The 144,179-nt window shown below is 47.0% G+C and overlaps 2 protein-coding genes across 2 annotated transcripts; one reads left to right on the top strand and one right to left on the bottom strand.

Moving 5' to 3' along the window:
- The first annotated feature begins 19,543 nt into the window (after positions 1–19,543).
- GZMM (granzyme M) lies at positions 19,544–33,361 on the top strand. The gene is made up of 5 exons (XM_060232732.1): positions 19,544–19,637; positions 22,433–22,580; positions 27,112–27,247; positions 31,166–31,417; positions 33,090–33,361. The coding sequence occupies exons 1-5, from the start codon at positions 19,577–19,579 to the stop codon at positions 33,228–33,230; spliced, it is 738 nt and encodes a 245-aa protein (XP_060088715.1). The 5' UTR covers positions 19,544–19,576; the 3' UTR covers positions 33,231–33,361.
- A 2,704-nt stretch (positions 33,362–36,065) lies between these two features.
- On the bottom strand, positions 36,066–113,333 carry LOC132567730 (guanine nucleotide-binding protein subunit alpha-15-like). The gene is made up of 7 exons (XM_060233417.1): positions 113,189–113,333; positions 99,438–99,622; positions 77,705–77,859; positions 76,281–76,409; positions 75,358–75,487; positions 38,626–38,779; positions 36,066–36,338 (listed from the first exon to the last, which is right to left on the bottom strand). The coding sequence occupies exons 1-7, from the start codon at positions 113,313–113,315 to the stop codon at positions 36,097–36,099; spliced, it is 1,122 nt and encodes a 373-aa protein (XP_060089400.1). The 5' UTR covers positions 113,316–113,333; the 3' UTR covers positions 36,066–36,096.
- Between the last annotated feature and the right edge of the window lie 30,846 nt (positions 113,334–144,179).

Here is a 144,179-nt window from a genome sequence, read left to right as displayed (position 1 = left end):
CTGATAGAGGCAAGGTGGGTATCTCTTGGGCCGGGGACAGTCAGCCTATCTTGGAAGGCCAAACAAAGTGACCTCCAGGGCATATATGGGAAGAGACGGTGCCGCAGGTATGTTGGTTCCAGGCCGCGTAAGGCTTTAAAAGTCAGAACTAACACTTGAAGCAAATCCGGTACTCTACAGGCACTCGTACAGGTGATGCAGTCAGTAGGCGAGCTGCCGCATTCTGCACTCGCCGCAGTTTCCAGATCAGCTTCAAGAGCAAGCCAGCATAGAGCGAGTTACAGTAACCTAGTCTGGAAGTGACCATTGCACGGATCACTGTAGCCAGGTCTACATATATATATATGTAGTGCTAGCTGCCTGATCTGCTGTAGATGGAAGAAGGCCGACCTGGCAGCCGCCATGACCTGGGCCTCCATAGAAAGTGAGGCATCCAGGATCACTCCCAGACTCTTCATCTGTTGGGCTGGCACTAACACAGTGCTGCCCAAGGTTGGGAGCCAGGCACACTCCCTCAACTCAGACACAGGACCTCCGTGTTAGTCACTGCTATGGCCTCTATTGCCTTAGACAGATGTTAAGGAGCAGAAGACTGTCTGCCATCCATCAACAGATAGAGCTGAGTGTTATCAACGTACTGGTGACAACCCAGTCCAAAACCTCGGGCAATCTGGGCAAGGGGGCGCATAGAGATGTTAAATAAGATGGACGAGAGAAAAGGTCCCTGCAGCACTCCACATATAAGTCACCCAACATCACCCTTTGTCTCCATCCCCGGAGGAAGGAGGAAAGCCTTCAAGGCTCCCCCCGGTATTCAAGGCTCCCCCTGTTATTAATAATAATAATAATAAGTTATTATTTATACCCCGCCCTCCCCACCAAGGCAGGCTCAGGGCGGTGTATAAATTATTGCAAGGCTCCCCCCAGTATTCTGGTGACGGCGAGGCGGTGGGTCAATAGATCATAGTCAACCATGTCAAACGCAGCTGGCAGGTCGAGAAGAATCAGCAGCACCAACCCGCCTTGATCCAGATGTCTTCTTAGGGTGTCTGTGAGGGTAACTAGTACCGTTTCCATCCCGTGGCCCGGGTGGAAACTGGATTGGAATGGGTCCAGGACGGATGTTTTATCCAGGAAGTCCTGTAGCTGCTCTGCCACCGCTTTCTCGACCACCTTTCCCAGGAATGATAAGCTCAAAACTGGGCCCCCCAACCAACTAATTAATTAGCTAGAACCATAGGGTCCAGCAATGGTTTCTTTAAAAGCAGCTGGATTACTGCCTCCTTTAATTTCTCTGGGAATGTCCTGCTTGTCAGAGACAGGTTTATATCACCCAGAGAAACCCTGATATCATCGTGGCAGGCCTTCACAAGCCAGGATGGGCAGGGATCCAGGGGGCAGGTAGTAGGCTTCACTGCAGCCAGGATCCTGTCTACATTCTCCAATGTGAGTTGACTGAAGCAGTCCAGTATTGGACCATGTGACAGCCAAGGGGCTTCCAGTTTATCAACCATGGCTGGGAGGTCCTGGTGGAGAGTAAAGATTCTATCTGTGAAATATGTCGCAAAGGCCTCAGAACCAATGTCCAATTCCCTATCTTTTTGATTGTTTGATGGCAATAGACTTTCATAAGTGTTATACAAGAGGTTCTGGACTCTTCATCATGAGCACGCTGCCACACTCGCTCTAACCGTCTAAGCTATTGTTTCCTCCTTAGCAGGTCCAAGGTGTACCAGGGCGCTGCCTTGGTACTGCAGCGAAGAGGGTGCCGGGGGGGGGTGATGTTGTCAATGGCAGTGAAGAGCCAGGAAGAGCAGTCCTCCACAAGCGCATCTAGTGACCCACCGGAAGGCACTGGATCCCGCAAGGCTTCCTGGAACCACTCTGGGTCCATTTGGCTCTGCGGGCAAGCATAAATCCGTTCTCTGCCTAAATGGGGGTAGAGTTGCAGGTCCAGCTGGACTTTCAGGGCATAGTGGTCTGACCATGGAACAGCCTCTGCTGGTACCAGATCCACCAATATCCCTGCCCCGAAGATCAGATCCAGCGTCAATACAATTTGGCTGAGTCCCTGTGCCTCCATAGATGACACCAGGTCCTGAGCCTGCAAGGATGCCGTGCCATCAACATGGACATGGAAATCCCCAGAACTAAAAGTCTGGGGAAGTCCAATGCCCAGGAGAAGCCACGTCCAGCAGGGGAGGCAGGCTCTCTGGTGGTGCGTTAGGCAGTCAGTACATCACCCAGATAGCCACACTCTCCTTGGCTTCCCACACCAGACCAGTGCACACTATGCCAGTGATGTTCGGGTCAGGGAGCACCCTAAAGAAAAAAGTCTTGGATAAGCACAGCAACTCTGCCCCCCGCCCACTTGTCCGAGACTGGTGGAGGACGGCAAACCCGGGTGGGGCAAGTTGGTTCAAGGCAGCAGTTTCACCCTCCCGTACCCAGGTCTCCATCATACATGCCAGGTCCACTTGCTGCTTGATGAAATCTCACAGCGTAGTGGTCTTATTATTAATGGACCTGACATTAATCAACACTAGCGACCGAGACGGGTAATTCGTCTTACCCCCCATAATCAACATGCCTCAGAATGGGACATAGGTTGGAGGGAGCATTTTCATATCTCTGGTTCCCTTATCTTCGTAACCTATGCCCACTATCATACCTTCCCCGCCCAATTATGACCGGGATCCTCAACCCAAGCATGGCCTTCCCCACGCAGCACTATTTGGCCCAAGGAGGCCCTACTGGCATCTGTCGGCAAAGTTCACAGTAGGTCTCCCATATACGAGTCTACACTAGAGCTAAGGTTCCAACTCCTGCACCTATACTTCTAATAATTTCCTGTATTTATACTTATTCCTAATGCCTGCCTCTAACCTGTCTTACTTCTAGCCTAATCTAAAAGGAGAAAAAAAGGAAAAGAAATTCCAATTTGATCTCTACCACCAATTAATTAATAGTTAATCAGTTTGGAAATTCAGATCTTCCCCCAACCTATTCTACCCCTCCAATTAAGTTCCTTCAATGTAATTAGCAGCTATTACAAGGTCCCAATTGATATTAATAATACGGTTTAAGCTCCAGAACATGTCCTCCCAGCTAAAAAAGATAACCCCCCCAACCAACTAATTAATTAATTTAACTAATTAATTAACAACTATCAATTTAGCAAAGTTAATCAACCTGAATAGAAGCAGTTCATACAAGTGGAAATCTAAGGAGGAGAGTGCCATCAGCGAAGTGGTAAAGTTACCAAACAAAAAACAAATACAGATGAAAATTACAAATGTAAAGTGCAGCATGCAGTTTTGAAAGTTATAGCAGCAGCAATGACTGCCTCAGCTCTAGTAGAAGTGAGAGAAAAGGCCACAGCTTTCTCCCTGCACCATTTTATCAATCTCAAATAGCCTGGGGCTTTATTTACCCCATTTCAGGGATTGGCAAAGAAGCATTGCCCATCTATGTGAAGGTGGATTTACTCTCACCAGTGCAGCTGAGGGCCCATCCACATGAGACTCTTGGTCCATCAGAGTTAGTATTGTCTGCACCACAGGGTCTCAACTTTTTGGAGTCTTGTGAACACATTTGGAATTCTGACACAGCTACAAAATGGCTGCCACAAAATGTCTGGCGCAGGAGGTAGAGCTACCCACAAAATGATTGCTACCATTTGATTTCAGTAACACAATGTAGATCCTTGTGTTGTGATGGCAGCTGCTGCCCCAGCAATTTTTTTAAAAACTATGCAGCCACTCATATCTCCAAAAGTCAACTAGAAGTCTTGCTGGGCAAAAGCCCTACCTGCTTCCTAAAAGCACTGGCAGGAGCCAGGAAAGGTGGCATCCATGGGTACCATGTTGAGGACCCCAGTATATAGACTGGCAGCTGCTCTCCAGTGTCCCAGGCAGCAGTCTTTTACCTATCGCCTCAACCTTTTAACTTAGATGACCTTCATGCCAAGCAGAAGTTGCTGAGCCACAGCCCCTCCCTCCTGCACTGCTTTTGAGGGTCCAAGGTCTCCCAAGCTTGGAGGGGTCATGGCTCAATGGTAGAGCAACTTCTTGGCATCTGCTGGTAGGTGAAGTGAAAGACCTCAGCCTGAAACCCTGGAGAGCCACTGCCAGTCTGAGTAGACAATACTGACTTTGATGGATGAAGGGTCTGATTCAGTATAAGGCAGTTTTATGTCTTTTCTTAACAGCCAGCAGGGTTGTCAAGGTTCATTTAAGTTCTAGTTTGACCCATTCTTTTAATCAGGAAATTTTCCTTGTGAGTTTCAGCAAATGGAAATTTGCCTTGTGACTTTAGGTAAATGGGGTTATATCAACCGTTAATTAGCCTGATATCTAGTTTGCTGGGGTGGGTGAGGGGGCAATCTGATATTAGCAGGGCAGCAATGATAAAGTGGCAAAATGTTATCTGTAAGTAGTCAGTATCTTCTGAGCTCAGCTTTAACAAGCCTCGACTTTTCCTCTGTAAGCACCTTATCAACACTGCACAGAATTGCATGTGGCTTGAGTAAGCACAGCAGCCGTTAGATACAAAATTTAATGGGAACAAGGTTTTCAAATTTTGTTGGTGGAGAATACATTGACACATTGGTGTGAACCAGTACAACAAAGTTTGAGTCTAGTGGCACCTTCAAAACCAACAAAGTTTAATTCTGGGTATAAGCATTTGTGTGCATGCACACTTCTTCAGATACACATTTGCATGCACACAAAAGCTTATGTTCAGATTTAAACTTTGTTGGTCTTAAAGGTGTAGGGTTACTAGATCTGACAGAAAATATCTGGGGACTTTGGGGGTGGAGCCAGGAAACTTTCTCATTCCCAAATAAATATTCAGCAGTGCAGTTCCCCTGCATACAGTCGTCATTTCCTCATTCCCAGCATGCACGTCCACTAAATGAACACACAAACAGTCACACTCACAAAGCAGCCCAAATAAACAGCTTTTGTGTGGAAACACTTATTTTTTAGAGGGAGAGAGGGTGGATTCTTCTGACAAGCACAATGTGCATTGAGAAAATTATTTAGGCTTATTCTGAAAAGTTTTTTAAAAGATTGGATTTCTCTGTTCCTATCTGGATTTCCTTTCTGTCAAAAAAACACTGATTGGGATTTAGAACACTTGATTGGCCTTATATCTTGGAGAATGGAATAATTTCAGATGCCAAATTATAATAATCAGATCTGGCCCTTGTAACAAATGAATTTGCCATCTGTTTTAAATCCAAACACAGTTGTGTAAACCTTCAGTCAAATCTGCTGCTTTCAATTTCATCAGTCTTTCATTCGGGTCTCTTATCCAGTTGGAAATCCAAATCAAGCCAGCTGCAGTACAACTTAATCTTGGGCTCCCTCTTATTGTCCTGCAACACTTTAAACCTAACTCTTGGTTTCTTCCACTCCACATAAATGGGGTAGGGTGGGGTTGCCAGTCTTTCAATGTGTCAAACTCATTTATCATGAGGGCTGGATCTAACATAAATTGAATTTTGTGGGCCCAGGCCATGCATATCATAAAATGTAATGCCAGGTAGTGGAGATACACATTTTTATGAATGATATAGAGAAACACAGTGTCACGTTCCCCCTTTTGTCCCTTAATGCCCCCCGCCTCTGCTGTGGCCCTGGCTGATCCTCCCTCAGGTCAGAGGTCTCATAAATGGAGGGGGCAGGGCTGTGCCACCTCCATTTATGAAGGCATAAGCAAAGGGTGAAAAGTATAAGAATACATGCAAATACAATGCAGAACCTGAAGATTAGAGAAGCCTTTCTGGATTTTTATAAAACTTTATATGCAAAAAAAGATATAGTTGAATTTGTGGAGCAAGTTGGAACAAATTTAAAAGATCAGGATAAAGAAAGCTTAGAGAAGGAAATAACTATCCAAGAAATAGATGAGGTAATAAAAGGGTTAAAAACTGGAAAATCTCCGGGATTAGATGGCTTTACAGCAGAATTCTATAAGGAGATGAAAGGAATATTGCCCCCGGAACTGCAAACAGTGTTTAATACTATTCTAAAGGGAGGAAGGGCTCCTAATACTTGGAGGAGAGCGGAAATAACTTTAATAGTGAAGCCTCAGAAGGGCCCTCAAGAAGTGGGCTCATACAGACCAATAAGTTTATTAAATCAAGATTATAAAATTTTTGCTAAAATAATGGCAAACAGATTGCGAAATGTAATACCTCATATAATAAAAGAAGATCAGTATGGGTTTGTGAAACGTAGAAGTATAGCTCACCCCATAAGAAATATATTAAATGTAATATGCCATAACCGGGGAAGAAACTAGGATTACTTAAATTAGATGCATACAAAGCATTTGATACACTGTCCCATGAATTTTTGTGGTCCATAATGTCGAAATATGGAATAGGCCAGCCATTTATAAATACAATTCAGGAAATTCACAGAGAAGGTACAGCAGTTGTAAGAGTGAACAATGAAAATACGTAACAATTTCCAATCTTAAGAGGAGTAAGGCAAGGCTATCCACTTTCACCAGGCTTATTTATAATGGCGATGGAACAATTGGCTGAAAGAATTAGGAATTCCGGTAGGATAGAAGGATGCAGGATGGGCAAAGAGGAGATGAAAATTAATTTATTTGCAGATGATATAATTATGATTATAACAAATCCCCAAGAGGGAATTAAGGAAACGAAAATCATACTAGATGATTTTGAAGCAATATCAGGATTAAGAATTAATATGGGGAAATCAGAAATAATATATTATAATGTGAACTCAAAGGAAAGGAAGGAAATTAATAGGTTAACCAAAATAGGAATGGGAGTCAAGAAATTTAAATATTTAGGAATAGAAATTTATAAAAATACTAATAAGATAGTGGAAAAAAATTATAAAAAGGTATGGGAAAAGATAACAAGAGATATGAAGGGATGGAGGAGGAAGACCATGAGTATAACTGCTAAAGTAAATAGTGTTAAAACGTTTTTGATATCAAAATTATTATATTTATTTCAAACAATACCATTAGAAATGGACAAACAAAAAATGAGTATCTAGAACACAAAAATACGAGAATGGATTTTTGGTACTAAGAAATTTAGAATTGCAAAAAAGGTAGTATATAATCATAACTCCGAACTAGGATGGGGAGTGCCGGATATAATATTATGAAACTTTTCAACTTAAAGCATTATTAGAAATAAAAAGAGAAGGGAATCAGAAATGTGTTAGGTTTGAAAATGAAGCTAACAAAGGGGTAGAGAAATTTGGTATTTTTACAAATAAATGGGCTAGAGATCTTAAATTGGATACAGGACCAAGGAAAAGTACATTAATGATCTGGAAAAAGTGGCAGCCAAAATGGTTAAAACGAATATCCAGATGGTCACCTTTGGGAATCTTGGAAGAGGAAGGTATAGACTATAAATGGGGGGAACTACTTAAACAAAAAGGATATAGTAGAGGAGGCACACCATCCACCAGGCTGTCTCTTCCTTTGAGAACGCATGCATAGCTGGTCTTGAAGACAAAAGGAGATAGAGGAAGAATCGCACTGCTACAGCACCAACCCCAAATCAGCGAGCCTGCAGCAGACGTGGACTACTGCACCTTTCTTAAATCTTCATTCGCGAAGTCAAGCCGAGAGAGAGATAGTAGAGTACATGACTTGCTATCTGCAAATATTTTAAAACCATTTCAAGCTCTTGGGGAGGCAGTAGGTGCAAAATACTGGTTAAAAGCTGCAGGCTTATACACAAAAATTAAAAAAAAAAATTGAAAATAGCGACATAAATATAGAAGAACCAATAGAAGAGATTTATAAATTAATGGAAAAAACTAAAAAAGGATTGGTAGGTGTAATTTATAAGAAAATGACCTCAGATGAAGAAGGAATAATAGCCCACTTTCAAAGAAAATGGAGTACAGAATTTCAAATAACAGAGCAAGAAGCTAAAAAATTAATGGAAGGAATTAAGGGAATAAAAATACATAAGTTTAGGGAAATGGAGTTAAAATTTTATACCAAATGGTACAGAACCCCTGCCACCTTAGCTAATGTTTCCAGGACTAAGCCCAAACTGTTGGCATTGTAGAAAAGTGAAGGGATGGTACTCCCACATGTGGTGGGAGTGTCATGAAGTTAAAAAAATATGGGAAAATATAGTAAGAACAATAAATAAGCTTTTTCATGTTAAGCTAAATATAGATTTTGAGTTGATGTTGATGAGCACTTTAGGCAATGCAGTTGTAGAAAAAAAAATCAAGATCTATTAAAAGCAATGATATTAGCTGGTAAAGCAGTAATTGCAGTAGGGTAGAAAGATAAAAATAAATGGACAGAAAGAACTTGGCATAATTATCTGTTTGAATTTGTTCAATCAGAGATAATGGACATAATAAACTGAGATTTGCCATGGGAAGGCAAAGGATCAAAGAAAAATGGTCGCTTTACCTGAACTGGATAAAAGAGGAACGGAAGGAAGACGTTCAGTGGAAGCTTCAAGCCCTATGCCCCTGGATGAAAGAAGAAGTTTAGACTGAGGGGGGAGGGATGGGGGAAAAGAAATGTATAATGGAACAATTGTATATTTTTATTTTAATTAATAAACAATAAAAATATGGGGGGGAGGTAGTCCCCTGTGCAAGTACCAGCCATTTCCAACTCTGAGGTGACGTTGCTTTCACAACGTTTTCATGACAGACTTTTTATGGGGTGGTTTGCCATTGCCTTTCCCAGTCACCTACACTTTCCCCCCAGCAAGCTGGGTACTCATTTTACCCACCTCGGATGGAAGGCTGAGTCAACCTTGAACTCAGCTTCCGCCGGGATCAAACTCAGGTCGTGAGCAGTACTGCAGCTTTACCACTCTGTGCCACAGGGCTCTTACCTTGCTGTGGAGCCATCCCCAAATCCTGATCAATGTGGGGATGTGTCATTTAGGGTGGTCCAAAGATTGTTTTGGGATACAGCTTGGCAACAGTGTCTGCCTGTGTTCTGGGGGCAATCAGCTTTGGAGCAGCCACGGCCGGCATTAGGCAGCCTTAGTTGGCTGCCTGGAGCACGGCTTGGGGAGGAGGGCACCAGTTTCAGCCCTGCCTCCCTCCCTTGTCCCTGGTAAGGGAAATATATGAGCTTGGCAGCAGCAGCACAGTTTGCACAGTGTGTGCTTCCACCTGCCTGCTGTAGCTCCACCTCCCGCACTGCATCTGTGATTCTGGAAGCACAGGCATAATGTGGGAGGCAGAGCTAGGACAGCTGGTAGCTGAGTATGCTGTGCAAACCGCGCACCCACCGGCTGAACTTCCCCTCACTTGGGGCAAGGGTTGGTGGAGGAGGAAGATGAGAAGGGGCACCGTGCCTGGGGTACCAGCTGTGTGCTGGCACCCTAGTACCAGTACTGGGAGAAGCTGGCATGAGAACCACACTTTGGACCATGTCCTCTTGAATTGTCCATATGGCATTTTGGGGTGCAGAAAGCAAGCAGAAAATAGTTTTTCAAATCTCTTGGAATACACTTCTAGGTGGCACTCCAAATGGAAGCCTGTGGCACTGGAACCATTGTTTGGATTGGTCACCACTGTATGAATTCTTGCAGGGGACAGTGTTTTGAACATGGGGATGTGTCATTTGGGGTGGTCCAAAGATAACAATGGCAACAGTGTCTGTCTGTGTGAGTGTCCTGGGGGCATCTCGCTTTGGAGCAGCTGGCATAACCGCACTTTAGGCCAGGAACAAGCTCACAGCAAAGAAGGACTCCTTTAAGCGGTGGAAAACCAGTCCAAGTGAGATTAGTAAAAGGAAACACAGGCTGTGGCAAATCAAATGCAAGACTGTGATCAGGCAGGCAAAAAGGGACTATGAGGAGCATATTGCAAAAAACATAAAGACCAACAATAAAAATTTCTTCAAATATATTAGAAGTAGGAAACCAGCCAGGGAGGCAGTGGGGCCCTTGGATGACCATGGGGTAAAAGGATTACTGAAGGAGGATAGGGAAATGGCTGAGAAGCTGAATGCATTTTTTGCCTCCGTCTTCACTGTGGAAGATGAGAACTTTTTGCCCACCCCAGAACCACTAATTTTGGAAGGGGTGTTGAAAGACCTGAGTCAGATTGAGGTGACAAAAGAGGAGGTCCTACAACTGATAGACAAATTAAAATCTAATAAATCACTGGGTCCGGATGGCATACATCCGAGAGTTCTGAAAGAACTCAAAGTTGAACTATTTCCAATTTGGAAAAGGCGGAAAAGCAAAAGCATGTGGGAAAGATAAAATAAGCTGCTGCCAACAACTGAGCAACACTAGTACCAAGACTCCACCATATACTCAACTCGCCTTGCCTCAGGAGCCTCTGAATGCCAAACTTGCTGCCACCTCCCACATAGGCGTGAGGCGTGACTTCTGGCTGCAGCTGCTGCATTCTGTTTTTCCTCGCAGTGACAATTTCTGGGCAGCAGAAGCAAAAGAGAGGGAGAGTGGATGGGCAGGTTAGAGTAGGCTGGGTTATGTGGGGTTGTGCTGAGCTGAGTACCACTATGAAACCGGAGTCGACACTAGTCAGCGGGGGTGGGGCTTGCCTAGGAGGGGGGCCTCACCTAGGGCATCAAAAACCTGGTACTGGACCTGCTCCAGGGGAACTGGTTGGCCACTGTTTGAGACAAGATTCCTGGCTAGACTGACTACTGGTCCAATCCAGTAGGACTCTTCTTATGTTCCTAATGTTATAAAGTTCACTTCACCCTCCAAAGCAAGCATTTTCTCCAGGGTAATCGATCTTTGTTCCCTGGGCATGTTGTCATTCTGGGAGATCTTCAGGCTACACCTGGAGGCTGGTAAAGGAAGAGAGGTCACTTGTAGGATAAAGACAGCACAACCAAAGTTATAGTGACCAAATAACTAAGAATGTGTGGAAACAAAATCATACAAATATGTTCAATAGAAGACTAAATAGCAGTAATAATTCACCAAAAGTTTCACAATTCCATCAAAGGAGTCCCAATGTGTCAGAACTTGAAGAACTTCAAACAAGAACCACTACTTTGTTGCAAAAGTATGAGGCGTTTATTGAGAACTATGTTCATCGAGGCACAGATTGACTCTGATAATAGGCTCAGCGATTGTTACAACTTTATGCGGTTGTTACAGAAACAATAAAACCATTTCTCACACTCTATGAGACAATTGTCTGTTCCCAGGGTCTCTTATCAGCAAAGGGAGGAAGGAGTCCTGCTGTGATGGTCTAGCAGGCTGGCTTCAAAGGACACCTGCAGATGTTTCCCAGAGGCTGTCACCCTTCAGTGGTTACAGTTTGTTTGAAATGCAAAGCATTGAGTTAGTGCATCTAGCTAGAAGGGCAAAGGGTTAGTACAGGGTTACAATATGGAGTCGGTTATGCTAACATTACCAGCTCAGCATACATGAAAAGCACAAGTTCTGACACAATGAACAGGAGTTCGACTTGATTATTCCAGCTTCAAATCTAGCATAGGGTGCTTCAACCACCTATCTCAACCAAAGGCTCAGAAAAAATATCAAAGTATTTCTGATGCATCAATAAATTGCAAAAAGCTGCAAAACCCACAAGATGGGTTTTCAGTGCGTCCAAAGGCTGCACATAGAATTCCCAATGGACAAATGTGACAGAAAGTCTCCAGTAAGATTTCAAAACGGCACTCAACTTTTGGGGGAATTGTCATTGCTATTTAGTCTTCTATTGAACATTTGTATGACTTTGTTTCAATACATTCTTAGTTACTTGGTCACTATAACTTCGTTTGTGTTGCCTTTACACCTGGAGGCTGGCAAGTCTATGCGGTGGGAAGCTCCAACGCAACTTGCCACATGTCAGATCAGGGGGCTCACCTAATTAGAAGCTGCAGTGATACTTTAAACACTACACCAAGCTAACAATTCCTGGAGATTTAGGGTATATACTGGGAAGGTCAGGATTTGAAGAGAAAGGGAATTGAAGAGAAGCAGCTGAAGATCTGATCTCTGTCATCTGGAGAGCTATTGTAATTCTGGGAGATCTCCAGACCCCACCTAAAGGATAGGTGTAGCCTGAGCCACTCCATCAGACTCTCTCTTCTGAGCGCAAGCATTTCTTTAGACACCCATCTTCCCCACCCCAAATCTTTTAATCTGGTGACCTTGTGACTTTGAACAAACAGGACTAAATTGCCATTTTGGTGCTGATATCTATGAGGAGATAGGGAGGAAACTGATATTAGTGAGGCAGCAACAGCTGCCTAGAGGATGTTTGCAGAAAGTTATCTGTAACTACCCATTATCTTCTGAGCTCAGGTTTGACTAAGGTCTCTCTCTGTAACAGTTATCATCCCAACACATCAGCATGGCACAGAAGTCTCCAGATAGCGCACTGAGTCAGCACAGCAGCCATTAGACAAAAAATTTGACCAGAACAAGCTTTTCGTTTTTTAAAAAATTAATTCTTTCCAACTGGACAAGATACTGGACTGCATATGACTGGATACAGTGCTGGATTAAACCCTGTGAAAGCCACTAGGCAGTCAATTTTTTTTTTTGGGGGGGGGGGGGTGTCCTTGCAAATTATCTCTGAGTTGGAGTGTTCAACCCACTGCCCATGACCTCCAAAGCAACCTGCAGGCACCTTCTCAAAAGCCCCTTTGACAAAACTGTGGGGGAGAGGGAGAGGGAGGCAAACTTGGCAATGACGCCAGCAGCAGCCACAAGTCAGGCAAAGAGCAGCTCAGTTGCTGGCAATGTTCCTTCTAAACTGCAGTGTCTTGTGAGCAAAAATTCTCCTTTGTGAGCTACTGGCATTAAAGCTGTGAGTATTGGCATTAAAGCTGTGAGCTACTGCATAAATTATTGTGCTTTGGAGTAATCCTTCCTGAGACAAAAATGTATGAGCTGGAGGCTAAAAATCTGTGCACTAGCTCAGATTAGAAGAAGACTGCAGATATATACCTCGCCCTTCTCTCTGAATCAGAGACTCAGAGCGGCTTACAATCTCCTATACCTTCCTCCCCCACAACAGACACCCTGTGAGCTCTCACAGAAGCTGCCCATTCAAGTACAACTCTTGTGAAAGCCGTGGCCATTCCAGCAGTTGCGATTGGAGGAGTGGGGAATCAAACCTGGTTCTCCCAGATAAGAGTCCACACACTTAACCATTACACCAAACTGGAACACTGTAGGGAACACTGGTTGCTGGCTGTGTGTGCTGGTTGGGAGGGCTGCAAGCAGGGGAGGAACTGGGGGGGAAGCCGGCCCAGGGCCCCTAAGGTGTGGGGGCCCACAGACCAGTAGTTTACGCCTGGAGCCCCCGTGTAGTTTACACCTATGATCTGACTGGATATCTTGTACATTTTTTTAGCTGGACTTTAATTTGGAGAGAACGGAAACAGGGTTGCCAGCTCCATCTTGAAAAATACCTAGAGATTTAGGGGATGGAGCCTAAGGGGGAAGGGGTTTGGGGAGGGGAAGGACCAATGGGGTATAATGCTACTGTCAAGTCCTGTGAGTTCCCCAGCTATCAACACACTTCTTAATTGGCAAAAGATAGTTCATTGAAATAGTGAGACCAGGCAAGATGCTTCTTGCGAGAACTGATTTTGGCGGGCAAATCCCCCCTACATAGCCATTACATTAGTCAAGCAAAAGGCGCCAAGAATCCCATCCCTCCCCCCAAATTCCCTCCAAGGGCCCCATTAGCAGGTGCAGTCATATCTCTGGGAATGTAGGCATTTGACCTTGAGTAGTCTCAGGCCTAGGCAGAAGATACTTATGGTTGTTACATGTGAGATAGCAGGCCAAGCAGCAGTAGCAGGTAATGGGATTGCCAAGTCCAGTTCAAGAAATACCTGGGGACTTTGGGGGTGAAGCCAGGAGCAAGGCGGTGACAAGCATAATTGAACTCCAAAGGGAGTTCTGGCCATCACATTTAAAGGGACTGCATACCTTGTCCCCTGGCCGCTGATGGTGCTGTGTGTGCTGTGTGTGTGCTCTGGCCTTCCCGGACACACCAGCTCCGCCACACCATTTATTACTAAAAAAAAAACACCTTTAAAAATAAAAAAAAATCTTAAAACCCCAAAAACAATTATTAAAAAAAATCCTTCTCCCCACCTGAAATAGGCCGGTTTGGTATAAAATAACCCGATGAAGTGAAGCGAAGTGAAGTCCTGTACCCGGTGCAGCTTTACAGCATTAGGGTTCTCCAATTCAAGAACTATCTGGGGACTTTGAGGGTGGAGCCAGGAGACATTGGGGGTGGAACCAGGTTGTGATCAGCATAATTGAACTCCAGAGAGTTCTGGTCAACACATTTAAAGCGACTGCACAACTTTTAAATGCCTTCCCTCCTTTGGAAATAATGGATAGGAGCACCTTCTTTTGGGGCTCATAGGATTGGACACCCTGGTCCAATCTTTTTGAAAATCGGACGGTATTCTGGGGAGAGGCACTGGATGCTATGCTGAAAATGTGATGCCTCCTACCTCAAAAAACAAGCCAGCCAGAGCCCCAAATATCTGCAGATCAACTCTCCATTATACCCTATGGGAAACGGTCTCCATAGGGAATAATGGAGTGTCCAGCAAACATATCTGTCAAGCATTGGTATTTCAATCAAATGATTCAAAGTTGGTACAATTGCTCATTTTATTGATAATCCAGTACTGTCTCAGAGTATGACGCCTTGAGAGTGATACAAAGAGTCTGAAAGCATGGTGTTTTAAAGGATACTTCAAAGGTTGCGATAGCTATAGGTCATAACATGTGCCTGTGAATTGCTACAAATATACAAAGTTTTCATAATTGGTCTCCGATGGAAGACTGATTTCCCACTAGCATTTCTCTGCCTCCAGTCTTCTGTTTTCCTTAGAGCAAGCGATAGATTTTCCACTAGTTACTCTATGGGTGCATTCTGAGCCACAGCAACCTCCAATTCTGTGTATGGCAACACAAACCTGAAAATACAGCATCTAAAAGTGGTGCAGTTGTGCCTACGGAGCAACTGATGGGAAATTGATCACTTGAGCCGGGGGAAAACATAAGACTTGGGACAAAGCAACACTAATGGGTAATCGGTCACAGTATCTGAAGACCTTTTGCTAGGTCACCTTCTTCTATTTCAGGAACTCATACTCAAGTGCAACTAATCCCAGCATTAATGTCAGCAGTATAGAACTAGAGAAAGATACATTATTGAAACATGCAAAGGAATACTTAAGATGCATGCCACCATGCCTTATTTCTGCACATTTATCAGAGTTCTTCTTGAGATGTCCTTACTAAGACTTGCATTAATGGTGAAGACGGAACCTAATTTGTAACCGATTAATTAGTAAAAGGGATACTGTGTTATCCATCAGAGAGACCAAACATGAAAACTCTTGTAGTATATTAAATTGTGTTATAAATCTAAACACAGTGTTGTTTTTGTGGTTTACCAGCCATACACTGTGTCTTTCCTGGAGATTGGAAACACTAGTAATCAGCAGGGGGATCGGAAAAGGGGTTGCCAGATCCTGGTTGGGAGACTCCTGGAGATTTGGGCACAGCCTGAGGAGGACAGGGACCTAAGTGGCATTCCACCTTCCAAAGCATCCTTTTTTTCCAGGGTAACTGATCTGTGTGGTCTGGAGATGAAGTGTAATTCCAGTCATATACTTTCAACCTTGTATGGTTAAAATGGAAGTTAAAATGGAGGAGAGGAGAAGAATGTCTTTGGGCCCCACTGGAAAGAAAGGTGGGACAAATAGGGTTGTCAAGTCCAATTCAAGAAATATCTGGGGACTTTGGGGTCGGAGCCAGGAGACTTTGGGGGTGGAGCCAGGAGACAAGGAACAAGGGTGTGACAAGCATAATTGAACTCCAAGGGACTTCTGGCCATCACATTTAAAGGGACAGCACACCTTTTTAAATGCCTTTCTTCCATAGGAAATAATAAAGGATAGGGGCACCATCTTTTGGGGCTCATAGAATTGGACCCCCTGGTACAATTGTTATGAAACGTGGAGGGTATTTTGGGGAGAGGCACTAGATGCTATACTAAAAATTTGGTGCCTCTACCTCAAAACATAACCCCCCCCCCGAGCCCCCAATACCAGCAGATCAATTCCCCATTATTCCCTATGGGAATAGTTCTCCATAGGGAATAACAGAGAGCCCAGTAGACATTTCCCCCCCCCCCTTACGCTTTCTAAAGCGGGGGGAGGGCCTCCAAACCAGGGAATCCCCTGCCCCCTTCCTCTCTCTCACACACAAATACTTACTGGGACTTGTTCCTACAGAATTTGATCTGAAAACAAAAGCAAAACCAAGGGAGGGGCTGTTCTCCAAAGCCCTTCCTGTTTCCTGCTTCCTGCTCAGCCTTAAAGGCATATATTTTAAAAACGGACCTGCAGGAGCTCTAAAACTACATGGTGATTGAGGGGGCGGGGCTTTCCCCACCGGGCAGCTGGCCAGGGGCCAGGAGAAGTCTGTAAAAACGGGGGATCCCCCACTGGGACCTGGGGATTAGTAAGCCTAGGGACAAAGTAGATAGGTCAGTTGAGGCTGCAGCAGAGGAATGTCAGAATTAACTCTCCCCCCCCCCCAATTTCCCCAGCTTGCTATTTGCCTCATGAGGGGTAAACACAAAATAGTATAAAGTAGGCTTCCCAACCCTCCCACCCTGGTGGGGGACCGCAGGATTTCCACCCTCTTTCCCCGCTCCCCTAAAAAACAGAAGCGGAGGGAGGGAGGGAAACGGCGTCGGGGAGCATGGCGAGCCACCCCATCCCGGAGCGGGCGAGACCGCCGCGCCGCTGCCGCCCACCGCAGCTGCTCCTCCGAGATGGGCCCAGGCTGAGCTCATCTCGGAGGAGCAGCCAAGAGGCGGCAGCAGCGCAGGCAAAACCAGAGAAGGGAAGGGCGGAGGCAGGCCAGGAGCATGGCGAGCCGCGAATCTGGGCCCTTCTAGGACCCGGACTCGCGGTTCGCCACGCCCCCGGCCCGCCTCCACCCCCCCTCCGATTCCACCCCAGAGGCAGAGCGGGCGAGGCCGCCGCGCCGCTGCAGCCCCCCCCCCCCCCCCCCCCGCAGCTGCTCCTCCAAGATGGGCTCAGCCTGAGCCCATCTCGGAGGAGCAGCCACGGCGAGCGGAGAAGAGGCGGCAGCTGCACAGCGGCGTCGCACGCTCCGAGACAGGGCGGCTCGCCACGCTCCCTGGTGCCATTTCCCCCCCTCCCCCTAGCTCCACCCCCAAAGTCTCCTGGCTCCACCCCCAAAGTCCCCAGATATTTCTGGGATTGGACTTGGCAACCCTAGTATAAAGGCAGGCTGTATATCTCTCCTGAAGGAGGAACAAGCTGCACTGGGGAACCATGTTGGGAAGGGCTTTTTTGCATATTAGGCCACACAGTTAATCATTGGGGCCCAGCAGGAGGCCTGAACTGAAGGCCTGATGGAAGAGCTCCATTTTGCAGGACCCGCAGAGCTGTAATAGGTTCCACAGGGTCCTGATCTCTAACAGAAGCTCATACCACCATGCAAGTTGGTGGGCACCAGAAAAAGAGAAGTGGGCACCAAACTGGGGACTCCCACCTTAAAGACTAACAGTTGGATTTTTTGTGAGTCACAGCCCACTTCTTTGAATAAATGGAGATCAAACTGGGAATCTTATTTGAGGGAGAAGACTGGGGAGGGGATAGCGGAATGAAGAAAATGAAGATGAAAATATTGGCTTTATATCCCGCCTTCCACTCTGAATCTCAGAGTGGCTCACAATCTCCTTTCCCTTCCTCCCCCACAACAGACACCTTGTGAGGTGGGTGAGGCTGAGAGGGCTCTCACAGCAGCTGCCCAAGGCCATTCCAGCAAGTGCAAGTGAAGGAGTGGGTAATCAAACCAAGTTCTCTCAGAAGATCCAGCACACTTAACCACTACACCAAACTGGCTCTCAAGGCACAGAAGGAATTTCTACAGATGTCCCTGGGGTCAGGGACCATCAGTGGGCGCTGACAGTAACGTCCTACAGGGCTCATATGGGGATAGGGGGTCCCAGGGAGATGCTGGCCCCTGGGCATATTGGACTTTAAAAGTAAGCATCAACACCTTGAACATGATCCAGTAAGCAATAGGCAGTCAATAGGATTCCTTTTTGCCCAAAAGACAAAAGGAATAATAAATTTTTGCAACATCTAAGGTTATATTAGTATTTTGATCTGAGAGAAGGATTAAAACCCTGCTTGGATTAAAATCATTGAAATTCACCAGCCATGGTAGAAGAAAATGGCACATTAGAATAAGGGTGTCAAACATACAGGCTGTACAGGGCTCTTATCCAGCCTGCAAGCAACTTGCCATGACTCACTGTGGACCCCATTTTTGGTCCCGCATAGGGAGGGACTAGCAGCCATTAAGACCACTTCCAGTAAAGCGAGATGAGCTGCAGGGGCAGTTAAGGGGCCAAGTGGAAGCAGTGGCAGGAAAGTCTGGCTCTTCCTTTCCCAAGAAGACCTGCGGCTGGGCTTGAAGTAGACTTGGGGGAGTGGGAAGGGGAGCGACCACCACAGTTTTTCTTTGTGCCACATGGGATTGCTTGATCTCAGATGCTCCACTCAGTTTTGCCGATTCATTCAAGAAAAAATTATCTTTGGGTTCCAACAGACTCAGAGTTAAACTTTGAAGTAGCAGATTTTTTTTTCCGAACAGAAATCTGAACAGAGAATGATCGAGAGATGGCCACTACCAATTTCTTTTGTCACTTGCACTACCATCTATGGTAGCCAGTTTGTGGTCATTTGTGGGGCTTTTTTAATAGCAGGAACTCTTTTGCATATTAGGCCATACCCCTCTGGTGTATTAGCAAGAACTACAGGGTTTACTGTAAACTCTTGGAGGATTGGCTACATCGGGGGGGGGGGGGGTGGTGTAATACACAAAGGAGTTCCTGCTATATATATATATATATATTAAAAGACCTGGTTATTCCCATTAACCTGGGCCAGAATTCCAAAGGTGCTTGCAAGCAAAAAGAAATGTTGGGGACCACTGAACATTCGTTTCACTTTACACCAAGCTCTGGCGATTCACAATACAGAGTTTCATACAGAAACTGGCTGCAGCTCTTTCGGATCTGCAGCAGAGAAAGAGGTTTCTCCCCTTGTGCTCCAAAAGAGCTTTCAACTAGACATGGCTGGAATTGAACCTGGGGATTGAACCAGGGATCTTCTGCACTCAGAACAGGTGCTCTGCTTCTGAGCTACAAACATGTTTAACTGCCTTTGAAAGGCTTATTATTAGTAAATTGCATGCCAAATTCTATTGCTTCAAAGAATGGCATTCATTACAAGCCTGGAGAGATGCTCTGCAAATATCACAACTCCTCTCCAGACAGATCTCACACAGGCTGTTGCTATCAGATGGCTATTTCACTATTGCTGAAAAGATAGCAGTTAGAGATGAGAGCCAGAAAGCTGTCTGAGATCTCCCACTTTGATTGCAAACCCAGCTGATGTGTCTTCCTGACTCTAAGAACCAACCAGGTCACTATAAAACCAGCTCAATTGGACAACTGCCATCTGAAGGCCAGGAGAGCTGGATGCCAAGATGAAGAACATCCACCAGCATTTTCTCCTGCTTCTGCTTTGTTGTGGTTTAGCCAGACCTGGTAAGGAATGGGAAAGTGGGCATTCAGATCAGTCCATACATCAAGTATGCTATCTTTAGGGATCCTGAGCAAGACTGGAAACCCTGCAGGATGAAGTCCATCTAGCCCAGTTTCCTGTTTCTAGTGTTGGTCAGCTGGATGATTTCTGGAAGCCTAGGGGCAGTAGCTTTCCCCCACTGTTTGTGATGGCTATTCAGATAGAGAGCCTGCTTGATTAGTACTTGAAGGGCTGTCATATAGGGGATGGTGCAGAATTGTTTTCTGTTGCCCCAGAAGGTCAGATCAGAACCAATGGGTTGAAATTAAATCAAAAGTTTTCAGCTAAACATTAGCAAGAACTTCTTGACAGAGAGTTTCCTAGTGGAACGGGCTTCTTCCTCGGGAGGTGGTGTCCTCTCCTTCTTTGGAGGTTTTTGAACAGTCTAGATGTCAATCTGAGAGCAATGCTGATTCTATGAGTTTAGGCAGATCATGGAAAGGAGGGCAGGAAGGGTTGCATCAGTGCTTAGCTTTCACGGCCCTTACCTGTGCAGGGAAATGCTAATTGCCACTTTGAGGACAATCAGCATTTTTTTCTTCAGGCCACTTTGGCAAGGGATCCTGAATGGGTTGCCATCTTCTGGGCATGGAGCAGGGGTCACTGCGGATGTATGTGTATGTGGGAGATATTTATGAATTTCCTGCATTGTGCAGTGGGTTGGACTAGATGACCCTGGAAGCCCCTTTCAACTCTTCTATGCATTCTTTCTCATGGGCTCAGCTAATGGCAATTGCTCTATGAAATATTTAACCCTCTTTTCAAGTCATCTAACCCTCTTTTCAAGTCATTTAAGCCAGCTGCCATGTTCATTGAAGTTCAGTTCAGCTAATTATAGAAGTTAGTCAAGCATTCTGTAAAGAGAAACATTTGTTATCTGACTGGTTGTAGTGTAACAAGAGAGAGACACCATTCATCTTATATTCTAATAGTCAAGTGAGGTCCAATCTATGGATATCTTGATCTGCAGCTCAGGACCACACCTGCCACCCAGGTTTGCGGAAACATCTGAAAACTTTTTAAAAAATACATTGGGAGATTTAAATCCTGAACACTGCCCCCCACACACACACACACACACAAAAATAACATCTTCTGCACAGGCCAGGAGCTGTACTGGGCCCAGGTGCAGTGGAACAGAAGAATCCAGGCTTTGGGTTTGGCAAGGAGTGGGGAGGACGGAACTTTGATCATTCTCTGCAGTGGTTTGCCTCTCCCCAAAACATTCAAAATGTTTATGCAGCATTTAATTTTTAACTGTCTTTTCAAATTTCTGAACAAATTTTGAGTCTGGTGGCATCTGCTGCTTCAGACCAACACAGTGACTCACCTGAATCTATCTTCAGATTTCTGAACTTCTTTAAGTATTTTTGCATGGTTAGGTTATCAGTATCCCTTTGTGCTTGCATTCCTTTCTAACATTATGGACAACTATTAAAAAACCCATTTTATTTATTACCAAGAAATTTTATTAATTATTGAATAGCAGCTGAGAAAAAAAAATATCTAGTCTTAATGCCATTTTTAAAATTGCACATTGCTTGGTTTTAAAATTGCACATTGCTTAATGCCATTTTTAAAATTGCACATTGCTTGGCTTGCACTACACCAGTTTGGTGTAGTGGTTAAGTGTGCAGACTCTTATCTGGGAAAACCGGGTTTGATTCCCCACTCCTCCGCTTGCACCTGCTAGCATGGCCTTGGGTCAGCCACAGCTCTGGCAGAGGTTGTCCTTGAAAAGGCAGCTGCTGTGAGAGCCCTCTCCAGCCCCACCCACCTCACAGGGTGTCTGTTGTGGGGGAGGGAGATAAAGGAGATTGTGAGCCGCTCTGAGACTCTTCAGAGTGGAGGGCAGGATATAAATCCAATATCTTCTTCTTCTTCTTATATTGAGTTCCTTGCAAGCTGTTTTGAGAAGTGTTGGCTCTTGATATAAAGATTTTAAAAACCTTATTGAAGGTCCCTGGTCCATGAACTATTTTCTCTTCAACAACCACCCTGTGAGGTAAGGTTAGATGGCAGAGTGGGGATCGGATTATAGATCAGAGCCCCAGTGCACCAACCTCTACACAGCGAAACACAGGTCAACTCTCCATTCTCCTTGGGAGATGTGAGGCCAGTTATTTTTCTTTCAGTCTGACCTACTCTACTGGGTTGTAAGGATAAGGGGGATCATGTACGCTATCTTGAACTCCTTGGAGGAAGGCGAAATATCCACTGATGGTTTTCTTGAGGTAGAAATGAACCAATAGAACTACTTGTCAACAGAGCTGAGACAAAATTTGACAACATTTTGAAAATCCTGGAATGCACAACTAAGAAGTGGGAATTTTATCCCACCTTTCCAAGGGGCTCAAGGCAGCTGTCATTGCTCTCCTCCACTTTATTCTCACAACTCTGTGAGGTAGGTTGGGTGAGAGAGTGATTAGCCCAAGGTTACTTAATGATAGCGTTTGCCAACCTTATATGGAGGTGGTCTTTAAAGAATATATTGTGCCCTGACCTGGACAGCCCAGGCTAGCTGGATATCAGATCAGAAGCCAGTTCAGCCTTGGCTAGTTTTTGGGAGAGAAACCAGCAAGGAATAACTGGGTTGTGACATGGACGCAGGCAATGGCAAACCATCCCATCTCTTGCTTTAAAAACTCTACAGCTATGAATGTCAGCATTTTCCACCACCACCACATGTTACTCTGCATGCAAGGGCAGCATTCTGGAGCTAAAACAGAGTGACTAACACTTCTTGTGTTTCCCACAGGTCATTTGCAAAGTCAGATCATTGGAGGCCAAGAAGCCAAGCCGCACTCCAGACCTTACATGGCTGCCTTGAAACTGGGATCTGATTTTGGCTGTGGTGGATTTCTGGTGGCTCCCCAATGGGTTATGACAGCAGCACATTGTATGAGGTAAGTCCTATTCATTCCACCCAGGAAGTCATTTATTTATCAAATTTATATCTTGCTCCCTCTTCCCTAAACATGACTCAGACGGCTAACAGCATATAAAATACACCCAATTAAAAATATAAAATGTTAAAAAAATCCTTTTAAATATAAAACAATTTAAAATCTATCCCATTAAAATCTATCAAGCAGAGCAGGATGTATGGATGGTGAAGACATAGCTGAAGCATACCAACTGCCTGGTGGGTAACCACCACCCAAAGGCTGTCTGAAAAAAGGCAGTCTTGCATGCCCTGCAGAACCCCCAAGGCATGCATCTCTTCAGGCAGCTGGTTACTCCAAATAGTGGAGAGCCAGTTTGGTGTAGTGGTTAAGTGTGCGGACTCTTATCTGGGAGAACCAGGTTTGATTCCCCACTCCTCCACTTGCACCTGCTAGCATGGCCTTGAGTCAGCCATAGCTCTGGCAGAGGTTGTCCTTGAAAGGGCAGCTGCTGTGAGAGCCCTCTCCAGCCCCACCCACCTCACAGGGTGTTTGTTGTGGGGGAGGAAGGGAAAGGAGATTGTGAGCCGCTCTGAGACTCTTCGGAGTGGAGGGCGGGATATAAATCCAATATCTTCTTCTTCTTCAAATAGTGGCCACTATTGAGAAGGCCCTTACCCTTGTTGACACAAGGTGGACAGTTCATGGGACAGTTCAGGGACCTTCAATAAATGCTATGATGAAGATAGGAGAAGATGAGGAGGATCAGGCTGGGAGTGGTGATCCTAGAGGTATGGGGGTACCAGGAAACTTTGAATTGGGAGCTAATGCAGCTACTGCACTGATGAGGACATTTCTGTCAGCAATCTAGCAGCTGTGTTCTGAACCATTTGCAGTTTCCAAAGCATCTTCACAGGTTGCCTAGTGTAGATTTATTTATTTATTTATCTTATTGGATTTATATCCCCCCCTCCCTGCTGAAGCAGGCTCACGGCGGCTCACAACAGTAAAAACATGTACAAATATTAAACGTTAATTAAAACCTTAAACAATATAACAATTAAAACATTTTAAAAACAATTTGGTGCTAATAATACATTTTAGTAGTTTCCGTCTTCTTGTAGAAGAAGAAGAAGAAGATATTGGATTTATATCCCGCCCTCCACTCCGAAGAGTCTCAGAGCGGCTCACAATCTCCTTTCCCTTCCTCCCCCACAACAGACACCCTGTGAGGTAGATGAAGATATTGGATTCATATCCCGCCCTCCACTCCGAAGAGTCTCAGAGCGGCTCACAATCTCCTTTACCTTCCTCCCCCACAACAGACACCCTGTGAGGTAGATGAAGATATTGGATTTATACCCCGCCCTTCACTCCGAAGAGTCTCAGAGCGGCTCACAATCTCCTTTCCCTTCCTCCCCCACAACAGACACCCTGTGAGGTGGGTGGGGCTGGAGAGGGCTCTCACAGCAGCTGCCCTTTCAAGGACAACCTCTGCCAGAGCTACGGCTGACCCAAGGCCATGCTAGCAGGTGCAAGTGGAGGAGTGGGGAATCAAACCCGGTTCTCCCAGATAAGAGTCCGCACACTTAACCACTACACCAAACTGGTATCCTCACATGTGGCTATCGATTAAAAGCAAGTTGAAATAAAGCTGTCTTGCAAGCCTTGCGGAACTGGACAAGGTCTCGCAAGGCTCTTGCTTCTTCTGGAAGTTGGTTCCACTAATAGGGGGCCGCTATAGAGAAGGCTCTCTCTCGAGTGATCTACAATCTTGCCTCCCTCAGCCCAGGGGTCGATGTTCCATGTCCCTGATCTGAGTACCCTCTGGGGAACATATGGCCAGCACCTTGTAGCGAATCCGGTACACTATCGCCAGCCAGTGCAGTTTCCACAGGCCAGGCTGTATGTGCTCACGCATGGGGAGCCCCAATAACAGCCTAGCCGCTGCATTCTGCACCAGCTGTAGACTCCGGCTTTGAGACAAGGGCAGCCCCATGTAGAGGGTGTTACAGTAATCCAATCTCGAGGTGATCACAGTTGCCAGGTCACCACGGTCGAGGAAAGGGACCAACGGCCTTGCCCGCCTAAGATTGCATTACAGTACATCTTGAAGTGACTGTTGAGTAAATTACATGCACCACTCAAGGAAAGCTGCAGAGCCCTTACAGGTGTACCACCATCACTTGAGGCAGAATTTTCTGTTTTAAACCGGGAAACAAGGACTCCGCAGTTTTCTTAGATACAACATTTGCTTAAAATGGCTCAATGGCTCAAACATTTCCAGTGTTTAAAACACTGAAAACTGGAAGTTGTGTTTCCATGTAAACCTTGTGAGCATTGAATAGTGGATAATCCCTTTCTTTTTTAAAAATCAAATTTATATCCGCCCTCTCAGGGTGGCTAACAACAGATGAAAACAAACATAAAATATTTCCTGAAGAAATAGGTCTAATTAAATGGGCATATCAAGTTGACTGCTTGTCATATTGGGATTACTTTTTCCTTGGCATGGGTTGAAGAGGACATCCCTTTAAACTTTAAACAGTTTCCTCTGAGCTTTGGATTTTGGGACTTTTGGACCTTGCACGCAGGATTATTTATATTCAGCATGGAATAGCGATTGAAGAAGGCTCTGTCTCTTTAAATTTGAAAATATTGTTTGCCGTTCCCTGATTTTAGGACTTCAGTATATTGTTATTGCTTAAAAAGTCAAAAGTAAAATGTAAGAGAATTTCTGCTCCAGGATTGTATACGTGATATTGACTTTGGTTGTTTTTATAATTCTGGAGATCTCCCAGAATTACAACTCATCTCAAGACTCAGGTCCCCTGGAGAAATGGCCACTTTGTGCTATGAGGTCACTAACCTCCCCAAACCCACCACTTTCATTTTACAGATAACATTTGGAATTTTGATGTTTTTTTAATGAAGAAGATATTGGATTTATATCCCGCCCTCTACTCTGAAGAGTCTCAGTGCGGCTCACAATCTCCTTTACCTTCCTCCCCCACAACAGACACCCTGTGAGGTGGGTGGGACTGGAGAAAGCTCTCCCAGCAGCTGCCCTTTCAAGGACAACCTCTGCCACAGCTATGGCTGACCCAAGGCCATGCAAGCAGGTGCAAGTGGAGGAGTGGGGAATCAAACCCGGTTCTCCGAGATAAGTGCCCGCACACTTAACCACTACACCAAACTGACAATGGCCTGGGGGGGGGTCCCTATATGAGGATGGAAAGAAGGGGGAGACAAGTAGCTTTCAATAAAGTAATAAATTTGGGGAATGCTGTTGTTGAGGAGGAGTTTTGAGGCATGCAAAGTGCAGTTTTGCCTCCAGATGAGCATCTCTAGCTCTTTTGTTTTTAAATGTTCTTAAAATTTAGTGAAAGTCTGAACTGCAACCATAAAATTAAAGCATATGGGACTTTTATAAGGACGTGACAAGCACTTAACACACAGAGAGATTAATATACAGAGAACTGATAGCAACAGTGCCAGTGCACCTTAGAGTGTGCCTGCTGCCAGGTCGCCCACTCTCTGTCTCCTGGCTTCCGGAAATTTCTGGCAGCTGCGAGACGGATTGATGGCAGCTAGGTTATGATGACCAGCGGTGTGCTCTGAGGCACCATGCCACTGGGCTTGCCTATTTCTCTCACCACAGAGGCGAGGGGGGGAGGGCCCAACCAGTCACCCCCTCTCTGGGCTGCACTCCAGGCAGCCACCTAAGGCTGCCTAATGGATGTGCTAGCCCTGGATGGCAAATAAGAATGCTTCCAGATGGAGTGCTGGATTCTGAATTAAGAAAAAAAAATATTTTTTTCTAGCTATATTCCTTTAAAACTTAGTTGTCCTACCCTTCAACTGAGGAGCATAGAACACTACCCACAGGGCTTTTAAAGCTCATTTGTTCCTTCTAACAAATGGGTGGAAAATAATCCTGCCTGCCACCCGTAGGCCACCAACAAACAAAACAAAGGTAGAGCCAGTTTGGTGTAGTGGTTAAGTGTGCGGACTCTTATCTGGGAGAACCAGGTTTGATTCCCCACTCCTCCACTTGCACCTGCTGGAATGGCCTTGGGTCAGCCAGAGCTCTGGCAGAGGTTGTCCTTGAAAGGGCAGCTGCTGTGAGAGCCCTCTCAGCCCCACCCACCTCACAGGGTGTCTGTTGTGGGGGAGGAAGGGAAAGGAGATTGTGAGCCGCTCTGAGACTCTTCGGAGTGGAGAGTGGGATATAAATCCAATATCTTCTTCTATCTTCTTCTACCAGGAAGAAGTAATTTTCGCACTCTTGTGTACCATGATAAGTGGAAACTTCACACACAGATCAACATGCCACGGAGGGGAGGGAAGAAATTAGGAATGCCAGCCTTCTGGATTTCTAGCTCATCTCCAGACTACAGAGATCACTTCCCTTTGGGGCATGTGTCCTCCACGTAGGTCCTTGTCCTCCGTGAGCTCCATCCCCAAAACTCTAGAATCCCCAGCTCTGGCAATCCTACAATTCAAAATGTTGTCAAATTGTAACAGATGCGCACCCATGTTCTACTTCTAGTGAAATGACGGTTATCTTGGGAGCGCACAACCTTCATGATGTTGAAAAGTCCCAGCAAGTGCTTGGAGTTGAATCGTACCACATGCATCCGGAATACAGCCCACTCACCACTTCGAATGATATTCTTCTCCTGAAGGTAGCACATTCAAAATCTTCTGTTGCTTCAGTAACCTTTCACTGACTGATTCCAAAGCAGAAGGATGAAATCTTCAGATATAAAACTTAGCACACAATCTCACATTTCCATAATTTTTCAGGGCATTGCTTTCTGAGTCACCCCCTGTGGTAGAGCTGGCCCGACCCCCGTTCTTTGGGACTTTTTTTTGCCAATTTTGTGGGGCATCAGGCCAGGTTTTCCCAATAGGTGATGCTGCCTTTGAAAAAGTGGAGAACTGTACAAAATAAAGGCAGAAAAGAACAGCCATTTTAAAATGCAGAATCCTGTCAAGAAGGAGCACCACCCTCAAATAGTTTCCAGAAGTTTTCCCTTAAGAATCTCTTCCTGTTCAGAGTTGTAACAGCCAAGCTGCTAGGAGGCTAAAGTCGGTTCCTTCTTACCAGTTCTTTATTCGTCACTTATTCGTCAATCCAGCCAAAAACACTGAAGAGAGTTTGAAAGCTCTGAACCCCAAAATAAGGTCTGGACCACCATATATTATACATCCCCTTGTTCAGGGGACTCTGCACTTTGAGAGGACATGTGTTGCCTCCAGGACACTCAAACAGGCAGACATTTGGGCCAGACCATACCTCAAAACAATATTTGGACCACCCCAAGTGACACATCCCCATGCTCAGGACACTGTCCCCTACAAGAAGACTTGCGGTGGTGCCCGGTCCAAACAACGGTTCCGGTGCCACAAGCTTCCATTTGGAGTGCCACCTAGAAGCCTGTATTCCAAAGGAAATCTGAATAAGGAACTATTTTGACTGCTTGCCCTCTGCACCCCAAAATGCAGCATCGACCACCACATTTCACACACCCCCATGTTCAGGGGACTCTGCCCTTCTGGATCCACGTACACAGACCCAGGAAGGAGAAAGTGCAGGAGTTGCAGCATAGTGCAGGAGTTACCCAGACCTGGGGAGAAAGGGCAGGGGGCATCACAGTGGCGTGTATTCTGCACAATGACCCCTTTCTCCTTCTTGGGTCTGTGCACAGACCTGGGAAGGAGCAGGGCTTTTCTTGTGCCAGAACACACTGGAACGCCATTCTGGCTGGCCTGGGCAGCATTCTGGCTCAGCCCAGGCAGCTTCCTGGTTGGCCATCAGGCTCAGGGGGCCAAGCCATGCTTGTGTGAGGGCCTCCCGATGTCCTGTTGGCTGAAGGGGCTCAGGGGGGAAAGCTGCTTTTGCACAGGGGCCTCTTGATGTCCTGCTGGCAGGTAGAGCTCAGTGGGTCCAGCCACATGTGCATGGGGGCCTCCCAACATCCTGCTGGCCAGGGGAGCTCATGTGGCCCAGCTGTGCTTGTGCGGGGCCTCCCAATGTCCTGCTTGCTGGCAGAGCTCAGGGGGCCAAGCTGCATGGCATGGTGCAGAGTCAGCCGTTTTAAAGGTGAGTTGCTTCTCTTTCTTTCTTTCTTTCTTTCTTTCTTTCTTTCTTTCTTTCTTTCTTTCTTTCTTTCTTTCTTTCCTCCTTTCTTTCTTTCTTCCCTCCTTTCTTTCTTTCCTCCCTCCTTTCTTTCTTTCTTTCTTTCTTTCTTTCCTCCTTTCTTTCTTTCTTTCTTTCTCTTTCTTTCTTTCTTCCCTCCTTTCTTCCCTCCTTTCTTTCTTTCTCTTTCTTTCTCTTTCTTTCTTTCTTTCTTTCTTTCTTTCTTTCTTTCTTTCTTTCTTTCTTTCTTTCTTTCTTTCTTTCTTTCTTTCTTTCTTTCTTTCTTTCTTTCTTTCTTTCTTTCTTTCTTTCTTTCTTTCTTTCTTTCTTTCTTTCTTTCTTCCTTTCCTTTCCTTTCCTTTCCTTTCCTTTCCTTTCCTTTCCTTTCCTTTCCTTTCCTTTCCTTTCCTTTCCTTTTGTCTGTCTGTCCATCAGTCTTTCCCTATTTTCTTTATCTCGGTCTCTCTCACACACTCTGTCTGAAGCTTCCTGGAATTGTGTCCTTGCAAATTGAGCATTGGTGCTCTGAGTCAGTTTTGTTTCTCTCTCCCCCCCACTCTTAGAATTCATTACTTTTTTTCATCACAAAGTCAAACATGCGGACAGTCGAAAAGATCTGCAGATAAGTCAGTGTTTTGTCTTTTATGACCACTGTTCTTTTAGTGATGGTGCAAAATGAGACTGACAACACACATTTCATTTTGCAAACTCTCAAGAATATATCCAAAGCCTGAGATCTGAGCTTCATAGACAGAGCAAATACTCTTGGCCTGTGGCTCTGTGTGATTTGCGGTCTCTGCTGGCAGCTAACAACTCTCCTTCGAAGGGTCTGTAAGTCAGTGACAGTGTACATCTACAAAGCCCCAGTCTGGGTAGCTGGCATCTCAGACTTCAGGATTTGGGGTATGAGGACTGGGAAAGGTTTCTGAGACTCTGGAAAGGACATGAGGACTAGTGCCTACTGCGTACTTTAATTACACTGGAGAGCCATTGCTAATCTGAGTAGACGGGGGTGGGGGAGAGAAACTTAAAATGCCCTGCCATTTCGTGTTTTCCCAGGCTGAGAGCATTCTATTAGTTTTCTGTTATGTGATCGTTGTGCAATCTTGTGATCCTGATGCTTTATTTTTAAAATTGTATTGCAAAATCCCACTATTCATCTACCTTTCCTAAACAAAATATTGTAAGAGTTATTTTAAGGATGTTTGTGTTTCAAGTTAAAAAAAGATATCTTTAATTGTGTTTGCCTGTGTCCTTTATAAAGTCTATATCTATCTGGCATTACATTTTAGGACACACATGGCTCAGCCCCTTAAGTTAGCCTAATATGAATTTTGAGTCCAGTGGCACCTTTTAGACCAGGAGTGGCCAAACTGTGGCTTCAGAGACATATGTGGCTATTTCACATATATTATGTGGCACTCAATGCCAACCCCCACCCCCATTTGCTGGCTTGGAGAAGGTATTTCTCTCTTTAAATCCAAGTCAGCCGGCAGCTTGGAGTAGACGGGGGTGGGGGAGAGAAACTTAAAATGCCCTGCCATTTCATGTTTTCCCAGACTTTTGCTTTCTTTCCACCTCTCCCTCCCTTCTCCCTCCCCCATCTATTTCCCTCCCTCCCTCCCTTCTTTCCCTGAGTGGTGGGCATTGTTTTCTGAAGGACTGCTGCTGGGGTATGTCTGCCTTTAAAGGTCTGGTGGGAGCAGCTGCAGCTTCTGCATGGAGGAAGGGAGGGAGGCAAGTAGGGGGCTGGAGCCGGCTACCACCAGTTCCACATGCACTTGATTACCCAGGTGGTGTGGCCTAATAGGCTAATGACTGTGTGGCCTAATATGCTAATGAGCTAAGCTAATGGACCAAGGGGGTGTGGCCTAATATGCTAATGAGTTCAAGCAGGGCTTTTTCTACAAAAAAAGTCCTGGGAAGGATAAAAGGGGTGGGTGCCTGCAGGGGGTAGACTTGGGGTGGACAGTCCCACGTGGGAGTGGGGGGCGCCTTGCCTGGGGTGGGAGGTGGGCAGTTCCCCCCACACCATTTTTTTAGTGGGGGCAGCATTTTTTAGTTTTGCCCCCCACTCAAAAAATAGGTAGATTCTTTAGGAATATAACTTACAAAAATACTGAGTTGTTAACTAATAAACATTTTGGAAGCTGATAATCTAAAGACTGATTTTCAGAGAGAAAAAGGAGAAAGTATTTCTCTCTTAAAAGGGTGATTCTTTTGAAGGAGAAAGGTGGAGTGTAAATAAATTAAGCAGGCCTGCATTCTAGAAAGGGTTTTTTTTTTTTTTAACAGCCATAGCACTTCAAGCAGACCTTCTCTTGTTTCCACTACCACGAGGACTTGCAATCTGCGTTCTAAAAATCAAGCTTGGGTTTCTACACAGATCCATTTTTTTGCATGAGTTTCCAGATCCCTCCTGGGTTTCACGATCATTGAGCTTTCACGCTTCTTTTTCCAGCTGACGTCAAAAGCCATCCTAAACAAGTATGTCCAGACGGTGCCCTTGCCGAAGTCTAGCAGCGATCTCCCCGGAGGGGTGCCATGCAGTCTGGCGGGATGGGGTCTAATTGATAGAGACCAGATCACAGAAAACCTCTTTGAGGCCAACGTCACCATTGTCAGCCGCAAGAAATGCCTGCGGTTTTACCCAGAGCTCAATGATGGAATGCTGTGTGCAGGCAGCCACAACCAGATACGGGATTCAAGCCAGGTTGGTGCTGTGGATGTCAGATTTTGTTTATGGTACAGATGATAATGACTGTTTCAAAGGCCAAGTTGCCTTTGCTTGGGGCTCCACTGCTGAGAGCAGGGGCAGGAGGCCTGATCTTGATGCCCCACAAGAATCAAAAGAGTAATTTCTATACACCAGACTCAGATGTGAGATTTCAAATGCTGACATTTGACATTTCTAAAAGGAGGGCTGAATTTTTGTCATTTTCATTGGAAGCTCCAGGGCCAAGCACAAGAGCCCAGGAGGATGGGGTGCAGGCCAGTCCCAGAAACTGCTTTCCCTAGCTCCAGGGTGGGGTGATGCAGCAAACCAGAGGTCAGCCTCTAGTGATGAAGAGAATCTTCTGCTCACTGTCTATTGTTGCCAGCTTCCTAATTTTTATGCCACCCTCAGCCCACCCAGAAGTCCCATCATATTGTGAGCTAATTGCAGGTCTCAGTGTTACAAATCCCTATTACCTTCTGTAACAAGCAGGACACACCATTTGTGTCAAAGTAGTTTCCAGGAGGAATGAGCAGGTAGAAAATCTGTGGCTGCCCCCCCCCCGCCCCTTTAATGAATGCTTGACTTACTGCTGATTTTCTTGGCATTGATCCACAAGCACTGGAATCAGTTTGGGCACAGTTCTGCATCTGCCCTCTGTTTGGACACAGTTCTGGGCACTGTTTGGGCACAGTTCTGCATCTGCCCTCTGTCTTTTCAGAGTTGTGGAGTCGACTGCATTCTTTTTTTCCTCATTCCTGTGTACTTTGGGTTTTTTTCCTATTCCACATGTGTTTTGCTCTCTCTAGTGGTCACTAAAAATCTGTTTCTGTCCTGCATAAAAACATGCAGTTTAAAACTGCAGGAAGATATACGGGACATAAGCCTATCTAAAATTGAATGGATCACTCAAGAAAGCATAGCTTGTGCAAAACACAGTTCCCCCCAAAGCAACAAGAAGACACAAGAGAGGGAAATGAGATGCCCAGTTTGGTTTTTTCCACATGTAACTTAAATAATAAGGCTTTTCAATGGATTCTGCTGTCATCATTGATGTTCTCATTTTGTAAATAGTTTTGGCTCTTTGCTTTATTTTTATGCAGCTTACAAGCACAAGGTTCATCATTGGTGTGCTTAATAATGAACATTGACAAAAATGTTGTAAAATGTGCATATTTTATGGATCCAGTTTGGTGAGAAGAACAGGAAATGATACAAAATTTGGAAGAAGGATAAATCAAAACTAGAATATTTTGGGTCCAAACAGATATGAGAAACTCAAAATCATCCTGAGTTGACTTGAACTCTCATGTTCTCCAAGGAAAGGAAAGGTCCCCTGTGCAAACACCAGTCGTTTCCGACTTTGGGGTGACATTTTCACAGCAGACCTTTTTTACGGGGTGGTTTGCCATTGCCTTCCCTAGTCATCTACACTTTCTCCCCAGCAAGCTGGGTACTCATTTTACCAACCTCGAAAGGATGGAAGGCTGAGTCAACCTCAAGCCAGCTACCTGAAAACCCAGCTACCACTGGGGATTGAACTCAGGTCATGAGAGCTTAGGACTGCAGTTCTGCAGCTTTAACACTCTGTGCCACGGGGCTCTTCATGTTCTCCAAAGGGAATCCTAAATTATCTCTGCAATGACTCCTGTCCCCTCTCCTCCCACAGGGTGATTCCGGAGGCCCCATGGTGTGCCACGGTGTGGTGCATGGAATTGTGTCCTTTGGCAATCACTTCCCTCCTGGAGTTTATACCAGAATTGCCAACTACCTTCCCTGGATCAAAGAAGTCATGGAATCTGACCTGTGAGAAGAAGCACTTTTTCTACGGTTCACTTTAGTTCTTCTCTAAACCTCCTGTTCATTTAGCAACTTGCATTCTTCTGCTCTTCTTCCCCAACTGATGTAGCAAGAATTGCAGTAATAAAAGAATCTTTGGAATTCATGGTCATTTTCTTGGGTATCCCCATCCCTTCTGTATTATGAGAATATTTCTCTTCCTTGAACCAATATATTTCTCCTGTCCTGAACTTTCACTTCTTCAGCTCTGCTGTCTTTGTGGAATTCAGGAGTCATCTTCTTTATAAACATAGACCCATACTTTCTCTCACTTTATCTCCACTCCCCAAATCCCAGCATAGAAGAACTTCTTTCACACAGTGACCAGTTAGCTTGTGAAACTCACTGCAACAGGCTGTAGCAACAGATAGAAGCTTATAGGGAATTAGACACATTTATGAAGGGTCAATAGCAATCAAGTTTAATGGAACCTCCATGTTCAGACACAGTAACCTGCCAATTTAAGCAGGATTTGCTGTCGTCATCCACTTGCGGGCTTCATAGTGATTCCTGGTCACTGTGGCATACTGTGGCAACAGGATGGGACCAAGCAGGGTTCTTTGAATACTCTCACTCCTTCCTTGGACTAGTGCTCTCTCCCTTTTAGTTTGGAAGGCCTCTCTGAAGGCATCTTGTCCTTAATCAAGTGCCATACACTTCCCTAACTGAAGCAATACTCAAATGCTGGTACCCACATTCACTCCCATTCATCTTCATATGTTCATTTTGAGAGGTGGTGTCCACATAGTTTGACTAGAAATCAACTCTAGAGTGCAGATAATAGATTTTAGCCACGCTGTTATTCTAGAGAGCCAATTTGGTGTAGTGGTTAAGTGAGAGAACTGGGTTTGATTACCCACTCCTTCACATGCAGCTGCTGGAGTGACCTTGAGTCAGTCACAAGTTCCCACATATCTGTTTCTCTCAAGAGCAGTTACTGTTAGAACTCTCTCAGCTCCACCTGCCTCACAGTCTGTTGTGGAGAGGGGAGGGAAAGGAGATTGTAAACTGCTCTGAGACACCTTTGGGTAGTGAAGGTTGGGATTAAATCCCTTCTCTTCTTCATCTCTTCTTTTCCTTCTTCTAGAAATGAATACTGACTTTTCCTCAGCATCAAGATTTCCACAGTGTAAGTGTGAGCATTAAAACATTCACGGTGCTGGTTTTCTTTCACACAAAAGGCATCCAAAGTCTCCTGAGAAAGGGTTTTCAGCCAGATCCTCTTAAGTCAACAATCCTTATCTCCATTCACTGCTTTCTGTTTATTTCTCAAACCAAGCTCTGAGAAAGGATCCTTTGAAGGCTCAAACCCCAAAATATGTTAAGCATTAACTTTGCTGGATTTAAAGGTGATCTATGGAATTGAAGCAGCAGCAATCTAAGCAACTTCAAGTAACAGGTTTAATTCATTTGCACAAAATGCACCCATGTGACAAAGCACCACTTTTATTAGGTCTGAGAGAAGGCGAGAGAAGGGGTAGAGAGAAGGAGGAGGCACAGTGTGCCTTGAGGCCCAGCCCGCCAAGGTCTCATTTATGTCAAATCCGGCCCTCATAACTAATAACACCCCTGGTTTAGGGACCCTTGCTGAAACTGTATCCTCAGTTGCCATGCTCCAATTTAGGAGGGTCTCTCTGGGCTGGTCTTGCTCAAGGTTTCTTGAAGCACAGCTGAGAGATGGTGCACAAACTGATTCCCGCCCCCCCCCCATATTTCCCTGACCACCAATTCAAGCACTGCTGCAGGCTTGCATTCTGACACCTAAGAATTAACCTAGAAGTCGGAAATGCCTGTGTAAGGTAAATATTTGTATAATTATGCTTGATTGTGGGATACTTCATTTTCTGCCTGAGCTTTCTTTAACAAAGTGTCAAGCATTGTATACCCATTCTATATTACAGAAGCCAGATCTTAGAATTGTTAGTTTATATTAGAGAACTCAGATTGTAGAAATGTTACTAACCCAAAGTTAAAATGTGAGCACATCAAAGTGGCAACCCCCCACCTTTCTTCTTTCGCTTTTACTAACAGATGCAGGAAAGTCCTCTTTGAAGATGACCTCCTGGGACTTGTTCCCAGGTCGAGCCAGGCCTGAACCCAGGATGTGCTAGCCGCAATATAGATAAGGAACCCAGAGTGTGAATTTCACATGTGAATGTAGAATTGTTTATAGAACCTTTGATGTGCCATTTTAAAGCTTATATTCTAGTGCTACAAAGTATCAGTCCCAATCTTCAGCTCGAATGAGCCACATGGATTATCAATAAACCTAACTTTGTTTCAAAATCCAAGGACTGGTTATTTTGAAATCCCATGCTTGACACAAAGTAAATGGCCACTGTGTAGGAATTCAAGTCTTTCAAGTACCAATTGCAGATCCCAGTAGATGAAGAGGCTGTCCAGCTTAGACAGAAAGGAAGCCATACATTAATGCAGGATGTCCATTCTACTGGCATAACATACAGCCAGATACAAAAACAGTCAAAGAAGCCACAAAACTGATTAGGCAGCAAGTGACACAGGATGTGGTTTGCCATTTCACAGTTTATTATAGCCAGCCAAATGTGGCAAAGAAACATAGTTGCATGTGTCTTAGAACCTCAGTGATGCCAGAAATAAGAAAATAGGTTCTGGGGTTCTCAGCCCTTTGGGTATTTCTCAAATACCTCCACTGAAATTCTCAAGAGGAGTGGTCCTCAGGGAAGACTACAGCACAAGAAATGTTTTGAAAGGAGCTGAACACCAACCAATTTATCCTCCTGCACCCACATGCCTCTTGGATATGGATGACACAATTGTGGGCCCCTTTCATGGTGAAGTCTGTCACCACTGATCCTTTAGGACAGATTGAATTCCTCCAGGTAGCTGGCCAACACCACATCCTTGATGTCCTCAAAAACTGTACAGATGTTTTGTGTGTCCGTGGCACAGGTGTAGTGAGGGTACAGGATCCTGGGCCCATACACATCTTTGGAAAGCTGCAGACTGAAATTATGGCTAGGGTCTGAGAAATGCTGGTAGACATCCATGTACATTCCTAGGATGAACTCCTTGGCTGCTTGAGCATCTTGCTTAGGACCTGGAAACAGAGCAAACACATCACGTCACTATCTGTGTATTCTGCAGTAACAGGAAAATATACATTTTGCACTAAAAGTAAAGAAAGGTTCTTCTTAACACTTGGCAAGGTAATGCTCACTTTGAATATGAAGACATGCAAAGTAAGCATTACCTTGCTGCAATCCTTTAAACTGCATGGTAGGTTAGAAAAACCTTAATATTATTCAGCCTCCTAGGGCACTCAATGAGGGACCTCAACATAGCTGTTTTATTGCAAAAGAATTTCAGAAACAGACTGGAATGGAGATTGCTGAATTACAGATTATGACAACAGGAAAATGGAAGCCCAAGAGCTTAACAAAGATATTGGATTCTATATCTCGCTGAACATGTTAAGTCACTCAGAACCCATTTATATCCAGAATAGTGGAACTCAGGGCAGCACAGATAGGAAGGCCCTTACTTTGATTTGGAGTTGGAAGTAAGCAGTGAAGTGGCTAAGTTTGCAGATGACACTAAATTGTTCAGGGTGGTGAGAACCAGAGGCACTCCAAAGGGATCTGTTGAGGCTGGGTGAGTGGGTGTCAACGTGGCAGATGAGGTTCAATGTGGCAAGTGCAAAGTAATGCGCATAGGGGCCAAAACGCCTAGCTATAAATACAAGTTGATGGAATGTGAACTGGCAGAGATTGACCAAGAGAGAGACCTTGGGGTTGTGGTAGATAACTCACTGAAAATGTCAAGACAGTGTGTGATTGCAATAAAAAAGGCCAACACCGTGCTGGGAATTATTAAGAAGGGAACTGAAAACAAATCAGCCAGTATCATAATAAAGAAGAAGTACTTTTCTCCCTTGCTCACAATACAAGAACTCATGAGCATTCAATTAAATTGCTGAGCAGTCGGGCTAGAACTGATAAAAGGAAGTACTTCTTCACCCAAAGGGTGATTAACATGGAATTCACTGCCACAGGAGGTGGCAGCGGCTATAAGCATAGACAGCTTCAAGAGGGGAATGGATAAGCATATGGAGCAGAGGTCCATCAGTGGCTATTAGCCACAGCTTATTGTTGGAACTCTCTGTCTGGGGCAGTGTGCTTGTGGGGGCACAGTGGAAGGGCTTCTAGCCCCACTGGTGGACCTCTTGATGGCACTAGGATTTTTTGACCACTGCGTGACACAGAGTGTTGGACTGGATGAGCCATTGGCCTGATCCAACATGGCTTCTCCTATGTTCTTATGTACTTGCTGTGCCCTCCAACCATATTAATATCATGAAAAGCTGGGGATAGTTTTCAAAGAAATGGGTGAGCCACAACATCTGATTTTTTAAAATGCACAACCAGTAATGGAGACAAGTTAGGACAGAATATGGAGAAAAATTAGGGCAGAATATGTAAGGACAGAATATGGAGAAAAATAATGGTTTCTAATTGGCAGAAGAGAGTCAGAATTGTCAATTGGCAGAAAAGTGTCAGAAAAATGTGTTGCTTATATGCAGAACATTTCCTAAGGAAAAGTGGATTACATTTAGATGAACGTGAAATGAAAACTGGTAGAAGGAACATTAACAAATTGAGATATACAGATGACATAACATTACTGGCAGAAAATGGTGAAGACTTGAAATGACTACTGATGAAGGTTAAAACAGAAAGTGCCAAAGCATGAACATCAAGAAGACCAACATAATTACTACTATGGAATTACACAACTTTACGTTTGAGATCAAAAGAAATTGCAATTATTTTCTACTTCTTAGTTCCACCATCAACCAACAGGGAGAGTGCAGACAGAAGGAGACTGAGACTGGGAACAGCAGCCGTGAAGGAGCTTGAAAAGATCCTTACATGTAATTTGAACAAGGGAACCCCTCCTAGATCTCAGGCATGATGCTACATACCTCCCAGCAAAATTCCACCCTCAGAAACAATTTAATTCCACAATATATTGCATATTTGCATTCCCCTCATTTTACATAATGTCTCAAACTGTCTTTACATTCTCAATCCCCTCTTCCTTGGTTCTATTGACTCAGTGGAAAAAATCATGCTACTCATACTGAATAAAACACTTTCAATCCACTTTTCAACTGGATTTTACTGTGTGAAATAGCAAAATCAATGTGCAAATGAAAACGCACTGAAAGTGGACCAAAAGTGCATTTCACAATGAAGCCAATAACTTGAGGATCTGAGCATTTGATAGATGGCCCCAGTGAGGCAGGAATGAGTCATGTGATCCTTGAGTTCTCCCTGAATTTGAACCAGAACATGCCAATCAGTGCACATTACAGTGTGTATTACCTGGGAAACCGGGGAAATAACTGGCCAGATCTGAGCTCATGATCTTCTCCTCCAGGATGTCTGTTTTGTTGAGGAAGAGGATGATGGAGGTGTATTGGAACCAAGGAAGCTCCAGGATTGTTCGGAAGAGGTCAAGACTCTCTCTCATCCGGTTCTACACAGGAAGGGGAGGCAGAAGGGACAGAATGCTTTTGGTAATGTTAAAAACAAGCTGGAGCTGAGGCAAGATGTTGGTTGGAGGGAGAGAGATTGAGTGTGATCAGATAGGCAGGCTGCCACTGCAGTATCTCAGCTTTAAATAAGCTGTGTGAGTTTGGGACAATTTCTGTCAATTGGCATAATAGCACAGTTGGCCCATGGTCCACAGTGGCTATGGTAGACCACACAGTTCATCTGATCACACCCAGTATCTTATATTGTAGCAGTCATCCACAGACTGGGGCCACACTAACACAAAATGGTTTCTCTTGTAGACTTGGAAACCCCAGGTTTGCACAAAAAAACCGAAAACTTAAAAAGGAATATATTCAGGATTAAATTCTCCCTAAAAACAGTATTCTCTGTGCAATATCCTGTCAGATCCGGGAAAGAGTGGAGCCTCATATGTTGCATGAACATAGGCAAGTAGGTGTGAAAACCTCAGCTTGAGGCCCTGGAGTGCTGCTGCCAGTCTAAGTAGACAATACTGACTTCGATGGACCGAGGGTCTGATTCAGTATAAGGCAGCTTCATATGTTCATATGTTCTGTTCTCATATGAATATCTTGGCTAGTTTCTTAGCAGCTGGCAACTTGGCACAGAGCACAAAGTGAGCCTGTTTGGAAAACGTGTCCACCACTACCCAAATTATAGTTTCCCCCTAACTGAGTGATAGGTCGGTTATAAAATCCATAGAGATTGTCGCCCAAGATCTCAAGGACGCTTTTAGGGGTTGAAGTAACTCAGGAGGCTTTCCTCCTCAGCTCTTCCCCATGAGACAAGTGGGGCACAAAGAAACATAATTGCCTTTGAGCTAGGTTTAGACTCTTAAGGAACCCAAAATATCTAGCCAGTTTGCTATCATGACAACGCTGCAAAATTTCCACTCTCAGTGACTCAGGGATATACAAATTATATCCTTTATACAGGCAGTAATCTTTTCCAATGTCAGCAACTCTGGGTAGTTCTGTGCTGGTTCCCCCAGCAAAACTTCCTTAATCTCCCCCCCCCACCCCCCGCCCAAGCATTAGGCTGTTATTTTGCCACTTTCTGTGCTTGGCTGTGGGTTGTCACACCCCCACCCCCAACTGAGCAGGGGTGAATATGGTGTCAATTACTTTGACTCTCATGTTGCGGGAGGTAGGATAAGGCATCCGTAAGGAAGTTTGTCTTTCCTGGCAAATGTTGAAGTTAAACTTTGAAAAGAATTCAGCCTACCTGATGGGCTTGGCCCCCCAAGCATCTAGGGGATCTCAATGCCTCTAAATTCTTAAGGTCTGTCCAGACTTCAAAAGGCACCCGCAAACCCTCTAGGTTGTTATGGCTAACTTCGCAGCTGCCATCTCCTTGTCTGATACTGACCAGTTCCTCTCAGACTGTGTGAACTTTTTAGAAACATAAGTGCTGGGGTACAGCTTTCTTGCAACACCACCCCTCCCATCGCTGCATCGCTGGCATCAACTTGGACCCTGATTTTTTAATTCTCATCAGGGTGACGCAGAGCAGGTTCTGAGGTAAATAAGGAAGCTCCACAAAAGCCTGATGGCTGTCTGGGCTCCAATTTATTTTGGTGCATGGCTTCACCCCGCTCAGCCCCTTCTCCTGAGTTTTTAGCAACTCAGTTAGGGACAGCACTGTTTAGATGAAGTTTTTAATGAAGCTTCTATAGAAATTTGCAAAACTGAGGAACGACTGTAACTGCTTCTGTCTTTTAGGTGGTTCCCAATTCAAAACATCCTGGACCTTGGCTGGGTTGATCCCCAGGACCCTTCAAGACCCAGGAAGTCTAGCTCCTCTTTGTGAAACTCGCATTTGGGCAGCTTAGCGTACAATTTGTTTTGGTACAATGTTGCTATCACTTCTTTCACCAGTTTTACATGGGACTGCATATCTTTAGAATCAATCAACACATCATCTTAAATAGACGACCACCCCTCATGCACAGAAGCGTATGGAAGACTTCATTGATTAAGTTCATAAAGAACCCCCCGGCGCTCTCTGAAGCCCAAATGGTATCACTAGGTATTTAAACTGGCCTAGTGGTGTATTGAAGATGATTTTCCACTCATCCCCCTCCTCGATGCAGATTTGAAAATAAGCATCTCTCAAGTTCAGCTTAGTGAAGATTTTTCCTTTGGCCACTTCCCGAAGCAAGTCTCTTAGGGGTAGGCATCAGACATCAACACCGTGTTTATGCCCCAGTAGTCAGTATGAAGTCTAAGGCCCCCATCTTTCTTTTTCCTGAACAGCACTGGAGCCACATGCAAGGAGCTGGTGGGTTGGATGAACCCTCATGCTAGGGTTTTTGTCTATAAAATTCCACAGCTCTACTCTCTCTGTTGGTCTCATGGAGTATAACTTGCCTCAAGGGAGAGTCTCTCTGGGGATTAATTCTGCAGCACAATCAGTAGCTCTTTGTGCTGGCAACTCCTCTGCAAACACTCAACTCAAGTCTTGGTACTCAAGGGTTTGCCCTCCTTCTCTTCCCAGGTGAAACAAGCCAAATGCTGCCCCACTCAGGGTCCCAGACATGATTCTCACAGTGCTCATCTGGGAAAGTCATGCACTCTTTGTCCCACTGCACATAAAGGTCATGAGCCTCTAGCCAGTGGAATCCTAGTACCACCGGGAACCAAGCCGATGAAGAGACTACAAACTCCCTTTTCTTCCCGTGGTGTCCTGTTCCCATTGGTCATACTCAGTCTTGTGTGAGCATGGTTCCCTTTTCATTGGGATGCCACCCAGCTGTCCAAATTTGATGGCCTCCTGGAATTCTACCAGCGCCAACCCCAGTCCCGTGACTATAGAGGGGGTGATCAAGTCTCTACTGTGCTCTCTCGCGAACGTAACTGGAATATAACATAAAGCCCCTGTGGCACGTTTTCTTGTTGGATCTTCTGTCTAGCACCCTTTTCCCAGCTTGTTTACCAGCGGCCCAGGCTCAGCACCTGATGAGGTGCCCGACTCAGAGTTTTCAGCTTTGCTGGAGAGCCTGGCCAGCACAGCTTCATCACTTCCTTTCACTGTTACGTGGATTCCGGAGTTGTCTTCTGGCCTTTAGGCAAGCAGCAATGTAATCTTGCATCTGATGCACAGCCCCATCTTCACCTGCCACTCCTCCTCTGCAGCTGAGGGTCCCGTAAGTGGCTTTTCTCCACTCCAGCTGTCATAACTTTTTCTCCTGTGGCTTGTCTGATGTTGGAGTCACAGCAACTTCATCACTTGCTCCTGGTTCTTGACCTTGCAGGAAAGTTGGATCCATCCCAAATAAGGTGCGGGTGTTGTCTTGGACCAAGGCTTAGACCACCAGGTCTGGTTTTAACCCCACACAGTAAAATGCAATCTTCCCTGACATTGTCCAGTCACGCACCTTGGCAGTGTACGCTTGGAACTCTGCTGAGAACTCATGCACCAATTTGTTTCCCTAGTGCATCTGCTGTGTGTGCCCTCTCCTCTTCAAGGAGGTCTTTGAACTGGGCTTGGAGGGTGATGCTCCATAGTTCCAGAGCTTCTGTCTCACACAGAGTAACGAACCATTTGGCAGCAGCCTCTTCCAGCCATGAATCCAGATTAGTCACCATGTTGGTGGCGTTAGGGAAGACTGGGTCCTGCTTGCATGCAAACTTGGCCATTTGCACCACGAAGAACCTCAAGCTCCCTGAGTTTCCATTGAACTTCACTTCTAGCTTGCATCTCCCAGTCAGAGCTCAGGAGGCTGGAGGGGCAGCTGGAGGTGGGAGGAGGGAGCACAGGAGGTGCAGGTCAGGCAGGTTGCCCATCTGGGCCTGAGGCTTGAAGCAACTCATGGCTGTTCCAGTGCCAGGGCTTGTACTTGGTGGTGGCAACTTGCTCTCACATGCTGCACATGAACTCTGCCATTTCTTCTTGCATCTGGGTCATTCCATCTTGGAGGAGTCATTCTGCCTTGGCATGGAGCAGGGGGGCATGGAGTAGTGGCTCCCAGGACACTGCTAGCATAATTTCCTCCCTCAAAGCCACAGAAAGCTTGGTTTTGCTGTTGGTCCCTTTTCCTACTGCTTCTCCTTGTGATGATGTCACCTGGGACCCCCAGGCCTTGGGTGTTTGCCCATACCAATTCAAGGGATCCAGATCCCACTGGAGACTGTGGGAGATGGCACCCAGGCTACAGTTGCTCTCCCTGGGGACTCCCAGGGCTCTCTTGGGGTGTGATCCTCCGCCCTGTTCAGTGGGGCTTCGTCTGACTTGGTCAGGCTCCTGGAGTCTTTTTTGGGTCCTTGTCTACATCTGACTCTCCATTCCCCAAACCTTGGCTAGGTATGGTGACGGTCTCTGGGTGCTGGAGATACTCAGGTTGAGGACAGGAATGTCAGTTCTATCAAATTGTAAGACTTGCAACTAATGCTCACACAAAGTTCTCTGGTTTAGAAAGAGCTTTTATTATAATTCATTTTATTATAATTCATTACAAATGGTCTCCAAAGGGCATTTGCTAGAACTGAACAAGACGTTACAAGACATGTCAAAATATTGGACTTCCGGGGTTGGAAAATGCCGAGCTGAACTGCTTCTTAGAAGGGGAGCAGGCTGGAACTTCTGTTCGGGGTGGTGGAAGGCAATCTAATGCCTACTGCCTACTTTTCTCATTCAGAGATCAGTCCAAGATATGCACAGGAAACTTTGAGAAGATTTATCTTGGCTAAAAGGGAGTCCCGGGGGGGGGGGCTCCTTTGAGGCTTTGAGGGGTCTCCGGAGACGAGTTGCATTTTCATCATCTGCAGAAGTTTCCAGAGTCATTTATTTGACATAAGCTCAACAGGATCCTAGTCTTCTTTGATACTGCTTAACATCTAAAGCTATACAAGACCGGTGTTGATCTGGATAACTACAGAAAAGGTACAGATTGCTATCTTTCATTCCGGGACTAATTAAAGTTAAACAAAAATAAAATCAGAAGGTGGGAAATTGAAATCTAGAAAGCTTGGAAGAAGAAGGGGAGAAGGGGCGAAGTTTGGACTTTGTAAATTTAAAGGACAGTGCTAAAAAGTGGAAAGGAATTTATTGTTTTCTTTGCAGTTTTGGAGAAAAAGCCCCATCGTCATAGATTTGCAGCTCCCACAGTCAACACAGGAAATATGTCAAGTATCGTGAGATCTCTCTACCAGCAAAAACGGGATTAGGTGCCAAGCAAGTATCAGATGGAAAAGGGAAATCATTGAAGCAGCCAGCCTACTCTAGTACCATAATATCATAGAAAAACATCGGTGGTCATTGCTAGGAGGCTAAAATTTAAATAAAATTTTTAAAGTGTTCAGGACATTAAAAATTGGTGGAGGCGACGATTATAAGGTAAATACTATTGGACATTACTGTTAATAACCATTGTAGAAGCCTCTAAAGGAAAAAGGAAAAAAAATTAAAGTGAGGCGGAAAGTCGTGACTGCCATTTTGGAAAAAATAAAAACTTTAAAAATTAATATCTGAGCCCAGGAGGCTCTGAGGACAGCGAAATTAGGCTTATTGGAAAGAGCAAGCCTCACTCTTTTAAATCTGATAGTTTAATTTGGTGAGGTCAAAATTTTCAGTGTTTTTACATGTCAGACCACAAGCAAACCCGTGCAAGGACTGCTTCACTGGAGAAAATGCAGGACCAATTAGATACAATGGAAGCCAGGATAATGAAAGGGAAGAAAGAGATGATAACTGCTTCCAAAAAAGAAATTAGAAAAGATATTGAAGAGCTAAAAAAAAGATATAGAGGATCTCAGAAATGAGACTGTGATGACATCAAAAAAAGTGCAAGAGGTGGAAGGGAGAGTGAAACTACATGATTCCACCTTGTAAAAATACAAGAAAAAGTGGCAATTCAATTCAGTGGCAAATTGATGGAGACCCAGATATGTCTGAGAGGAGTACCTGAGGATGAAGAAACTGATTTGAAAGAATATATAATAAAAATAATTGCAGAATTTTTGGAGAAAGATCCTGAAGGGACTAGAAACATGTATGACTATATGTATAGAATGAACTCACTATATGCCAAAAAATATAATCTACCTAGAGATGTGGTTATATGACAAAAGAAGTGGTGGGAAAAATCATGAATAAAAACTTTGAAAAGACATTGATAGTGGGAGGCAGCAGAGTAAGAATTATGAAGGAGTTGCCAAGACAAGTGATAAATGACAGAAGAGCATATAAGAAATTGACAGAAAAATTACGGGACAATGAAATGAGGTGTCATGGCTGGGGCCGGGTCAGGCAAAGTCCAGGGGCAGTCCGAGGTCTGCAGCCAGTAAGCAGGAGGGTCCGAGGCACCAAATCCGAATCACTGTACAAGTATCGCAGGTCCGAGGTCCAGAAGCCGAGGTCAGGGAGTCCAGAAGTCACAAGCCAAAGTCAGGGAGTCCAGAAACCAAAGTCAACCCGGAGTGGACGCTAGAACATCAAGGAGATGACTAGTTGCTTCCACAAAGCCTCCTCCCAAAGCCTACAGCTATATAGCCCTCTGCTGGCTGTTGCCCATTTGGGCTAATTGCTGGCTCAGAGAGGCAGCCAGGATCCTGTTGCAACTCAAGCATCCTTGCTCTTAGAAGGGCCAGAATCCTCTCAAAACTCAGGGCTCAGGGAGCGTCTTGCTTGTGAGCGTGCCGCCCTCCTCCGATCCCTGAGGTCCTGACGGAGGTGGCCACGCACACGCGCCACCCGAGAGGGCGAGGCAGGGGGGGCTGGGATCTTCTCCAGCAGGAGGCAGGGGCACTGGTGCAGGTGGAAGGGGCACAGTTTCTTCTGCAGGCTCAACTTCCTCTGCAGGGTCCCCAGCACCCATGACATGAGGTATCGACGGATAATACCTGAAGGTTTGAGCTTTGAGCTACAAGGAAAAAGGATTACAATTACAAGCACACAGGAACTGCGTGGATTTTATGAAGAACATAAAGAATTTGCACCATGATGGATTACAAATTATTATCTTGGAATGTAAATGGACTAAATTCACCACAAAAAAGAAAGGCAACATTTCATTGGATTAAAAAGTAAAATTGTAATATAGTTTGTTTACAAGAAGTACATATCAAACAAAAGAATTACAAATTTTTATGGAATAAGCAATTGGGACTAGAATTTCATTCATTGGCCGAACAGAAGAAAAGGGGAGTGATTTTTTATATTAAACAAGAATTGGACCCGAAATTAGTATTTAAAGATAAAGATGGAAGATTTGTAGCGGTAGAAATAATATTAAATGCAAAAAAACTATTGTTACTGGGACTGTATGCACCAAATGGAGCGAAGGATGCTTTTTTTTAAAGACATTATACAACAATTTGATGAAGTGACTTATGAGCAAGTTTTGATAATGGGGGACTTTAATGGAAGAATTAAGAACACACTGGATAGGTCTGGGAGGGGGGGGGAATAATAAGGAAGGAAAATTGCCAAAGTCTTTTTTTTAATTGGTCAAACAAGAAAATTTGGAGGATATATGAAGGAAATTTAATCCTGAAATGAGGACTATACCTTTTTTTCAGCAAGACTTTTTCCAGAATTGACATATTGTGGGGTACTAAACATTTAGGCCTTATAACAAAGCAAATAGAGATTTTACCTAAAATAGGGGCTGATCATAACCCAATAATGTGGATTACAAAATTGTCTAAAAAGTCGAGAAGATTGAATGAAGATTCATTACAGAATAAAGAAATAGTGACATCTCTAGAAAATGAAACTAAAGCTTTCTTCCAAATAAATGATAAAGAAGATATAGAATTTCAGATGGTGTGGGATGCTTATAAAGCAGTAATGAGAGGAATATTGATTACATTGAATAATAAAGACAAGAGGGCAAAAGAAAAACAGATGTTGGACATCAAAATGAAATAAAGAAAAAAGAAGGGGAACTGAGAAAAAGGCCAGGGAAAAAGAAAATTATGAGGGAGATTACAATATTACAAACACAAATGAGTCATTTGTTAAATAAAGAACTGGAATGGAATCTGAAAAGTTTGCAGCAGAAATCTTTTGAGGGAGCAAATAAACCTGGAAAAAATTTGGCCTGGCAACTGAAGAAAAAGAGAGAAAGTAAAATTATTAATAAAATTGTGGTGGAGGGAAGAGAGGTGGTAGATCAAGAAGGAATAAAAAGAGAATTCTTTAAGTATTATGCCAAATTATTTAAGGGTGTTAAAATAAAGAAAGAAAAGATGGAAGAATATTTACAAAATATTAAAGTAGCACTCTTAACAGAAAATATGGGAAAAGTTTTGAATGATCCAATTGAAAAAATAGAAATTGAAGCAGCAATTAATGCAATGGAAAATGGAAAAGCACCTGGGCCAGATGGATATACAGCTAAATTTTTTAAAACCTTCAAAGAGGAGTTAATACCGAAACTTCAGAAATTGATGAACATGATAAGAATAAAAGGGGAAAAATCAAATTCATGGAAGGAAGCTGTGATTTCGTTGATTCCAAAGGAAGATAGAGATGTCACAAATGTAAAAAATTATAGACCAATTTCACTATTAAATAATGACTATAAAATATACACAAGAATCTTGGCAGAACGACTTAAACAACATTTGACAAATTTTATAAAGGAAGCTCAAGCGGGGTGTCATGGGTGCTGGGGACCCTGCAGAGGAAGACGAGTCTGCCAAGGAAACTGTACCCCTGCCACCTGCACCAGTACCCCTGCCTCCTGCTGAAGAAGATCCCAGCCCCCCTGCCTCGCCCTCTCGGGTGGCTCGTGTGCGTGACCGCCTCCGTCAGGACCTCAGGGATCGGAGGAGGGCGGCACGCTCACAAGCAAGACGCTCCCTGAGTCCTGAGTTTTGAGAGGATTCTGGCCCTCCTAAGAGCAAGGATGCTTGAGTTGTAACAGGATCCTGGCTGCCTCCCAGAGCCAGCAATTAGCCCAAATGGGCAACAGCCAGCAGAGGGCTATATAGCTGTGGGCTTTGGGAGGAGGCTTTGTGGAAGCAACTAGTCATCTCCCTGACGTTCTAGCATCCACTCCGGCTTGACTTTGGTTCCTGAATCCCTGACTTTGGCTTTTGACTTCTGGACTCCCTGACCTCGGCTTCTGGACCTCGGACCTGCGATACTTGCACAGCGATTTGGATTTGGCACCTCGGACACTCCTGCTTGCTGGCTACAGACCTCGGACTGCCTCTGGACTTTGCCTGACCCGGCCCCAGCCGTGACAGATTGCTTCCACCCGACAAACACCCACTCCACAGGATGGAGGCTGAAGCAAGTGAAACCACCGAACTACTGGCTGCGCTCCAAGCCCAGGTACAGCAGCTAACACAGGCAGTAGTGCACTTGCAGCAACAACCTGTGGCCAGTGCTCCAGCCAAGTGCCCAGTTCCCCCACCTGACAGATTTGGGGGTGCCGTGGAAGAATTTCCTGCTTTCCTGGCACAGTGTCAGCTGTACTTTGAACTAAGAGCACGGGACTTCCCCAATGACAAGATGAAGGTGTGTTTTATCATTAGTCTGTTAAAGGGGCAGGCGGCCAAGTGGGCCACACCCCTACTGGTTGGGTCCTCTCCCCTACTGACTGATTACCAGGGGTTTGAGGCCCACCTGTCTGCTGCCTTCTCCAACCCAGTCCAAGCAGCCACAGCCAACCGGAAAATCAGGGCCCTGAAACAAGGCCAGTCCTCGGTGGCTCAGTATGCCACCGAATTCAAGCTCCTGGCCCAAGACTTGGCGTGGAATGAGGCTGCTCAGATGGACCAGTTTACCGAGGGGTTGGCAGAGGAAGTCCTGGACGAACTGGCCAGGGTGGAGCGGCCCCCCACGCTCCAGGAACTTATCACCCTCTGCCTCCGCATCGATGGCTGCCTGGAAAGTCGCCGCCAAGCCAAGACCCGAGGGCGCCAGCTCCCTGCGCCATGCCACTTGGCTCCTCTCCCATCCCCAGCTAGTACCAGAGACGAGGGTGAGCCTATGCAGCTTGGAGCTGCTCGACCCCGCCTGACTTCAGAAGAAAAGGCCAGACGCCGCACGCAGAACCTGTGCCTCTACTGCGGCACGGCAGGCCACTATGCCTCTGGCTGCCCTGCTAAACATCGGATACCCGGACCTACATTGCCACCGCCGCCAAAAGGCCAGCCCCAGGCGTAAGTGGACCCTCCAGCCTGGGGCGACTAGCTGGGTCCTCCGAACAACAGGCTGATACCCCGGGCCCGTTCCTGCTACCAGTCAAACTCCGTCTGCCCGATGGACGCTGGCTGTTCGTGTATGCCATGCTGGACTCGGGAGCAGCCCACTGTTTCGTAGATGCCGCCTTTGTAAAGCAGCACCAGATTCCAGTGCAGCCAAAAGAGACTCCAACGCTGGTGGAGGCTATTGACGGGCTCCTCCTCCGTTCTGGCCCCGTCACCCAGGAGACCTGTCCCATCACCTTCCACGTCCAGCAGCACCAAGAACAGCTACAGTTTGATGTCGCCCGCATGCCTCGCTTCCCGCTGATTCTAGGCCTTTCCTGGCTGAAGCTGCACAACCCCATCGTGGACTGGGCCCAGCAGGAACTACGCTTCCGAGACCCATGCCCCCATCTGACTCCTCCCACCACTCTAGCAGCCGGCATCCCGAGTGGTGGTCCTCAGCTCCCTCAGAAGTATGCGGATTTCGCCGATGTCTTTGAGGAGACAGGAGCAGATCAGCTTCCCCCTCACCGACCCTATGACTGTGCCATTGATTTGGTACCTGGGGCACCACTCCCGGTGGGGCGTCTGTACCCAATGTCGGAGCCTGAGTTGGCAGCTTTGCGAGACTACCTGGACAAGAACCTGAAACGCGGATTCATCCGACCCTCAACTTCTCCCCTGTCTGCTCCAGTCCTCTTCGTGAAGAAGAAAAGTGGGGAGCTCCGGCTGTGCAATGACTACCGGGCCCTGAACAAGATCACCATCCGCGACCGGTACCCTCTGCCACTGATCCCTGAACTCTTGGATCGTTTAAAGGGGGCCCAAATCTACACCAAGCTGGACCTCCGCGGAGCGTACAATTTGGTGCGCATACGGCCCGGAGACGAATGGAAGACCGCATTTGGGACCCGATACGGGCAGTACGAGCACCTGGTGATGCCCTTCGGATTGACCAACGCCCCCGCTGTCTTCCAGAGGTTCATGAATGATGTATTCCGGGACCTGCTCGACCGCTTCGCGATCATATACCTGGATGACATCCTAATCTACTCCCGCAATCCTGCCCAGCACGCCGAGCACGTCCGCCAGGTCCTGCAGCGCCTACGAGCCCATGGCCTCTACGCCAAGCTGGAGAAGTGCGACTTTGACCTGCGCTCCGTCGAGTTCCTTGGTCACATTGTGTCACCACAGGGAATCCTCATGGACCCGAAAAAAGTGGAAGCGGTCCTGACCTGGCAGGCCCCTCAGAATCGCAAAGACCTGCAGCGGTTCCTTGGTTTCGCCAATTACTATCGGCAATTCATCCCAGCCTATGCATCTCTGACCACGCCCCTGACTCAACTACTCCGCCCCAAAGAACCTTTCCACTGGTCCCCAGAGGCCGATAACGCCTTCTCCACTCTGAAGACCCGTTTTGCCACCGGGCCACTCCTGAGATACCCTGACCCCCAGCTTCCCTTTACGGTGGAAGCTGATGCCTCCAACGTGGCCCTGGGAGCAGTGCTGTCCCAGCGCGAGAAGCCGTCTCAGCCACTCCAGCCCTGCGCCTATTACTCGCGCCAGCTCACCGCTGCGGAGAAGAACTACACCATCTGGGAGAGAGAGTTGCTCGCAATCAAGGCGGCTTTTGAGGTTTGGAGGCATTACCTCGAAGGGGCTCGCCACCCTGTTCAAGTGCTCACCGACCACCGGAACTTAGAGCACCTCCAGACCACCCGCCGTCTCAACCAGCGCCAGATCCGGTGGTCCCTATTCTTCTCTCGCTTTGACTTCCAGATCTCCTACATCCCCCATACCCAGAACCGGAAAGCAGATGCACTCTCCCGGAAACCGGAATACGCCCCTGCTTCAACTGAGGCCGCGCCCGCTGCTCCCATCCTGCCGCCCTCAGTGTTTGCAGCCACCACCACTACACCCACACTGGTGGAGGACATTCGTGCTAGCCAGGCCAACGATCCCTGGGTCCAGCAACACCTCCAGGCCCTCCAAGATGACTCGGCAGGCGAGTTTACGACTCGAGGCGGTCTCTTGCTACACCGCGAACGCCTCTATGTGCCGCCCGGGCCCTTACGGGCAGAAGTGCTACGCCTGACCCACGACTCGTTGCCCGCTGGGCACTTCGGACAGCATAAGACCACCCACTTGCTGACGCGAGAATTCTGGTGGCCACGAGTTCGCTCCGATGTTGCCCGTTATGTCAGCTCCTGTGACGTCTGTCGGCGGGGCAAAGATGTCCCGGCCAAACCCTCGGGGTTGTTACAGCCCTTGCCCGCACCCTCAGGACCCTGGGATACCATCTCGATGGACTTCATCACGGAACTCCCACGATCCAAAGGTCAGACTTGCATCTTGGTGGTCGTCGACCTATTTACCAAGATGGCCCACTTCATTCCGTGCCCGAAACTTCCCACAGCTCAGGAGACAGCTCAGCTCTACCTGCGACACATCTTTCGTCTGCACGGACTCCCAGCCCACCTGATCTCAGACCGGGGGCCCCAGTTCTCCTCTCGGTTTTGGCAAGCCCTCCATTCCAGCCTGGGTACTCGAGTGCACCTGTCCTCAGCCTACCACCCGCAGACAGATGGTCAGACAGAGCGCACCAATGCCACGCTAGAGCAATATCTCCGCTGCTACACCTGCTACCAGCAGGACGACTGGACCACTCTGTTGCCTCTAGCGGAGTTTGCATACAACAACGCGGTCCACTCGTCTACCCAAATGACCCCGTTTGCTGCAACCTACGGCTACCACCCTCGGTTCTTCCCGGCGATCCTGCCACCCACGAATGTCCCCGCCGTCGAGGCCTACCTGCAAGAACTCCGCGCCAGCCAAGACTTGCTCCGAGAGCAGCTACAGCGGGCCAAGGAAGCCTATAAACTGGCTGCGGACCGGAAGAGGCAGGAAGGCCCACCAGTCCAGCCGGGGGACCAGGTGTGGCTCTCGACTCGCTACCTGCGCCGGCCTGGTCGGTCTCACAAGCTGGATGCACGGTTCATCGGACCCTACCCCGTCATGGACCAAATAAACCCCGTCGCTTTCAGGCTCCAGTTGCCACCTCACCTTTGCATTCACCCTGTGTTCCATCGCTCCCTCCTTGTTCCAGCTGCACCCCCTGACCCAGCTCGGCCTCCTTGCCCACCGCCGCCACCACCGGTGTTGGTGGATGACGAGGAAGAATACGAGGTGCACCAGATCCTGGACTCCCGGTACCATCGCGGAGGCCTCCAGTACCTTGTGGACTGGGAGGGTTATGGCCCAGAAGACCGGTCTTGGGAGCCCGTGGACAATCTTCATGCCCCGGACTTGGTGCAACAGTTCCACAACGACCACCCCGACCTCCCAGGTCCCTCGACGGAGGGGGGCCCTGGGGGGGGGATAGTGTCATGGGTGCTGGGGACCCTGCAGAGGAAGACGAGTCTGCCAAGGAAACTGTACCCCTGCCACCTGCACCAGTACCCCTGCCTCCTGCTGAAGAAGATCCCAGCCCCCCTGCCTCACCCTCTCGGGTGGCTCGTGTGCGTGACCGCCTCCGTCAGGACCTCAGGGATCGGAGGAGGGCGGCACGCTCACAAGCAAGACGCTCCCTGAGTCCTGAGTTTTGAGAGGATTCTGGCCCTCCTAAGAGCAAGGATGCTTGAGTTGTAACAGGATCCTGGCTGCCTCCCAGAGCCAGCAATTAGCCCAAATGGGCAACAGCCAGCAGAGGGCTATATAGCTGTGGGCTTTGGGAGGAGGCTTTGTGGAAGCAACTAGTCATCTCCCTGACGTTCTAGCATCCACTCCGGCTTGACTTTGGTTCCTGAATCCCTGACTTTGGCTTTTGACTTCTGGACTCCCTGACCTCGGCTTCTGGACCTCGGACCTGCGATACTTGCACAGCGATTTGGATTTGGCACCTCGGACACTCCTGCTTGCTGGCTACAGACCTCGGACTGCCTCTGGACTTTGCCTGACCCGGCCCCAGCCGTGACACGGGGTTTCTCCCCAAAAGGCAAATAAGAGACAATATTAGAACTGTTATAAATATTGTAGAATATTATGAAAGACATCCAGAAAAGGAAGTAGCATTATTCTTTGCAGATGCAGAGAAAGCATTTGATAATTTAAATTTAACATTTTAAATTTAAATTTAAAATGTTTGCAGTAAGGGAGAAAATGGAGTTGGGGGGAAACTTTATAAGGATGATAAAAGCAATATATACTGAACAATGTGCAAGGCTATGTATAAATGCAGATCTTACAGAAGACATGATAATTAGCAAAGGTACAAGACAAGGCTGTCCGCTTTCCCCACTGTTGTTTATAATGACTCTTGAAATCTTACTGATGCAAATCCAAGAAGATAAAGAAATAGAAAGATTGAAAGTAAAAGGATTTATTTACAAATATCTCTCTCTCGGCTTGACTTCGCGAATGAAGATTTAAGAAAGGTGCAGTAGTCCACGTCTGCTGCAAGCTCGCTGGTGGCTGACAAGACCAATGCAGGACAGGCAGGTCCGGCCACAGTGGCTGCAGGGAAAAGTCTGATTTGGGATTGGTGCTGTAGCAGTGCGATTCTTCCTCAATCTCCTTTTGTCCTCAAGACCAGCTATGCGTGCGTTCTCAAAGGAAGAGACAGCCTGGTGGATGGTGTGCCTCCATGCTTTGCGATCTGAGGCTAGGTCAGACCACTGGTGATGGTTGATGCAACAGGTACCAAGGAATTTTTTCAAGGAGTCCTTGTACCTCTTCTTTGGTGCCCCTCTATTTTGATGGCCGGTGGAAAGTTCGCCATACAGAGCAATCTTGGGAAGGCAGTGGTTTTCCATCCTGGAAATATGCCCTGCCCAGCGCAGCTGCGTCTTCAACAGCAGTGCCTCGATGCTTGTAACCTCCGCCCGCTTGAGGACTTCAGTCACAAAGTCACTCCAGTGGATGTTGAGGATGGTGCGAATGCAGCGCTGATGAAAGCGCTCAAGGAGTCGCAGGTGATGACGGTATAAAACCCACAATTCGGAGCCGTAGATGAGGGTTGTCATCATAACCGCTTTGTAAACATTGATCTTTGTGCCTTTTTTCAGATGCTTGTTGCTCCACACTCTTTTATGCAGTCGGCCAAATGCACGGTTTGCCTTCGCCAGCCTACTGTCAATTTCCTTGTCGATCTTGGCGTCTGAGGAGATGATGCACCCCAGGTAGCTGAACTGCTGGACTGTCTTCAAAACTGATTCACCCACAGTGATGCAAGGAGGGTGATAATCTTCCTGGGGTGCAGGCTGGTGGAGAACTTCTGTCTTCTTCAGACTAACTTCTAGGCCAAATAGCTTGGCAGCCTCTGCAAAGCAGGATGTCATATGCTACAGAGCTGATACCGAGTGGGAGACGAGTGCAGCATCATCAGCAAACAGTAGCTCTCGGATAAGTTTTTCCATTGTCTTGGAGTGGGCCTTTAGTCACCTCAGGTTGAACAGGCTGCCATCGGTGCGATAGCGGATGTAGACACCATCGTCATCATCTAAATCTACTGCGGCTCTTTGAAGCATCATGCTAAAGAAGATCGTAAAGAGAGTTAGCGCAAGAACACAGGCTTGCTTTACACCTGTGCCTATTGGGAAGGGCTCTGAGAGATCGTTGCAGTGTCTGACTTGGCCTCGCTGGTCTTCATGTAGCTGGATGATCATGCTGAGGAACCTTGGGGGACATCCTAAACGTTCCAAGATTTGCCACAGGCCTTTCCTGCTAACAGTATCGAAAGCTTTGGTAAGGTCGACAAAAGTCACATATAGACCCTTGTTCTGTTCCCTGCATTTCTCTTGGAGCTGCCTGAGAACAAATACCATGTCGGCGGTGCTCCTGTTAGCTCTGAAGCCACAATGGCTCTCTGGGAGGAGTTCTTCTGCAATGGTGGGCACCAGTCTGTTCAGGAGTATTCTAGCAAGGATTTTGCCTGCGATGGAGAGCAGGGTTATCCCCCGGTAGTTGGAGCAGTCTGACTTTTCCCTTTTGTTCTTGCGTAGAGTAATGATGATTGCATCGCGAAAGTCCTGAGGTAGTTTGCCTTGTTCCCAGCAGGTGACAAGTACTTTGTGAAGTGTGCTATGTAGTATTATACCCCCATGCTTCCAGATCTCTGGTGGGATTCCATCAACTCCCGCTGCCTTGCCACTTTTTAGTTTCTTGATGGCTTTAACAGTCTCTTCTAGGGTGGGGATCTCATCCAACTCTGTTTTCACTGGTTGAAGTGGGGTGAGGTGGATTGCTGAATCTTGAACTACGCGATTGGCACTGAAGAGAACCTGAAAACACTCCGACCCCCGGTTCAGTATGGATGCCTTGTCTGTGAGGAGCACTTGGCTGTCTGCACTACGCAAGGGACTCTGAGCCTGATATGATGGACCATATACTGCCTTCAGGGCTTCGTAGAACCCTCTTAAATCACCAGTGTCTGCACACAGCTGGGTTCTCTCTGCAAGCTTGGTCCACCACTCGTTCTGAATGTCTCGAAGCTTGCGCTGGAAGTTGCTACATGCAGCGCAAAAGGTTGCTTTTTTCCCAGGACAGGAGGGCTGAGCAAGATGTGCTTGGTAGGCAGATCTCTTTTTCGCCAGTAATTCTTGGATCTTTTGATTGTTCTTGTCAAACCAGTCCTTGTTCTTCCTTGTGGAGAATCCGAGGACTTCTTCAGTGGTCAACAGGATGGTGTTCCCAGAGTGCTTCTGGAGAAGGGTCTGTGGGGCAACTGTGGTCCTCAATTCTTGTCTTGTTCTGGTTGAAGGCTGCCAACCTGAAACTTCCTCCGGGCGATACCGCCTCTCCTGGGTGTAGATTTAAAGTGAAGACGGAGATTGCAGCGTACAAGACGATGATCCGTATGACATTCTGCACTGGGCATTACTCAGGTGTGTAAGAAATCTAGAAGGTCTCTCTGGCGCACCAGAATGTAGTCAATAAGGTGCCAGTGCTTGGACCGTGGGTGCATCCAGGTTGTCTTCAGACTGTTCTTCTGCTGGAAGATAGTGTTGGTGATGGTGAGCTGATGCTCCGTGCAGAATTCTAGCAGGAGGCGCCCGTTATCATTGCAGTTGCCAATGCCGTGTTTGCCAAGTACTCCTTTCCAGGCTTCCGAGTCTTTACCTACTCTGGCACTGAAGTCGCCAAGGATGATCACCTTGTCCTCTATAGGGGTCTTCCGTACGAGGTTGCGTAGATCAGCATAGAACTTGTTCTTTTCTGCAGGATCTGCTTGAAGGGTTGGGGCATACACACTGAAGAGTGTTGCATGCTGCTTGTTTTGAAGTGGGAGGCGCATGGACATGATGCGATCTGAGTGACCTGTTGGCAGGTTTGCGAGTTTAGAGGCAATGGAATTCCTGACCATGAAGCCAACGCCAGAAAGGCGGCTCTCTTTGACTTACCCGACCAGTAGAGGGTATAGCCAGCACAGTGTTCTTGAAGACTACCTTCCTCAGGGAAACGGACCTCACTGATAGCTGCTATGTCAATATTCAACCTGAGAAGTTCATGGGCAACTAGAGCAGAGCGTCGTTCAGGGCGACCACTGTCTACTGTGTCAAGCATGGTTCTGATGTTCCAACACACAAGCTTTAGTCTTTGCACACTTTGTGAGGCAGGTGCATGCCTTTTCTTTGTTGTTATTTTTCGACTGCAAGTAAGGATGCCCGTTGACCGCGGCTAGCCAACTGGGGGGGGGGGGGGAGGAGAGAAGCTTTGTTTAGGCCACCTTTTCTAGGCCCCTCTCCATATGGAGTAAGCAGTGCTGTCCCTAAATAAGGCTGCTTGGTCGTTCAGGGTGCTGCCGAAAAATGCTTTCGTCTCCGGGTCAGGATCAGGCAACCAATACCCTGAACCGCCTACATGCAGGATCGGGACTGTGGCTTCCAGTGGCATCTTCCACCTGCTGTTTCACCCCTTGCCCATCGCTGCAGGACTTGGTATGTTGTGGGTTGTGGATGTGGATACCCTTCAGGCCTGCGCAGAGGAATTTTTAGGTGAAGCGCAGTGTGCGCAGTACTGGCTCCACCCTTTCACCTTGGGATCATCTGCCATGGCCCAGTAAGCCGGGACACCGGCAGTGAGTCCTCCAGGTGGTAGGTGTTACATTAACGAGCTCTGTCTGCCTGGGCTTGATGTTAGATGTTGGGGAGTGGGGGGTGGGCTCCCTCTGGTTTCCTGCCCCCCCAGGGAAAGTGTATGCACAATACATCGCCTCTCCTTTCCCGGTGTAGTGAACGCTGTGTGGTCACTGTCTGGCTATGCCTGGCAGATGGTCACTGCAATGGCCTCTCCTACATTACTGCATCCGTGGCAACACCTTCTCGCTGGTCCCCCCCGTATTTCACAGAGTTTGCCACATCATGGTGCGACCAAATGTCCGGCGGTATAACCGGATGGGCAGGCTGGGCTCACCAACCTCGCCAGCCAAGAGAAGGAAAACTCTTACAAATATAGAGCATTTGCAGATGATATAATGTTCATGGATGAAAATCCCATACAAGTCACACCTTGGTTGTTAGCTAAAATACAAGAATATGGGAAATTGGCGAGACTTTGTATTAATAAAGAAAAATCAAAACTTCTATGTAAAAGATGCAAGTAAATAAACAGAAGGAATTGCAGAGGCTAACGGGTTGTGAAGTTACCTCTAAGGTAAAATATTTGGTGTGGAGATAACAATGAAGAATATTGATTTGTTCAAAAATAATTATTAGAAGCTATGGCGTAAAATGGATGAAGATATGTATTATGGGGGGAAAAAGATGAATTTCTTTTCTCTCACCATTATATAAGAAATAATTTGCTAAATACATGGATGAAATATAAGAAATATGGAGATGAGAGAAAACCATTATGGATAGTGCCAGCAGAAGTAATAAAAATAACAGCTGAGACGGGTGAAGAAAGTGGTTGTCATATAATCAATTATTAAAAATACAAAGTGGCAAAATAGAATTGAAAACTGCTGGAGAGCTAAATAATAAATATGATTGGTTCCAAATGCAACAAATAAAGAGCTTGGTGGATAATGATATTAAAACGGAAGGAATAAGAAAAGAGCAAACAGAAATGGAAAGACTTCTGCTTGAAGACAATGAAAAATTAATTTCAAAACTATATAAATTACTTTTAAAATGGTCTACGGAAGTAGTGAAATCTCAAATGATTAAGTGGGCAATAAATGTAAATAAAGAAATACAGATGGAAACTTGGGAATATTTGTGGAAGAACTCTATGAAGCTTTCAACGTGTCATAGTATTAAAGAGAACTGTTTTAAAATGATGTATATGACTCCTAAAAAATTGGCAAAGATGAATAAGATGCCAGAAAGAAGTTGGAAATGTAAAAAACATGAAGGTTCTTTCTACCAAAAAAGTATTGGCAGATGATTCAACAAGAAATTTCTAGGATCTTGAGATATGAATTTAAGAAAATTGCAGAGACTTTTCTGTTGGGATTACAAATGGAAAAATTTCCAAAAGAAGATAGAACTATAATTTGGAACTTGCTTTCAGCTGCTAGGACATTATATGCACAGTTGCGGAAGCAAGAAAAAATACCAGAGAAATGGGATTGGATTGTAAAAGTTATGACATGGAGTAAAATGGACAAATTAACAAGAATTTTAAGAGACTATGATTCAGAAGTTTTTAAGATGGAGTGGAAAAAGTTCAGAAGATATGTAGAAAAAGAGTGGAAAATAAAAGGACATTGGACAATTTTTGATAATGATTAAGTCTTAGAAGGAAGAAGAATGTAAATTTTTGTTTTTATTAGTTAAGGGTACCTTTTAATATAAATGTTATAAGTAAATAACACCGGTGGGGGTCAAGCAACGGGGGGAGGGGTGGTTAGAAAGTAATATATGGGATAGATAAAAAGAAGTTATTAATGATGCAGGAATAAGATATTGTTACCATATGTTACTAAATAAAGATTGTTTTAACCAAAGACATGTCAAAATACCTCAACTATTCCTCCCCCCAGTCATGGTCATAAAACTCTACATATCAAGGAAATAGTGGGTAGTGAAGGAGTCAGAGCCCAGTCAATAGGTGAAAGGGAAGCTGACACATGAGTAGGTGACTATTTCCTGTCTCTTGCTGCTCAGACCAGAGCAGAATGTTGTTGTTGCTCACCCAGAATGTGAGAGAAATTCCAAAGGGAAATTCAGTTTTTAACTCAATGGTGATTTTACACTTTTCATATTCACAGCTTCCTCAGGGATTATTTCTTAACAAGTTATAACCAACTCATATATTCATAAACCTCTCCTCAGCTCAAAATACACATTCCGAATAAGGAAACACTGTTACAACCCGGTGGAGTTGTCAGGGTGGGGTGGCTTTGGCAGCTCATGAAGGATTTTGCTTCGGCAACCTGTGGAAGAACATTGCTACATTGAATTCTAAGGGACCTGGATTTATTTCTTACAAGAGCTACCAAAGTGGATTTCCTGCCAGGCTTATGGATACAATATCTGAAGTTGGACTGGATCTTTGAACTGAAAAAAAGACCTGGAGAAAAGTTATTTATATACATGGTGATTTATGTTGAGTGCTGGATGAATTGTGTGGGTATCTTGTTGATTGAATGTTGTGAATTCTATTGTATATTATATGAATTTCTATGATGAGTGTGTATATTTCAACAATTTAATATTCATAGCTTGCATAGTTTATTTTCTTCAGGGCTTTTTTTGAGCAAAAATACACAGTAATGCAGTTCTGGCTGGCTTGGCATCAGGGGGTGTGGCCTAATATGCAAATGAGTTCCTGCTCTTTTTTTCCCTACAAAAAAGCCCCTTCGCAATGGTATTGCTGGATCATCTGCTACAGATCTCTTTTCCAGATCAGTTATGTTCCTGCCCTCTCCAGTCATTAGATTCTCTTGTACATATTTCCCTGCAATGTTTTTATGTGCTTCAGTTTAGGTTAAAATGGATTATGCAGTGCCTTGATAAATGGACTGTGCTTCCTCTAGTGACATGAAAGCTAAAGGTTGAATTCCTCTTAGAGGATTCTGATTTTAAACGTTCTTATTTTGTTGCTCAATTTCTAGAGTGCAGAGAAGTGCCAAAGGAAGGTGTTTTTTAATGGGGTTTTTATTTAACTTTTAAAAATTTATTTATTTCATTTATATCCTGCCCTCCCCTATTGGGCTCACAATAGTTAAAATACATAATGTTAAAATAAAATACAGTAAAACCGTTAAAATTCATTGTACACATACAATACATTTGCAGTTTCAATCCTAAAATCCAAGATGGCATCAATATAGTTTGTATTGGTATAGTTTGTATTTGGCGCTGCATACAATAATGTCAAATATTGTTTAGCGCTCTATATTTATACTGGGATGGGTTTAGATATCAATGCTGTGGTATATAGGTTGCTTCCCCGTTAGTTGTTAAAAGCTAATTCAAACAGTTCTGTTTTACAGGCCCTGCGGAATTGTGGCAAGTCTTACAGGGCCCTGATATTTTGGGGGAGAGCGTTCCAGAGGGCTGCTACCAAAAAAGCTCTAGTTCTGGTGGTGGCCAGCCAGTCTTTTGGCCTGGGGATCACAAGAAGATTTTGGGTACTTGATCTTAGTGCTCTCTGGGGCTCATATGGGGAGAGGTGGTCCCAGAGATAAGCAGGTCTCTGGCCATATAGGGTTTTAAAGGTCATAACCACTACCTTGAAGCAAACCCAGAATGCTACAGGCAACCAGTGCTGAATCGCCAGTGCAAATTGAATGTGCTCCTGTAGAGGTAGCTCCAATAGCAACCTGGCTGCTGCATTTTGCATCGGGACAGCCCTATGTAGAGGGCATTACAGTAGTCTAATCTTGAGGTGACCATCGCATGGATCACTGTTGCCAAGTCACTGCACTCCAGGTATGGAACCAGATACCTTATCTGCCTAAGATGATAACATGCAGATTTGACAGTAGCTGCTACCAGGGCCTCCATTGTCAGTTGAGGCTCCAGAAGCACCCGTAACCTAAAGGTGCTCCATCAAAGATCAGCAAAGAGATCTCTCTTCCCAAATTGCAGTGACCTAGGCACAGGACCTCTGTCTTTGATGGATTCAGTTTCAGTTGACTCTGCCTGAGCCATTTCATCACAGCTTGCAGCACCAGGTCCAGATTATCTGGGGCACAGCCAGACCGGCCTCCCATCAATAGATAGAGCTGGGGGTCATCTGCATATTGATGGCACCGCAGCCAGTATCTCCGGACAATCTGGACAAGGGGGCACATAAATAACATCGAGGAGAGAACTGCCCCCGAGGCACACCACATACAAATGGGTGTCTCCGGGATGATTGCTCCCCTATAGCCACCTTTGTGGAGAAAAGAGGTAAGCCTTGGAGAAAAGAGATAAAACATTGAAGAGCAGATCCCTGAATCCCCGAATCCCCATGTCGGTGAGGCAGTGAGGCAGTAGCTGATGGTCAACTGTATCAAATGCAGCTGACAGATCTAATAGCAATAGCACTGCCGAACCGCTCCAATCCAAATTCTCAAGAGATCATCCATGATGGTGACCAGCACCATCTCTGTCCCGTGGCCTGGATGGAAACTGGATTGAAATGGGTCTAACATGGAAGTGTCATTCAAGAATCCCTGTAATTGTGCTGCCACTGCCCTCTCGATAACTTTGCCCCAAAAAGGCAAGTTCTTTACTTTACTTACTTTACTTTATTTGATTTATATCCCGCCCTCCCCACCGAAGCAAGCTCAGGGCGGCTCACAATAAAATCACAACAAACAAAAATTTCACAGCAATAATACATGAAAAATTTAAAATTCAGTAGTTAAAGCAATCTGGTGCTAACACCATTTGGTGTTGTATCCCTTCTAATGGCTTCAGTATCTCTTCAATTTTTCCTACAATAACAATGACTCAGCATCAGTTAAAGGCCAACCAGAAGAGTGTGGTCTTACAGGCCTTGCAGAACTGGGTAAGGTCCCGCATGGCCCTGACTTCCTCTGGCAGTTGGTTCCACCAGTAGGGGGCTGCTATCAAGAAGGCTCTCTCTCTGGTGGACTTGAGTTTTGCCTCCCAGCCCAAAGATCGCTACTAGATATTGGAATCCAGATCTAAGTACCCTCTGGGGAACGTGTGGGGAGAGACGGTCCCTAAGGCAGACAGGTCCTTGGCCATATGGGGTTTTAAAGGTAATGACCAGCACCTTGTAGCGAATCCAATACAGTTCCCGCAGCCAGTGCAGTTCCCGCAGCCCCAGCTGTATGTGCTCCCACCTGGGGAGCCCCAATAACAGCCTGGCTGCCGCGTTCTGCACTAGCTGAAATTTCCGAGTTCGAGATAGGGGCAGCCCCAAGTAGAGGGCATTGCAGTGATCCAATCTCGAGGTGACTGTTGCATGGATCACAGTTGCCAGGTCACCACGCTCAAGGAAGGGGACCAACTGCCTCACCTGCCTAAGATGGAAAAATGCAGATTTAGCAGTGGCTATCTGGGCCCCCATTGTCAAGGAAGGCTCCAGCAGCACCCCCAAGCTTCTGACCTTGTGCACCATTGTCAGTGGCGCACCATCAAAAGCTGGTAAGGGGATTTCCCTGCCCAGACTGCTGCAACTCAGGCAAAGGACCTCTGTTTTTGTCAGATTCAGCTTCAGTCAACACAGCCTAAGCCATCCTGCCATGGCTTGTACTGCTCTCTGAGGCTCCTTTGGGAAAAGGTGGTTCCGAAGGTAGACAGGTCCCAAGCCATATAGGGCTTTAAAGGTCATAACCAGTACTTTGAACCAGGCTCAGAACACTACAGGCAACCAGTGCAGCGTCTCTAGTGCAGGTTGGATGTGCACCCGAAAAGGCAGCTCCAATACCAACCTGGCCGCAGCATTCTGCACCAGTTGCAGCTTTCGGTCCAAGTCAAGGGCAGCCCCATGTAGAGGGTGTTACAGTAGTCTATTCTCGAGGTTGCATGAATTACTGTAGCCAAGTTGCTGCGTTCCAAGATGATAGAATGCAGATGTGGCAGTGGCTGCCACCTGGGCCTCCATAGTTAATGAAGGCTCTAGGAGAGCCCCTAAACTCTTAACCCTCAAAGCTGGCACTAAAGACGCCCCATCGAAGGTCGGTAAAGGGATCTCTCTTCCCAGGCCGCCTCAGCTTAGGTACAGAACGCTGTCTTTGCTGGATTCAATTTCAGTCGACTTTGAGCCATTTCACAGATGCAATTTGGGTCGCAAAGTCAGTCTTCTTTGCAGCCTTAACTGCCATCTCATAGGTCTTGATTAACAGCCTATAAGATGTTCTTGTTGCCTCGTCACGAGTACACTGCCAATGCCTCTCTAGCTGTCTAAGCCACTGTTTCATCAGCTACAATTTTGGGGTATACCATGGTGCAAGCTGTGAACGGTGGCGAAGAGGGCACCGGGGAGCGATCTCGTAGATGACAGCGGAGAGTTGTTGAAACCACAGCTCCGCTAAGTCGTCTAACAAGTTGCCAGGGGGGCAAGGCTGCATAGAGTCCATCTAGCTCCGTGGGTGAGCAAAAATACGCTCGCCACCTAAACAGGGTTGAGGTGAGATGACCATATTCAGGGCATAGTGGTCCAACCATGGTACTACTGTGGCAGTAATCCGGTCCACCATAACCCCTGCCACAGAGATCAAATCCAGCGTGTGCCCGGCTTGGTGGGTAGTGGTTGTTACATATTGGGAGAGCCCCAGTGTCACCATGGATGACACTAGTCTGTCGCCCTTGAGGAGTCAGTGTCATCGGCATGGACAAAGTCACCCATATTTTACATATTTTACATTTACATTTTTAAGGGAATATAGAAAAAAGAAAGGGAATGGGAAAGAGCTGAAAACACACAATAAGTATAGTTATTAAAAAAGCAGTATAAGGGCAATTTAGCATACACTAAGGACATTTCTTGATCAAAGTACATATATGTGTGACATAATAGCTTAGAAGACACATGGCACAGTATATATTGAATATTGACATAGGAGTATATCTTCAAGATATATATATCAGTATAAAAACCTACTCAGTATATTCTACAATTTTCTCATAATATATTATCATTTTTATCTTATCAGTCTCATCTATTATATAGTATATCATAAATAACCTCACGGCAATCTTTTCACTCAACAGTTGTAACAAAAAACACTGATAAATTATACCTGTCAAGGAACCTTGCATTTTTATATTTCTGTAGGCTGAATGTTTTAGGAGGGGGAGAGTGCACTATGCCTGCTTTGACTTGGCTTTGCTCTGTCCTTTGTAACAATCACAAGTATCCGTTTCTACCCTGCAGAAGGGAGTGAAGCCTCTTTCTCAAGGATGCTTTATCAGGGACAGCTCAACCACTAATGAACTAAAGGTGTTGGTGGGAACCTGTTTGTATTGTGTTGTACAAGCTTTTTGCACTGTAGTTTTGGCGGGCTGCATAATGGCCCTAGATAAGATATAAAGGACTGGCCACCCTAAAGGTGAGCCAGTTCTGACACAGATGCTATTCTTTTTAATCTATCAATTAAACTAGCTTTATTGGAAGCGTTCTTTAATTTAGGATTAATACCCTTAATATTTCATATTCAAACTGTTGTATAATATAATCATGGCCTATGAAACTTATTGAATTCATCTTTTGGCCTTTGATTAATGTACTTGTCAGATTTGCCATAACTGTATATTCTTGCATCTTGTCTCCAGTTCTCAAGAGTTGGACAACCCTCAATTTCCCACTTAATTGCAAATATTATTCTTGCCGCTGTTAACATGTATGTGGCACCCTCCTGTGTTGACCCTGTACGGTGGTGCTTCAGCTGTGGCTAGGAGGGAGACCCGGGGTTGCTTCTGGCCTCAGAAATGGAGTACAGCTGAGTTAACGTCACTCAGCTGGTGACTCCTGGAGAAAGGTTGATGCCCTCTGACTCAGCTCATCACTCTTTTCTCCATCTTCCTCCATCAGTGTCTCTTCCCTTTTATAGTCTCACACCCACATCCCCCACCCCATCCACTTCCTGCCCTTCTCCTTCCCATTGGAACCCTCTGCCAGGCTTGGACCTAAGCCCCACCCATGTGTCGGTGCCTCTTTCCCTGGTTGCTCCTCCTTGGCTGATGAAGGGTGTGCTCTGGTCGCCACGGATGCGGCAGTTGCCTCACAAGGCTCTCCTGAGTCCTGGCTCCCTGCCCATGGCTGAGCCTCCTCCTGTCTCCCCTGGATTTGGTTGGCATGGGCATGTGAACCGAATGCATAGAGGCTCCCCAACAGCTCCCCTCCTCCAATGGGGAGCCCACGAAGCTCGCTGCCAGCAAGGTGGGTGGGCTGAACGTCACTGTGGCACTGTTGCTGGGGAGGCTTTTTGGAGTGGGGGGGGGGGAGTTGCCAAGGGCCTGGGAGAGGCCGGGATGTCATGGCAAGGACAATGTATCTGAATAGTTCATATACTGTTCTATCCATGCTTATTGGTAGATTTCCTAATAACATTGTCTCTGGTGAAAGCAAATCTAATGTTCAGTTTTTTGCATTTCAGTACACATCCAGTATTTGCTAGGGTTTTTTTTACAAGACCACTACATATGGTAAAAGGTGTTGTTTATCTCTTTACACTTTCAACATAAACCTTTATAATTTTTATCCATAGTGTCTTTTGGAGCAATATTCCAGCAGTAGAACACTTTATATCAGTTTTCTCTAAGTACTTAACTTGCTCTAATTTTGTATCTTTTGTCCATAGCTTTTTCTATTGCTGAAATTAGAATTTCCTTCCCAAAGTTTTGTGACCATTTCACCATACACATCTTATTTTAAAACAATTTATTAATTGCAGTGTATTGTTGTAATCAATTTTAACTAAAAGAAAATACCAAATATAAACAATACATCGCTTTTCCCCTCTCCACTCCTCCCCCCCTTTTTTGACCCCCACTTAGGGTGGCCAGACCGTCCCAGTCTCCCGGGACATTCCCGGTTCTGGCCACCCAATCCCGGCTCCCGGGCTGCCTATACCGGGACCATTAAAGGTCCCGGTTTAGCCAGCCCCGGAGGCGGTGGGCCGCGGGCGCCGGCGGGGAAGGCGGCGAGTGAGGGAGGGAGCGTCCCTGCGCCTGCGCAGGGACGCTCCCTCCCTCACTCGCCGCCTTCCCCGCCCGCGCGCGGGGCCGGCAGCGGTGGCGGAGGCCTCTCCGCGGCCTCCGCTGGTTGCTGGAAGCCCTCCAGAGTCTCTGGAGGGCCTCCAGGGACCAGCGGAGGCCGCGGGGAAGCCGCGGAGCACCCGGCGCTGGTCCCGGAAGGCCTTCCAGAGCCTCTGGAAGGCCTTCCGGGACCAGCGCCGGCCAGCGAAGGCCTCCCCGCGGCCTCCGCTGGTCCCTGGAGGCCCTCCAGAGTCTCTGGAGGGCCTCCAGGGACCAGCGGAGGCCGCGGGGAAGCCGCGGAGCACCCGGCGCTGGTCCCGGAAGGCCTTCCAGAGCCTCTGGAAGGCCTTCCGGGACCAGCGCCAGCCAGCGAAGGCCTCCCCGCGGCCTCCGCTGGTCCCTGGAGGCCCTCCAGAGTCTCTGGAGGGCCTCCAGGGACCAGCGGAGGCCGGGGGGAAGCCGCGGAGCACCCGGCGCTGGTCCCGGAAGGCCTTCCAGAGCAGCCTGTCGGTCACTTCCGGGTTCCTGTCCTGCATCTCGACCTGTGTTATTAGTGACAGGCTGCTTCGGCGGGCCGCTGCGCCAGCCCCCTGGGTCCCACAACGATGAGACCGATGCCACAGGGACGGGCTCGAAACACTCTATAACCCCTCAAAAGAACAGCAGTCTAGCTTGCTTCCCCCGAGCCCTGCCGCCATAAGCCTCAAGGGGGCTCATTTTGCGGCATCTCCCGGCGGGAGGGTGGCACCCGCACGGGACACATATCAAATGAAAGAGGGGGCGCAGGGCTATCAGAAACAGCCGGCGGAGGGAGTCGGGAGACCACCCCACTGGGGGATCCGCACCCTTAATAATTAATAAATTAATAAATAGGCTGCATTATGCAGCACAGTTGAGAAAGTGCCTTATCCCATATACTGATGAAGTATATACAGGATTTGAGAACAAAATTGTTTCCGGCGGTGATATTTGGGGGATTTTTGGGGACGTCACAGGAAGTGCTGTGAAGTCACTTCCTGTTTCCGGCAGTGGCATTTGGGGGAAATGATGTCATTTGGGGGAAGTGATGTCAGAGGAAGTGATGTCACTTCCCGTTTCCGGCAGGTGACGCGGGGAAATGATGTCACAGGAAGTGGTGTCACTTCCTGCTTCCAGCGGTGGCATGACATCACCAGAAGTGACGTCACCGGAAGTGACGTCACTTCCTGTTTTCGGCGGCTACCTTCCCCCCCCCCAGGTGTCCCTGGCTGGCCTTCAGACATTATGGTCACCCTACCCCCACTGGTGTTTACTAAAAATAAAAAAGCAAGGTAACTTAATAAAGCAAGAATCTCCATATTAAAACCTTATACCAAAATGGAAGAGATTAGAACAAAAAATAAAATAAAATAAAATAAAATAAAATAAACATTCACTTTATGAATTCAACTTCATTTTTCCAAAATGTCCATTATTCCATTCAACTTTTATCCAAAAATCACTAAATGTCCCCTTACTTTCCATTGTTTTTCAACATAGGTTTGAAATTTCTCCCATTCCTTTCTAAACTTCTCCAAATCATAGTCTTTTAAGATTCTTGTAAGTTTATCCATTTCACTCCATGACAGAACTTTTAAGAGCCAGTCCCATTTTTCTGGTATTTTAGCTTGCTTCCATGACTACGCATACAATGTCCTTGCAGCTGAAAGCAGGTACCACACCATTGTTCTATCTAGTTTCGGAAAACTTTCCATTTGTAATCCCAACAAAAAAAGAGTCTGGAGATCTCTTAATGTTATAGCCCAAAATTTCTGACATTTCATTCTGTGCAATAGAGAAGCAGGATTTTGACTGCACCTGCCCACTAGGAATACCTAGCAGCTATCTTTTTTTGCATACTACTCTCAGTGCATAAAACTCAAACTGCACAATCCTGAAGACCAGGGAACAGCAGCTTAGCTCAGACCAGCACAAATTTGATTTTATTTAGTACCATTATTTTGTATTCTGCAACTCTCAGTCAAAATTGGCTTCTCAAGGCAGCATTCATAAGACAAGGAATAACCAACAGCAAAGGTATGAAATACTTTTAAACAATTGGCCAATAAAAATAATTTGTTTTTTAAAAGATCAAAATCTCCAAGAAACCACAAGCAATGGAGGATAAAGTTGTGTCATATTTGAAATGTTTTATCATGTTCCCATCAGTAGTCAAAGTCAAAATAATCTTTAACAATTTAACAAACCAATGGCCAGCAATAGAACAATAATCAAGAGCCATTGTTGGTATAATCTCTCCTCCCAGAGGCAAAATACAAAAACTTGGCAACCACTTAGATTGTAGCAACACAATGGCTGAAGAGTAAAAAACGTGTCTTATGTTCATCAGGCTTTTTTTTCTGTTTTCTCAGTAAAGGCTCTAATTACAAAGCATGGAGGTCACAAAAAAAAGAACAATTTTAAAAACAAATGCTCTAGAGATTCTATTTTGTCTGCACCACAAGCACACAGTCTCTGGGATTCAATGGAACCTCCCATACAGCACTGCAGAAGGTAACAAATTAAAGTGTGCTTGCATATAGGATCTTCGAAGAAGCGGAACTGTTAGGCAAAGAAAAAAAATCTTTTTCCAGACCTTTGGGGAAAAGTCCCTAACCTTATGGGGGAGCATTTACAAGTAATCCCCATCAGTAGATACGATTAAGCAAAGATACAAAGAGCAGGTAGGGTGGCCATGTTGTGCTGCCATAGAACACCTAGATTCAAGTCCAGCAGCACCTGAGAGACCCATAAGATTTTCAGGCTGTGAGCTTTGGAGACTCAAAACTCACTTTGTCATAAACAATACCTGATGAAGGGAGCTTCGACTTTCCAAAGTTGATACTCTGAAAATATTATTGGTCTTTAGGGTGCTGCTGGACTTGAATCTAGCTGTTCAAAGAGCACATAGTCAATCTGCAGGCATCTTGTGTGTCCCCCCAGCTGGATCAGTAGGGGCCATCTTCCATCCTCGCCCAATAACTGTACAAAATGCAGCATCTCACAGAGCCTGAAAACTATCCTTCTGAAGGTCAGTTCAGAAGTCACATTCAGTAACCTAACCACGGTTATCACAGGAGTCCAAATACAAGTCACTCCACTAACTACTGTTAGTTCAGGTATGCCAATCTGAAACCTGGTTTGAAATTCAGTTACTTAAGATTGCTTCTACACAGAGGTTTTGTTCTGATTTAGCATCCACAATAGAGCAGGGCTGGGGGTTTGGGGGCACATCTACATCATGTCATCAAATCACAGAGTTGGAAAAGGACCTCCAGAGTCATCTGTCCAAGCCCCTGCACAATGTGGGGAATTCACAAATGCCTCCCTCCCATACCCAATGACCTCTGCTCTCCCCCAGAAGATGGCAAAATTCCTCCAGGATCCCTGGCCAAACTGGCCTGGAGAAAAAAAAATGCTGTCTGACCCCAAAGTGGTGATCAGCATTTCTCTGGACATGTAAGAAAGGGCCACAAGAACTAAGTACGGGGGATGGGGGGGAGGTGCTTCCAGTGATGTGTGGTGGTGGAGATTGCAGCCAGGGAATGAGTCATCTTCCAGCTGTCCACTATCACTAAGCTTTGAAGGTTTTTAAACAGAGGCTAGGTGGTCATCTGATGGCAATGCTGATCCTGTGAATTAGGCAGATCATGAGAGGGAGGGCAGGAAGGGTTGGATTGGTGCTTAGTTCCCATGGCACTTTCTTACAAGTCCAGGGAAATGCATTCGGTTCGGCTGAACCGAAGAAACCACCGAATCACCCCTGATTCGGAAGTATACAACGCTGTATATTTCCAAATCCAATCTGCAGCCATAATACGGGAGCTCCCTGTATACTTGAAGTATATGGAACTCCATGGAAAAGGTGGGAAAGGAACTTCTGCAGCCTCAGGGAAGCTGCTTGCCTCCTTTGCCGCCTTTGGAAGCCTTTTCCCACCTCTCCCATAGCCTCCCTGGGATCAGGGAGGGAGGGGGAGAGGAGCCCCAGCAGGCAATCCAAAGCATGCATTTGCAAAATGCATTGCAAATGCATGCTTTGCAGAGCTGTTGTGTAGCTGATGGCTGGGCTAATCCCCCAGTCATCAGCAACATTGTTGTTCATTTGTTTACTTGGGTATCCAAGTGAACAGTGTTCTCTGGTCAATCACAAAGCAGTGGTATTTTTTGAAACTGCTCTTTGTAGGGCCAGAGAACCTTTTTAAAGAGTCTGTGTGGTTGGACTCCATTCCATTGCTGCTGTGTTGGTGTTGGTGTGTGAGAGAGATTGTGCTGTGCTGGCTCTTCTTAGCTGCTGCTGCTCTCTCTTAGCCTTGCCTGACCTGCCTGGAGAAGAGAAAACATCTAAGGTAAGACAGTCTTGGAGTTCTTTTTTTTATTTCAGTTAGTAAAAGAACTTTTTAAGATTCAGAGTCCCTTTACTTATTCATATTTGGGTGGGTGAGTACTGGGTAGCTTATATGGGGTTAGGGGGTTCTGCTGGGGGTGGGGGCCTGGGGTGGGGGGATTACCAATTTGCCCATATCTTACTTTAGTGAGAGGACTTTTAAAAGTGCAGTGTCCTTTTACTTTTCCTGATTTGGGTGGCTTGGATTTCTTGGGGTTAGAGTGAAGGTTTTTTGGGGGGGAGGGGTTGGTAAAGTTCCTGTATTGTTAAATGTCAAGTTTTTTACTGTTTTAAAAGGATTCTGTGTTTGATTTGTTGCTGCTGTGTTGTGCTACTGTTGTTCCTTTTCTATTCTGGTTCCTGGGGTGGGGAGGCTGTTTGGCCTAATTTTCATTGTTAAAAAGGTCACTTTTTTAATAATTGAGTTTGTTGGCCTTTTCTCAATGATCTGTTTGGATCTATTCTCTGTTGTTGCTGGTTTTGCATCCTGTCCTGTTGCCCCTTTTCCTGGTTCTGGTTTGGGGGGGGGGGGTTGACTGATTTGGCCTGAGGTTTTTTATTGTTGAAAAGGTCACTTTTTTAACAGTTGAGTTTGTTGGCCTTTTCTCAGTGATCTGTTTGAATCTATTCTCTGTTGTTGCTGGTTTTGCATCCTGTCCTGTTGTCCCTTTTCCTGGTTCTGGTTTTGGGGAGGGTAGGTTAAAAGTTAAGTTTCTTTCTGTCATGTTTTGGTTTTTTTAAATTACCTGTGGTTGGTGTGTGGGCTGTGTGGGGTGGGTCACTTTCATGTTTTTATAGAGTTATTTTTGAAGTCTGAGAGTGCTTTTGGTTTGGCTAGGGCCATTAAATAGGCTGCCCCACTAATAAGGGTGTTTTTAGGGATTGTGTTTTTTGAAATTTAAAAACAAATTAATCCAGTTTATGGCTTTATCTTATTTCAAAATTCAACTAGGCCAGACAGAAGTGATTTAAAAATATTTTAGGGATTATGTTTTTTGAAATTTAAAAACAAATTAATCCAGTTTATGGCTTTATCTTCTTTCAAAATTCAACTAGGCCAGACAGGGGTGATTTAAAAATATTTTAGGCCACATCAGGTTCCCTTTTAAAGAGACTAGAGTTGCAGTGCATCTTGCTTTTAGCCACTGAAAGCTGGTGCATCCTTAGATTTCCATAGGGTAAACCACAGCTTCTCTCAAGTTATAGGGGACACCTGATTTCTAGTTTGCAAGGAAATCTGGTTTGTCCCAGGATCTAGTTAGGAGAAGTTTAACTAGGAGGATATAATAAGGATTGCCTTCATCTCAAGGTAGCCTTTTAAAAACTGTTGCCAGTTAGTGGCAGGAACACTTAGTCTCCTAAACTTTACCAGACTACTACTACCTAGGTTTGCCAATCCCCAGGTCCCAGCAGGGGTTCTTCCACTTTCCCAGGCTCCTTCCTGCCTCCAGTCAGCTGGCCGGCGGGGGGGGAGCCCCACCCCCAAAGCCACCATGTGACTTTCCCCCTTTGGAGGCTCCAGTCTCCGATTGGAAAGGCTTCCTCTTGGGATGGGGTGTCTGTGTTACTTTTAAAAAGTTGGCAGAACTCGTGAGTAGAGAACCCAATCCCTCGCTTCAGAAACGGGCAGGGGGGGAGGGGAACGTCTGCTGAGCACTTCATTATTCCCTATGTGGAGATCGATTCTCATAGGGTATAATGGGGAATTGATCTGGAGGTTTCGGGGGCTCTGTGGGAGCTGTTTTTTGAGGCAGAGGCACCAAATTTTCAGTATAGTATCTAGTGCCTCCCCCCAAAGTACCCCCCAAGTTTCAAAACGATTGGACCAGGGGGTCCAATTCTATGAGCCCCAAAAGAAGGTGCCCCTATCCTTCATTATTTCCTATGGAAGGAAGACATTTAAAAAGGTGTGCTGTCCCTTTAAATGTGATGGCCAGAACTCCCTTGGAGTTCAATTATGCTTGTCACACCCTTGTTCCTGGCTCCACCCCAATGTCTCCTGGCTCCACCCCCAAAGTCTCCTGGCTCCACCCCCAAAGTCCCCAGGTATTTCTTGAATTAGACTTGGCAACCCTACTACTACCCCAACCCAAAGAAGGACAGGTTAGGGACCAAAAAAACAAACAAACAAGTTTTGGTGGGAGGGTATTTAAAAAGAAGTCGGCACCTGTTAGTTCAGGGTACAGTGCAGTGAGTTAGGTTTATAAAAAACCCCACTCTCAGTTCAGGTTGTGTGAGACTGGCCAAGGGTGACATGAGTGACAGGCAGCAGAAGAGGGGCCCTGGGGGCAAGGCCAAGGAGAAGACTAGAGGGGTGGAGGGGAGGGGGAAGGGGAGAACCCAGGTTTTCCCCCTCACTTGTGCATAGGGCCACACCACAGCCGCCTTCCAGCACTTTGACCTCTGGCCGGAGAGTGATGAAGAAGAAGGCCCGCCTTGGGGCCTTCATCGGGGCTGCTGCTGGGGCACCCCCAGCAGTGGTGCCATTAGGTGCTGGCACTGAGCAGGGGTCTGCTGCTCGGGCAGTCTCTCCTCCAGCTGATGTCACTCGGCCTTAGCAGCCGGAGGAGGGGCAGCAAGAGCAGCCCTCCTTGGAGATGAGCTTTGGGGACAGTTTTCTGTCCAAAACAATCACCCCACGGAGGGTGCAGAGTGTCGTGCAGGAGCTGGAGGAGAAGCTGGTTGAGGAGGACCAGAACACTTCTTCAGTTCTTTCGGGCACCAGCAGTCCTTCAGGGGATGGCCAGGAGGGGAGGCTGCATGGGGTGAAGGCAGAAGAAATGGAGACACATGAGATGCCTCCATCTCCACTCACTTCCCCCCGGCGGCCAGCCCCTCCTGCCACCCCGAGACATGATGTGTCTGCCCCGAGCACCTCACAGGAGGTGGCTCCAGACACCCAAGCTGCCGGTCAGCTTGGGCATCTGTACACCTGCAAAGTCTGGAAGCATTTCCAACTTATGGAGGATCCACGCTATGCATAGTGCCAGTTGTGCAGGGCCCGGGTCAGTCATTGTCGGGACCCTGCCCACCTGACTCCGAGGGGGATGCGGAACCACCTGCAGAAGCACCACCAAGTGGTGCTTCTTAAGGGGGAGAAGCAGGCTGGTGCTGGGGTGCCCAAGCGGCCAACACCATCCAGCCAGGAGGTGCATTCCATCACGACTACCTCCAGTGCTCTCCAGGAGAGTTCCGTGGCAGTGCAGGGACACCAGCCATGTCTGCCTGAGATGTTTGGTGTGTGCCAAGAGGGGGAATCAGGTACAGCAGGAGGGTGATCGCCTGGAACCTTGCCAGGTCTGTTTCTCATGGGCTTCCATTTTCAGTGGTTGAGAATCCTGTGGTGCTAGGGTCGCTCAAGTACCTGGCACCCTGGTACAAAGTTCCTGCTAGAACCACCATTAGCAGGACCATTGTGCCATCTGTTTTCAGGGTGACCAGATCTGTGGTGAAGGTGCATTTGTCCTGTGCTGCTGGGGGGACTGTTCATTTCACCTCAGATATTTGTAGGGGAGAGTCCTCTGCGGGTTCCCGGCAGTTTTGGGGGCTCTCCCTCAAACCCCCTCCCCTCTAGGTGGCTTCCAATTTACCCTATTTGCCCTTGATTTCAATGGCCATAGGGTATAATGGGACCATATATTTGGAAATAGCCATGCATCTACCGTATATGCGGGTATTCCAAGTACCAGTATTCAGAAATATATGGTATTCCAATTTTTTTGGCTCCATATATTTCCGAATCTGATTTTTTCTGATTTTTTTTTTTTTTTGCACATCCCTAGTCAGTTAGCAATTTTTCTCCAGGCCAGTTTTGCCAGGGATCCTGGAGGGTTTGTTTATTTTTTTTGTTGGGGGGGGGTTGCCATCTTCTGGGCATGGAGTAGTTGCCACTGGATGTGCGTGGGAGGAATTTGTGAATTTTCTGCATTATTTATTCAATTTAATGAATTACCCCAATCCCAACTAGTGCTAGTTTCTGCGTGATTTTACAACATTGACTAAAAATACAATCCTATAAAACCAATAAAATCAATTAAAGCATAACACTCTTCCAGGGACATAGCAGAGGAGGCAGTCCCATAGTTCCAGACCACTCAAGGACTTAAAGGTCATAACCAAAACCTTGAATCTGACTCGGTACTCCACCCGAAACCAGTGTAGCTGGCACAGCAAAGGTTGGATGTGTGCTGTCCATAGGGAATTCCCATCAGGACTCATGCTGCCACATTCTGGACATGTTGGAGCTTCTAGGTCAAATCTAAGGGTAGGCGAACATAGAGCAAGTTACAGTAGTCCAGTCTGGAGGTGACCATTGCATGGATTACTGTGAGCCAGGAGGGGAGCCAGTTGTTGGGCTTGGTGAAGATGAAAAAATTGACAAGATGACTCTTCCAACTCTATGATTCTATTATTCTAAGAAGAGGAAGAGGAGGAGAAGGAAGATGAGGAGATTGGATTGATACACTACCCTTCACTTGGAGTTTCAGAGCGATTTACAGTCTGCTTTCCCTTCCTCTCCCCACAACAGATACCCTGTGAGGCAGGTGGGGCTGAAAGAGCTCTTGACTGGCCCAAGATCACCCAGCAGGCTGCATGTTGTCATGATGTTAAGCCAACCAAACCCAGTTAGTCTTTGCTCTGATTCCTCCTGATGCATGGATGTGGCTTGTTCCCCAATTTTGACCTGTGCTGTGGGGAAGGCTGGACATGATTGGGATCTTAATGGAGAAGGAGATGAAACTGGCATTTGTGGAGCCAACCAGGGTTTGAATGATCATTGCTGAGTGAAATCCTAGTTCCACAAACTGATCATGGTCAAAATAAACCAGGGTTTCATGTGATGTCTGAAAACCACACAAAATTCCCAGACTTGATGCTGCCTCCTCACCTCATGGTCATTCTCCTCCAGATACTGGTCATATTCACTCAGGGAAGCCAGGTAGATTAAGGCGATCACATTTTCAAAACAGTGGATCCACTTCCGGCGCTCTGATTTCTGCCCACCAACATCTACTATTCTGCACAGAAAAGGTATGAAGTCATGTCAGTGTGCTGATCATTCATGCAGCTGGGTTTAAGGAATAGGCCCCCTTAATAAAACTGAGGCCCCCCCTCAACAAAACTAAGCAGAAACCAAAGGATTTAAGAAACTAGATTTTTAATACCAAGAAACTTGAGGTTACACTGTCTTTGATCTACCTGGAGCTGGCAACCATACCCTAGAAGGACCCTTGTAAAACTGTCCTCAGTTTTAATATCACAAGCAAGTTTGTGTCTAAGCTGGAATTCCCCAGTTCAGTGTTTCTAGCCACAATACGACACCAGTTCTCAGATCTTATTTCTCCTTCACTCACTTTTTTGAACTTGCAACAGTGGTATTTTAGTGACACATGTCAATTTTTTGGGAGTAGCCAGAAATCCTTTACCCCCTCCCCCCTTATTTCTTCTATTTCCCAGTCCACATTGATACACCACAGCTCCTTGTTCCTCCTCTTTCTCCCACCTTTAGAACCAGACAGTATCGTTCAAATCTGATGTGTGGATAAACTTGAAGGTTCACGTCTGAGAAGATCATGCACTTTCTGTAATTTTGCCATAGATGGCAGTTGAAGGGAAAGCAAGCAAGCAAATTTGAATACTCTCTGGGAAATGCCATGCAAGCAGAACAATAGAACACCAGGGAAAAGAGCTAGTTTTCTACATGCAGGTGGTTCTTTTTAAAAGGCAGGCATTCAAGCTGAACATGTTGCATTCAATCTTAAGATGGATCTGGACTGACTTGACGCTGTCCTTTTTATAAACAGTGCTTACCTTAATGTTACCTTTTGTACCAAAAAGCAGTATTCATTAATGCCGCTGGTCGGCATACGGGTTCTTAGAATGTCTTGAGCACTGGGAATGTATCCTGCTGCCCCAATCCGGTCCAGGTTGGACAGGAAACTGCAAAACATGTAGACCCAAGAATAAACCCCCTTGTTTCCTGCTCAGCCACCTAGAACAGGGTTCCTCCAACATGGTCCCTGTGAGTGCCATAATGCCTGCTGACACCTTTTCTGGTACATGCCAAGTGTTTTTAGGAAGTGGGTGGGGCCAAGTGGGGTTTTACCCAGCAGGGCCCACTGGAGAGCTGATTGGCTGTGCAGAGTTTTTAAAAGATGCTTCAGCAACAGCGGCTACCACACCACAGTCTTTATTGTATTCCTGTGCATATGCACCAAAATGTGTTTTAAAATATGTTCGTTTTAAAGGGCATAATGTTAAACAGAGCTTGTGCCTGAAATGTTAACTTAAAGTTATGCATCATATTTCTCTCTGACATTTTGTGGCCATCTCTGCCACCTGCAGCAAGCATCTTTATAGATTTGTTCACAACCCTGCGTCAGAATCCCAAAGACTGAAAAGGTTGGGGACACCTGTCCTGACCTAGAATTTGTCACACAATTCTGGAAAAGATGCATACTCACTCATAAACTGTCCAGCTAAGGCAGCAATGAGGGAAGGCTGAAGAGGCTGGGACTTTAGAAAAGAGATGACTAAGGGGGGGACATGATAGAGATTCATAAAATTACACACGGGGTGGAGAGAGTTGAAAAGGAGAAATGTTTCTCCCTCTCTTGAAATACTAGAACTCAAGAGCATCCAAGGAAGCTGATGGGCAGTTAGACTCAGGATGGACAAAAGCGTTGGCACATGGGTGGACTCTCTTTACACACTCTCTTTACACAGAGAGTGATTAAAATATGAAATTTGATGCCAAAGGCCACAGACGTCAACAGTTTTAAAAGGGGATAAGACAGATTCATGTAGTTACTAGCTTTATCAGGTTTATCTGTGGTTACTAGCTACTGTGACTAAAGGGAACCTCCACATTCAGAGGCAATCACTCTTCGAATCCCAGTGTCAGGAGGCAACATCATTCTTGGTCTCTGTGGAGTGTTGTTGGATCTCCATAGGAAATGGTTGGCCATTGTGTGAAACAGGATACTTGGCTTAGTCTGATCCAGCAGGGGCTCTTCTTATGTCCTTACATTAATCCTTACAACAGCTCTAAGATGAGCAAGAGTTATTAACCATACTCTGCAGATGGAGAATTCACCCTTAGAGAAAAATAACTTGCATCTGCCTTTGGCGTTTTGGACTGCAGCAAGATTTGAATCTGCAACCTCCTCAGTTCCTTAGCTATTACACTACTCTAGCATAACATTTCCCCAGAAAAGAGAGAACAGAACACTTACTAAAAAGTAGAATCCAGCAAGTGGTATTCTCTACGCCTCTGGTAGCTGGTTCGGATTCCGGTATCCTTCCACAGACTTTCTAGCATCCTCACATAGTGTGGCTCCAGGAGAGTCACTTTGTAAGCATCCACTCCCATGAGCAGCTGAGCATTTTGCTAGAAACAAGGGTGTGTGAGTAGAGAAACAGATCCTAAAGATTTTGTATATAAATGGCAGGTCTGCACATGACTGTCAAGCTCCAATAGTTCCAATAATGATATCCTTTGTTTATTTCAAGTAGATTCATTTATTAAGACCTAGAGATGCTTACAAGACAACTGAAGGAACTGAAGAACCAAAGCACATACAGAGATATGTAATGAGGGTTCACAGCCGTTACTATTTGGCGGGCATTTCTACCTTAAGGGTCAAATGTTACTACAATAAACAACAAAAGAGAAGAAGAAGAAGAAGAAGAAGAAGAAGAAGAAGAAGAAGAAGAAGAAGAAGAAGAAGAAGAAGAAGAAGAAGAAGAAGAAGAAGAAGAAGAAGAAGAAGAAGAAGAAGAAGATGATGATGATGATGATGATGATGATGATGATGATGATGATGATGATATTGGATTTATATCCTGCCCTCCACTCCGAAGAGTCTCAGAGCGACTCACAATCTCCTTTACCTTCCTCCCCCACAACAGACACCCTGTGAGGTGGGTGGGGCTGGAGAGGGCTCTCACAGCAGCTGCCCTTTCAAGGACAACCTCTGCCAGAGCTCTGGCTGACCCAAGGCCATGCCAGCAGGTGCAAGTGGAGGAGTGGGGAATCAAACCCAGTTCTCCCAGATAAGAGAGCTCTGGCTGACCCAAGGCCATTCCAGCAGGTGCAAGTGGAGGAGTGGGGAATCAAACCCGGTTCTCCCAGATAAGAGTCTGCACACTTAACCACTACACCAAACTGGCTCTCCAGAGGAAGAAATGCATATCAAAGAGATAAGGAGGTTTGACATTACTAGACCATTCATTCTCACACTCGTGAGACATCAGCGTTCCATGAGAATCTAAACATCCCTTAGTCAGATGGCCCTGGCTATTAAGTAGTAAATACCACAATTCAGTTTCTAAGGGAAAGATATATGCAGGAGCTTGACATAATGCCCCCCTCAGGTGGCCTCTCAGGGTTTTTGGGGAAATTGTTTGTAAAATGGTTTGATTAACAGCGGAGCTTTTATGTCCATTTCAACTATCCATGCATCATGTGAGGGTGAGAAATATTTCCATCTAACCAAATAATACAGCACCCCCCACTTCAGCTTAGCGTCCAGGATCTCTCCCACTTCATGATGGTTCTGATCCCTCACTGGGATTGGTTCCGGTGCCTCGGGTCAGGGGTGCCATTTTGTCCCCCCCCCCAAGGTCCGGTGAAGTAAACTGGAATGGGAAACGGGGTGAATTTTACTAAACATTTTAGGCAGTTGTAATTCCACAGTCACTTTGTTTATCACCCTTTTGATTTTAAAAGGTCCCGCATATTTGTAAGCTAGTTTCCTGGAAGGTTGATGCAACGATAAGTTCTTTGTGGACAGAAACACGGTATCACCCACTTCAGAATCCCAGGTGGGAGAATGATGTTTGTCATAGTGTTTTTTATGTCTCTTTGGCGGCGTCTAGGTTCTCCTGAATTGCCGCCCAGGCATCTCTCTGCTTGGCCCACCACTGTTCAAAAGTGGAGGGAGGATCCTCCCATTCTCCCTCCGGCAGGAGAGGGAACGGTTTCCCTTCATAACCATTTACCACATGGAAAGGGGTGGCTTTTGTAGAGCTATGCATACTGCTGTTGTACCCATACTCAGCAAATGGCAGCAATTCTACCCAGTTTGATTGCTGATGGTTTACAAAACACCGTAATATTGCTCTAGCAGTGCCTTTGTTCATTCCATCTGACCATCTGTCTGGTGATGGTAAACTGAACTTAACCCCTGCTTAATGATAGTCAATTTGCAGAACTCCCGCCAGAAGTTTGCAACGAACTGAACTCCACAGTTGTAATGTACCAGACTTGGAGACGAGCGTAGGGCAACATAGTTTATTACATGGTACTATACAAGATGGAGAGAGCCAGCACGCGGGCCGGATCCCGCATATATACAGTTGCCGGACTATTCTCCCTGCTGGCCGGTCCAATGCCGACCAGCCGTATTTCCCGCCACAAGCTGTGATTGGCGGATCGTTGCGCCCAGCGCGGAGGCACCTGGATGTTTCTCAGTTACCTCCGCGGCTGGGGTGGACTGATGTAATTCTGCTGTTGTGGCCATTATGAACTGGTTGCGCTCTGCGAACGCCATACACTACAACGGTCACTAACTAGTTTATCGGGAAATGAGTGGAGTTTCACTACATGTTGGAAGAATAATTGTGCTAGTTTCTTAGCTGTGGGTATTTTTACGTAAGGGATGAAATGGGCTTGCTTGGAAAAGGTGCCCACTACTACCAATAAAACCATTTTCCCCTGGGAGGGGGGTAACTCCACTATAAAGTCCAGGGAGACTACCGACCATGGCCAGCTAGCTGTTTCCAGGGGTTGCAACAGTTCTGGAGGCTCCCCCCCCCTTCGTTTAGCTATCACACAGATTGAGCAGGAAGCAACAATCTCAGAGATGTCCCTTTTCATGAATGACCACCCAAACTGCCTATTTACTAAATGTAGTGTCTTGATGTACCCAAAATGACTAGCAGTCTTATTATCATGGCAATGATAAACCGCCCCCTTCTCCACTGCATACTTCCTTGGGTTGACTCTCGTCTTCTGCTTCAGCTGCCACTTTTAGCCTCTCCCCCCAATGTTCCTCTGCATGTAAATGAAGTTTCTGAGATGTCGCCATTACAGCCTTTCCAAGATGGAAAGGAGAGATCAAGGAATCTATTACTTCTTCCTTTAGACTATTGTGCTGTGGGAGTCGGGAGAGTGTGTCTGCTAAAAAATTGTGGGAGCCGGGAATGTGTTTTAATTTGAAATCAAATTGGCAAAGAAGCCAGCCCACTGAATTTGTTTCTCAGTTAATTTCCTTTGGCCTGTCAGGGCTTCTAAGTTTTTGTGATCAATCCATATTTCAAAGGGGACTCAGGCCCCTTCCAACCAGGAGCACCAAGTTTCCAGGGCGAACTTAACTGCAAACACCTCTTTGTCCCATACCGACCACGGTCACTTTGTCCCATCCCGACCTTGGAGTTTGGATCTAGAACAAAGCTGTTGGTAAGCTGTTGCTGAGTGAGGAGAGCTTGTTTGCCTGGGGTGTAGTACCCTATAGCTGTTACATGGTGCCTTGACACTGTGACCTTTCACAAGTATGGGAGTATCACGAGTTTAGCTACCCAGACAAAAGCCCAGCTGGGACTTTCGAAATGTGGGGAAACAGAGATGTTCTTACGTCTGTCACCTTGAGACAAGTTATTTCTGGATAATTGCCATGGTAGATTTCGGTAAATGTTTTGCATGTCCCTTGTGCGAGTCTTGTGATTGTGATGACAAAATCTGAGACCAAAATCCTATAAAAATAAAGACTGCTGGCTTGCAAGCTGAGCAATTCTCCCAGGACACGTGTCTTGTGTGGTTGCTTCCTACATGGGGGTAATTGCTGGCCCCACCCTCTGCTGCTGCTCTGGCTGTTGAGTCAGAGGTGGAGGGGGGGCTTGAGCCTTTAATTTGCAAGGCTCATCCTTGCCAGAGGCAGAAGTGGCTCAGCTGCAGTAGAAGAAGGTGTTTGAATCTAGAACAAAGCTAGTGAGACTTGATTTGCTTTTCTAAAACTGCTGGGGAGCATTACCTAGGGTTGCTGTGGGAGGTAACTGTGTGAGTGCTTTGTGCCTGCTGGAGAGGGGTTTCTGATTGTTTTGTGTGCCTTTTGTGTAGCTGTTGCTGAGTGAGGAGAGCTTGTTTGCCTGGGGGTAATTGCTGGCCCCACCCTCTGCTGTTGCTCTGGCTGTTGAGTCAGAGGTGGGTGGGGGCTTGAGCCTTTAATTTGCAAGGCTCATCCTTGCCAGAGGAGTGAGCTGAAGGGCTCTTGGCCTGTGGTTCTTAGCCTGTACTCACAAGTGGTTAGTAAGTACTCACAAGTGGTTTCAAGTGGCAGTTGGTAGTGGGATTTAAAGAGAAGTGAAGATGAAGAAAATTTTGAAATGAATTGCAGCAGTATGGCTGGTGAGGGAGCAGAGGCAGTAACGTGTAAAGACTGTGGGATGTTTGTATTTCTACCTGAGAGTAGCATGAATTACACTTGCAGCAAGTGTAAGTTAGTGGCCCTGCTGGAGGAGAAGATACAAGGACTGGAGGCATGATTGTCCACACTGCAATGTATAGAGGAAGGTGAGGATTTTCTTGACAAAACGCATGAGGCGCTCTTGAAAGGACAAGAGGAGGGAGAGGAAATGGTATCTCAGCAATTAGAAGAGAACCCAACACAGGAGGAGGATTCCTGGAAAAAAGTAACCTGAAGGAGAAAGAAAATCAGGAGATGGTCTGAGCCCCTGCTGCTCAGCAATAGGTTCCAGGATCTTCCCACAGTAACTGATTCTAAACCATTGGAACAAAGGCTACGCTTACTTTCCCAGCTTCTACGAAGCTTGAAGAAAGTTTCTCAGGATCCTGTGGATAAGAAGCCTGGAGCTTCTGCTCCGCAATATAGAAAGAGGAAGGTGGTGGTGATTGGAGACTCCTTGCTCAGAGGGATGGAGCCCAAAGTGTGCCGACTGGACTTGTCATCCTGAGAGGTCTGCTGTCTGCCAGGTGCACGCATCCAGCATGTGACAGAAAGGATTGGAAGACTTATCAAGCCCACAGATTACTATCCTTTCTTGCTGATCCATGTGGGAACGAATGATACTGCTCATTATAGCCCTGAACGTATTAGAAAAGACTATGCAGCTCTGGGTCAGAAGGTGAAGGAGCTGGGCGCACAGGTTCTGTTCTCGTCAGTGCTTCCTGTTGAAGGCTGTGGCTTAGGATGAGAAAGAAGAATACTTCAAATAAACAACTGGCTACGTCGATGGTGTCGTCATGAAAGTTTTGGATTTCTGGACCATGACTTAAGCTTTCAAAATGGTAATCTTCTAACGGAAGATGGTTTGCACCTTACGGCGGTAGGCAAAAGGGTGTTTGGTAACAGCCTTGCTAACCTAATAAGGAGGGCTTTAAACTAAATGGTATGGGGGAGCGAGACAATAATTCAAAGCCTCATATGATGCCAAAAACTGGGATAAGAACATTAAAGATTTGCAGAGTGCTGCATTCGCTAGGTAATGTTAACTTGCAGGCTTGTATGGAAACTAAACCCTTGGGATGCATAAAACGTGGATTCTGATGTCTCTACACTAATGCACAGAGTATGGGAAATAAACAGGAGGAACTGGAAGTCCTAATAAAGGAAGGAGACTATGACATAATAGGCATTACTGAAACTTGGTGGGATGACACTCATAACCGGAATATTAGGATTCAGGGGTACAACTTATTTAAAAGGGACAGGCAAATGAGAAAAGGCGGAGGCACAGCGGTATATGTGAAGGAGGTATATACTTGTGAGGAAATGTGTGAATCTGAGCATGGCAGCTCAGTTGAGAGTTTCTGGGTAAAAATAAAAGGAGTAAGAAATAACACTGATATTATTGTGGGGGTCTGCTATAGACCACCAAGTCAGGCAGAGGACTTGGATGAGATACTTCTACAGCAGATTGCAAAGTTCTCCAAGAGAAGGGATACAGTGATCATGGGAGATTTCAATTACCTGGACATCTGTTGGAAGTCCAACTTCTAAAAATGAAAAATCAAATAGATTCCTGACTTGTCTTGCTGACAATTTTCTCTCCAGAAAGTGAAGGAAACAAGTGGATCTGCTATCTTGGATTTGATTTTCACCAACAAGGAAGAATTGATTGAAGAAGTGGAAATAGTGGGCACCCTGGGCAGTAGTGACCATGTGATTTTGGAATTTACAGTATTAGGGAAGGGAAATGCTATACATAGTCAGACTTACAGGTTGGACTTTAGAGAGACAAACTTCGATAAACTTAGAACTATGCTGGGTAAAATCCCATGGTCAGAAATACTTAGGAGGAAGGGGGTTCAGGAGGGGTGGGAGTTTCTTAAAAGCGAAATACTGAAAGCGCAATCACAGACGATTCCTATGAGAAGAAAAAATGGAAAAAGCCTAAAGAAGTCAAAGTGGCTCCATAAACAGCTCTCTAAAGACTTGAGAAATTAAAAAACCTCCGGAGAGCCAGTTTGGTGTAGTGGTTAAGTGTGTGGACTCTTATCTGGGAGAACTGGGTTTGATTCCCCACTCCTCCACTTGCACCTTCTAGCATGGCCTTGGGTCAGCCATAGCTCTGGCAGAGGTTGTCCTTGAAAGGGCAGCTGCTGTGAGAGCCCTCTCCAGCCCCACCCACCTCACAGGGTGTCTGTTGTGGGGGAGGAAGGTAAAGGAGATTGTGAGCTGTTCTGAGACTCTTCGGAGTGGAAGGCGGGATATAAATCCAATATCTTCTATCTTCTTTAGGAATTGGAAGGAGGGCCTTATAACCAAGGATGAATTTAAACAAATCACCAGTGCTTGTAGAGAAAAAGTGAGGAAAGCTAAAGCTCAGTGTGAGCTTAAGCTGGCCAAAGATGCTAAAAACAACAAAAAAGGGTTCTTTTCTTATGCTCAGAGTAAGAAAAACAGCAAGGATATGGTGGGACCATTGCGAGGGCAAGAAAGTGAAATTGTAACAGGTAATGAAGAGAGGGCGGAACTGCGTAATTCTTTTCCTCAGTCTTCTCCTCTGATGGAAACGGTGCTCAACATGGCAAAAACAGAATATATAAGGAGGGTGTGTTCCAATCTACGATCAGCATAGGGGTAGTACATAAACACCTAGTTTCTTTAAATGAAACTAAGTCCTCAGGGCCAGATGAACTGCATCTGAGGGTTCTAAAAGAGCTTGCGGATGTAATTTCTGAGCCTCTGGATATTATTTTTGAGAATTCTTGGAGAACAGGAGAGATGCCGGAAGATTGGAGACCGGCAAATGTTGTCCCCATCTTCAAGAAGGGGAAAAAGAGGATCTGGGTAACTACCGACCTGTCAGCTTGACGTCTATACCTGGAAAAGTTTTAGAACAACTCATCAAACAGTCAGTCCTGGAACATTTAGAAAGAATGGATGTGATTACTAAGAGCCAGCATGGGTTTCTCAAGAACAAGTCATGTCAGAGTAACCTCATCTCTTTTTTTGAGAAAGTGACTACCTTGCTGGATCAGGGAAATGTTGTAGACATTGTTTATCTTGATTTCAGTAAGGCTTTTGATAAGGTTCCACATACTATCCTTGTTGACAAGTTGGTAAAATGTGGTTTGGATCCTGTTACCGTTAGGTGGATCTGTAACTGGATGGCAGATCGCACCCAAAGAGTGCTTGTGAATGGTTTTTCATCTTCTTGGAGAGGAGTGACAGGTGGAGTGCCTCAAGGATCTGTCCAGGGACCTGTTTTGTTCAACATCTTTATAAATGATTTGGATGAAGGAATAGAGGGAATGCTTATTAAATTTGCCGATGATACTAAATTGGGAGGGGTTGCAAACACAGAAGAAGACAGAAACAGAATACAGGATGACCTTGGCAGGCTGGAAAACTGGGCTAAAACCAATAAAATGAATTTTAATGGGAATAAATGTAAATTTCTGCATTTAGGTAGGAAAAATCCAATGCATGGTTATAGGATGGGGGAGACTTGTCTTAGCAGTAGTATGTGCGAAAAGGATCTAGGATTCATAGTGGATCACACACTGTACATGAGTCAACAGTGTGATGTGGTGGCTTAAAAGGCAAATGCAATTTTGGGCTGTATCAACAGAAGTATAGTGTCCAGATCATGTGATGTGATGGTATCGCTTTGCTCTGCTCTAGTATGACCTCACCTGGAGTATTGTGTTCAGTTTTGGGCACCACATTTTAAGAAGGATATAGACAAGCTGGAACGGGTCCAGAGGAGGGTGACGAAGATGGTGAGGGGTCTGGAGACCAAGTCCTATGAGGAAAGGTTGAAGGAGCTGGGGAGGTTTAGCCTGGAGAGGCGGCAGCTGAGAGGTGATATGATCACCATCTTCAAGTACTTGAAGGGCTGTCTTCTAGAGGATGGTGTGGAATTGTTTTCTGTGGCCCCGGAAGATAGGACCAGAACCAATGGGTTGAAATTAAATCAAAAGAGTTTCCGGCTCAACATCAGGAAGAACTTCCTGACTGTTAGAGTGATTCCTCAGTGGAACAGGCTTCCTTGGGAGGTGGTGGGCTCTCCTCCTTGGAGGTTTTTAAGCAGAGGCTAGATGGCCATCTGACAGCAATGAAGATCCTGTGAATTTAGAGGGAGGTATTTGTGAGTTTTCTGCATTGTGCAGGGGTTGGACTAGATGACCCTAGAGTCCCTTCCAACTCTATGATTCTATGACCAGTTCCGTTGTTCAGAAGAAAATTTGCGGGAAATATAGGCACACGGTCTTAAGTTCCCCTGTTAATACATTTGCATTAAAATTCCACCCCCCCCCCCCGAGCACGTCACTAGCGTCAGATTGCACCACAAAGGGTTTTAATTCATTGGGGTACATTAACACTGGTTCACTAGTGAACAGCCTCTTTAGTTTTTCAAACGCCTTTTGACACTCGTTCATTCAAGTGAGTTTTGCCCCAGGTTTTTTCGCATCGGGACCCTTCCCTTTGGTTTTTAGTAAGTCTGCTAGAGGTAGCATGGTCTGGGTGACGCCCTGGATAAAATTATGATAAAAGTTCGCAAATCCAATAAAAGATTGTAATTGTTTTTGTGTTTTGGGGGGCTGCCAGTCTAAAACTGCTTGTACTTTGGCCAGGTCCATCGACAATCCCTTCCCTGACACCCGGTAGCCTAAATATTCTAGTTCCGCTTTGTGGAACTCGCATTTCGACAGTTTAGCAAACAGTTTGTGGTCGTAGAGCGTTTTCAAGACTTCTCTTACTAGTCTCACGTGCGTTTGCATGTCATTTGAATAAATAATGATGTCATCCAGATAAACTATGACTCTTTTGTACAAGTATTCCCTGAGCACCTCATTTATGAAATTCATAAAGACTCTGGGGGCGCCTCGTAATCCGAATGGCATTACTAAGTATTCAAATTGGCCAAGGGGGATGTTGAACGCCATCTTCCACTTATCTCCCTTCCTTATGCGTACTCAGAAGTAGGCGTCCCTCAAATCTAATTTTGTGAAGATCTTCCCCTGGGACACCGTATTCAATAGGTCCTTTATGAGTGGAATCAGGTAGGCATTCAATCCTGAAATTGCGTTAATCCCCCTAAAGTCAGTGCAAAGACTCACTCCTGTTTCCTGATGGCCCTTCTTCCCAGGATTCTTCTCCGGACTCCAATACTACTATAACATCCTCGTCTCGCGGGGCAGCCATGGCGATGCTGCCCCATCCCAATTCCTTCAAGTGACTTTCTGCTTTCTTGGGTTTGGGTGCGCCGGTCTTCGGAGTAAGGCGGGGGGCCTTGAGGTTTTTTGGGGCATTTATTCGCCATGTGGTTCACATCCCCACATCGGAAGCAACGCCGGGGCCCTGTGGGTTTTGGTGGCGCCCTGCTGGGTCACTGTTTCTTCCCTTTTGGTTTTGCCCTGGACTGAGACTCATGTCCCCCCTTGCCCCCTTGCTGCTGTTGACACTGGAGGGTGACATGCCGCATGTGGGTCTCCACTTGTCCCGCTAATTGGATCCAACCCACTAGTAAGGTCGGTTGGGCTTGGTGTAGGGCCCGATCCAGGATGCTGGCGTTCAGCCCTCTCTGGAAATGCTCCATCTTCATCAATTTACTCCACCCGTGTACTTTGGCTGCGTTGGCCCGAAAATCCACGGTGTATTCTTTCACAGATCAGGTTCCTTGCTGCATGTCATGCCGTGTGGCTAGGGCCTGAGCCTCTTGTAGCGAGTCTTTATACTGGGTTAGGATGGCTCATAGAAATGCTTCTATGGTGTCCAGTTGGGGACTGCAGGTCTCATAGAGGCTTACGTACCATCTCTTGGCTGCTCCTTGTAGTTTTGACCCCAAATAGTCCACCCGGCTAAACTCATCGGGGAAAGTGTGCCCCCAATAGTACATGAAGCTGTTAGCTTGTATGGTGAAGTATTCTACTTCTTCAGGATCAAAAGTAGCCACCAGCTCTTGCCCTCTCCCGTAATCTCGGGGAGGAGGGGGCAGTTGTGCCAGGAGCACCAGGGGTTGCGGCTGTGGCGGTGGCCCCTGCGGCAGCGGCTGCGGGGCTGGTGGCAGCTGGGGTGGTGGCAGCTTACCTTGCAGGGCGGGCAATTGCTGTAGGCCAATGCTTGGTTGATCTGTTGACCGATCTCTTGTGTAAGGTGCGTGTTGTTTGCCTGCATTTCTTCCCTCAGTTTGCATGCTATCTCCACCATCTCGAACCTCATCAATTGGAGGAAGTCTCTCAGATCCGCTCCGTCTTCTTCCCCCTCATCATCAGGGATTGGGCTTGTCGCCTTCTCTTCCCTTCCATCACCCCCTCCTACTCCTAGCTGGTCCTGGTCATCCTCTACTTCTCTTCGTAGTCGGAGTGGGGGGGGGTAGTTCCAGGATCACATCTCGTCTGGCTGGGCTGGCGTCCATTAAGCTGGTGGATCTGCGTGGCCCCCAGTCCTTTGGGGTGATGTATAGTCGCTGAATGTGCAGCAGGGAACCCCTCCCAGCCTGTCTTCTTGTGTCCACTGTGCCACAGGGGTTGCTTTGTGATGGCTCCTGGTTCCCAGCCTCCAGTTTCTGAAGAGGCTGGTCAATCTGGGATCTGGCTGTTGTCTGGTGCTTCTTCCACCATAGCATTAAAAGTTCAGTCCCAATTTGGGAGTTCTTTCAGAATGTCAAGCTCCGATAGTCCCAATAATGATATCCTTTGTTTATTTCAAATAGATTCATTTAGATTCAATAGAGATGCTTACAAGACAAGTAACTGAAGAACCAAAGCATGTACAGAGATATATAATGGGGGTTCACAGCTGTTACTATTTGGCGGGCACTTCTAACTTAAAGGTCAAATGTTACTACAATAAACAACAAAAGAGGAAGAACTGCATATCAAAGAGATAAGGACGTTTGAAGTTACTAGAGCATTCATTCTCACACTCGTGAGACATAACAGCATTTCATGAGAATCTAATAGCCAGATGGCCCTGGCTATTAAGTAGTAAATACCACAATTCAGCTTCTAAGTGAAATATATATGCAGGAGCTTGACAATGACCCAGTCTGAACACATCCCTCTTAGGACTTGTTGTGTATGCGGACAAAAGTAAAGACTATTATGCGTGTTTCTCCCTGGCTCAGTGGAGCCATAAGGACTGAAGAACAATGGACAGCAGGATCCAAATACCTGTTGCCTTGCTCCAATCAGAAGCCCCTGGCCGGTTTGAATAACCCAATGGTGTGCTAGCATGGGAACCCTGAGTTGGCCCCGTTTGCCTAGTTCGCCAGTCTTAGAGAGTGCAGCCCTATACTATACTGTACAGATATAAAGAGCTACGATCACTATCACCTTGCCTCTTCATTGCATTGAACCCACTATATTATAGTGGCAATGAAGATGGGATCCAGATGAGCAAAGCCCAGGACCAACAGGCACTGTCCAGTGCACCGAGCTCCAGTGCCACCGTGCAATGGACACCGCCACCTGGCCCAACCATGGCTGCCATTCCTGGACCACATGAGTACATACCGGAATTCAACCCAGCTCACATGTGGGATGCCTGGGAGAAGTGGTTGAACTACTTCATCCGATACCATAAGATCACAGACAAGGACCAGCAGAAGTCTCTCCTGCTCAGCATCTGTGGCATGGTCACCTCGTGGTTGGCTGAGGGCCTCATCTCACCCGGCACACTCGAGGAGGCAACGTACAAAACACTGGTGGAGAAGCTATCCAACCACTTCTCGCCTAAGCCTACTTGCACGACCCGCCGACTCGAATTCCACAAGTGAATTCCACAAGGAGAGACCGCCGCTGACTTTGTTGTGGAGCTCTATCGGCTGGCCCTCAATTGCGCATTTTTGAACCTTAAGGAAGCCCTTCTTGATTGCTTCATGGTTGGCCTGAGGGACAAAAAGATGCAACGTAAGCTGGTGTGCATCGAGGACCTCACACTAACAAAGGCACTCAGCAAGGCCTCCACCTACAAGAGATCCTGTAAGGAGCGACCCGCAACTGAGGTGCACCAGGCCGCTGTCGCATCTGCGTCTGAAAACTCCAATGGAGAAAATGCCTTCAACCTTCACCATGCAGCCCCGAAGTGCCCGCTGCCACGTGCCACCAAAACAACAACTGTCTGAGAGTGTGCCAGCTGTGGGGAGCCCCATGAGCACTGCTTCTGTAAATTCCGGGATGCCATCTGTCACCAGTGCGGGAAGACTGGCGTGAGTTTGTCATTCCAAATCAACTCACCAGCAAACGGGAGGAGCAACCCAGCAACAAAATGGCTGACGTCATGAGGTTGCCCTCATCAAGGAGCTGTACTCCCTCATGGCATTGACTGGCCAGGTATGCCAACTTTCTATGCCTTCCCTGGAAAAACTTAAAACCACAGTCCTCATAGAGGGTGCTCCATGCAAAATGGAAATTAACTCGGAGGCCACCTATACATTCATCTTAGCCCAGACCCTCAGGCAGCTGTGCCTGCAGTGGGGATTCTGTCTGCACCCTTCCCCAGTCATTGTGTGGGACTTCCAGAAACAGGAGGTCACCGTTAAAGGGGTAGGGTTTTTTCAGGGTAAAATATGGACAGTTCTCAGGAACTCTGCCCCTGAAGGGGCCCTTTGTAGCTTATTAGGCTGTGCTTGGTTTGATCCCTTGGGAATCAGAGTGACAGGAATTCACCAGACCCCCCAAGCATGAACTTTCAGCGAATTTGCGGGGAGTTCCCATCTGTGTTCCCTAGGAACTTATGCAGGGCCCCCAGTAGCTTTGCAGCTGAACCCCAACGTGCAGCCCATATGGCTGAAGGTCTGGCACATTCCCTTCACCCTAAAGTCTAAGATTGAGAAGTTAGACTGCCTCGTGGCGCAAGGGGTCACCAATGCATGTTGGGAGACCACTATCATCACCCCAGTGAAGCCCAACGGCAGTGTCCACAACTTCGTGGAGTACAAATGCAATAGGGCACTACAGGACCACACCTGGTGGTCAGTCATTCTGTCATTTTTGAGATTGTATCCCATTACTGCCTTCCTCACTCTCTTGTTAACTATAAAGGCCACTCCATTTCTTCTATGGGACTCTTGCCCACAGTAATAGATGTAGTGATCCTCTGAGTTAAATTCACCCAATCCTGTCCATTTTAGTTCACTGATTCCCAAGATGTCAATGTTCAGTCTTGCCATCTCTTACCTTGCTTGTTACCAGCTTACCTTGATTCATAGAGCTTACATTTCACATTCCAGTGCAGCATTGTTCTTTGCAACATTGGACTGTTCTTTCACCATCAGACATATTCACAACTGAGCATCCATTCGGCTTTGACCCAGCCACTTCACTCTTTCTGTGGTTACTTGTACTTGCCCGCTGCTCTTCCCCAGTAGCATAATGGGCACCTTCCGACCTGAGGGGCTCATCTTCCAGTGCCATATCTTTTAGCCTTTTGTTACTGTCCATGGGATTTTCTTGGCAAGGATACTGAAGTTGGTTGCCATTTCCTTCTCCAGTGGATCGCATTTTGTCTGGGATCTCAGCTGCGGCCTGTCCATCTTGGGTGGCCCTGCATGGCATAGCCCACAGCCTCACTGAACTGCACAAGCCCTCTCGCTACATCAAGGCAGCAATCCATGAGAGAGGGTCCTTTTCATTGGTAGTCTTCAAAACACAGCTGGATGATTATTTGTTGGAGATGCTTTAGGCTGATCCTGCATGGAGCAGGGGGTTGGACTAGATGGTCTGTATGGCCGCTTCCAAGTCTATGATTCTATGATCATGCCAACTGAAGCCTGCTGCAGCTGTGCTTGGGTGGGAAGGGGGGAAGGGCAGGTGGGAAGTCAGGGGCAGGGGGGTGGCTTGCCTGGGGCGGCAGCCCAGCACCGGCACCCTAGCACTGGCGCTGGTCTGATAGGAGCCCTCTAGGGTCTGATCTGGCCCTTGACTGCACATTTGACACCCCTGCTCTAGGGTCACATTAATAATAATAATAATAATAATAATAATAATAATAATAATAATAATAATAATTTTTATTTGTATCCCGCCCTCCCCGCCGAAGCAGGCTCAGGGTGGCTCACAGACATGGAAGTACCATGATTACATTTAATACATTATACGGTAAAATACATTAAAATACATTGAATAAATAATTTGTTAAAACCATTACAGTTCAGGTGCTACAATGCAGACATATTGGATGTATATCAGATGGCTAGGTGTCATTTCAGGATTCAATCTTATAGGCCATTTGAAAAAGGCTCGTTTTACAGGCCCTGTGGAACTGATTATAGTCCCGCAGGGCTCGAACCTCCGCTGGTAATTGGTTCCACCAATGAGGGGCCGTTATTGACAGTTGCTCTACAAACACCTAATCTGTCTGCTGTGGATTAGAAATTAAGAAACATCATGGGGAATACTTTCAGCCTGACTCTCTGTAACTAAAACAGGCCTGCTTTCACTCTCTCTCTCCTCCTTGCACGTGCCATTCTCTGTCTCACTCACAATGACAGGCAAGCAGCAGGATGAGGAGGATTTTAAAGCTTCACTTGCTCTCAATTTGAATAGCAACAGAACAACCTGGTTCCTTTCCTTTAACAGGAGGCCTAGTTAACATTTCATTTTTGAACAATACACAATATCATTCCCAATCAAGCACATAGTGGAACATTGATAAGGATCGTTTATTGGACCCAAAAAAGCATGGTACTCGATAAAGACTTGTGCCATCTTCCTCGTTATAGGAGCAGATACAAAGTTCTTTCCCATCATGAATTTGCCCTTCTTGGAGTAGTTCCCTACTTAACAATATTGGGTAGTATCCAAACTGGGAAACTGATGCAATAGTGTCTTGCGGCGAAAAAAAAACTCATCTCAGGCTGGTCTGCTTCAGTGGGATCAGACAGCCGCCATCAGACAGGCGGGATCACAGCTGCCATCCGGATTTCCACCTTCAGACTGCTAGCACGGCCTCAGCATCAAGCCGCCGCGAGAGCTGCGGGAGTGCGTGGATATGAGTGTTAGGATTGGGTGTGCACATAAACTGGAAAGTGTGTGCACGGCGGAGTGGACAAGCAGTTTTTGGAGACTGAGCAGTCTCTGCTGTAGCTGACACGCAGACTGCCAGGAAGTGATGCCAATGCATCCTCAGGGCAGAACTGGCGATGTGCACAGCAGCGGTAGTGCAGTTGGTATGGCAACCACTCTGGGGGGACGGCTGGGTCCTCCCAAAGGCCACCCCTTGACCTCAGAAGGATGGCAGACAACTGTGCCCGGGCCTCCACCACGGAGGCATTCCAGTTGCAGTCTGTGGCTCTTCTACTAGGGATTCGAGCATGCCTAGTTCTCCTTGAAGAGCATCAGGCGTCGATATGAAGGGTGCATGCCAGGAGGCGCCGTGTGCTGCATACCTACCTATTGGGTGCTCAGGAGAGCCAGGCTGCTGTCCCATGCAGTGGCACTCTCCCGTCCCAGGGCTGGGCTATGGAGACCCCACGCCGCTGGTGGGCATATCCGCGGTGCATCAGGTGGTGGCATACATATGTCTCAACAGTGTGGGAGGATGAGCAGTGGCTGTGGAACTTCCAGATGACAAGAGGCACATTCACCTGGCTAGTGGGAGAAGTGCAGTCAATAATTCAACGCCAGAAGAACCACATGAGGGACGCCATCTCCGCTGAGGAGCGGGTGGCCATCGCTGTGGGGTGGCTTGCAAACAAGAATTGCTATAGAGAGGTCAGTGAGCAATTCGGGGTGGGGCTGTCCACTGTCTGCGAGATTGTGGTGGAGGTGTGCCTGGCTATGGAGAAGCAGCTGCTGACCAAAACCATCTATCTGGGTCCAGTAGGCCAGGTGAGTGTCCACTGTGGGCCCGGCCAGCAGTGCCCCAATACACCCCTCTCCCTTGGCATGTCATGCATAGGCAGCCCCAGGAAACCACATGATGGCAGCTTGTGGGGTAGGGCAGTATGTGGGCCCAGCAGACAGGGGTGTCGGGATGGGGGTTCGTGGTTCGCAGATAAGTAAAGAGGCACACGGGAGCACATTTCCCGGCCAGGGGGGTCAGGAAGCACACATGGACAGAGTTGCATGGTTCCACCACTGCTAGTTAGCAGCATGCATGCCCCCCCCACATGTGTGCAACTGGCCACTGGCAGTGTGGACTCGTCCCATCCAGGGCCAGGTTGGCCAATCTCACAGTCACATACACCTGTGCATAGCTTTCCATTGGCCCCAGCTTTCGTCGGCCGCCATACAAAGACACGGAGTACTAGGTGGGAATGCTGGGCACATGTACATCTGATGACAGCACTGCATGTGACAGTCTGCACAAGAGGTGTTCCGTTGTCCTGCAGTCTCCAAGGCCAATGTCCCCTGCGCGCTGTGGATTCCTTTGAGCAAATATCCGGCTGCCTTAGCCACTGGCATTAAAGCTGTGAGCCTCTGCATGCTGTGGGGTCATCCTCCCAGAGATTTGGTCAAAATGTGTGACCTGGAGGCTGACCATCCGAAAGCTACTGCTCCCGAACGTCACGCAGAGGGAACACTGCCCAAGACTAGTCGCAATGGGAAGGCCCACCCTAATGATGATGTCATTCGTCCCCTGCAGATCATGGACGGGTTCGCGGCTCTTGGCTTCCCGCACTGCATTGGGGCCATGGATGCCATGTCCCGATAAAAGCCCCTATCCACAAGACCAAAGATTTTGTGAACACGAAGGATTCCTACTCCGTGATGCTGCAGGGAACCGTGGATCACACCAGCCGATTCATTGATGTGTTTGTGGGCTACATCGGATGGTTCCACGATGCAAGTATCTTTTAGTAATCCCACATCTGCTGAGGGACGGATGCGGGAGAATTTGAGCCCAACAACCAGCATGCTGTTGTAAGGCCACTTGTTCGACTGCCAAAAAAGCTGTGGACAGTGAACTGTGATATCAAGCTGGCGATCACGTGAAGGTGAATCTTCCGTTGAAGCGAAGATCTGAGGTTGGACTCTGCTCTGCGAAACAACCGTCGGAGTTTTCGCACCCTTTGAAGATTGGAAATCTCTTTGGCATTGGAAATGACATTCTCTTAGTGGGACCTCTTGTTTTTATTCACTGTGATACCGCTGTATGAATTGTTGATGCTTATGCCCTGACGTGCTGGAATCTGTCAACCAAGGTCTATGTATGTATTTGTGGGTTTTGGCATAGTTGGTTACACTCTACTTACGTGTCCATGTGTTGGCTGGTATGAGATGTGTGGTTGGGGTGAGGGGGGCCCCGAGCCACCCGTACATCCAGAGTGCATTGGTGTGAGCAGGAGTGGTGGGCCATATGCCGGCTGATCTGGGTGGTGCCAGAGGGGTGTGTGCATCAAGGGAGGAGCCAGCCATCTGCCCATGGAGGGCCACACTCATGCAGACCGCCTGAGGAAATGGTTGGGGATGTTGCGAGCAGGCATCACTGCTAGACATCAGGAAACCCCCAGCCAAGTCCCAGGGCCCCCCGTGTGGGACGCTGCAGGGAGCAGTGACACGATGGGAGGACTGGGCACCAGCAGAGGGGGTCACAGGGTCTGGATGAAGTCAAGAAGCACGAGGGAGTGCCCAGAGCTTAGGAGGTGGCACTAGACAGCAGCATACATATGTGGGGAGGCCGGGAGCGGGTGGGAGGCATGATCATCCAGGGCAAGCTGCCTAACAGTAAGGTCGGGTGGGGGCATACCAGGACGAAGAACAAGAGTGCCCATAAGAAACCAGGAGGGAGTCTCCAGTGCCCATTGGATGTCCTCGGTGAGATGAGTGCACACCGACTCCCATGGGCCCCACTGAAATGCATGGAGGCATACAGTAGTTGCATCGAATAGCTGGCCTGGAGAATCCTGAGTCCTGTAAGTGCCATCGGGACAGATTCCCTGTGACCTCAAAATAGTCATGTGGTATCTTGGTGGCTCTTGCAAGTCCTCACAAGTCTGTTCATACAAAGAGAAAAAAGCAAGTATATCTCACCTATCCTTATAGGTTGGAAACGTGTGTCAAAAGTCCACGGTGAAGCATCTTTCTGCCAGGCTGCACAAGGGGCTGGCAAGTCCACAGCATTTATCATCCCGTCTGCCTCAGCTGCCCAGAAGTCAGTCAAGTGGCTGGCATCTTCTTCACAAACAGCCAGACAATTCATTCTCACCAGCACCTCTCAGGCCAAAATCACAAATTGCTTGGTCATTGGTCTGGTCTCTCAGGACTATGGATCCAACAGGCCAATGGCCATTTGGGGTGTCTCAGCAGCTCCTCTCTGTCTGTCCCTTCTCATACAGACGAGTCCTCCAGTTCAAAAGTTTGAATCCACAACCTCACAGATGCTGTGAGATGCTCTGTCATACCAGTTAAAATCCAAGGTCTGGAGGGTCTGCTCCTTATCTGGAGAGCCAGTTTGGTGTAGTGGTTAAGTGTGTGGACTCTTATCTGGGAGAACCGGGTTTGATTCCCCACTCCTCCACTTGCACCTGCTAGCATGGCCTTGGGTCAGCCATAGCTCTGGCAGAGGTTGTCCTTGAAAGGGCAGCTGCTGTGAGAGCCCTCTCCAGCCCCACCCACCTCACAGGGTGACTGTTGTGGGGGAGGAAGGTAAAGGAGATAGTGAGCCGCTCTGAGACTCTTCGGAGTGGAGGGCGGGATATAAATCCAATATCATCTTCTTCTTCTTCTTATCTGGCAGGTCAGGGTCTGAGGGTCCTTCTGCCATTTCAAAAGTCTAATTCAGCTAGTCCAGAAAATAACAAACTCTCACAGCCAGGTGCAATATTTTCTTGTACAGACTTAAAACAGGAACTGGACTTAAAGACAGATCCAAGCGAGCAGCCGTGTTGGTCTGAAGCAGTTGAACAAATCAGGAGTCAAGTTGCACCTTTAAGACCAACAAAGTTTTATTCAGAACGTAAACTTTTGTGTGCTAAAAGCACACTTCTTCAGACAAGGGGATCACCTGATCCCCACATTCTGAATAAAACTTTGTTGGTCTTAAAGGTGCAACTTGACTCCTGCTTTGGACTTAAAGACATTAGACTCATCTGACCACTGCTCACCATCCAAATCCAGGCAAAGGACTTTTGTTAGGGGAGAGCAACTGCAGAACAAAGTTTCAAAAATCCTGAGTGAGACTGCTCTCACTCTAGTCTTGGTATCCTCCCCCAGTCCTTTAAGTCTATCCCAACAGCTCAGGAGCAAAAGGACAAGCCTCCCAGTCTTTCAGGAAATTAACAAGAAAAATCAACCTTGCAGACTGAGGCTGTGTTCAGACAGCCCATATGATGCGCAGTCATTACTCCTGAGGAACGGATTAGAATTGTCCGTTGAGACATCCATCAGGAGTCTGGAAGGCATCAGCCACCAGTTGTCACCCATCTTCTCCACGGATCTTCTCTGGAGCAGAAAGATCCATTACAAACTGATCCAAACACAAATCAGTAGGTGGTCACTGGACCAAGGTTCTGGAATTAGATTTGAAGTCGGTGAAGGGAAAACCCACAAACAAGTAAAAATACAATAAGTAAGACAAGGTGCCAAGTTACCAGATGTTATTCCCTCTCAGGTTGAAGGTGGAGAGGTGGCATCCCATCCTGTTCTCTTTGATTCTTTGCTGCTGCTAGCTTGTTGTTCAAAAAAGGCTATGGGGCTTGCGGGAGAGGGTATTGCAGTGATCACCACAAGTGATTTTTTTTTCTCTACTGTTTTGTAGAAAATCTTGGTTAGCAGCTCAGGATAGTGCACTTTTATATAAAGAAATATTAATTTGTTGTTCCATAATTGCCACTGAAAGGCCCTGTCTCCTGTATCCGCCAAACAAGCACCTTTGTATAAAGATTTTTATTAGTCTTCCAGAAAAATAAAGGGAACAGGGGAAAGGGAAGTAGAAAATTAGAGATGCAAAAAACAATGCTAGTACAATCTAATCTTCATGCAAATGCTTCCTTGAAAACCGGTATTATCAAATGTTGTTATCGCTTTAAACTATATCACTAAGATCTAAATGGAATATTTTAGTGATTGCAAGTCTTCATTTGAATTATCTGTTTAAACTTACATTTCTAATATATATATATATGATATCATAATATGCGTTACAGGAGATAGGAGATAAGAGTTCACACCAAAGAATCTTAAGTGTCTAACCAGACATATAACTTCACCCAGTATTTTCTTGCTTCTTCCTTAGACTTCACAGCAAGCAACTGGGATAAGTAGTCCATCTCAGCACCTTTGAACATATATATGAACATATGAAGCTGCCTTACACTGAATCAGACCCTTGGTCCATCAAAGTCAGTATTGTCTTCTCAGACTGGCAGCGGCTCTCCAGGGTCTCAAGCTGAGGTTTTCCACACCTATATGCCTGGACCCTTTTTTGGAGATGCCAGGGATTGAACCTGGGACCTTCTGCTTCCCAAGCAGATGCTCTACCACTGAGCCACTGTCCCTCCCCATAATTGGACATTCAGGAGGGCCTGTTTTTGTGATCGTAATTCCCAGGCAGGAATGTATATTGGAGAAGACAGTCCTTTGGATATCTTGGTCCCAACACATGTAGGTAGGGTTGCCAACTTTGATTTGGAAAATACCTGGAAATTCGGGAGGTGGAGCCAAGGAAGGCAGGGTTTGTGGAGGGTATAGTGCCATAGAAGTCACCTTCCAAAGCAGCCATTTTCTCCAAGGGAACAGATATCTGTAGTATGGAGATCAGCTTTAATTCTGGGAGATCTCTGCATGCCACCTGGAGTGGCAACCCTACATATAGGGTCAAAACCAGCACCTTGAATTGAGCTCATAAACAGATTTGTAGCCAGTGTAACTACTGTAATATCAGGGTCACATGCTCTCAATAGTTGGTCCCAATTTGCAGTCTAGCCACAGCATTCTGCATTAGCTGCAGGTTCTGAACACTCTTTAAGGGTAGCTCCAAGTAGAGAGCATTGTAACTCTCTCAAAAGTTGTTTGAGTTACTCATTGTAACTTCCTTAAAAGATCTTTGAACTACTCAAAGCTCTGACCTCCCCCAAACAGGAAAGAGGAAGATTCTGTCAACAAGTTTCTAAAACAAAAGTCCAGTCTAGATGCTCTGCTATTCCTCCACACAGGTGCCACAATCCTGAGAATTATCTTTCCAAGGGTAAGAGGAACGCAAGAAAATCCCCATTTCCCATGCACCCAGACAGCCAAGATATTGGAACCACTCTGATCCCAGTTGTGGGATGGATGGATGGATGGATGGATGGATGGATGGATGGATGGATGGATGGATGGATGGATGGATGGATGGATGGATGATAGAAGATAGATAGATAGATAGATAGATAGATAGATAGATAGATAGATAGATAGATGATAGATAGATAGATAGATAGATGATAGATAGATAGATAGATAGATAGATAGATAGATAGATAGATAGATAGATAGATAGATAGATAGATAGATAGATAGATAGATATTGGGCTAGGTGCCCTTTTGTTCAGATCCAAGCTATTCTGACTTACCATGTTCTCCGACTGAGCATAAGGGATCTGAAGGGTCTCCATAGCTTTGATCATAGCCTGTATGCATGAGAAGATGTTCTGATACACCACCTTGGCAAACCCTTTCCGGTCCTCTTCTGAGAAGCCCACACCATGGATTATCCGCATCTGTTTGATGAAGGTGCTTTTCCCACTCTCTCCAGTACCTAACGGAAATCATATAAGAAGATATACACACATTTCAGGGAACCCTAATTTGCCGGGCAAAGTCTCTGCTCTTCAGCCTATTCAGAGGATGCCTTTTCCAAAACATTTAAAAGTGTGCACAGGAGTTCCCATTCCCATTGCTAAGATCTTTTGCCCATAACATCTAGAGCAGGGGTCCACAACCCCCAACCCTGTGGTACTGGTCTGTGGCCTGTTAGCAACCGGGTCGCAGAGTGAAACAGAGCAACCCTACCAACCCTTTCACTGAAAGATGCAGAGCAGCCTTGCTGCCCCTTTTGCCTGCCTGGGACCAGGGCATATTAAAGAGGCAGCGTGGCCTAGCTCTGAAGCACCACGTCTTCCATCTACCCAGGTCCTGGGTGGGTGAAAGTGGCATTGTGGCTGTGAACATTGCCTACCCCTTATTTAAAGACCCCCAATGGGGAGCAGGGACAGGGCAGGGGGCCGCCTGGGGTGGCAAAAAAACCCAGCATATCTTCCTCCACCAGTCCATGGAAAAATTGTCTTCTACAAAACTGGTCCCTGGTGCCAAAAAGGTCTAGAGCGTGGGTTCCCAACTTGCAGGATTCTGGCACAGGGTGGTGGGCACAATTGCAAAATGGCTGGCACAAGAGGTGGAGCTAATCAATAAATGTCAGGGAGTACAGTCATACAGAAGTCTAGTAGCAACTCTTCAAGCTATGTTGGTGAACCTTTTGTATAGAGCAAGGGTCTGCAACCTATGGCTGTGGAGCCAAATGTGGCTTAGGAGAGACCCAAAAATAAAATGAAATCTTTGTGCTCGGGTATATTGGAGAAGAAAGTGGGATGTCAGAATAACCAGTATGTGAAATGAATGGTAGGAAGTGATTTTTATGGAATTAAAGATACTTTACAGAAATGGAGAAGAGACAGCAGGACGACTGCCAATGATTCAAGTACAAACCATGAGCAGATTTATGCTAGTGCTCCAAAGCAATTGTGCATAGCACTTTTTGTGAATATGTATAACTTATTTTGAGATTTTAGTACTTCCTGCTAAAGGTCTTGCAACAGCCACTGTTCAGGCTGCACAACATGTTAATTTTATGTCAATTATCATTAATATTAAATTGCATATATTCCTTTATGCAAATGGTACATGGCGCTCTGAAGTCAGCCCTGTGTGTTTTGAGATGCAGTCCTTGATAAATTAAACATTGCTTTTTAAATAAAAGGTGTGGGGGCGGGGGGAAGTTTGCCAACTTTCCTAAAGACTGATTGAATAAACTGTATGAACTTAGGCTAGCCAAAGATGCTAAAATCAACAATGTTCAGAGTAAGGAAAAGAGCAAGGACATGACAGGCCGTTGTGAGGGCAGGAAAGTGAAATTGTAACAGGTAATGAAGAGAAGGCAGAACTGCTCAATCCCTACTTTTCCTCAATCTTCTCTTCTGAGGGAAACAGTGCTCAACATGGCAAAAACAGAACATACAATGAGAGAAGGGAGTTGCAACCTAAGATCAGCATAGGGGGTAGTACATAAACACTTAGTTTCTTTAAATGAGCCAGATGAACTGCATCCAAGGGTACTAAAAGAGCTTGCAGATGTAATTTCTGAGCCTCTGGCTCAGAATTTGAGAATTCTTGGAGATCAGGAGAAGTGCTGGAAGATTGGAGGTGGGCAAATGTTGTCTTCATCTACAAGAAGGGGAAAAAGAGGTACACATCAGCTTGATGTCTATATCTAGAAAAGTTTTAGAACACATCAAACTGTCAGCCCTGGAACATTTAGAAAGGATGGCTGTGATTACTAAGAGTTTAGTGATTACTAAGACATCGTTTATCTTGATTTCAGTAAGGTTTTTGATAAGGTTTAACATACTATCTTTGTTGACAAGGTGGTAAAATGTGGTTTGGATCCTGTTACCGTTAGGTGGATCTATAACAGGTTGACAGATTGCACCCAAAGAGTGCTTGTAAATGGTTCCTCATCCTCTTAGAGAGGGGTGACAAGTGGAGTGCTTCAAGGATCTGTCCTGGGACCTGTTTTGTTCAACATCTTTATCAATGACTTGGATGAAGGAATATAGGAATTGCTTATTAAATTTGCCGATGATACTAAATTGGGAGGGGTTGCAAACACAGAAGAAGACAGAAACAGGATACAGGATGACCTTGAGAGACTGGAAAACTAAGCTAAAACCATTAAAATGAATTTTAACAGGGATAAATATAAAGTTCTGCATTTAGGTAGGAAAAATCCAATGCATGGTTATAGGATGGGGGAGACTTGTCTTAGCAGTAGTATGTGCGAAAAGGATCTAGGGGTCTTAGTGGACCATACGCTGAACATGAGTCAACAGTGTGATGTGGTAGCTAAAAAGGCAAATGTAATTTTGGGCTGTATCAACAGACGTAGTGTTCAGATCACGTGATGTGATGGTATCGCTTTACTCTGCTCTGGTAAGACCTCACCTGGAGTATTGTGTTCAGTTTTGGGCACCACATTTTAAGAAGGATTTAGACAAGCTGGAACAGGTCCAGAGGAAGGCAAAGAAGATGGTGAGGGGTCTGGAGACCAAGTCCTATGAGGAAAGGTTGAAGGAGCTGGGCATGCTTAGCCTGGAGAGGAGGCAGCTAGGGTGGCCAGACCGTCCCGGTCACCCGGGAATGTCCCACTTCTGGGTCCTAATTCCCGCCTCCCGACCTGCCTATACCGGGACCATTACAAGTCCCGGTTTAGCCAGCGAGAGGAGCCGGGCATGGGCGGGGCCAGGAAGCGGGGGGAGGCTGCGCTGCTGCTGCCTCTTCTCCGTAGCTGCTCCTCTGAGATGGGCTCAGCCTGAGCCCATCTCGGAGGAGCAGCTGCGGAGAAGCGTGGCAAGCCCCGAATCTGGGTCCTTCTAGGACCCTGAGCAGCAATGCTGGAGGAGCAGGAGCAGGCCGGACTTGCGCCCCGCCCCTCCACTCCCTGCAGGGGCAAAGGCGGCATGCGTGGGCCTGCTTCACTTCTCCGCCCGGCCCCTCTGCTGTGCGGGCGGCAAGGGGCATGCTGGGCCGGCCTCGGAGGAGAAGGAGGCGGCCGGAGGAGGAGGAGGCGGCATGGCTGCGGCGGAGGCGCGCTGGCCTTCCGAGCCAAGGACTTGGTAAGTCCGGGGGTGATGCGGAAGGTGGGAGGGGAGCTGTGCTGCGCTGGTAGCCGAGGGAGAGGCCCTCCTCGCCTTCCCTGCTGGCCCTAGGCTTCCCAACCCCCCCCCCTTCATCCCCCGGTGGGTCTCCAGAAATCAGGAAGCGGGGTGGGGGTGGGGGCTGGAGGGGGGGAGAACATACCTGTAGGGGTAGCAGTTTGTAAAATGCCTGCCCCTTTAAGGCTGGCCTGGGCAGGAAGGAGGAAACAGGAAGGGCTTCGGAGAACGGCCCCTCCCTTTCTTTGCTTTCGTTTTCACAGCAGGCAGAGGGAAGAAGACCAAGTGCGGTAGGTGTTTGTGTGTGTGTGTGAGAGGGAGGGGGCCCGGGGCAAGGAGGGGTGATTCCTTGGTATGGAGGCCCTTCCCCCCCTTTAGAAAGCGTGTGTGTGGGGGGGGGGAGGGAAATGTCTACTAGGCACTCTATTATTCCCTATGGAGAACAATTCCCATAGGGAATAATGGGGGATTGATCCGTGGGTATTGGGGGCTCTGGGGGGGCTATTTTTTGAGGTAGAGGCACCAAATTTTTAGTATAGCATCTAGTGCCTCTCCCCAAAATACCCCCCAAGTTTCAAAACGATTGGACCAGAGGGTCCAATTCTATGAGCCCCAAAAATGGTGCCCCTATCCTTAATTATTTCCTATGGAAGAAAGGCATTTTAAAAGGTGAGCTGTCCCTTTAAATGTGATGGCCAGAACTCCCTTGGAGTTCAATTATGCTTGTCACATCCTTGTTCTTGGCTCCACCCCCAAAGTCTCCTGGTTCCACCCCCAAAGTCTCCTGGCTCCACCCCCAAAGTCCCCAGATTTTTCTTCAATTGGACTTGGCAACCCTAGCTGGCCCGGCCTCCACAGGGTTTAAACTGGCACTGATATGAACTTTGGAACTGTACTCAGATCAGCTCTGATGCCTAGAAACTACCTCTGTGTGCTTGCTGTGTAATAGCACTCAGGATAGTCCTCTTCAAGCTTCAACATCCAAATTTCCAGGAATTTCCAACCCAGAGTTGGTAACCCTAGCTCTACCACAGATTTAGGAGGTCTTTGATTGCTGATTTAGGAGGTCTTTGATTGCTGGGGAGGGGGTCAGTAGTAGGAAGTACCCATACAGGGAGCACATACATTGAAGGTGGAGGTATTGTGACTCAATTCACACCCTACATTTTTTATAAACATGGCACTTAGGTATGCATTTTGCAGGGACAAATGTAGTCATATTCTAATATGTTAAATGTGCCTATTTGCAGTGTTTGGTTTAGCATTCCTTGTTAACTGAACTTTCCAGCACTTATGGTAGATGCATTTCTCTGATGCATAAAATACATATATGTTAGACAATAATTTACATGGAATTTCCATCTCATTATAAAACATTGGGTGTAATTTTGCATAACTAAAGGTAATGGATTGGGCATGCAATAAAAATCCCAGTTTTATTTGATCATTACTTAAGTCCTTTCTTTCATATTTGCATAGTGGCATGATAAGAGTTATAATTTGCTTTGTTTTAATTTAGTGTCAATAAAATTGATTCAGACATCTGTTTCCAAAACAGAAAAAAGTGTTGTTTTTCCAACATGAATTTTTAAAGTAAAAGATTGCCTGCTTCTTTTAAATTTTGCCCCAGAGGTTTTACTTTAAGAGCATATTCCTACAGCTGCAAACCTGGTAGAAATTTGCAAAGTCCCATCCACTCCAATTATCTAATTAACATTGACCAGAGTTTTAATATTGCTGCTTGGTAATTCCATTGGCCATTCCATCTAAGAATTGTACACAAATTTTAAGTCAGCAGCCAATATGGTATTCCTGCAGCACAGATTAGTAAAGCTGCAGTACTACAGTCCAAGCCCTCTGTTCACGACCTGAGTTTGATCCTGGCGGAAGCTGGGTTCAAGTAGCCAGCTCAAGGTTGGCTCAGCCTTCCATCCTTCCGAGGTCGGTAAAATGAGTACTTTCTGGGGGGAAAGTGTAGATGACTGGGGAAGGCAGTGGCAAACCACCCCGTAAAAAGTCTGCCATGAAAAACATTGTGATGTGATGTCACCACAGAGTCAGAAATTACTGTTTTGGAGAATTTGTACCAGTATACCATTAACGTACTACAGTAGCAATTTCTGAAGGTGTGTAAAGTGGAACTAAATTTATTGTGCTTGGAGCATGAGTAGATGGAAAAATTCAGTTGAAAAAAGGAGGCAAATAACAAGGAACATGTTCAGATACTTGATAGCTCACTATAGGAGCAAGGGAAGACATGTACTGAAAGTATATATAATACTGAAATCTGTTGGTTATCTTACAGAATGCAACTAATGGACATGTAGTTTTACTACTTGTGATTGTGGCTTTGGAATTACTGTCTAGAAAGCTCCATTAAGTTCTGTATGGTCAGTAACAATAATAAAGTTAAGCACTTTAAAATTAAGCATTGATGCATGCCATTTAAGACCATGCTTAACTATTTAATTGAAGTTAATAGGACTGAAGTGTTTAGCTCTGGCTAGATTGTGCAAATATATCAGTGTCTTTGCAAATGTTAAAATGCTTCCCAGCTATGGATCTCTTGATTAAGGGTATGCAAACCCCCTCCCCCCATATTTCTTGGTTCAGGTCTATAGGATTAAAAAAAATCCAGTATTTCTGAAAAATCCCAGATCCCAGTATCGGTATGGTATTTGGATCCTGGATTCTTCAGAAATCCCAATTTTTTCTGGGTCCAATAGACCCAAGAAGAAAAATATCTGTAGTTTTAAAAAAACCCGCCCTGACTCTGGGGCTTCTCCTTGCAGCATGGTTTAAATTGTGCTTAAAGAAAAACTGGCCCCAGGATCTGCTTGTGGCAAGGAAGGAGATCACTCCTTGCTGCACACTGACTTGGCTGGGAGTGCTTCTCCTGGAGAAGCTATCCCCAGGATCCATCCTTCCTTCCTTCCTTCCTTCCTTCCTTCCTTCCTTCCTTCCTTCCTTCCTTCCTTCCTTCCTTCCTTCCTTCCTTCCTTCCTTCCTTCCTTCCTTCCTTCCTTCCGTGGCTCTCAAATATCCGATGTTCATATCTTGCGGCTCTCAAACATCTGACCTTTATTCTGTGTTGCTCTTTTGTTAAGCAACTCTGGCCACCCCTGGAGTAGACAATACTGACTTTGGTGGACCCAAGCACTGATTCAGTGTAAGGGAGCTTTGTGTTTGTGTCTTCTGGTGCTTTCAGACATACCACCCAAATCCTTTCAGCAAAGGCCAGATAGGAGTTATGGGCAGTGTTTGCCTGCAGTGCAATTTTGTTCTCAAATCCTGTATTTACTTCATCAGTATATGGGATAAGGCACTTTCTCAACTGTGCTGCATAATGCAGCCTATTTATTTTGTCCTGTTTGCTCTGTTGGCTCTATCTGCGCCACCTTCATCACTTTCGGGGTGTGGATCCCCCAGTGGGGTGGTCTCCCGACTCCCTCCGCCGGCTGTTTCTGATAGCCCTGCGCCCCCTCTTTCATTTGATATGTGTCCCGTGCGGATGCCACCCTCCCGCCGGGAGATGCCGCAAAATGAGCCCCCTTGAGGCTTATGGCGGCAGGGCTTGGGGGAAGCGAGCTAGACTGCTGTTCTTTTGAGGGGTCATAGAGTGTTTCGAGCCCGTCCCTGTGGCATCGGTCCCATCATTGTGGGGCCCAGGGGGCCGGCGCAGCGGCACGCTGAAGCAGCCTGTCGGTCACTTCCGGGTTCCTGTCCTGCATCTCGACCTGTGTTATTAGTGACAGGCTGCTTCGGCGTGCTGCTGCGCCGGCCCCCTGGGTCCCACAACGATGGGACCGATGCCACAGGGGCGGGCTCGAAACACTCTATGACCCCTCAAAAGAACAGCAGTCTAGCTCGCTTCCCCCGAGCCCTGCCGCCATAAGCCTCAAGGGGGCTCATTTTGCGGCATCTCCCGGCGGGAGGGTGGCACCCGCACGGGACACATATCAAATGAAAGAGGGGCACAGGGCTATCAGAAACAGCCGGCGGAGGGAGTCGGGAGCCCACCCCACTGGGGGATCCACACCCCGAAAGTGATGAAGGTGGCGCAGATAGAGCCAACAGAGCCAACAGGACAAAATAAATAGGCTGCATTATGCAGCACAGTTGAGAAAGTGCCTTATCCCATATACTGATGAAGTATATACAGGATTTGAGAGCAAAATTGTTTCCGGCGGTGATATTTGGGGGATTTTTAGGGACGTCACAGGAAGTGCTGTGAAGTCACTTCCTGTTTCCGGCAGTGGCATTTGGGGGAAATGATGTCATTTGGGGGAAGTGATGTCAAAGGAAGTGATGTCACTTCCTGCTTCCGGCAGGTGGCGCAGGGGGGGAAATGATGTCACAGGAAGTGATGTCACTTCCTGTTTCCGGCAGGTGGCGCGGGGGGGGGAATGATGTCACAGGAAGTGATGCCACTTCCTTTTCCCGGCGGTGGCATGACGTCACTGGAAGTGACGTCACTTCCTGTTTCCGGCGGCGCGCGCGCTTCGCGCGCGCACCCCTACCTTCCCCCTCCCCAAGGTGTCCCTGGCTGGCCTTCAGACATTATGGCCACCCTAGAGGCAGCTGAGAGGTGACATGATCACCATCTTCAAGTACTTGAAGGGCTGTCATATAGAGGAGGCGAGGCGAGGGTAGGCTGAGGGGAAGGTGCCCCTATCCTTCATTATTTCCTATGGAGGGAAGGGATTTAAAAGATGTGCGGTCCCTTTAAATGTGATGGCCAGAACTCCCTTCCAACTCTATGATTCTATTATTCTAAGGGGCTGGGCTGCTCATGCACTTAGAGGTGTTTGGTGCTGGCACTTCCTTGTAGCTAGGGCACCAAAAATCCTGGCACCGGCACTGTGCACGTGTGATCATGCCAGTTGACTCCAGAGGGTAGGGGTGGCTAGGGCACATCAAATTGCTTGTGTGATCACACCTTTAGTCTAATCTGATTTCTGAATCAATTACCTTTAGGGAGCACAGAGCTTCCAGGGTACCAATCTCTAATTTAGGGTTACAATATTTTGAAAAGCAAAAAAGAGGGCATATTTCCTAACTACTTCAAACAAGTGATCACAAATTGGGCACTTCCATACATACTAAATAACACACTTTCAATACACTTTGTAACTGGATTTTACTGCATGAAATGGCAAAATCCACTTGCAAATGGTTGCTGAAGTGGATTGAAACAGCTTTATTTAGCGTGTGTGAAAGCTGACAAATCTTATTTTAAATATCCCAACTATTTAAGATGCAGTCATTGCTTCTAACTAGGAATGTTTCCAACCTTTCAACCCCAAAAGATGACATTTTCATCAGTTTTTAAAAAGAGTCCAAAAGTGGAGGGACACCAAAAAAGAGGACATGTCTTCTAAAAAGAGCACATCCAGTAACCATATTTAATTTAAAGCTTGTGCCCCTTTTCTATTTGATTGTGGGCAACTGGGATATAGAGAATCTCTAGGAGAGTCAGAGTGGGGAAATGGATGTTCTTCAGTCCAGAGGGCAGCTGCCTCAGAGCCTTTTCTCTCTCACCCCACAGCCACCACAGCAAGATAATCCTCAACAAGAGATCATAGTAATTTTTGAATAGACTGGCGCTATGTGTAAATTTTCAAGGATTTCTTTAGTATAAAGGTAACTTTGTTGTCCACAATTAATATGACACGCTGTGGATTACTCTATTGAAATGCTTAATGTTTTCAATACTATTAAGTTTAGCTTGGTGTCCAGAGACCAGATCCAAGACTGGTTTTAAGACCAAATAAACAGTAAAGTGGCTAAAGTCGCAGATTTGCAACACTTGTTCAGAGTAGTGAAAACCAGGGAGGACTGTTAGGTGCTCCAGGCTGGGTGCACAATGTGGCATATGAGATTCAAGGTGTGTAAGTGCAAAGTACATTGGAGCCAAAAATCCTATCTATAAATATACCTCAATGGGATCCAAATTGGTGGCAACAGAAATCTTGGAGTCATGAGATAACATTGAAAATGTCCACATTGTAGGGTTCCCAAGTCCAATTCAAAAAATATCTGGGGACTTTGGGGGTGGAGCCAGGAGACTTTGGAGGCAGGGCCAGGAGACATTGGAGGCAGAGCTAGGAACAAGGGTGTGACAAACATAATTGAACTTCAAGGGAGTTCTGGCCATCACATTTAAAGGGACTGCACATCTTTTAAATCCCTTCCCTCCATAGGAAATAATGAAGGTGCACCTTCCCCTCAGCCTAGCCTCGCCTTGCCTCAGCGGCGCCGCTCGCCCCAAGCCCCCCAGCCCTGGGCCGCTGCTGCTCCCGGCACATGCCTCACTCCGCTCCTTCGCTCGCTCGCTGACAACGGGGGTCGGGGAGGGACGACACAGCACGGGAGGCAGGGAAGGCGGAGGTTCTCTCACGCCCAAGCAGGCAGCGCCGGCCCCCGTGGGAGAGAGGGAGGGAGGGGAGAAAAGCGGGAGGGCGAGGAGGAGGAGAAGAAAGGTTGGGCTTACCTTGGGAAGGCGCACGAGCCGGACTCCCGCCTCACCTGGCCTCGGCGGCGCGTGCCCCCCGCTGCTGCGGCAGCACCTATTTGTCTACAAAAATGACCCCTGGCCCAATCTCCCCCCCCTCTCTTCCATCATTCCTGAGGCAGGGCTCCCCTTCCCTCCCCTCTCTCTCTCCGCAAGTGCCTGGGCCAAGGCAAAGCCACACATCTGGGCCAAGTGCGGAGGGGAGGGGAGGGGGAAGTGAGGAAGATGAAGGTGGAAGAAGCGGAGCCGGTTGCCATTGGCGACGTTGAACTCCCAGCCTGCTAATGAGGACCAAAAAGAAAGAAAGAAAAAAAACGCCAGGTAGGGCCAAGAAAGGGGGGGGGAAGTCAGAGGAGGCCACTCTGCTGGGAGAGGAGAGGCTCCCGGAGGCACCGGGAAACAAAGGCCGGGCAGCCCAGGCAGGCGTCCGGCCAGCGCCCCCTCCTCTCCCCGCCCCGCTTCTCTTCTCCTCTCCTCTCCTCCTCCGCTGCCTCCTCCCACCTGGCCACTCGGTGGTGGGCTTCCGAGTCGGGGGGGCGGGGACGAGGCTCCGCACTGCTGCCGCCGCCACGGGTTGGGATTGTGGGCCTCGGCTGGCAGCCTCTTCCTTCACCGGAGCCTGGTGGGACGGAGGGAGAGGAGACCCTTGGCTCTCTCCTCAGGCAGCCTCTAGCTCGGGCTGTGGCAGCGGGCAGCAGCTGCTGCCTGTGCCTGTGCCTGGGCCGGCGGCGCTGGTGTTGCTGCGACAGTGGCACAAAACGTTACCTGCTGCCGCCCAATAATAAGGACTAGGAAACCCATTGGGGAGAGTGGCACCAAAATTGGCACCGTTTTTCCCCCCACTTCCGGATTTTTGGAGAGCGGGGGAGGAGACTGCAAATTCGGGGGGGTTGGGAAGCCTATTACATTGTGTGACTGCAATAAAAAAGGCAAATGCTATGCTGGAGATTATTACAAATTGAAAACAAATCAGCTAGTATAATAATGCCCCTGCATAAATCCCTGGTGCGGCTTCATTGGAATATTGTGTATGGTTCTGGTCACTGCACCTCAAAAAAGTAAAATTATTAAGGAGAGGATGGAACACCTTCCCTCTGAATAAAGAGTAAATGAGATGTTTATCTCATTACATATACTAACCCATCTTCCACTATATTTTAATGTATTCTTTTCTCTAATGGCAAACTAGAATTATGTTTATATGTATGTTACATGTTTAAATCAAACCTCTGAGAAACCTATGCCCTCATTTTAACCCAGAGCTAACATTACAACTGAGGGTGCTTCACACATGCTAAATAATGCTGTTTCAATCCATCTCAGCAACCGTTTGCAAGTGGATTTTGCTGTTTCATGCAGTAAAATCCAATTGCAAAGTGCATTGAAAGTGTGTTATTTAGTGTGCAAAAGTGCCCTGACCACACCCAGGATACTTAATGGGTTTAGTACATGGACATCAGTCTGCTATTCCAATTTAATTACCCTTTGTTGTTTTTTCAGCCCAGTTAACATAAACGAACAAACACCAGACCCCAACTTGTGACTCTTTTAATCTGCTAAAAACATTTCCATGATTCTGCATGTCAACTCACTGCCCACTTTCTCTATATTTAGGACTGTTGGCCATTCCATACTATTGTCTGATGAAGTGTGCTTCTAGCACACGAAAGCTTCTGTTCTGAATTAAACTCTGTTGGTCTTAAAGATGCAACTTGACTCTTGCTTTGTTCTACTGCTTCAGACCAACACAGCTGCCCACCTGGATCTAAAGAGTAAAGAAGTTAGGGCTCTTGAGCTTGGAGAAACAATGATTGAGAGGTGACATGACAGAGGTTTACAAAATTATGCACGGAATAGAGAAGGCAGAGAAAAAAAGTAGTTTTCTTCCTTTCTCACAATATAAAAACTTGTGGGGTGCTCAATGAAATCAACCTTTATATAAAGGAAGTACTTTTTAACCCAAAGAATAATTAACAGGTGGAATTCATTGTTGCAGGAAGTGGTGGCAGCCACAAACACAGACAACTTCAAGAGGAGATTGGATAAATATACGGAGCAGAGGTCCATCACTGACTATTAGCCACAAAGTATAAATGGAACACTCCTGGCCAGTGATGCTCTGTATTCTTGATGCTTGGCGGGCCATAGTGGGAGGGCTTCTGGAGTTCTGGCCCCACTGGTACACCTCTTAAAGGAACCTGGGGTTTGGCCACTGTGTGACAGTGTTGGACTGTATGGGTGTTTTCGCACTCACGTTTTACTGGCGCCACGACCCTCCTCACGCCGGCGAATCTGCATGGATTTCGCACCAGAAGCGCCGGCGCACCCAGAAGCGCCGGCTACTTCCGTCGCTAAGCCAGCGCAAACGTTTTCCTGCATCTTTGCGATTTCCGTTTGCGCTGGCTTAGCGACGGAAGTAGCCGGCGCTTCTGGGTGCGCCGGCGCTTCTGGTGCGAAATCCATGCAGATTCGCCGGCGTGAGGAGGGTCGTGGCGCCAGTAAAACGTGAGTGCGAAAACGGCCTATGTGTTGGCCTGATCCAACATGGCTTCTCTTATGTTGGACTGTATGTGTTGGCCTGATCCAACATGGCTTCTCTTATGTTCTTGTTTACTACAACAGTCATGCTTTTGAGTCACAACTTTTATCTTATCCTGCACCCCAGACAGCAAGAACACAGATCTGTATTACAACAGTGATGTTGCCATTTGCAGCTCTCTACTGTATTAGGCATAATTCCACCTGAACAATTTTTAACATGTTTCCTATTTAAATTTAATCAGTATGTCACACAATTTTCATCAGTATGTCACACAGTACCATGTGGTATGGTAATAAAGTTATGAATTATGCCTTCAATTATCTTAAAGTTTATTTCAACTCTCCAACCCAAATTTTATTTTCTTTTGCCATTCGGTGTGCAGAAATCCCCAATACCTGCAAAATTTACCATTTTCCTACAAGTTGCTCTTCCAAAATCTTTTCGTTTAAGTCAAAATAGCTGGGGAGGCATTCAGAGGGTGCGCACAGAGAGGGATGAATGATGACAATTTCCACAGTAATGAAATTCCCAGCATTGGTTTTAAAACTACATGTTATGTGAAATTTTCCACAGTAGATTTTTCCTCACCAGGTGCAAACCCAAAGTTTTCTCCTACTTACCCTGGGTTTTTGGAATCCAAAGTTTTAGCAAGTTGTGAAAATACAGGGTAAGAAGGAGGTTTGTGCCTGGTGAGGAAAAATCTACTGCGAAAAATTTCACATAACACAGTTATTAAAGTATCAATGCCGGGAATATTACTACATCAGAAATAGTCACTGATTACACACACACACACACTCACACACACCCCAAAGAAGACACCTCTACTGGCTGGGTAAAATATAAGTATTTTCCCCATTATGGTTAAGAGCAACTTATAGGGAGGAACAATTGGAAAAGGGAAAGGGTTAAATATCCTTCTATCTCTGGTGCCTCCCTCATCAAATTAGCACCCCCACCATCACCACCAAAAAAGAAAAAAGGAAAAAACCAGAAGACCCCATTATAGAGCCTTTCAACTAAAATGTGTGAATGTTGTATGTTATAACAGAGTGGAGGGCTAACACAGTTCTCCAAGGGAACTAACTGTTATTGTCTGGATATCAGTTGTAACAGAGGCCCCACCAGCAGACTGGCAACCCTACCCACCCAGCTCAGCAAGGTCTACTCTGACTGGCAACAGCTCTTCAAGAGAAAGTCCCTTCCCAACATCCACTACTCAAGATAATTTTTACTGGGATGGCAGAAATTGAACTTGGGACCTTCAGCAGGCAGTTGCCCGTGGCCCTAACCACTAAGCTGCAGCCTCCTCCTTCTCTTGCTCTGGAACAAAATACTCACCCAGCAAAAGTAACTTCAGCTCCTGTTTTTCACGCTTCTTTTGCTCTTGAAGAAGTCGGTTAATTTCTTTATCAATTGCAATAGCATTTTTTTCTTCTTCCGACAGAAAGCAGGAACACCAGACCATGATGAATGGAGGAGGTGCAAAAAAATCAGAGTGTTAGGGGGGCAAAAAAATATTTGGAACACAAAAGTGGGCCCACGTTACAAATGTTAATTTCTTCCTGTAAGGGGGGATCCAGCCAAGAGATCAAGTTTCAGCAGCATAGGAAGTTGATCAGAGAAGCTTCCAAAGATCCACCAGTGGCAGCTTCGTGAATCCCAGTGGTAACCAGAGCCTTAGTTGAAGAAAACAAAATTTCCCAGCTGAGATAAGCCCTAACTCACATCAATTTCCCCCTAAGAATCCACCACTCCCTGCCAGGCTTCCACTGCAGATGAATCTGCCCTTCCTTGCTGCTCAGCAGAACTACTATATCACGCCTTTCACATTCCAAGTCTACTGTTCATCAACACTGCCCTCCAGGAACTTTCGAGAACAAGAAATTAGGAGTCCGTTTCTTTAAAAAGAAAAGAGAAGATTCAACATGAACTTCCAAACACGTGCCATCACATTACACCATTTTGCATAAATACAGCATGCATCTCTGTGTTCTATCAAAACCTGGTTCTTTCTGTAGCTTTAGGGTTGCTTGCTTATCCTACCAAAGGAAAACCAAAACTCCCCCCCCCCTCAGTTCAACAGTATGTCTTTTTTTAAATCACGTGCTCCACTAAGAATGTAAACTCAGCTACTTCCAAGCCCCACTTATGTCACTCTGCAAAGCCAGCTATGCCTGGAACTGCCTCTCTCTCGTCTTTCAGAGTCCTCTTCAAGACCACCCCAACCTAGCATTGCCAAGTCCCTCAAAGCCTGCAGGATGGCAGGTCCAAGTTGGGAAACTCCTGGAGAGTTGGTGATGGAGCCTGGGGAGGACATGGACCTCAGTAAGGTAAATGCCATAGAGTCCATCTTCTAAGCATCCCTTTTCCTCAGGGGAACTAATCTCTGTAGTATGAAGATGAACTGTAAATTCCAAGGAATCTCCAGGTCCCACCTGGAGAAGGCATCCCTAATTGGGGCCTGAGGAGGACAAGGACAATAGGGGTACAGTGCCATAGAATCCATCTTCCAAAAAATCTATTTTCTCTGGGGGGGAATGATCTCTGTAGTCTGGAGACCAGCTGTAATTCCAGGGAATCCCCAGGTCCTGCCTGGAGTCTGGCATCCCTACCCCAGCCACACGTTGCTGGCTGGTCCCCAATTTTTATTTGGCAACCCCTTATCTCTCTCCTTCTTTCTGCATGCCCGATCTCCTTTAACAGGTCCCAGGTGAATCCTGTCTGGTCCCAAAAAGAACCAGAACCTTCCAAGTGTTAATCTTCCAAGCATAATAGCTCGGTCACTGGTCCCACTGGAGAGAAACCGTCAGAAGAAGAAATCCAAAGAATCCCCATGATTCTGGTAGCACTGGCTACCAGTTACATACCGAATTTGTTACAAAGTGCTGGTCATTACCTTTAAAGCCCTATATGGCCGTGGACCTTCCTACCTTAGGGACCGTCTCTCGCCGTATGAACCCCAGAGAGCACTGAGGTCAGCAGGGAAGGACCTGCTGACTATCCCAGGGCCGAAGGAAGCAAAGCTGCAGAGTACCCGTACTCGGGCTTTCTCCGTTCTAGCTCCACACTTATGGAACCAGCTCCCAGAGGAAGTGCGGGCCCTGCGGGACTTTGACCGATTCCGCAGGGCCTGCAAGACCATCCTCTTTGGTGAAGCCTTCACCGACTAAAAACTGAGAGACTGCTTAAATGTTTTGTCATCTGTCGGAATAGCACCACAATGTTAATTTTATTGTTTACTGTTTTTAGAATTTTAATCAATTGTTACCTATTGTTTAAATTATTGTATAATTTGTTATATTAATTGATGTTGTTAGCCACCCTGAGCCTGCTTTGGCGGGGAGGGCGGGATATAAATAAAATGTATTATTATTATTATTATTATTATTATTATTATTATTATTATTATTATTATTATTATTATTATTATTATTATTATTCTGCTTCCTGGGGGGAGTTGAATGCATCCTAGCATCAGTCCCTGCCATTAGAAGGTGAGAAGCAGGAAAAGCCTGAGGGAGCAAAGCAGAGAACAGGCTGAGATGCTGCAAACTGACAGGGATGAACAGAAGAGGAAGTTCCTATAAGGATGGGAGGCTGGAAACCCAATGTATCAAGGCAGAGAACCAGGTCAGTGATGATGACACTCAAAAGGTTCCCAGAGAAATCACGAAATAGGACTCTGGGGCATCAGCTGGAGGGACTGCAATCTGAATTCTCCTGTGGCTGATAATCCAGGGGACCTCTGGACAGGCAATGAATTCACAGTTCTTCATGATATACCACGGGGGGAAGGGGGTCCTCAACTTCTTTATGCCTGTGGGGGAATTCTGACACAGGGTATGGGTGCAGCCACAAAATGGCTGCCTAAAGAGGCAAAGCCAGTCACAAAACAGCCTTCAAAGCTTCCCTTCAGTCACACAATGAAGATACTGATCCTGTGGTGGCACCTGCTGCCAAAATACATTTTAAAAATCTGCACGGCCAATCAGATCTCTAATGGCCAGTCAGAAGCTGGTCCTGCCCACTTTATAACAACACTTGGCAGGCAACAGGAAAGGTGTCTGCAGGCACCGAAGCACCCATGGGTGCCACGTTGCAGATCTTAGAGCTAGAGGGACACCCACAATTTTAGGACAAAGGAGAGTCTCTCTTCCTTTGGAGGAAGTAGAGCTCTGGGGCTCCTGTTCAGGACAAGCCAAGAGGCCCAGGGCTTCCTCCCAACAAGAGAAGCCTGCGGACTAATTCCCCCTGAACAGTGCCTTTGGTTCCAGTAAGTCTCCTCCCAGCCCCCATCCTCCATACCAAACCTTTAATGGCATAATAGATTCAAATAAAAATACACAGAATATAAAAAATTAAACATTGGAGATAAAATCAAAATGAAACCGAGCTTACAGATGCATTCAAACATGGTCAGAATTAAATTTAAGGATGTCAGCCAGAAATTTTGCCACAGCCTCACTAACCTCAGTATCACTCAATAAATACTAACAGGGTGGCAGAATAGACAAATCTGGGGGAAAAGAAAGCTTGCCAAATAAATCTTTACAGAGGTTATGGTAAAAAGAACAATCAAGCAATATATGCTGGATTGAGTCAGGAGTATTTGCTCCACAGGAGCAAAGTCTGTCGGCTAAAGGGACTCGCTGATATCTCCCTTGTAAAACTTTGGAGGGAAACGCATTTAGTCTAGCCAACATAAATGCCCTACGATGACTTGGAATGGTTAAATTTAATTCTGATAATTGGGCATTTTGCCACAGAAAGCATAGAGACCTAAGGAAGCTGGAGAGCAAATATAAGGGTCAGTTGGCCGTAATTTCGTTTCCTCCAATTCCCACAGTCTCAATTTAATACATCTGAAGATATATGACTCATCAGAGGTAGAAAAATCATCTACCTCTAACCCCAATTGATTGAGTTTGGACAGAAGCACTGCTGTCCAGGAAGAAATATATGGGTCTCTTTTCATACAATCAAGAAGGCTGTTAGGATCTGTTCTAAAGTGAATTTTGAGCCAGAATTTAAACACTGCAATCCAGGCTTTTGTCTCCACCAAAGACTGACCCACTTCAGAGCAGAGAGCAAAGTAGGACACACATTTTGGCAAACCAAGAATTTGTCTAAAGAATGAGGCTTGAGTGCCCTCCACTTTTCTGGTAAAAGCTGAGATCCATATAGGGATACCATAGAGAATTTGGGCAAGCGTTTTGAACACTTTAATTGCTGCTGGAACTAATTGGTTGCCCCTTGCAAAGAAAAACTGTTTAATTTGAGCAGCTGAACATTTAGCCAAGTTGACGGTGTTGTTACGATGTGAAACCCAGCTTAACTTGTGATGAAAAGTGATCCCCACAGCCCCCATCCTATTTGCTCACCGACATGGCTAAGATGTACAAATACACCAGACTTCCCCAGCCCTCACACACAGAAAAGTTCTTCCTTCTTTGACATCCACTAGAACCTTGTCTGGCCCCACCCAGGAGTACACCACCACATTTGCTGATCAGCAACTGTTGTTGCAATGCTTCTTTCTCAACTTTTGCCTCCTCGTCAGAGTCTCCAAGACACAGAAAGGATGGATGATTCACAGGCAAACAAAGAAACCCAGTTCAACCGATCCTCTGAACCGAGTTCAATCGAGCCTTCTGGCTGTAGTTTACATTCATTTCTTTGGAACCTTACAACATGAATCAATGAGGCCACAAGCAACCTTTCATTTCAGAAATGAAAACACAAATGAAACAGCAGCAATAAAACACAGCAGATCAAAATGGGACCCTAAAAAAAAGAGAAAGAAAGCAAAAACCACAGCCTAACACCATTCTTTCAACCCGCATCATGGCATTAGAGATGCTCCCCAAAGCTGTCTCAAGTAGGGCAACCCTTGGAATACAAGGACTGATTCCTCACTGGCAGTTGCTCCACCCAATCAATTCCCTGCCAGTTGCTGTGTGAGCAACTTTTGATCTGTGGCTATCTCCCATTCCCCTTACAGCCACCGGATCTGGTTTTTTGAACATCCAGTCACTGCAGGGGGAATAGGAGGTAGGCAGACCCGTAGCTACGAGGGGGCCTGTAGGGGCACAGCCCCCTGACTGCTAGGCAGGGCCCCCTGACTTGGGGCCCCTAACCAGCCTCCAGTGCCTGGGCTGCATCCTTCTCCATTCTGCCCTCATCATACACTGTTGCTTCTGCTTGCTTAGGGGAGTGATCATACACAGTTGCTTCTGCTTTCCTTAGGAGCCAGAAGAATTCTCTGACCTCTCAGCAAGCAGAAAAAACAGGGCACTTTCGGAGCCCAGGACTAAAACTTAAGCTCCCTGTTGCTTCTGCTTGCTTAGGGGCTGGAAGAAATCTCTGACCCCTCAGCAAGCAGAAACAAGGGGGCACTTTTGAAGCCCAGGACTGAAAGTTAAGCTCCATGTTGTTTCTGCTTGCTTAGGGGCTGGAAGAAATCCCTGACCCCTCAGCAAGCAGAAATAACGGAGCACTTCCAGTGCCCAGGACTGAAAGTTAAGCTTCGAGTTGCTTCTGCTTGCTTAAGGGCTGGAAGAAATCTCTGACCCCTCAGCAAGCAGAAACAACAGGGCACTTTTGGAGCCTAGGACTGAAAGTTAAGCTCCCTGTTGCTTAGGGGCTGGAAGAAATCTCTGACCCCTCAGCAAGCAGAAACAATGGAGCACTTTCAGTGCCCAGGACTGAAAGTTAAGCTCCCTGTTGCTTTTACTTGCGTAGGGGCTGGAAGAAATCTCTGACCCCCCCCAGCAAGCAGAAACAACGGGGCACTTTCAGCGTCCAGGACTGAAAGTTAAGCTCCATGTTGGGCTGACGGTGGGCTAGAGGGTGCCTGCAAGAAGAGGCCGTTCTGGCCCTCAAGTGGGGCAGTGGGGGTAGGGGGAGGATGGCTCCCTTGCAGGTAGGACAGGGTAAGGTAGGCTGGTGCACACAAGTGGAGGTCCTGGCTGCAATCTGCGGCTGGGGATCAGTGGAAAGGTGATGTTCACCTGCAGAGGTTTTCTGGCCTGGTCTCACTGGCCACCTGAGCGAGGGTGGGAGCTGCACTTGGGCAGCCTCGGCTCGCCCTCTGACAGGAAGAAATCCGAATTGGAAGTCTTGTAGCCCCAGAAGTCAGTTGCAACTTGGTGGCACCTTCCACGCCCCCCCCCCTTGTCCCGCCTAGCTGGATCATGCTACAGGTAAGGGCAGGAGACCGTGTGGTACGTATCTAAACCTCTGAGTGGCTCCCCACCAGAGCTGCGAGAGCTGGAAAGGGATCACCTTGGGGCAGCTGTGGGGAGGGGGGGAGGCTGTATGGCAGCGAGCTGGCAGCTTTCCTCCTCAGCGGTGGTAGGAGAGAAGGCCATGGAGGTTGGGGCCACTATGTGCCCCCTGAAAAAAATCAGGCCCCCCCAATTCTTCAAATTCTAGCTACGGGGCTGGAGGTAGCTGTGGATAAAAGGTGCCCATGCTGCAACTGGTGTGGAATTGATCGCTTGAGCCAGCTCAAGCAGAAGCCCAGGGTCGGAGCAACTGCCAGTGAGGAATCGGTCAAGGACTCAGGTGAATGTTGGAGTGAGCAACTCAGAATGCCTCGACACTGGGGGTCACTACATCACTCTAAGGATGTATAGGTGTTATCTCCATGGAATGCTTCTCCTTGGGTGCATTCATACTACAAACACTTTTTGCAACTGGATTTTTGCTATTCTTACACAGTAAAAATCCAGTTGCAAAATGCATTATTTAGTGTAGTGTGAACGCACCCTTTGTCTTAACCTGGGAGTGGCCCTCTACCTTCTCCTCTCTCTCATTTTGTACTCTCACTTCATTCACAAAGCCTTCCATGGAGACACACGTCTCTGCAGGTCTATCCTGTAGATACAATGGCCTCATACTCCCACACATGTGACGCTGAACAAGCTGGCCATTGGTGATAGAGAAAGGCTTCTTTCTCTCCTTTCCACTGCAACCTGAATGTGAACATATGAACATATGAAGCTGCCTTATACTGAATCAGACCCTTGGTCCATCAAAGTCAGTATTGTCTTCTCAGACTGGCAGCGGCTCTCCAGGGTCTCAAGCTGAGGTTTTTCACATCTATTTGCCTGGACCCTTTTTGGAGATGCCAGGGATTGAACCTGGGACCTTCTGCTTCCCAAGCAGATGCTCTACCACTGAGCCACCGTCCCTCCCCAATGTGAACAGGATCTACTTGAATAAATGCCAGTTTACCTTTTTTGCAATATATTTCTTGGGAGATTTATTTACTACACTCAGGATCACACTTCTATGACTCTGCTATATTAACCAAATATCCCAACAGTGAACACCTTAATCTGCCTTCTCCTGAGTCAGACTCTTGGTCCATCAAGGTCAGTATTGTCTACTCGAACTGGCAGCAGCTCTCCAGGGTCTCAGGCTGAGAAAGGTCTTTGTCATCACCTACTGCCTGTTCCCTTTAAATGGATATCCTGGGGCTTGAATGTGGGACCTTCTGCATATGTTAATGGGCTGCCGCGATGGGAGCACATTCAGCCAGTGCTGAGAGAGCTGCACTGGTTGCCTGTTGTGTTCCGAGTTCGCTTCATTAACCTTTAAAGCCCTTTATGGTCAGGGACCTGTCTATCTACAGGACCGCCTTTCCCCATATATCCCCCAGAGAGCACTGCGATCAGGGACAAAAAATCTGTTGTCCGCCCCTGAGCCAAAAGAAGCCAGGTTGTGTGTAATGAGATCTAGGGCTTTTTCGGTGGCAGCACCAAAACTTTGGAACACCCTTCCAGAAGCCATAAGGGCCCTGCGGGATTTGTCTGCGTTCCGCAGGGCCTGTAAGACTGAATTGTTTAAGCAGGCTTTTGCTGTTTAATTGAAAAAGGGCTGCCACCGGACATCTTATAGAATGCTGGTGATCACAGTCGAGAATTCAATACCGCCTATACTGTATTGAAGCAGCGCCATAGAATGGTTTTAAAACTGAAATAAGTAAATTATGGTTTTATATGTTTTATTGGACTGATTGTATTGTATGATGTTGTGAGCCGCTCTGAGTCCGCTTGTGGAGAGGGCGGGATATAAATGAATGTAATAAATAAATAAATAAATAAAATATGTCTGGGTCAGCCTGAACGTTCAACAGAAGCCAGTCACTGCAGAGAGGGAATTCCAAGCCTTTGGATGACACTCAAGAAGGCCCCATCTCCAGTGCTCATGGATTTTGGGGTAGACAACGAGATGATGATCTTACCCAGTGGTCGGGGACAGCGGGCAGAAGGCAACCCTTTCAACTACTCCCGGTGTCCCCTCTAAACTGTGCACGTGAGTGGCTGCTGAAGAAGAATCTGGATTTATACACCAGCCTTCATTATCTGAAGCAGTGTCTTACAATTCTTCCCTTCCTCTCCCCAGAACAAACACCCTCGGGGCTGAGAGAGCTCTGAAAGAACAGCTCTGAGAGAACTGTGACTGACCCAAGATCACGCAACTGGTGGAGGAGGAGTGGGGAATTGTTGTGTCCTAGGCTTAAATGGGAGAACTGTTACTTTTGGAGGGAACTGTTACTTTTGGAGGGAAGCTGAACAAGCCACAGCTTGTACTCCACACCAGGGTTCCAGAGAAGGCCTAAGCGTGCCCAATCAGGGGAAGGATTGAAACATAAGTAGCCAATCAACATCTAGGCTCATACTGTACCCTGATAGGCCCTTAGGGCCCTGTAAATAGCCAATCCATGTAGATAGTTAAGGACCAATCAGAAGGGGGCAAGAATTGTATAAAAGAGCGGGAAGTTTGAATAGAGCTCAGTCTGTGTGTGTGTTCCTGAAGTAAAGCTTGCTGAAATCACTGTCCGACTCTGGTCTCTTACTGCGCCAACCCCAGTACTTTATAGGAATCAAACCCAGTTTTCTGGATTAGACTCCACCACTCTTAGCCACTACATCAAAGAGGATCTCAACACAGGAAGCCCCACTCAGCAGCAATCTGGAGCTGCACAGGATCTTGCAGTGCCCATTGCCCATCTGAAGATTACAGGAGTTATGTTCAACTTGGATGTGAACTGCCCAGCTCAGTAGGGAGTGGGGGTGGAAATAGAAGGAACATTGCATCTGATCCTAGAGTGTCTGTTGGATCTATGCTTCACTGAGATACATGCAAGGCAGGGGAAGACCATTAATAAAATAGGAGACAGATGGCTCCTCCAAGGCTAGCATTGCTTTCCAGCATAGGTTTTGTGTAACTAGAGCCCACATCTTCAGATGTTACAGGTAAATACCCACTTTGACCGCTCCTCCCCACAAAAATCTTCATATAAAATAAATGCACACAGCAGGGTCATAGAATCATAAAATGCAAGAAGCATTTTTAAAAACAGAAATATATCTTCCTTACAGAAATATAATCAGTCTAAGGTGCCACAAGACTCCTACTTATTTTTGTAGCAACCGACTAGCACTGCTACTACCCTTTCAAATCATGGATTTTGGGGTAGACAAAAGAGCTGGTTTGGTGTAGTGGTTAAGTGTGCGGACTCTTATCTGGGAGAACCGGGTTTGATTCCCCACTCCTCCACTTGCACCTGCTAGCATGGCCTTGGGTCAGCCATAGCTCTGGCAGAGGTTGTCCTTGAAAGGGCAGCTGCTGTGAGAGCCCTCTCCAGCCCCACCCACCTCACAGGGTGACTGTTGTGGGGGAGGAAGGTAAAGGAGATTGTGAGCCGCTCTGAGACTCTTCGGAGTGGAGGGCGGGATAGAAATCCAATATCTTCTTCTTCTACTACTACTCTGGAATTATTACTTTGGAAGACAGGGAAACGTGCACAGATATAAGTAGCTCTCTTTCTCTTCCAGTGCAAGAGGCAGGATATCCCACATTTCATGATTCTGTGGTACTGCTGATTTTTCCAAAGCTCCTATATAAAATCAACACAAAGAAAATATCTGCTCCTTGCATCTGAAGAGGTGGCCTCTAGGCCATAAATGTTTGAGCAGGAATGAAAATTTTGTCATGCTTTCAAGCACTGGGAGTTCGCTGTGCATTTTGGTTGCAACCAGCTGACAAGGTTACCCATCTCTGACGTGACTCCTGGCAGAAACAGCAAGCAGGGGGTCTCTAAGGATTTCCAAGGTTTTGCAAAAACCAGCAACAAATCTAAAGAAAGTAGGGATGCCAGACTTCAGGTGAGACCTGTGGATCTTCCAGAATTACAGCTCAGCTCCAGACAACAGAGATCAGTTCCCCTGGAGAAATGGCTGCTTTGGAGGGTGGACTCTGTGGCATTGTACGCCACTGAGGTTCTCATCCTCCCCAGGTACCAGCCCCAAACCTCCAGGAGTTTCCCAAACTGAAGCTGGCAACCCTACAATGGACAAGGGGGAACCTGACAACCCAAAAAGATAACCACAGGATGAAGCTCAGGGGTACAGACAAGTGAATGAACAAAACAGCCATGGGCACAAGGGTCATTCACTTCAGACCAGAGTAGAAATCCTTTTTCATGAAGTTTTGCCAGCTGGTCTTCTTGGCTCTGGGCTTTCAGCCTTTCTTGCTGCACGCCTTCCTGACATAGTTGATTCTTCTCTGAAAGAACAGATATATAGAATGACATTCTGTCCCCTTTGAGGAAGGCTTTGGAAATGGAACTAAAGGCTGGCAGGCTCCAACCCAAGCATCCTTTCCAGCCCTGGTGCTAGGGGTTTTGCCACTAGAGGCAGACCCCTGTGCTGCCGCCCCCCTCCAGCTGCCTCTGGGGATAGCATTGCGCATGCGCAGCATGATGACGTTACTGAAACTGATGTGTCATCCTGCTGGGCAGTGCACAGGAGCGCTGCAGCACCGTTGCTTTCCCCTGCAGTACTCTCTTCAGAGGCTTCCTTTGGAAGTCTCTGAAGGGTGCACTGTTTTAGCAGTGCCCGGTCACTTTGGGGTTAAAAGCGGCAAAGTGGTGCCTTCCCATTGCACTGATGGGTGCAATGGGAAGGCACCCCTCGCCCGCTTTCAACCCAAAACCCAGTATTTCAACCCAAAAAACAAGGAAACCTCTGAAGAGCGTACTGCAATGTCAGGTGCTCCTCTGAGCTTGCCTTGAAGGCTGGCTTGGAAGAGCACTCTGTATGGGCAAGGGGGAGTAAGGGGGCGCCTGACAGTGCCCCCAGGGCAGGATAGCTGCCTACCCTGCCTACTCCAACCCGCCAGCCTTGGTCCTTTCAATGATCCAAGTTCTGCATTTTGAAAAGTTTTCTACTTACAGCCCAAGAACTTTAATTGCCTGAGAGAAACTGAATCTAAATCAGACTATGAACTGTAGTGTCTGTATATGCACTGTATGAATCTGAGAGACTTGTTACTTGTACTCACTGAAACGGTCATAGACATTGATTGTATTTGAGGATAGAACATTCCTTAGTAATTTGTTCATGGTTCATATCCTTGTTTGGCATTATCTTCGTTTCCACCAATGTCTTCTGTGTTACTCATCTGGAGGTTGGCAACCCTAGTTCCCCTGGAGGAAATGGCTACTTTGGAGCGTGAAATCTGTGACATGACACCCTCTGAGTCTCCCCCTCCTCTAACCCTCCTCCCCCCAGTTTCTAGGAATTTCCTAACCTCTTGGCAATCCCCATATTCTTTCTTTGCCTGATTCTCTCCTCAGCCATTCACCAACCTACCTTTTATCTGCCTCCCATCTTCAGCTATATTTATTATTTATTTACTTCATTTATGCCCTACTTTTCTCCTCAGTGGGGACCAAGGCAGCTTACATTATTCTCTTCATCTCTTCATAATCCATACAACAACCCTGTGAAGTAGGTTAGGCTAAAAGTATGGGACTAATCCAAAATTACCAAGTGAGCTTCCACAGCAAGATGGGTCTTGAACCTGGGTCTCATAGACCCTACTCTGAAGCTGTAGCCACTACACTGGCTTCCATAGTCCCTCATGTTGTTTAACAGATCCAAGCCTAGTTCAGTCATGCAAGTAAAGCGGCATCAAGTCACCCAGAGGTTGCTTCCAGACCTAGGGTTGCCAGCTCCAGGTGGGATCTGGAAATATCCCATAATTACAACTGAATTCCAGACACCAGAGATCTGTCCCGTGAAGAAAATAGCTCATTCGGATGGTGAATGCTATGGTATTACACTCAGCTCAGGCCTCTCCCCTCCAGGAATTTCCCAACATGGAGCTGGCAACTCTAGCCAGGCCTGGCTTCCCTCAAAGGTCAAAATAGGGCTGGAAAGGACCCAGCTCCCTACCCCTACCTTTTACTGACAGAAACTGAAATACTGTGGTTGCCTAGCAACAGCCCCTGAGGGAATCCATTGCTTAAAACTACCGGCACTTCTTTTATCATTTTCAGGTTTTTAAGGCTACCCAGTGCCCCTGCCCCAATTCCACATTATGCAAACCTAGGGCCCTTTTCAGGTTTGTAGAAAGAGTTTGTAGAAAGAGATGTTTTATTGCATTCTATCGCTGCATGTTCAATGTAACTCTGCTCCCTGATAGCTATATTGTGTGAAAAGTGTGTGTGGGGGGGGAGGTGATGCTCTTTGTTTTGTAGTTTAGAAACTCTCTGTTTATGGTTCAGATCCAGAGTCTGTAACTCATAGCTTATCTCATTGCCACAGGAATGAAGACCTAGCTCTAGGGTTGCCAATCCCCAGGTGGGGGCAGGGGATCCCCCAGTTTGGAGGCCCTCCCCCCACTTCAGGGTCATCAGAAAGCGGGGGGAGGGGAGGGAAATGTCTGCTGGGTACTCTGTTATTCCCTATGGAGATTTATTCCCATAGAAAATCATGGAGAATTGATCCGCGAGTATCTGGGGCTCTGGGGGGACTGTTTTTTGGGATAGAGGCACCAAATTTTCCGTATAGCATCTAGTGCCTCTCCCCAAAATACCCCCCAAGTTTCAAAAATATTGGGCCAGGGGGTCCAATTCTATGAGCCCCAAAAGAAGGTGCCCCTATCCTTCATTATTTCCTATGGAAGGAAGGAATTGAAAAGGTGTGCCATCCCTTTAAATGTGACGGCCAGAACTCCCTTTGGAGTTCAATTATGATTGTCACAGCCTTGATCTTGGCTCCACCCCTAATGTCTCCTGGCTCCACCCCCAAATTCTCCTGGCTCCACCCCCAAAATCCCCAGATATTTCTTGAAATGGACTTGGCAACCCTACCTAGCTCCCTCTCTCAGCCTAGGCTATGCAAGCGGCCTTGGGACAGTGCAAACCGTAAGAACTATGTTGTCTCCAGCTGATATACAACTTGGTGTGAAAAAGAGGAAGGGGAAGAGGAACATTTGCCTGTGCATTTTGACGATAACTTTACTGTTTGTAACCATTGGCCTCATTCCTGGCAACCCTCGAGCAGAGGGTTGACACCTGTATCAAAACTATTAAATTTGGCAATATTCAAACTGGCTTCAGCAAACAGGAATGAAGAACAAATGGGGAGGGCTGTGGCTCAGTGGAATAGCACCTGCTTTGCACACAGAAGATTCCAGGTTCAGTTCTCACCACCTCCAATTAAAAGGATCTGGCAGTAGGTGATGTGAAGGATGTCTTCCTGAGACCCTGGAGAGCTGCTGTCAGGTAAGAGAGACCCTGGGGTAAGTGGCAGTATGAACATTGATGGTCTGATTCATGTGTTTAAGATGAATGTTTTATTTACTTTTTGGGAGAAGGAGACATGCGCCTGTGGTAGAGCATCTGCTTGGCATGCAGGAAGTCCCATGTTCAAACCTTGGCATCTGCAATTTTTAAAAGGATCAGGGAATAGATTATGTGAAAGATCTCCTACTGAGACCCTGGAGGGAGTTGCTGCCAAGGTGTGTGTGTGGGGGGGGGGGGGTCTGATTCAGTATAAGGCAGTTTTGTGAGTGTGTGATCCACACATTGTGGGTCAAGCAATCATGGTGGCTGGTGAACATGTCTTTGTGGACTGCCAGCTTCAGGTTGAGCAGGGACATGATCCTCTGCCTAAGACCCTGGAGAGCTGTTGCCAGTTAGAGTAGACTATTCAGACCTTTACAAGCCAATAGTCTGAGCATAGGGTTGGGGTTTCCGGATGGAACCTAGGGAAGGAAAGGGACCTCAGTGGCCCCTAGAGTCTGCCCTCCGTGGTAGCCATTTGCTCAAGGGGAATTGATCTCGGTCATCTGGAAATGGCTCAGCTGAGGGATTTGGTGTTAGGAATCTTTGAGGGATTTGATGTTAGGAATCTCCAGGTGAGTCCAGGAGATCTGGGACCTGGGTGAACCAGATAACAAGGGGTGGAGTGATGGGCGGAGTCAGAGAGTCAATAAAAGTGCTTTCTCCCGGGGAGAAGCTCTCTTGGTGCTGGTTCTTCAAATAGAACAGACAGCTGAGCTCTGTCAGCAGCTGGCAGCCATACTGACAATGTACCTAGGCTTGGCAGCCTGGCTGGGTGCAGGAAGCAAGAAGCCTGAAAGAATGAGGTATCCTTAGAACTTTTTGTAACTTACTAAGTTTAGGATTGCCTGCTCTACAGCATCTCTTAGGGTATGTTTTTAAACCAGGGACAAAAGGATGCAATTGAAGCCAACTTTTATTTGATCTACTGGTTGCTAATCTGGTGCTGTGCTAAAAGCAGGCTTGTAACCTTTTTCTTTTTTTAATAAAGATTTTACTATTTTGAATAGTTCCCCAATTGCCTTAGACCATACCACTTTAAGAGGGGAGTCCTGAGAAGGGGGGAGGCATGCAGTTCACAGTCGTGCCAATCCTCCAGGGATCTCCCCAAAAAGGACTTTGGTCTCTGTGGTAACCAGGTACTGAGTAGCAGAGGACCTTGAGGCCAGACCTCAGAACTGGAAAGGGGGGCTGAGAGTCCTTTTCCTCTCAGTCAGGACCCCTAAATTGGCAGCATGCCCTGGTGGCAGGAAGCAAAATAGCAACCTCCAAGAAGGGGCAAAAGCCCAACAGGGGGCTGAGGGAACTGGGTCTGGAAGTCAAATTGAGCCCGTTTAGTCACAACCTCTATAGTCTACTCAACAAACAAGCAAGCGAGGAATGACTTGCATGGCCCAAAATAGGGCCAATCAACAGCAGAACTTCAGTTTTAAAAAAATCACATGTTCTAAGGAATAGGAAAGAGATGGAGCTCAATACAAACCACTTTCTCGGCATCCTGGTTGTTTATAAAAAGGCTTCATGTTTAGAGAACTTGCATTCCTGGTTGACAGAGCAAAGCGAGTGAGGAAATCCAGATCTGTGCCACCCGTTACTTCTTCAGAAGACTAGAATCCCAGGGAGCAGGACTGCTAAAATCTCACAAACCAGCCACCTGGGTGATATTCTTTCACTCTGAAAATGTTTTAGCCTTTCCTGGCCCTAGGCCCAAGCAAGAAGGTCTCTCTATTTACTTTTTCTACACCACTGATTATTTTTAGAAGCCTTTGCCATGCCTAAAAATATTTCGCTTTGTCTAAACTGTCTCCCTATTTACATACTTGAGACCCAGACTTTAATCCCAATCTGTAACAAGGAACACCCAAACACAGAGAAATTTAATTTTAATTTGTGGCATGGATGCCTGCTATTTTCTTTAAGGAAAGTGAAATAGGTTGTAACGTTTCACTCTTGCTCTGAGACGCCTTTGTGTGTATAGCCTCTGTAAAGGCAACTCTCTGTACTGAGAGGACATGTATTAGGCTGCCGCCTGGCCTTCCTTATTTTTGCTGCCATAGAAGGATCTCACCTTAAAATTTTTAGTTGAACCCAAAGAACAGTATGGATTAGTAGTTATTTGTGGCTCCAGCACCCAGGGGAGAAGCCAAGGCAGGGACCCCAGCCAAAATTTCTCCCTACCAACACATTCTAGTTTTATTAACATTTTAATTGAAATAACACACAAGGACACCATTTTCAGAAAAAAAGTGGAATAAAATTGGCCACAACTTTATTGGTTACAGCTGCAGTAAGAATGCCACAGCATAGGGTAAGAATTCCACTCCATCGACTGACCCGCCTGCCAGTCGATGCTCTTCTGCTCACCTTGGGATGGCAGGTTTGGGATTCCACTAGGGCGGAAGCCCTGGGGTGGTCTCCCCTGCCACCTGAGTGTGAGGGTAATCCCCCGGAAATGTCCCCGGGCTGGGCACATCAGTTGCCCCTCACACCAAGATCCCATAAGGAGATCCCCACACTCCAGAAGTGGGCACAGGCTGATTTTCCTGAGAATGGATCCAGCCCCATGCTGATACCACCAAGTTGTGACAAGAAAATCAAGAAGACAACCTATATACAACCCCTGAAAAAAAAAATCTAAATAAAGGGTTGGGAGGGAGGGCCAGGCAATCCGATGGCCAAAGAGGGTAGGAGGAAGCCAGTCTAGGCTTCCCAACCCTCCCGCCCTGGCGGGGGACCCCAGGGTTTCCACCCTCTTCCCCTAAAAAACGGGAGCGGGGGGAGAGGGAAATGGTGTCTGGGAGCATGGTGAGCCGCCCGATCCTGGGCGCCGCGCCGCTGCCACCCCCTCCCCGCCCACCGCAGCTGCTCCTCCGATATGAGCCCAGGCTGAGCCCATCTCAGAGGAGCAGGCAAAACCAGAGAAGGGGAGGGCGAGGCAGGCCAGGAGCATGGCAAGCTGTGAATCCGGGCCCTCCTAGGACCCGGACTTGCAGCTTGCCATGCCCCCGGCCCGCCTCCACACCCCCCTTCGCTTCCACCCCAGAAGTGGAGCAGGTGAGGACGCCGCGCCGCTGCTGCCTCTTCTCCGCTCGCCGTGGCTGCTCCTCTGAGATGGGCTCAGCCTGAGCCCATCTCAGAGGAGCAGCCACGGCGAGCGGAGAAGAGGCGGCAGCTTCGGGGCGGCTCGCCACGCTCCCCGGCGCCGTTTCCCCCCTCCCCCCAGTGTCTCCTGGCTCCACCCCCAAAGTCTCCTGGCTCCACCCCCAATGTCCCCAGATATTTCTGGGGTTGGACTTGGCAACCCTAAGCCAGTCCCATAGCTAACAACTTTTTGCTTGGAGGGCCCAAGTGGGGCCTGCTATTATATGTCTGTGTGGAGCTGTCACACCATGCTTTGAATTTGAATAAGGAACGGGAATGACTCTAAGGTCTTTGCATCCCAAAACAAGGTCTGAACATTGTCATACAATCCCACATACTTATCATAAACCCCCACATTCAGGGGACTCTGCCCTTCTAGGGAACGTGTGTTGGTTCTTGTTCCAAAGAGTGGCTCTTGTGCTCCAAAGCACCACTGTACAGCCTGTCCCCAGTATTTCCCTGTGTAATTGTCCAGGTGGCTGTACCTCAAACAGTGGAGCCAATTCCAAACACTAGTTCTGGCACCAAAAGCTTCTATTTGAAGCGTCACTCTATTTCAAAAGGAATAGGGAAACTGAATGACTTTATGACATCTGCACTCCAAGGTAAGGTTTGGACTATCACACTTCATAGACCCCTATGTTCAGCGAACTCTCCCCTTTGAAAGGATATATAATGTTTCCTGGTCGGAAGCATGGTTGTTGTGCCAGCTGATTCAAAGTGCTGTGCCAACTGATCCAAACAATCATACCAGCTAAAGCTGGGGCCTGACTACATCACAATACAAGAACTCGTGGGCATTCGATGAAATTGCTGAGCAGACAGGTTAAAACGGATAAAAGGAAGTACTTCTTCACCCAAAGGGTCGTTAACATGTGGAATTCACTGCCACAGGAGGTGGTGGCGGCCACAAGTATAGCCACCTTCAAGAGGGGTTTAGATAAAAATATGGAGCACAGGTCCATCAGTGGCTATTAGCCACAGTGTGTGTGTATATATAATTTTTTTTGCCACTTTGTGACACAGAGTGTTGGACTGGATGGGCCACTGGCCTGATCCAACATGGCTTCTCTTCTGTTTTTATGTGACACAGTGTTGGACTGGATGGGCCATTGGCCTGATCCAACAGGGCATCTCTTCTGTTCTTATGTGACACAGAGTGTTGGACTGGATGGGCCACTGGCCTGATCCAACATGGCTTCTCTTATGTTCTTATGTGACACAGAGTGTTGGACTGGATGGGCCACTGGCCTGATCCAACAGGGCTTCTCTTATGTTCTTACGTGACACAGAGTGTTGGAGTGGAGGGGCCATTGGCCTGATCCAACATGGCTTCTCTTATGTTCTTATGTGACACAGAGTGTTGGACTGGATGGGCCATTGGCCTGACACAACATGGCTTCTCTTCTGTTCTTCTGTGACACAGAGTGTTGGACTGGATGGGCCATTGGCCTGATTCAACATGGCTTCTCTTCTGTTCTTATGTGACACAGAGTGTTGGACTGGATGGGCCACTGGCCTGATCCAACATGGCTTCTCGTATGTTCTTATGTGACACAGAGTGTTGGACTGGATGGGCCGTTGGCCTGATCCAACATGGCTTCTCTTATGTTCTTATGTTCTCTGGACCACTCCAAATGGCACATCACTATGCTCTGGCACTTTTAAGACCAACGAAGTATTATTCAAAGTAGAAACCTTTGTGTGCCAACACACTTCCTCAGATACAAGCAATCAAATAAAATATCCTCAAATCCTGCTTACAGGAAAAGAGACGCTGGAGACAGCTGTTAGGAAGGGCCATGCAGAGCCAAGATGTATTAAGTAGAGCTGAAACAGGATAGGCTGGTAAGATCAATGACTGGCAGCAAATTAGCACATCAATGCAACAGGTAACAGGAATGTGAGAATGAAACCTGCAGAACCCTCAAGACAAAGTCAACACAGGTCCCAGGGTACATGTGATAACAGAGAAGCAGCATGTGCATACATCTTCACATACATTGAAACAGATTTCCTCAAATATTACATTTCATAGCTGAATGAAGATTAACACTCTTCAGAAATGCAGTCAAAACCATTCCTTATTCAAATCTCCTTTGGAATACAGGCTACTAGGTGGCACTCCAAATGGAAGTTTGTGGCGGCAGAACCAATATTTGGATTGAGCACCACTGCATGTCTTCTTGCAAGGAACAGTGTCCTGAGCATGGGGATGTGTCACTTAGGGTGGTCCAAATATTGTTTTGGGGTACAGCCTGGCCCCAGTGTCTGCCTATTTGAGTGTCCTGGGGGCAACTTGAACTGGAGCAGCTGGCACAAGAACCGCTCTTTGGACCATGAGGTAGCACATGTCCTCTCAAAGGGCAGAGTCCCCTGAACAAGGTGGTGTATGAGATATGGTGGTCTAGACCTTATTTTGGGGATCAGAGCTTTCAAACTCTTCTCAGTGTTTTTGGTTGAATTCACGAATAAGTAGCAAAAAAGGATAGAATAAAGAACTGGAAATAAGGAACCAACTTCAGCCTCCTAGCAAAAGGCAAGATTTACATTTTCCCCAGGCAGTATTTACAATAGGTGGAATTTAGGCAGTGGCCTGAGAACAAAACAAGCAATTGATCTGGCAAATGGTTACATTTATGGCTCTGAGGGTGTCAACAAATGTTAATTTCAGGGAGACGTGATCTGCAGCTGGAATTTGGAATCTCAAATTGCACTAGCCCAGAGTAAAAACACCAGAGCACATTAGCCTGCGTTGAAAACACACAGAAAAGGAGAATTAGTAAAAAGACCAGCAGCAAGCCTGCTTCTCCAAGCCCAACAATTTCCACAACAAAAACAGTAAGATAGGGAAGGTAACTGCATTTTAGGTGGCTCAAAATAGTAGTTACTGGTAAAGAGGCATTCACACCCAACTTCAAAGTACTTCTCAGAGCTGCACACAGATCCCAGCAAATTGCAATCCTTACAAAGCTTCCCCCATCCTGCCCACACTCACCAGCCACTCTTATCTAACTCACCTGGAGTCCAGTCCAGAGGGGGCTTAAGGAGTTTGTTACCAACCTACACAGGGCTTTGCCAGCCAGGCGAGAGCAAGGAGGCAGACAGGCTCAATAAGGGACTCTACTCAGTGTTCCGTAGAAAGGATGAAGGGGGCCAGAGGGGGGAAGGAAGCCAAGGCTGGGGGCAGGGGCCTGTAAAAAATGCTAGGAGGCCCCTCTGACCCCTGAAGAGCTATGGCACTGGAGGAGGTGGCACTGGGTCCTAAGTAGCCTCTGGTCACCCCTGCCCTCTGACCCACCCCAAAGACAGACCATAGGGCCAGCATTGCGCTGAGGTGGGCCCCTGCTTCCTGCGCTTGGCCTGGTCTGCCCCCTTCACCCAGCAAAAGGCTGCCCTCCCTCTTACCCTTGCCCACGGTGCCACAAATGGGACCCGGTTGATTCCAGATCCCTGCTTGTGGCTTCAGCGCCAAGGGGAGGGGCCGAGGCAAGCACCCCAGGCAAAATTTCTCCCTACCAACACATTCTAATTTGATTTACAGTTTCAACTGAAATAACACACAAACACACCATTTTCAGAAAAAATTGGCCACAACTTTATTGGTTGCAGCTGTAGTAAGCCTTGGCACAGCACGGAGTAAGGATCCCACTCATCGATTGACCTGCCTGCCAGTTGATGCTCTGCTGGTCACCTTGGGATTGGGACTGGGATTCCACTAGGGCAGAATCCCAGGGCGGTTTCCCCTGCCACCTGAGCATGAGGTTACAGTCGCCCTTCATGCCAAGATCCCTTAAGGGGATCCCCGCATTCTGGAAGTGTGGTTTTCCTGAGGCTGATTTTCCTGAGAATGGATCCAGCCCCATGCTGATACTGCCACAAGAGCCAAGCCTCAGCCGGCTCCCACCAAAGCTTGTACAGCTGAAGCCAAGGTCATAGGCTACTGGCAAGGTCAATACTGTTTAGCTAGATATTCATACAATAAGGAAAAGCAGGAAAGGCCTGTGGAAAATCTTGGAACGTTTAGGATGTCCCCCAAGGTTCCTCAGCATGATCATCCAGCTACATGAAGACCAGCGAGGCCAAGTCAGACACTGCAACGATCTCTCGGAGCCCTTCCCAATAGGCACAGGTGTAAAGCAAGGCTGTGTTCTCGCGCCAACTCTCTTTACGATCTTCTTTAGCATGATGCTTCAAAGAGCCACAGTAGATTTAGATGATGACGATGGTGTCTACATCCGCTATCGCACCGATGGCAGTCTGTTCAACCTGAGGCAACTAAAGGCCCACTCCAAGACAATGGAAAAACTTATCCAAGAGCTACTGTTTGCTGATGATGCTGCACTCGTCTCCCACTTGGTATCAGTTCTGCAGCATATGACGTCCTGCTTTGCAGAGGCTGCCAAGCTATTCGGCCTAGAAGTTAGTCTGAAGAAGACAGAAGTTTTCCACCAGCCTGCACCCCAGGAAGATTATCACCCTCCTTGCATCACTGTGGGTGAATCAGTTTTGAAGACAGTCCAGCAGTTCAGCTACCTGGGGTGCATCATCTCCTCAGACGCCAAGATCGACAAGGAGATTGACAATAGGCTGGCAAAGGCAAACCGTGCATTTGGCCAACTGCATAAAAGAGTGTGGAGCAACAAGCATCTGAAAAAAGGCACAAAGATCAATGTTTACAAAGAGGTTGTGATGACAACCCTCATCTACGGCTCCGAATCGTGGGTTTTATACCATCATCACCTGCGACTCCTTGAGCGCTTTCATCAGCGCTGCCTTCGCACCATCCTCAACATCCACTGGAGTGACTTTGTGACCAACACTGAAGTCCTCAAGCAGGCGGAGGTTACAAGCATCGAGGCACTGCTGTTGAAGACGCAGCTGTGCTGGGCAGGGCATATTTCCAGGATGGAAAACCACCGCCTTCCCAAGATTGCCCTGTATGGCGAACTTGGGCCATCGAAATAGAGGGGCACCAAAGAAGAGGTACAAGGACTCCTTGAAGAAATCCCTTGGTACCTGTAGCATCAACCATCACCAGTGGTCTGATCTAGCCTCAGATCGCAAAGCATGGAGGCATTCCATCCACCAGGCTGTCTCTTCCTTTGAGAATGCACGCATAGCTGGTCGTGAGGACAAAAGGAGATTGAGGAAGAATCGCACTGCTACAGCACCAACCCCAAATCAGACTTTTCCCTGCAGCCACTGCGGCCGGACCTGCCTGTCCCGCATTGGTCTTGTCAGCCACCAGCGAGCCTGCAGCAGACGTGGACTACTGCACCTTTCTTAAATCTTCGTTCGTTCGTGAAGTCAAGCCGAGAGAGAGAGAGAGAGAGAGAGAGAGACATACAATAAATGAATCCCTCAGGACAAAGCAGGACCTCCAGGCATGTTGAAATGTCAGGGTGCTGAATCCAGTGACCTTCCATAGTGTCCATGCTCCTCTGCAATCTCTTAGTTTGCTTCCTTTTTGCCAATTCCACCTTATCTGCAGGGCATGCCCTATGCCAACTTTGGCACTTCAGCCAGTTCTGGCCAGAAAATCATCACTGCCAGAAGTATCTCCTGCAGTGTCTTCAACAGCCCTGTGCACCAGTACTCTGCCAGAGTGGTCCTGAATAGTTTTCACCAAGTTGTATCAACAGCATGTTGGGGGGACCATGGGTGACCAAATTCGACCACTGTCAAGCTTCTACATATATTTTTCCCTTAGAAGCTGAATTGTGTTATTTACTATGTAATAACACAATAACACATAGCCATCTGGCTAGGGATTGTTTAGATTCTCACAAGCACTGTTTTGTCCCAGGAGTGTGAGAAGGAATGCTCTGGTAACTTCAAAGTTCTTATCTCTTTGATATGTGGTTCTCTCTCCTTTGTTGTTTATTATGGTAACATTTGATCTTTAAGGTAGAAGTGCCTGCCAAATTAGTAATGATTGTGAACCTCTATTATATACCTCTGTATGTGGTTTGATTCTTCAGTTCTTTCAGTTACCTGTCTTGTAAGCATCTCTAGGTCTTAATAAATGAATCTATTTGAAATAAACAAAGGATATCGTTATTGGGACTATCGGAGCTTGACAACTGCACTCTGGGGAAAAGGTCCTTCCACTTCACCTCTCGCTCACCTCACCAAGTGACTCCCACCTTTTCCTGCAGGCCCATCCCTAGCCAGACAAAGCTGTGTCTGCAAATCCAGGCTGACTGGTGCACTGCCATTTCCCCTGAAACTGAAGGAGTCAATGGTAAAGAGTCAACATTACCTAGCAGGAACCAGATGTGGCCTACTAGAAGTCAGACAATGCTATGTCTGCAAATCCAGGCTGATTGGCCCTGACCCCCTGAAATTGATGGAGTCCCCTGTAAAGAGCAACAATACACAGCAGAAACCCAATGCAGCCTAAGATAAGTCTTGTAAACCTCTGAGTCAACCAGAAGGACCACCAACAGATAAATGGAAGGTTTAATACGATATGAGCCGCCTATGCTTTAATATTCTGTATAGCACCGATACTTTGTTTTAAATTATAAATTGTTTATGTCTTATTGTTTTATACCTGAAATTGAGATGCTGGTTTTATTATGATTGTTAGCCGCCCTGAGTCCATTTGGAACGGATAGGATATAAACTGAAAGTAAATAAATAAATAAATGGCAGAACCAGGGGCATCCCTATGTCAGTTGACTCCCACCTAAGTCCACATAGATGCTTGACGAGTGCACAATGCCATTCCACACAGACTTGCAATGTTGTGCCTACAGATCCAAATGGGCTCCTGCCAGCCCTTGGAAATGAATGAATTGATGTTCATTTCAGCCGTTCCCCTGAAATGGAATAAATCACTGTTACACATCTAAAGCCAGTTGCAGATCAATGTAGATCTGGTCACCTCAGTCCATCTCCATGGCTCTACCTTTGAAGGGTGCAAGCCATCCTCCATCACATTGCATTCTGCCTGGCACCACCTGGCTGAGGTCACACAGCCTACTTGTACAAGGCAGCAAGGATTCATCCCATGCACAATGCTGCGTCTTTGCATCATTGCCCATTCTTATTGTCTCCCTGGGACTGAATAAGCCATAGTTAATAGTCAGTGGCCTGTACAGTGTGCCTGCAACTCCTTATGCTGTCTCCCTGGAACTGAATAGACATTGTAAATAGACTAAATAGTCAGCAGTCGATGCACAAGAGTGTGCATGAAACTCCATACTTCTTATGCTGGGTCTCTGGAACTGGATGGACATTGTAAATAGACTAAACTGTAAGCAGTCTGTGTGCAAGAGTGTGCATGCAACTCCATGCTCCTTATGCTGGGTCTCTGGAACTGAATAGACCAGGGGTGTCAACCCTGCAGCCCAAGGGCCAGATCAGACCCGCAAGCAACTCTGGACTGTCATCTGCTTCCTTCCCCCTCTCTCTTGCTTCTTTCTGCATCACAGCTTGCTTTGCCAGGCTTGCTCAATCAAACTACAGAGCAAAGCCTCTATTTTCTCCATTGGCTGGACCAATATACAACTTATGTACAAAAGCTCACAATGCCCAGCCATTTCATGTTTTTCCCTGGGTCTTAGGCTCAAAGCATTGACCATGAGCATTGACCATTGTGTAATGAATTTTAAAAAAAATCAAAAGTAGGTTTGCAATTTACAGACACACACCTGAACAGAATTTCAAGATTACTACAGCATAGATATTGTTTCTGGATTGTAATGCAATAATTCAGAGCAAGAGGTGTCAGTTATGAGAAACTGTTAAATAAAATATTGCAAGAGTGCTAATTTCTTAACATATGAACATATGAAGCTGCCTTATACTGAATCAGACCTTTGGTCCATCAAAGTCAGTATTGTCTACTCAGACTGGCAGCAGCTCTCCAGGGTCTCAAGCGGAGGTTTTTACACCTATTTGCCTGGACCCTTTTTTGGAGATGCCGGGGATTGAACCTGGGACCTTCTGCTTCCCAAGCAGATGCTCTACCACTGAGCCGCCATCCCTCTAATAAACATATGAAGCTGCCTTATACTGAATCAGACCCTTGGTCCATCAAAGTCAGTATTGTCTACTCAGACTGGCAGCGGCTCTCCAGGGTCTCAAGCTGAGGTTTTTCACACCAATTTGCCTGGACCCTTTTTTGGAGATGCTGGAGTTTGAACCTGGGACCTTCTGCTTACCAAGCAGATGCTCTACCACTGAGCCACAGCCCCATTCATGGCTCTCCAGGGTCCCAAGCTGAGGTTTTTCACACCTATTTACCTGGACCCTTTTTTAGTGGAGATGCCGGGGATTGAACCTGGGACCTTCTGCTTCCCAAGCAAATGCTCTACCACTGAGCCACAGCCCCATTCATGGCTCTCCAGGGTCTCAAGCTGAGGTTTTTCACACCTATTTACCTGGACCCTTTTTTAGTGGAGATGCAGGGGATTGAACCTGGGACCTTCTGCTTCCCAAGCAGATGCTCTACCACTGAGCCACAGCCCCATTCATGGCTCTCCAGGGTCTCAAGCTGAGGTTTTTCACGCCTATTTGCCTGGACCCTTTTTTGGAGATGCCAGGGATTGAACCTGGGACCTTCTGCTTCCCAAGCAGATGCTCTGCCACTGAGCCACCGTCCCTCCCCATGTTTTAAGTTTTTTAAAAAATATATTAATTGTGTTTGTCTGTGTCCTTTATAAAGTTTATATTTCCACTACTTTTTACATTTTATGATACACATGGCCCGGTCTGACAAGGTCTCATTTATGTCATATCTGGCCCTAATAAGAAATGAGTTTGACACTCCTGGAATAGACATTGTAAACAGTAAAGTAAATTGACTAAATAGTTGTAATGTTCAACAGGCAGGAAGGATGAACAACACCACCAAGAACAGCTTTATTGGCGGAGATGAAGCACCACCAAGGAGAGCCAACAACAACCAACACGCAGCAGGAGAGATCTGAGCCCCTTCCCACTCTAAACACATTAAATACATAACAACGGGATGGAGACACATACATCACATCTTTCCTTCCAAGATACAAAAAAAAAATTGAACTACCTAATTGTTCAAACAAGATCTGCCCCATGGTATAAAGATATAAAGAAGGACCACCTAAGATCTGCATATCTGGTAAATATTACTGTGTGCAAAGTTAGATCAGAATTTCAGATCTGTGGTTTCAGATCATGTGTCAAGCGCGCTCATTTTTGGACCACGTCATCAGCTCTCCCCCATTATTTACAACCCAGAGGGCACGTAGCAAAAACATCTGGCCCTGGGATGTTGATGGTATAGGCTGGCAAAGCGGCCTCCCCGGGTTTCACACAGACAACCCTTATCTGTTCACAAAGAAGTGTGAGAATGTTTCTGATGTTTTCAATAGCCTAAGCTGCCTTAGTAATAAATAGATAGTTGCTTAGTAACCTTTGAACCTGTGATTCAAGTATGCATCTATAATGTAACCTTTGATGATATTATATAGCAACTGTGTAACTGTTGGTACTCCATTACTCCCAAGGCTTTTGTCCTTGGTAAAGCTCCTGAGTTTCTTGCAATAAACATATCTTTTGATATGTGTATATATATATATATAAATTTTTGGCCACTGTGTAATACAGAATGTTGGACTGGATGGGCCATTGGCTTGATCCAACATGGCTTCTCTTATGTTCTTATGACTCTGTTATTGGGAAATATCGGCGCTTGACACCATGCCAACAGAATATCTCCTGGGGTGATACTCTAAAACACCTCAGGAACAGCATATTTGTATACGCAAAACTTCTGTGGGGGACCTCTTCCATTATGTTATGGTTTGCCCACTATATTCAGAACCTAGATGCAAGTTTCTGACTGAAATAACAGATCAATTGTATATGGTTTCTGATATGGATAAGCTAATATTTCTGTTGTCAGATACAGACTCTATGGTCTCTTATAAGGTAGCACTTTTTGCTTTGGCTGCTAGCAAAATCAGGGCAAAGGCAGTACCCAGGTAGACAGTAAAATTATGTTGTTAACTGGACTATTACAACAATGGATCCTGGATAGAATAAAATCATCTGAAGCAAAAATTAATCAGCTGTAGCTCTCATGAATACTGGAAAACATTTGAGGCAGAAGTGGTGGTCCATGAGAAGCCAGAGCATGACTGCTTAACCTCAACATGTTTTACTCAACCCCCAGCTGAAGATTCACCTGAAATAATGCAAGTGTCTTCCCTAACTGCTGATGTCCAGCAGTTGATTACTGGTCACCTAATCTGACTCTGGGGCCAGTTGCTGAGCCCAACAATAAGAGTGTAAGGAATGGCTGCATCTGCCCAGATGTAAATAAGTCTTTAGAGCTTTTGACAGAGGCCAACTGACTGACTAAAATCTCTCTCCCCCCCCCCCTCCGATCTTAAGCTCCTCTCCTGGAACATTGCCGGTTGGAAAAGCAAGTCTAATGATCCCGATTTTAGACCGTTCTGCGATGGATTTGACATAACCTTGCTTCAAGAGACTTGGGTTCAATACGAGATTATGCTGGAGGGGTTTAATGCATATTTTGCTCCAGCACTTAAAACTAGTCATTATGAGTGTTATAACTGTTTTATGGCCCAGAAAATCTAATTTAGTTGTTACCCCTTTCCAGGGGACCAATGTTAATGTTCAGTCTTGCTTGGTGGATGGTGTAGGCTGGTCCTTTATATTAATTAATGTCTACATCCCTCCATGTTTGAACAAAGATTCACTATCTCTTTACTGGGAGGATGTATAACTGCTCTATGGGAACACATTCAACCTGTGCTGAAAGCACTGTGCTGGCTACTGATAGTGTACTGGATTCGCATACAGGGTCCTGCATACCTTAGGGACCGCCTTTCCCTGCATATGCCCCAGCGAGCACTTCAGTCTGGGTCTCAAAACCTGTTGACAGTCCTCAGCATTAGAGAAGTGAGGCTCAAATCAACGAGAGCCAGGGCCTTTTCCATTGCTGCCCCTAGCTGGTGGAATAAGGTGCCAGAGGAGGTCAGGGCCCTGCAAGAGCTTCCACAGTTCCGCAGGGCCTGTAAAACGGCACTCTTCCGCCATGCATTTTCATGATAACAACACCTGCAGCAACGGGATTGGCCCATAAAAACATTACCAACAGTCTACTCCATCACGCCACAGTGATCCTAAGACCTTTTAGAATGGTTAACCACCATTAGAACTTGATCACTGTTTGAAACCTGATACTACCACATGTAGATGTTTTAGAAATTGTTTTTATGTTTTTATTGCTGTTTTATTTATTTGGTCACACTAATGTGACTGTGTGACCTTAAATTTGTGAGCTGCCCTGAGCCTGCCTTTGGTGGGGAGGGTGGGATATAAATCAAATAAATAAATACTACTTGCGGACCTAGAACTAAAATTCCCACTAAGAGGTATAATATTATGGCTCATGATTTTAATGCCAGACTTGGGCAGGACGGCCCAGGTCTCCAGACTGATAATTCACTGCGTGACAGTATGTTCAGTCTTAGACTTTCTAAGGACTCTTGTATTAAAAGGCATTTGTCTTGCCCAGCTATGTCTTAGGTTTAATCTGTCTATTTTGAATGGGGTCCTGGTGAATAATTGTTTGAATGATTACCCTTGTGAATTCACCTATGCCTCGAGTCGAGGATGTAGTGTGATTAATTTTTTATGTCACCAGTAGGGTGGCCAGACCGTCCCGGTTGCCCGGGACTTTCCCGGATCTGGCCCCCGTTTCCCGCCTCCTGCCCTGGCTATACCGGGACCATTAAAACGTCCCGGTTTAGCCAGCTGCCTGCGCGGGCGGGGAAGGCGGTGAGTAAGGGAGCCGGTGTCCCTGTGCGTGCGCACGGCGGGGTGGCGGGCTCTGCGCATGCGTAGGGCCGCCACACCGTCGTGAGCACGTGCAGGGACGCTGGCTCGGCTCCCTCACTCCCCGCCAGCAGCGCCGCCAGTAGCACTGCACCAGCCGCCGCTGCGCGCTTTCCGCCCGCCGGAAGGAAGGCCATCCACTAGCTAAAGAAGGTAAGCCTTCCTTCCTCCCTTCTCTCCCTCGCCCAGGACGCTGCCCGCCCCGCCCCGCTCACCTCATCGGAGGCTTCGGCCGGCCGGCTGAGGCCTCCGATGAACGCCCCCACCCCCCATCCACGGCCTTTCCCCCTCCCCGCAAGCCGCCGCCCCACTCACCTCATCGGAGGCTTCAGCCGGCCGGCTGAGGCCTCCGATGAACGCACCCACCCCCCATCCACGGCCTTTCCCCCTCCCCGCAAGCCGCCGCCCCACTCACCTCATCGGAGGCTTCAGCCGGCCTGCTGAGGCCTCCGATGAACGCCCCCACCCCCCATCCACGACCTTTCCCCCTCCCCGCAAGCCGCCGCCCCCGCTCACCTCATCGGAGGCTTCAGCCGGCCGGCTGAGGCCTCCGATGAACGCCCCCACCCCCCATCCACGGCCTTTCCCCCTCCCCGCAAGCCGCCGCCCCCCTCACCTCATCGGAGGCTTCAGCCGGCCGGCTGAGGCCTCCGATGAACGCCCCCACCCCCCATCCACGGCCTTTCCCCCTCCCCGCAAGCCGCCGCCCCCCTCACCTCATCGGAGGCTTCAGCCGGCCGGCTGAGGCCTCCGATGAACGCCCCCACCCCCCATCCACGGCCTTTCCCCCTCCCCGCAAGCCGCCGCCCCACTCACCTCATCGGAGGCTTCAGCCGGCCGGCTGAGGCCTCCGATGAACGCCCCCACCCCCCATCCACGGCCTTTCCCCCTCCCCGCAAGCCGCCGTCCCGCTCACCTCATCGGAGGCTTCAGCCGGCCGGCTGAGGCCTCCGATGAACGCCCCCACCCCCCATCCACGGCCTTTCCCAGTCCCCGCAAGCCGCCGCCCCACTCACCTCATCGGAGGCTTCAGCCGGCCGGCTGAGGCCTCCGATGAACGCCCCCACCCCCCATCCACGGCCTTTCCCCCTCCCCGCAAGCCGCCGCCCCGCTCACCTCATCGGAGGCTTCAGCCGGCCGGCTGAGGCCTCCGATGAACGCCCCCACCCCCCATCCACGGCCTTTCCCCCTCCCCGCAAGCCGCCGCCCCACTCACCTCATCGGAGGCTTCAGCCGGCCGGCTGAGGCCTCCGATGAACGCCCCCACCCCCCATCCACGGCCTTTCCCAGTCCCCGCAAGCCGCCGCCCCACTCACCTCATCGGAGGCTTCAGCCGGCCGGCTGAGGCCTCCGATGAACGCCCCCACCCCCCATCCACGGCCTTTCCCAGTCCCCGCAAGCCGCCGCCCCATTCACCTCATCGGAGGCTTCAGCCGGCCGGCTGAGGCCTCCGATGAACGCCCCCACCCCCCATCCACGGCCTTTCCCCCTCCCCGCAAACCGCCGCCCCACTCACCTCATCGGAGGCTTCAGCCGGCCGGCTGAGGCCTCCGATGAACGCCCCCACCCCCCATCCACGGCCTTTCCCCCTCCCCGCAAGCCGCCGCCCCACTCACCTCATCGGAGGCTTCAGCCGGCCGGCTGAGGCCTCCGATGAACGCCCCCACCCCCCATCCACGGCCTTTCCCCCTCCCCGGGCTTACCTGGCTGCGCCGGGCTTGCCTGGCTGCCTCCAGCGGCCAGCGCCGGCCTCGCCGCCGCCGGCCTCGTCGCCGCCGTGGAAGAAGGTAAGGGGGCCGAAAGCGGGGGGGGGCGGCCTTCCTTTCTTCCCTCCCTCCTTCCCTTCCTTCCTTCCCTCCTTCCTTCCTTCCTTCCTTCCTTCCTTTCTTTCTTTCTTTCTTTCTTTCTTTCTTTCTTCCTTCCTTACCTCCCCCTTCCTTCCTTCCTTCCTTCCTTCCTTCCTTCCTTCCTTCCTTCCTTCCTTCCTTCCTTCCTTCCTTCCTTCCTTCCTCCCTCCCTTCCTTCCTTCCTTCCTCCCTTCCTCCCTTCCCTTCCTTCCTTCCTTCTTCCTTCCTTTCTTTCTTCCTTCCTTACCTCCCCCTTCCTTCCTTCCTTCCTTCCTTCCTTCCTTCCTTCCTTCCTTCCTTCCTTCCTTCCTCCCTTCCTCCCTTCCTCCCTTCCCTTCCTTTCCTTCCTTCCCTCCTTCCTTCCTTCCTTTCTTTCTTTCTTCCTTCCTTACCTCCCCCTTCCTTCCTTCCTTCCTTCCTTCCTTCCTTCCTTCCTTCCTTCCTTCCTTCCTTCCTTCCTTCCTTCCTTCCTTCCTTCCTTCCTTCCTCCCTCCCTCCCTCCCTCCCTTCCTCCCTTCCTCCCTTCCCTTCCCTTCCTTATCTTCTTATGTGGCACAGAGTGTTGGACTGGAAGGGCCACTGGCCTGATGCAACATGGCTTCTCTTATGTTCTTCTGTGGCTCAGAGTGTTGGACTGGATGAGCCATTGGTCTGATGCAACAGGGCTTCTCTTATGTTCTTATGTGGCTCAGAGTGTTGGACTGGATGAGCCATTGGTCTGATGCAACAGGGCTTCTCTTATGTTCTTATGTGGCACTGGCACAGAGTGTTGGACTGGATGAGCCATTGGTCTGATGCAACAGGGCTTCTCTTATGTTCTTATGTGGCACAGAGAGTG

The sequence above is a fragment of the Heteronotia binoei genome, chromosome 2, assembly GCF_032191835.1.
Source record: "Heteronotia binoei isolate CCM8104 ecotype False Entrance Well chromosome 2, APGP_CSIRO_Hbin_v1, whole genome shotgun sequence".
NCBI lineage: Eukaryota > Metazoa > Chordata > Lepidosauria > Squamata > Gekkonidae > Heteronotia > Heteronotia binoei.
This window is presented reverse-complemented; position numbering and strand designations above follow the sequence as displayed.

Excerpts from the sequence above, each read along its gene's own strand:
- LOC132567730 (XM_060233417.1), bottom strand. The coding sequence starts at position 113,315 with ATGGTCTGGTGTTCCTGCTTTCTGTCGGAAGAAGAAAAAAATGCTATT. Across the intron at positions 99,623-113,188 it reads GCTGAAGTTACTTTTGCTGG|GTACTGGAGAGAGTGGGAAA; the intron begins GTGAGTATTTTG and ends GATTTCCGTTAG. Across the intron at positions 38,780-75,357 it reads TGGAGGAGAATGACCATGAG|AACCGGATGAGAGAGAGTCT; the intron begins GTGAGGAGGCAG and ends CTTCCTGTGTAG.
- GZMM (XM_060232732.1), top strand. The coding sequence starts at position 19,577 with ATGAAGAACATCCACCAGCATTTTCTCCTGCTTCTGCTTTGTTGTGGT. Across the intron at positions 19,638-22,432 it reads TTGTGGTTTAGCCAGACCTG|GTCATTTGCAAAGTCAGATC; the intron begins GTAAGGAATGGG and ends TGTTTCCCACAG. Across the intron at positions 22,581-27,111 it reads ACAGCAGCACATTGTATGAG|TGAAATGACGGTTATCTTGG; the intron begins GTAAGTCCTATT and ends TTCTACTTCTAG.